General features: G+C 41.1%; 1 protein-coding gene across 1 annotated transcript; it reads right to left on the bottom strand.

Annotated features, from left to right (window-relative positions):
* Positions 1-46,118: 46,118 nt before the first annotated feature.
* Positions 46,119-107,930, bottom strand: LOC135873631 (macrophage mannose receptor 1-like). The gene is made up of 30 exons (XM_065398272.1): positions 107,870-107,930; positions 101,401-101,802; positions 100,354-100,527; positions 98,304-98,468; positions 97,460-97,573; positions 95,747-95,893; positions 94,442-94,624; positions 93,808-93,965; positions 93,265-93,378; positions 84,079-84,194; positions 82,941-83,089; positions 74,601-74,803; positions 74,138-74,265; positions 71,643-71,730; positions 70,942-71,086; positions 68,929-68,967; positions 68,654-68,817; positions 67,347-67,414; positions 64,280-64,380; positions 63,288-63,433; positions 63,019-63,133; positions 60,088-60,284; positions 58,205-58,307; positions 56,876-57,105; positions 55,778-55,943; positions 51,245-51,397; positions 50,197-50,313; positions 48,607-48,774; positions 47,391-47,432; positions 46,119-46,333 (listed from the first exon to the last, which is right to left on the bottom strand). Exons 1-30 carry the CDS (start codon positions 107,928-107,930, stop codon positions 46,119-46,121), a joined length of 4,371 nt encoding a protein of 1,456 aa, XP_065254344.1.
* Positions 107,931-113,285: the final 5,355 nt, after the last annotated feature.

The raw sequence follows: 113,285 nt of genomic DNA, 5'->3' as shown, positions 1-113,285 counted from the left end.
GAATTAGTACATGTTCTTCTTGGCAGGTTTTAGGCATCACATTATTGAGTGTATTTAGCTAATTATTTTGGTAGTTATCATTTTATGTAAACATTCCCTAATTAACATCAGCAGATGGCAGGATGTATGGTGTCTGCTTAACAATATTCATTATGGTAGATAATACACGAGAACAACATTTTCTCTACAATATTAAAATACGTAAGAGGTTTATAACATCTGAAGAAAACCTGAATTTCTGTTTTAACTGAAATCTTTGTTCTGGGCACAAATGTGAAATCAGAGTAGAAATATTTTCTGGCACCTCTGTAGAAACTCACATTTTTTCTTAAAGGGACTCTCTCCATGGAGAATGGGCCCCAAACAGAATCTGTGGTAAAATAAACAAACAAAATCAGAGAGCATCACAACTCTCACCTGCACCAAACTCGAACAGCTGGGCTTGGTGCAGATGGTGAACTGGAAAAAAGGCGAAAGAAACCCTCCCTGCCTTCTTACACTGCTCTGTGACTGAAACTGCAATCTTCCAGTTTCAGTAGCCCAAGTCATTCCTGGGTCCCTGCACTAGAAAGGGGTAGGAGAAGTCAATGACTAATGGATCTTCATAGGGGCAGAGCTACCAAGCTCATCCTTGTCCTATCTCCCAAACCTGCTGTGTGGGGATGTAGAGTGAGTCATACTCCCTGAGTAGGGTCCCCAAAACCTTTGGAGAAGGAGGATGGATTTAACTTAATATGAACAGAAATGTTACCATAAATAATGATAAGCATGTGTTTTTAAATGAAAACCCTCTCCTACACAAAGACATTTCTATTCTATTCTATATTGGTTCTTATACTGTGCTTATCACTATAGTATCTAAGCAGCTAACAATAGCACTGTGATAGTTCCTGAGAACCTGCAAGTGAAATCAACTATAAACAAAAGTGAAACTGGCCAGTTGAACCTGAGTGAAAAGCAAAATACAAACAAACCACTTCAATAAGATAAAGTAATGGCAAACAAGAGCATGCACAAATACTTGTGCGCTCACTAGACATTTTAATATTTTAAAAACAGACCTAATTTTTAGTTATTCAAATGCAAAGATATCTGACATTTTTATTAAAGTACATTTTATTTTAAGCTTGATAAATCACAAATGAATGAACAGATTTATACCATACACCCACAAACATTCATCTGTGTCCTCAGAACAAACGGAAATTTCAACTCAAAGAGATTTTTTTCCAGAAATTTATAAGTAACTGAAAACAAGGACTCACAATTTTAAGTGCTTCCTCTACCTTCAGTGCTTTCCTACAGCATCATCACTATGATGCTCCATTTAGGAAAATACTCCATTTAGGAAGGAACAATCAGTTGCACACATACAAAATGGGAAATGACTGCCTAGGAAGGATTAGTGCGGAAAGGGATCTTGGAGTCATAGTGGACCACAAGCTAAATATGAGTCAACAGTGTAACGCTGTTGCAAAAAAAGCGAACATCATTCTGGGATGTATTAGCAGGAGTGTTGTAAGCAAGACACAAAAAGTAATTTTTCTGCTCTACTCAACTCTGATTAGGCCTCAACTGGAGTATAGTGTCTAATTCTGGGCACCACATTTCAGGAAGGATGTGGACAAATTGGAGAGAGTCCAAGAAGAGCAACAAAAATGATTAAAGGTCTAGAAAACATGGCCTATGAGGGAAGATTGAAAAAATTGGGTTTGTTTAGTCTGGAAAAAAGAAGACTGAGAGGGGACATGATAACAGTCTTCAAGTATATAAAAGGTTGTTACAAGGAGGAGGAAGAAAAATTGTTTTTCTTAACCACTGAGGATAGGACAAGAAGCAATGGGCTTAAATTGCAGCAAGGGAAGTTTAGTTTGGACATTAGGAAAAACTTCCTAACTGTCAGGGTGATTAAGCAATGGACTAAATTGCCTAGGGAGGTTGTGGAATCTCCATCATTGGAGATTTTTAAGAGCAGGTTAGGCAAACACCTGTCAGGAATGGTCTAGATCAGGGGTCGGCAATGTTCGGCACGCGGCTCGCCAGGGTAAGCACCCTAGTGGGCCAGGCTAGTTTATTTACCTGCAGACGCGGCAGGTTCGGCCGATCGCGGCCCCCACTCGCCGCGGTTCGCCGTTCCGGGCCAATGGGGGCGGCGGGAAGCAGCGCGGGCTGAGGGATGTGCTCGCCGCGGCTTCCCGCCGCCCCCATTGGCCCGGGACGGCGAACTGCGGCCAGTGGGGGCCGCGATCGGCCGAACCTGCCACGTTAGCAGGTAAATAAACTGGCCCGGCCCGCTACGGTGCTTATCCTGGCGAGCCGCGTGCCGAACGTTGCCGACCCCTGGTCTAGATAATTAGCCCTGCCATGAGTGCAGGGGACTGGACTAGATGACCTCTCAAGGTCCCTTCCAGTTCTATGATTCTATGCTATAACAAGCTAACAAGTAAATAGCCTGCATAATGTAATATTAGGAAAGTCTCACATGGAGAGTAAACATGGAAAAGGTGTCAAATTTGTCCATAGAAATCTCAGTGATCTCAGATGTTCTGAACATATTTTAAAAACTAAAATTGAGACTGTGTTTTGTCCAGATAAGAGTATACACACAAAGGGTGATTTTTTTTAACTCTTTCAGAGAAGCCAGTATTTTTAGAGGTATAGATCTGACAAACTATAACAGCAGAGAGGTGTTGAAAGGAGATGTGGAGAAAGATATTGGTAATATATTATATTAACATTTGCATTGGGCTACTAAGACTAAATTTACTATATGTTAAAGAGTAATGGATAATAAATGTTATAGGCAATGGAGACTGGGATTTTCAAAGGAACAGTCAACTCCTATCGCAAGTCATACTGCTTATTAAATGAATTTTGCACTAGTGTTGCGGCAATGTCACTTATGGATAAAATTAACATTATACTGAGCTTCCCTTTCTGCTTTGATGCCAGTCTCTGCCACTCAATCGCTCATTTCTCCCCACAGTTTCTTTGTCTCTTCTACCATCCCACCCTGTGCACATACAATGTCCTCTGTGAACTAGACTGTAAAACCACTACTGTCTCTTCCTTCAAATCCCTCATCAAGGCCCACTACCAACATAACGCCTACTGGAAAGTGCCAACCGATAACGATGGGCAGGAACCACCTCTTGCGTGTGTTTTAAATCCAATTTGATAGGGACTCTGGGCACTATGGCAAATACATATAAATTAGTGAATCTGTAGCTACTGTAGGATAGCACTATGGATGGCAGAGAGCTTTCAGGTTGTCGCAACCCTGAGCCCGGAGTTCAAGTTCTGGCCGCTTGTCGGTCACAAGTGTACCGTGTGCAAAGACACAAGCGTGCCGGGGGAAAAAGAGGTGCCGGGTGCAGTCCCCAGCTTTGCGTACAGGGCACCAGTTCGGAACACAGAAGGTGAAAGAGCAAGGAACCAGTCCGACACCAATATGAGCTAAGTGTCCCCATACAAAACCAGAAGCCCGTGCCTAAATAGGGAGGAGTGCCCGGGTGTTAGCCGTACGGACTGATCACCCTATCGGCCAGGATCTCCTCCGGATTTTGCCGGCTCGTGTCGTGTGTTTCTTCTCTTCTTTTGTACTTTATTTTTTTTTTTACTACATCCCACATCTCTATTATGTACTCGGTATCCATACTGCTGGTCAGTTGCGTCTGGAGTGCGGTACGTATGTTTTAAGTTCTAGTACTGTTTCTAGTTGATGTTTTACCCTCTTCCCCGAGTAGAGTTGTAAAAGTTTTAAGTTAGATACCATTTTTAATTGAGGAATTATCTTTCCCACTTGTCCCTTCCCAATCCAAGTTGTAAACCGTCCCATATTAACAGTAATAAAGCAGCCACTTGGCTTTAAATCACAGCCCGTTGCATCCCGTTCCTTTCTCCTCCTCCCCCATTAAACACCCACCCGAACCTCGCTTGTTTTTGTCACAGGTCACGTTTATAATTTACTTTAGAGAAGGAAATGTTGTTGCCTAATTGATTGTACTTTAGCACAATTGTTCTTAAATTAGTTCTGGCAGAACTGCAATGGATGTTCCCCCCCCCCCCTTTTTTTTTTGTAGTAATAGCTAACCCTGCAGCCTTCCAAACTCTTTTAGTTTCTTAAATGGTTTCCTAATTTACCCATTAGCCTCTGGGTAATGGGTAAATTGCTGCTCCATTGTACATAGTATTTTATATTTAAAATGTTTAAGTATTAAATACTTTGATGTTAGAGGACTGAGATGTTCTGAATCAAAGAGACTTTCTAGTATAGCATGTGATGTTGACTGTGTGCATCAGATTGTTGTGTTTGCCGCTTCTTATAAAGAATTGTTATCATCATATCTGATCTAAGATAGACAAGTTATGAATAAATGAGATATTATTCTAATTCTGTTGATCCACACTTAGCTAAAGATCTTTCTAGATAGCAAGGCCATGGTAAGGGCCAGGGTTGAGAATGAGGCAGGTGGGATATTCTATCTTGGAAAAATACAGTCAGTGTTGGACAGGTATCATGGAAAAATGTCCGGAAAGTGCTGGAGTTTACTACTCTAATAGATGTTCACAAACAGAAACATGTGACTCAAGAAGAGTGACAAAAACCAGGAGTTCCTTGAAATTCAGATCCAGTTTCAGGCGTAAAGGGCTAAATTCTGCTCTCACATCCTTTTGGCCCAAAGAATTTGTATAAGATGATCAAAACTTCTATTTTTAGTGAATGTGAGAGAGGATAGTTATGTAAAGTAATGTAACCAGATGGGGGCATGACAAGCTCCTGCAGCTACCCTCTTCTCTTAAAGAATTATTTTTTGTAACTCATTTTTGCAAAAGTGAACTAGTAAGACTTCTCCCACCTACACACCTGTTGTCAGAACAAAAGCAGGTTAGCCATTTCTAAATGCCATTTACAGCTGCACTCTGCAATTTAATGGTTGTCAAAAGATCAATGATTGCACAATGTAGGAATATTAAAACTCTTTATAGAACTGTGCTCTTAGACAACCGAAACATTCCTGTAAGTGCCACCAACCTAGCAAACAGCTTAATTTTATTTATATGGCAAAGTGGGAGAGGATCTATGCAACATCTTAGCAAAAAAAAACCTTGGTAGCTTGCAGCTTACTGATGAAAACTGCTATTGATATTGAACTCTTGTTCCTTAAATACTGAATAATGTATTTTGATGGACTACGCAAATGAGCCTTGAGCCCCCTTACTAATCACAGCAATTACATCAAATGAAGAGAGAACCCTGTGGAACTGCAGATTTCCTCCATGTTATCAGTGTGATGTGTGAACGTCTGCTGTAATTAGATCCATAGGGAGTGTATTGTTATATGAAAGGATTTCATTCTCTGCACAATACAAGTTGTGTTTCAATGCAAATCACATCTTTTTCAATAAATTAATCTGGAAGTGCTCCCATAAATGATTTCAGCGCTTTAACATCACCCTAGGCTATTCACTTCATTGGCCTGTTTAGTCAGTCCTACCAATATGTTTTACTTAGGCTCTGCAGAATTCCAGTTTTATTTTTTTTATAATTTCGACAGATAATATCAATGTTTATTTGTAAACATTGTTTCCAGGTTTTATTAAACGTTTACAGTTGCAGGAAGTTATGCAGGGTGTGTGCATGTCAGACAATTATTTAATGGTAGCAGATCTGGAGATTCAAAAAGTGAACACTTTATCATCATTAAAACACAAATTGTCAACATCCCATGTCAAAATTCACAAAGTAAATATCCTTACATCAAACTCCAATAAGTTCTCAAGCACCATTTTGCTTACTGTGCCTGTTTGTAAATTAAGATGACTATAAATTGAAATATTTTTCATTGGTTTGTGTGTATAGAGTTTACCAAGCCTAGTTATATTTTAAGGTTTGTCAATGAGTTAAAATGAATTAATACTATTGACATGCATTTTATAGGAAGTACATATTTATGGATGGTTCTGGAGCATACCCTGTATTAGTCCAGGACTCTTGAGCTATCCCTCTGGTCAGCAGGTGATGAGATTTTCAGACCAGGTATAGGGAATCTCTACTTATATTGAAGTGGAAAAGAAATACGTTTACTGCAGTGAACTTCAGGTGACTATCTTTGCACTTGTAGTGAAGTTTCTTTTCATCAATAGGCAAGTTGTTATTTATTTGTATTACAGTTGTTCCTAACTGAGATCAAAGTCCTATTGCTCTAGGTAACTGTACACAGAGATAGTACAAAACAGTCTCTGTCCCAAGCAGCTTACAAACTAAATAAACAAGGAAGAGAAGGGAAGTATTATTATCTCCATTGTTCAGACTGAGGGACAGTGAGAAGGAATGATTTGCCCAAGGTCAAACAGTAAGTCTGTGACAGAGCAGGGAACTAGACCCGAATTTCCAGAGTGAATGAATCACAAGACAGTTCTTCCTCTCAAATCCCACTATTACAGGCTTCACTACAAAGTAATTAACATTAACATTTCCCCACAGCCAGAACAACAGGAAGGGAGGAGAGGAATAGATGTCACCTATATCCTCCAAAACAACAAGGGCAAAGAGGAAGACCTGCTGAAAATAAAGTCAAGAGACCATATTCATTAAACCTGCTGAAGAGAGCCTTATTATACCTTCATAGGTAAGCACAGCCTCTGATGCTCTGGGGGATTCATGCCCAGAAAGGGTAGGCACAATTACTTTTTTTTGTTTAGAAAAAATAACTTGTAGAACTCATTGCCACAAGATATCATTGGAACAAGAACCTAGAAGGGACTAATAAAGGGACTGAACATGTATACGGATAGTGAGATCATCTACAGTTACATAAATTGTGACATACTGATGCCACTGCAATTTCCTCTCTGATGGCCTTTCCACTGATGAGTATTTGTATCAGGATTTATGTTGGTGAAAATTGGTATAAATCCAGTGTTAACATGGCCCAATCTATCTGTGGAGACTACTGTTCAGTTACCTTTGTTATAGCTGTAATGAACTCATCATAATATATATACACATATCTATTTGAAAAGCCTTTTATACTAGCAGGGGACAATATCATGCATTTGCAAGTGAATGTTGCTGCTCATTTTTATTCTTCAGTTCACACAACATTTTTTAGGGTAATTATGTTCTAATGCTCTTCATTGCCTCATCTTTGGCAGCACAGTTAGTTAATTATTTGAAAGGGATCCAAATATTATAGTATGGTCATTAAACAACCATGCCAGCTGGTTGCACTATCTCAAAGCCATTTAAGTTAAATAGATGTACAAAATGAGTTTATACTCCTTCTCGGTTTTGGTTTACTTTGGTCACATAGTTTTGATTGATTGGTAATATCAAATAAGTGTCTGCTCCCTTAGGTTTCCAAACAAGTTTATTTCTAATGAGCAAATAAAGAAAGTTGATTTAATTAACAATGTTTTATCTAGCATAAGTTATTTATACCTTAATGGCATATTTCCAGAAAAGGGGAGTTTTAATATACCAAATACAAAATTATACCATTTAGCATATCATTATAGAGCTTTGAGTTGTATTTTGAATGAAAAATAAATCACATACCATTTGAAAAATCCATGGTTAACCCTATATTTCGATGATTCACCCTCCCACCTGAAAGGGAATCCACTTAAGCAATGTGCACAACATCTTCAGAAAGTCAGTGCTGTGGGATAACCATCATAATGTGTTTGAGAGCAAATCAAAAGTTCCTTTGTGCAGCCTATGCTACTTCACAAAAACATTCATAAATAACTTTTGTACTAAATAATCAGCGCTAATAAAAACTGAGGATATCCATAATGCTTTGCCTTACAGCACTTGTTCTCAAAGTCTGACTCATGAAGCACTTATAGGTGATTTAAGAAGATAACTCTATCACAACAGGAAGGAGTCTGTCTTTATACAGTGATGTGTGCTGCTAGTTATTGCCCAAGGCAGGACTTACATTTCTCAAGGGCTTTTACCCATGATCAACTTTGTAAATAATATTAAATTGGATACTTAGCATACAGAACCAAATTACAGTGACCTGAAAAGCTTAGAGCAATAGGGCTACAGGCAATGAATAGAGATTAAATAATAAATGCAAAGTCCTACAGTCAGGGAGATGACAGAAACAACACCTATACGTGAAGAAAATGTAACCAAGCAGCCAGTGCTTAATTTGTAATTTGGCAAGCCCTGGCACAAATTAAGCACTGCAAGCAGCCAAACTCATTGCATTAAAGCAAGGGTCCCCCCCACACACACACTTTTTCTCCACGATATTGTGCTAATATTACTTATTCATGTAGCCAAGCATTATAGCTGCTGCTGGAAGATTTGGGAGAGGAGGGAGCCAAGGAGGAGGTGATTAATTTTAAGAAATGGTCCCACAGTATGAAAAAGTTTGAGAATTACTGGGTTACATTTTAGTTTTTAAGTCTTGTTTATCTATTTGCTCTACTTGACAGACTGAATGTAATGTTCCATAAAATATCCCCTCATAAGTATGACTGTAAAAAGAATAACTGTTTATGCTGAAATTTAAAAAAAAATATACAGAAGGCACAAAACCAGCTACTATTTTAACTGATGAAATACAATTTATTGTATTGTATTGTAGTTGCATAATTTTATCAAGCTCAGGAACAATTCTTATTTTATCACACTAGAGGACAGACTGTCCATTCCACTCAGTGTTGGCCACAGAATTCTTTGCATTTCTACCTCCTGGAACAACAAAGCCATATTTTAACAGTGTGTCAGAGAATCTATCATCTGTTTGTAGTTGGCTGTGTCCTTTTTTTTTTCTGTAGAAGAAATAGACTGAATACAGCTCTTACTAGAATAAAAAGGACCAGAATATCTACAAACCAAATCATACTATGAGTAGGTTCAGGAGCCTCTTCATGCTTTTTCCCTCCTGTAAATCAGTGCAAAGCAGTTGCTAAAGAATATGGGAGATTCTAGGAATGTGACCGTGACGTTATCTGATTAAAATATGGCCACGTAGCTCATTGTTGCTACCACTATTATATAATTGCAACAGATCTTATACAAAGTGTATCAAGTAAGGTGTCAATAGAAAAGTTATGATTTGCTGAATATGATTATGCTGTTTACATGCATGTATCATTTTTGTATCTGAAGTTATGAGTATTGGCTCTATACCAGTATTTCTAATATATTTGCTTCTGGGTAGCACCCACAAGGTATTTAGTCTGCACAGCTTGAAGGGGCTATTCAAGATAAGTGGCTCATCAGGAAACACTTAACTCACAATGGACCATGGGGGATGCCTATCTACACTTAATGGACTTTCCTGTGAACGTTCCATCTGGAGCATGGGTCAGCAACCTTTGGCACACGGCCCATCAGGGTAATCTGCTGGCAGGCCACGAGACATTTTGTTTACGTTGACTGTTCGCAGGCAGAGCCCCTTGCAGCCCCCAGTGGCCGCAGTTTGCCATTCCCGGCCAATGGGAGCTGCGGGAAGTGGCGCGGACTGCAGGGATGTGCTGACTGCTGCTTCCTGCAGCTCCCATTGGCCGGGAATGGCAAACTGCGGCCACTGGGAGCTGCGGGAGGCCATGCCTGCGAACAGTCAATGATGGGCCGCGTGCCGAAGGTGCCGACCCCTGATCTGGAGTATAGGTAATGGCTTCTACTGTGACTAAGTGAAATCATGCGTGGACATGTGACTTGTCCATGGGACTCCAAACACCATCTTGCTACCTGTAATTTTCCACTAGCTGTGCTGAGGGTTTTGTCTGAAACAATGGATTTCCCTCCACATGGCAGAAGCCATAAAAGGCCCTGGAAATATCTCTATTTTGCCTCTTTCCTGCTCAAACCTCTGGACTATGAACTTATACTAATGAGAGCATTCTAACCAAGGGACTGAGAACCTTCCAATGATTTGGAAGCAACCAGAGACTTAACAAGCCAGCAGTTTATTCCATCATTGCTACAAGCCTGATCCAAGAACTTTGCAATTGTTGTATGTATTTGATTCCTTTAGCCAATTTTAACTCTCATCTCTCTCTCTGTGTCTCTTTCTACAAATAAACCTCTAGATTTTAGATACTAAAGGATTGGCAACAACGCGATTATTGGGTAAGATCTTAGTTGTATATTGACCTGGGTATGTGGCTGGTCCTTTGGGATCAGAAGAACCCTTTTGTTTGATGAAATTGGTTTTAAATAACTTGTCATCTTTAAATCTAGTGTCTAGGTGTTGAATCCAGGACTGGAATACCTAAGGAAGCTGCATTTCTGTCTTCTTGTTAGCCAGTGTGGTGAGACAGAAGTTTACTTTTGTTGCTGGTTTGGTATATCTCATGGAAGAATAACCACCAGCTTCGGGGTGTGTCTGCCCTATTTCTCAGCAGTTTGTCCTGAATTTGGTAGTCTCAGTTGTGACACATGGAGGCATGTTGACAGTGACAATGGAAAGCAATACCTCTCATCTTAACATAAAAGCAGTTTAGTATGCTCGTATTTTTCCAGTCCATGGAAACATTTTAAAATAAGGGCAACGTGTAAAGGGAAATATGAAATGTAAATAAAACTAAGCTTAATTAAAATGAAATCTAATTTCCTGCATTCAGAAACAAATGAGGCATAAAGATGTTGTAGGATTTTTATAATTTTAATATCAAAAGATTTTGTTTGAAGGATGAAATTTACCCATGTAAGGAAGTCACCCTGAAGGGAGACCTATACTCCACTTGAATCTCACTTAATTCTTCAGATATGTGCATCGAGGGTGAAACTCAGCCACAAAAATAGGACGTTAGTAAGACTCAGGTGTTGCATAGCTTGTGTTCTGGGCCTCCAAATAGGGATGCATATCACACTTACTCTAGGTAGACTTCTCTTTAATTTATTTAGAATAAAATAACCCCAACCTTTCTCCTGTGGTGGCTTCTCAGTTGGTTCCACTTCATTAACTTTCAAAAGGAAAAAAATACATTTATACTGAGTTTATAAATATTTTCGTTGTACAGAAAACTATACAATAACAAATACAGAATTAATCATTTGTTCATAGTGTAGGTGCATTTATGAACTGAAACCAATGAAGATGAACAATGTGACAAAAGCTTGAACTTAATAGGCAGTGAAAGTGGGCCAAAACACCAAAGAGAACCCCCCCCCTTCATTTTTAACTAATCAAATTATATAATATTTAGACAATTATTTTTCTAGATATAGAAATATTTTGATGTTTGTCTGGCAAGTTTAAATGGAAATTACTAAAAACACATGCAACATCAGTCAAATCTGAAAGTAATTCCAATCCAAGCAGATGACACAAGATATAAATGTTAATTTCATACAAAACATCAATCCCAGCTCATTATATACTGCTGCCTCTTCAAGAAATAGCAGATTTTTAATTTAAATGTCCTCCAATATTTGAAGCCAACAGCAATTAGACCTTCAGGGTGGTATTCTCAAATGCATGACTTTCACTAGTTTCTACTTTTTTCCCCAATTTGCTTATCCTGGACAATGACTAGCATCACTCCCCAGCATGTGGGAGACAACTGGATGGCTGTCTGCTTGAATGCAGATTTCAAATATGAACAGAGGGATTCCTTCCCCTTTCATACATATAAAGGAGATAAACCTATTTCATCACTGTCTGAGTGTTTCCACCTATTCAGAAACTAAAATGAAGCCTTCTGTGTTGCATAATAGTCAGAAACTGTTGCTGTTCTGATATGTGTGGGTGAATGGAGCACTCATGTGAATGGTGCTGATGTGGCCACTACTGAAGCCTGAAAAGCAGAAACCTTTGCATGGGCTGCTCTTGTCACTGCCCTCCCTTGAGAGATGAAGCTAAGATCTTGTGAACTTCAAATGTTTGGATGTCTCTTTCTCCTAAATACCTGAACCTCTTTGGTTGAGATGTTGGGCAAGAAATCAGGAGGATTTTCATCTCTTGTATCGATTAGGTCAGAATTATCACAAGCATGTCATTGCTCACAGTATTATGGTTTCTGTGTTTCCTAGTAGCATCACTTAATGTAAAGATGCACAGAAATATTTTAAAAAAGAAAGTTAGCCAAACGTTTCCAGTCCTCCGTATAACTGCAGCTGATAGTTATTTAACTTAAAGGAACACCTAAGGGTTGCAATGTGTTCTTCGGATATTTTGTGTTTAACATGGGTAAAAGCTGGCCTTAGATGACCTAGTTTGAGAATAGAACATTTAGTGTCTTAGGTACTACATTTTGTATGCTTTTACACACACACACATGCGCGCACACACACACACACACACAAGAGTATAATGGTCAAATATACTTTGTCTTCACACAGAATATCAATAATACATAGGTACATACACAATATACACTGTACAGCATACATTTCATAGCATACCTATATAGGCATTGCTAATCATATACCCAGTATATAGTAATCAATTTTGTTTTAAACCAAATATAGCCTGTTCTGTGAGAATACTAAGCATTATTCCAGTATCCAGATGATGCATACATTTGGGCACAGAGCTCATCCCACTGCTTAAAAGGCTCTCCTTCATTCCAGTTGACAAAATCCATTGCAGTGTTGTCTATCCATCATCACTTGCCTAGTGTTAAAGGGAACTATATGAATAATAGAAGATTAGATGATGATTTATCCGTAGAGAATGAAACACAATGTTCAAAGACTTAAAAGTATTTAAAATTCCAGAATGGAAGCCAGATTAGCAGTGAGAAGAGCATGTTGTGGATGTGACAAAGTTATTTAAAAGTTAGCCAACTTCTGAGGGACCTAATGAAGCTAGGTGAAAGGGAAGTGTGAGGACAAATAAAAGTCAGTATTGATAAATGCGAAGTAATGCCCATTGGAGGGAAAAACTGAAACTACCCATACTGAGTACAGGGTTCTAAATTAACTATATCTACTCAGGAAAGAGACCTGTACATCACTGTAGATAGCTCAGTGATGACCTTGGCCCAATGGGCAGCTGTATTTAAAACAAACAAACAAACAAAATGCTAGACTGCATAGGGAATAGGATGGAGAATAATATGGATAATACTGTAGTGACTTTATATAAATTGATGGTGTGGGCTCATCTAGAGTACTTTGCACAGCACTGGTCACTCTGTCTCAAAAAGGATATTGGCCTCCTTTGTAACACAGGCCATAGAACTTTCCCCAAATATTCCTAGAATGTATCTTTTAGAAAAACATCTAATCTTGATTTCAAAATTGTCAGTGATGGAGGATCCACTATAACATTTGGTAAATTGTTCCAATGGTTAATTACTCGCACTATTAAAAATGTACGCCTTATTTCCGGTCTGAATTAGTCTGGCTTCAACTTCCAGCCATTGGATCATGTTATACCTTGTTTTGCTAGACTGAAGAGCCCATTATTATATATTTGTTCCCCATGTAGGTAATTATAGACTGTCACCCCTTAACCTGTTCTTTGTTAAGCTGAATAGACTGATCTCTTCGAATCTATCACTATAAGGCATGTTTTCTAATCCTTTAATCATTCTTGTGGATTTCTTTGAGCCCTTGCCAATTTATCAACATCCTTCTTGAATTGTGATCACAGTAGTCCAGCAGTGGTCACACCAGTGCCAGATACAGAGACTCCTACATCAGCATCTGAACTAGACCAGCTGGAGCTCAAGTTAGGCCCCAGGCACATGCCTATGTCTTAATCTAGCCCTGGATAAGGCTCAACAGGAGCAACGACTGATAAGTCACTGAGGCTTCACCAAGACTGAAAAGACTGTCAGTTGAAGGGCTCTGGGGAGCACACATTTTCTACAAAAGTCAAGGCGAGGGCAAACATTTGATTTCTGTAATGTGGAGCTGATTTTTCTGTTAGTCATGGTGGATACAATGATATTTCAAGACACATTGTTATGGAGAAACAGGCAAGCTGTGCCAAGGCTGTGACACTGTCGAAATCATTGGCAGCTTCCCCTCCACCCCCGCTGGAGCAAAATGAGTGATAGTATAATCAAAGCTGAAGTTTTATTTACAGGATTTATTTTGGAGAATAACATTCCTCTTGGTAGCAGTGATCATGTTAGACCTTTATTCAAAGAAATGTTCCCAGGCTCCAAATTACTGAGAGCTATGCGTGTGCCTCCACAAAAACAGCACATATTATAAAGGGGCAGTCACACCTAAAGTACTTGAAAACATACAGCATGTGACTGAAGGCCATAAACAATATTTTGGTTTGGCACTGGATGCTAGTTCAGACGAGATCGAGAAGTATTTTCCAATCTTGGTTACATATGGCTATCCAGAAACTGGCCTTACAGTTACTGACTTTTTAGATATGATTTCTTCTTCTTTATTGAATCCATCTCAGAAATTGTTTGATGCAACTAACAATGTGTTATCAAAACACAATGTTAGCTGGAATAAATGTGCTACATATTTGGGGGACAATGCTGCAAACAGGCAGAGTAAGCACAACAGTATATTGTCTTGAATTAAAACCAACCAAACAACAAACCAGGGAGTCTATGCAGTGAGATGCCTCTACCTCTGTGTACTTAATGGCAGAACATTCATTGAAATACTGCAGATGAGGATTTGATCACTGACATTTACGACGACTTTCAGAGAAATGTCAAAGGAGTGGCATCACTGAATGAGTACATGGCATTTTGCAATACCAGTGTGAAGAAAATTGTGAAGCATGAGAAAACACACTGGATGTCTTTGGAGAGAACTACTGAATGTACCTTGGCTACTTGGGATGGATAAATTCCTACTTTGTCAGTATCTTGGATGAGGAAGAGCAAAGAGGTGCTGCTGGACCATGGGAACTAATAATACATCTGAGCTTCAAGAATCCTTTGACAAAGGTGTATTTATAGCTTTTGAATGCAGTGTTGCCCATGTTTAAAAATTTCTACTTACTCCTCCAAACGTTTTGCACCCAGCAATGATGACGCTATACAAAGATATTCTTTTGAAATCTGTGCAACCCTCTTTGATAGCTGCAAGTCAAAATGCTATGGTACTAAATTACACTCTTCTGTGCAGTTACTGACATCTGAAGTGCTTGTGGGCTTTGAGACATGTAACTACGCAGCAAGGAAAAAACATGAGCAATACAAGGAGCATATAAAACATTCTTGATTGAAGCTGTGCAATTTTTTTTGCAAAGCACTGGATTACATGAAAGAAGCAACACCTTTACAAGACCCTGTACTTAAGAACCTGGCTTCTGCTAAGTCATTTATCAGCATCTTTCCATGATATATAGGTGAAATTGATCAATTTCCTGATGTGACTAGTGTGCAACAAATGGATTCTCTGCTTTCTGAATTTAGCGATTATCAAATCCGTGATGCACTTCCTGAATATGAGAGCACTATGAAAATTGATTAATTTTGGCATAAAATATCTCATATGACTGACCCAGTGGCCAGGCAAGATTGTCTGTGCTTTCAAAACTTGTAAAATCCATATGTTTAATCCTCCACAGCAATTCTTATATTCAGCACAGTATGGAAAATAATAACTGACATGAGAAGTTCATTGGGAAAAAATCCTCTTACCCAGCAACCTGATCCCAATCTGTATGAAGAGGCAATAGTGGTGAGGAATACCTTTGTGTTATACCAAGTACAAAAATCAGTATCTTTTCTCACCTTAAGTGTCATTAGGTACAACCTTCACCTGAACTGTGCAAAAAGGCAAAATCTGCCACATACACCGGTTTGGCTCTGGATGCCAGTTTGCCTGGCTGGTCAGGGACAGCATGTGGTTGGTCTGGTCAGGCCTCTCTCAGGTTGAGAGATAGGACAGGAGAAAAATAGAGGGGGATAGAAAAGGGGACATGATGGTGAGGAAGACAGAGCATGATGTCACATCTAGCAGCCTGGGGGTCCTCGCTGGTCAAGCATCCCCACTGGTGTGCCAAGATCTGGATATCGCAATGAATATCCGACCACCACAGCTGCAGGAGTGATAGTAATCCCCTATCAAAGTCTCTTTTTAAGGACCCCAAAAAGGGGTATTGGGCAGAATAATCCATCCTCTAGTTTGTTCACCAGCGAAGCCTAATTTCTGAAGCACCAATTTTGGTCCATTAATTTCTGGTCTCCTCCTTTCCCTGTTTATTAGTAGGGTGACCAGGTGTCCGGTTTTCGACCGGAACATCCAGTCAAAAAGGGACCCTGGAGGCTCCGGTCAGCACCGCTGGGGCAGGGGGTGGGGCGTGGGCTTATCTTGAGTGGCTCCTGGTCAGCGGCGCAGCAGGGCTAAGGCAGGCTCCCTGCCTGTCCTGACACCGCGCTGCGCCCCAGAAGCAGCCAGCAGGTCCGGCTCTTAGGCGGGCGGGGCCATGGGGCTCCACGCGCTGCCTCTGCTCCTGGCCAATGGGAGCCTGGGGGGTGGGGGAGGTGCCTGCAGGCGAGAGTAGCATGCAGAGCCTCCTGGTCCCCCCTCCTAGGGCCTGGACCTGCTGGCCACTTCCGGGGCGCAGCTCGGTGCCAGGATAGGCAGCGGGCCTGCCTTAGCCCTGCTATGCTGCTGACCGGGAGCCGCTCGAGGTAAGCCCATGCCCCAACTCCGAACCCCAACCCCCTGCCCCAGCCCTGACCCCCCAAAACCTGCACCCCAAACCCCTCATCCCCAGCCTCACCCCAGAGTCCTCATCCCCTAGCCGAGTCCTCACTCCCCCCTGCAGCCCAACTCCCTGCGCCAGCCCAGAGCCCCCTCCCACATCCTGAACCCCTCATCCCTGGCCCCATCCCAGAGCCCTCACCCCCTCCTGCACCCCAACCCCCTGTCTCAACCCGCAGCCTCCTCCTTCACTCCAAATTCATTGGGCCCATCCCCCAGCCTAGAGCCACCTCCTGCACCCTGAACCCCTCATTCCTGGCCCCATCCTAGAGCCAGCACCCCCAGCCCAGAGCCCTCCCTCCCTCCCACACCCCAACCCCCTGCCTCATCCTGCAGCCCCCTCCCACATTCCAAATCCCTCACCCCCCCTCCATCCTGGAGCCCCCTCCTGCACCCCAAATCCCTCATCCCCAACCCCACTCAGAGCCCGCACCCCAAGCTGGAGCCCTCACCCCCTCCTGCACCCCAACTCCCTGCCTCAGCGTGGATCCCACACCCTGAACCCCTCATTTCTGGCCCCACCCCGGAGCCTGCACCCCCAGTTAGAACCCTCCCCCCCTCCCCTACCCCAACCCTTTGCCCCAGCCCAGTGAAAGTGAGCGAGCCACGGAGGGAGGGGGAATGTAGTGAACGGGGGCGGGGCCTCAGGCAAGGGGCACGGCAGGGGCGGGGCCTCGAGAAAGGGGCGGGGCTAGTGTGTTCAGTTTTCTGCGATTAGAAAGTTGGCAATCCTATTTACTAGTCATAATCTTAACACAGTCCTTGGTGGTATCATTAGACCTTCTCTATTTAAATTAACTTAGTCTTTCTGTCTCTGAAATCTTTTCTAAAATACTTTTAAAATAGGCCTGTTAGCCCCCAATTTTTACAACAGGACCTATGCTATGGCTAGGATTTCTTTGTTCTTGGTATATTTAAAGAATTCCTTATTGTTGTCCTTAACCATACTGACCATAGTTTTCGCTTTGATATATTTAGCTTCCCTTACCCATGCTATACATTTCATAACTTCTGATTTGTGTTCAATGCTACCAGATTCCTCCTTTTTAGATGTTATATATATTATTATTTTTAATGCTGCTTTCACTGACCCTCTTAACCAGGTTGATTTTTTAACCAAACAAGTCTTCTTTTGTGATTGCAGAATTGTGGAGGTTTGGGGCATTTAACAAAACAAACAATTCCAAATTGTCATTCATATGCTATGTTTAACTTTTTACTCACATTTAGTTTTGCTCATGATTGTTTTCAGCTCTGGGAAACTGTCCTTTGAAAAGCACCGGTGTATATATATTGCTGGTTGCGATTTTATTCTGTTTGCACATAAAAAATTAAATTAGGACGTGATCACTTGCACCTAGGCTACTGTCAATTTTTAGTTCAGTGATCAATTCATCTTTATCCATCAGAATTTGAGCTAATATAGATGTATCCCAAGTTGGTTGCAATCATTTTTGTGTTAGAAAGTTATCATCTATTTAAATGGAATGTTTTAATAGTAGCAGCATGTGCCCATAGATTTTAATTCCCCATACTACGATAACACATTTCCCCCACATATTATAGATATATGTTTAGGAAGCTGTTCCCTTTTCTGATTTCGTCTATAGCAGATCCCACCAATATCTTGTTTTGTGATTTATCAGTTGCTTCATTGATCTATAAGCATGGAAACTCCTGTCCTTCTGAATGTAGAAGGCCCTTCTACTCCCCTTCTTTCCACTTTATCTTTCCTAAATAGGGTGTATTCTGTGACTTTAACATTCCCATCAGGGCATTCCCATACGTGAATCATCCTATCAGGTTTCAGTAATGCCAGTTAGATCACATTTTTTCAATACATGAGTTTTTCAAATTCCTTGTCTATTACTCAGACTTCTAGCATTGGTAATAGGAAACTGAAGAATTTTGTCTGTTTACATTCCTTGATTCTTTACTCTTATTCTACCTTTAGTTTGAAGTTGGCACTTTAGCTTAATCTAAAGTGATATTAGCCACTCTTAAACTGACTTATGTGTCCATGTAACAGGACCAACCACCTTCCAAACACCCACTCATTGCCAGGGGTGGCTTTGTGGGCAGCCTGCCTCAGTTTCCCCTTCACTTTTCTCCTCAAACTCCACACAGGCTTTTTATGGCCAAAATTACCCTTCTTTGGGGCCTAAGTTTATTAACAAACTCAAAATGCAACTTCAAATCCCAAATTAAAATCCAGCAAAAGTCCACACAAACGAAAATTTTCCTTCCCAGGCCCAGGCCCACCTGGCTGGTGTCTTTTTTTTCTAATCCCATGAAATTTGCTCTCCTTGACGCTCAGCCTTTGTCAGCCTTCTGGCTCTGGCTTCCAGCCTAAACTCTTTCCCCTAGTCAAGATCCTCCTACTCACTGCAGCTCTTCTGCAGCCTCTACCACAACTTCCTCTGGTTGTCTCTCCCTGAGTATCACTATACTCTCTGCAGCTTCCTGTTATCTCTTATAGGGACCAGCTGTGCTCTATGAGGCCCCACTGAGAGCAGGGCCGGCTTTAGGCTGATTCCCCCAAATCGGGCCCCGCGCCTAAGAGGGCCCCATGCTAATTTAGGTGCCTTTTTAATTTTTACTCACCCGGCAGCTCCGGGTTTTCAGCGGCACTTCGGCGGCGGGTCCTTCAGTGCCGCGGAAGACCCAGAGCGAAGACCCGGAGCGCTGCTGGGTGAGTCATCCCTGCTGGGGCCCCGTCGAAACTATTCGAATCGGGCCCCGCACTTCCTAAAGCCGACCCTGACTGAGAGGCTGTTAATGAGGCACAGGGTGGCTCAACCCAGTCCCACTTAAAGGGCCCAGTCCACCATGCGACGATCCACACAAAGAAGCTGTACCAATTTAACAAAATCAATTTAGAAATGGACTTAGTTGAATCAGCGCATTCTTTCTATAGCTGGGCCTTAGGAACCAGGGCTCAAAGCCACAGAGGTATTTAGGAGAATAAATACCTTTGTGGAGCTGGGCCTAGAAGTCACCATCTGCAGTACAGCTACCAGATTGCTCTCTATGGTTCTGATGTAAGGATGGTGCCAAGAACTTCGAGCCTCTCCCTGTGACTACACTTTCTGTGCAATACAGAAGGGGCTAGAATCTACCAGCCTCTCCTCCACTCTCCCTGCTACTCTCTCCATTGTGCTGCTGGGAAGAACAGGGAAAGAAAGGCAGCTGCAACAAAAGGGTTTTTTTGCTTTAAAGAAATAAAGGTGAGGAGATTAAATTTGTGAGGCGTAGCTCTATTAGCCTCTCGCTACCAGCCATCCCTGGGCCCCCTTGTATGGGAGTCAACACTGTGCTCAGAGGTCTGCAAAGCCTGTGTTAGAGTGCTATAAATATCAACGTTTATAGCTTTCACTGCCTATTTCAATGACCATTCTTTTTTATTTTAAAAGCAAATAGATGCACTTGAATACAACCTATAGCCCAAACGAAAAACAGAAAATAACCACACAAAGCAGGATAAATCAATTGGCACCCATTAGCTTAAAAGGAAAAGCATACTAGTGGATTAATTGCCTTAGTACCTGGAGGTTAAACTTTTTTAAAAAAAATCTGTATCAGGACGTTACATTACTTTTGACTCAGATTTTTTTTTTTTTTATTAAAAACTGAATGTTAATCTTTGAAAAATGGGGATACAGCTGAGACACATTAACTTTGGACAGAGAGTTGAGTCCAGGCCCAGTTCCAGATCCACATTCAAATGTAATACATACCAAGACTAATTTCACAGCAGACCAACTGCATCAAAACTACAGAAACCACTTACAGATTTATTCCCATTTGATATTTTACTGCAGAAAGAATTAAAAGATAAAGTCGTTTTCCTGTAGCCGGTGTACATTTTTCTGTCATTTTGAGAGGCAGAATGCATTCAGCATGTAATAGGGAGATGCACACTCTCATGGAGAGTGACATATGTAATTTCTTCTCCGTGTTTCTATTAATCTAAATTCGATCTTTGAGATAAAGTGCGTACTGGCTCTCTTTCAATAGAAAAAAAAGGTTGATTAAAGTTAAAACAAGCTTCAAATTTTACAGTAAACCAGAAATGGCATTCTCTGCTTTTGCTTTAGCTGAAACATATTGGCCAAGAATTAAGGGCTCAAATCCGGCAAGGTGCTGAGCACTCTGGCCCTAATCTAGCAAAAACCCTTGCTTTAACTTTAAACTTGTATGAAAGCAATGTGACCAAAGCACATTCTTAAAAGTTAAGTACATGCTTATGTGCTTCTTAGAAACACGTGTTATTGGCAGGACCAGCGTCTGACAACTTTAAATGATTATGAAAAGGCAATAACTTCTCATTAGTTAAAAGATGCGATTGGTTCTTCATTATAAGCCTATTTTCCCACCCAAGCCACATCAAACATAAGTACGGTTCTTTCCACTTCAAAATTTGTAAGCTTACAATGTGACTAGAACAGGACTTTTTGGCCAAGTCTGTGGTGATTTCGGCAAGCTACTTCTAAGTTATGGGCATCTAAAAAGTCCAGATCACATTTGGTGCAATCTTTATGCTTTTTTATTTTTGCCACATCATAGCTCCCAAACACCTTGGCACAGAATCTTCAGATTAGGATTTTTCAAAAGCTCTTCAGGAGTCTCCATAAAATGGTGTATGAGAGGATTAGTCTGGCAAGGTGTTCACTGGGTAATGAGTTAGTTAAAAAGGGAAAAAGAGAGATAGGGTATGTGTGTGTGCGTCCACACGCACGCACGCATATGTCAGGGGTCCAGAATTGAATCTCATCCCAGCAACCTAAGGCGAAAATCAGAATAGTTCTGGTTCCTCTAAAACCTCAGCAATGAAATTTTGATTTTGTGAAATGAAAGCTAAAACAAAGTAGTTTGCAACTGGAGTCCAATTTGATGAGAACCACCATGACTGTTGGAGTGAAAGCTGGGAGAAAATGTTCTAATTTGGGATAATTTTTTATGTTTTATTTTTCTATTTTGATATTATGATCATCTTTAAAAAAAAAAAAAGAAAAGTAGATTTTTATATTATTCATATACTATAATATGCGGCACCACTGGCCTCTGCTGTGTAGAATCAGACTTGTTCAAATGCTTGTGACAGTCTCATTCTTTAGCTATAGCTGGTTTGATATTTAAAAAAAAAGAAAGTCTAATACAACCGACAGCTAGAGGAGATTTATTATTTTCTCTAGAGTAGTTTCCTATGTTTCTGAAGCAAAAAGTCATGCCTTCATTCCCATGACTCATGCATGAGGTTTAATTAACAACTAAGCTGTCTATGTTTTTGGCTACCAGTTATTAAATTAGTTGCCAAAGGGAAGTATTTGTTTTGATAAATAGAAGAAGAAAGATAAAATACTCTCATGTATTTATTTTATAAGGTAAAATGACTTTTAAGTTAAATGAATATTCAGCGGGTATCTTAACTCACTTGAACATGTTGCAGTGCCGACAGTCTCTAATCCAAGTTAAATGTCCTCTCTAATCCAATATCATAAATGAGGAGAGAGTAAAATCAGAAGAAAAACCAAACAAAACACTACTATGAATTAATATCCTTCTCTGGATCTCCCAGTGCATTTTGTCTCCATTATATCCATTCTTTAGATTTTATATGCTGGGAGCAGGGGTTATATTCATACTATAATATATAATAGCAACAATAATCAAAACCTATTTTGTAATGTACTACTGCTTGCATGTGTACCACTGTCCTCTACTGGGTATGAATCAGACCTACTTAGGTGCTTGTGATTGGCATTCTCTGGTGTCCTGCCTATAAACAGTCTATAAACAACTGTATGGACTTTCTGTTATGAAGTCTTACACCATGTGAAAACTTGCATGGTTTCTGGATTTGAAATCCAAAATTTGGCCCAGGTTTATCAAAAGTTTACTTATTGTTTGCAAATTTTAAGTAAAACCCATCTCTTCCCATGCATCTCCAGAAAGAATGTATGGTTTTGTTTGAAACCATGCACAATGTGGTGGCTTTGCCTAATTTTACCCCAAAAAGGAATGAAGCTTGGTGCTTTTCGCTGAATTTTTGGCTAGCTCATACATCAAGTGCCAAGTGACCTCTGGGGTGCCATGGGCAGTGAATTCACAGGTGAATGACAACAACAAAAAGAGACACCTGGAAACTGCAGCATTTCATATATTTCTAGATAAGCTTTTCTGTGTTATTAGAGCTAGCAGATACCTATCTTCTCCTTGTGTATTTTTAAGCAGGAGGTAGTGCGTTCCATTTGTGATGTTCTGGGTGTATAGTTTAGCTGGCATCCTTAATATATATAGCTCATTGAATCATTACATTTCATTCCTGTAAAAAGTGACAGAGTCCAGTGGCACCTTATAGACTGACAGACGTATTGGAGCATAAGCTTTCGTGCTTTGTATTCACCCATGAAAGCTTATGCTCCAATACGTCTGTTAGTCTATAAGGGGCCACAGGACTCTGTCACTTTTTACAGATCCAGACTAACACGGCTACCCCTCTGATACTTGATTTCATTCCTGGTTGTCCTAATTTTGGGCCTGATAGTGCCATGAATTGGAAAGAGGGCAGTGGCCTCTGTGATAGTGTTCCCCATGTCACCCAGACCTTGCACAGGGTGCTGCTTGCATTTAAAAATCCACACAAGGGAAATGGGTAATCTTTGGGCAAGCTGGGGGAGATGCACAGCAACCCCTTCCCTATACACAGCAAAGCTTACTGGAGAAGAAGGAATACAGCTTGAGACTGTATTACATTTCCAAAGTTCCCACTTCATCGTGGGAGTTGCTTGGGGCTGCTGCCAGCTAAGGAAGCTCTCTCTCATCCAAACAAATGCTTTAATAGTCTTGCTATTCTCCACAGAATATTGTAATTGTTCAGATTCATAGGTTGTGAAAAGGAAGTGAAAAATGACTGTAGAATGAGCATGCATTGATTGGTTGCATGGAAGAATTATGAAAGATTTTAGAACTTGCTAGATAGCCCTCAAATCTCAAAACAGAAATCTGGACTAATGACCTCCCTCTTGAACGAACTCAGTCCTAAACCATAATATAAGTATTTTTTCCCCAAAGGCTTATATTATAGCTGATTGTTAATATAGCAATAATTAAATCCAGTGTTTAGTACAGTTATAGAAACTCCATGTCCCATAATTGAAACTGTTAAATCCAATTGCTTACCATCAGACGATTTGCAGACAGAAATAATTTTCATCTCAAGATGCTGTCTTCCTGGTTCCATCAAGGTCCATATAGACACAATCTATGGTTTGTTTTGGCTCCCCTCTGGCCCATTTAGCAATATACCTCATTCTCCACTTATCAAGCCATTTGTTCTTTCCATCTGTATAAAAGCAAAATAAATTAAAATACCTTACGTGGTAGTTTTGAGTAATCATCACTATATAATTTTAAATTTGTAGCCTACAATTTTCTCCTATCATTAATAGACAAATAATGCCACATGAGCTTTTTAAATTTATTAACATTATTTATATAATACATGTATGACATATAGCACTGCACAATGGGTGAAGTGTGCTGAACAAATAACGGAGTCCCTACCCTCACATAATTTATTTGGGGAAAATACAGATGATGTGGTCATATCATATGATGATGACAAGACTCTTTTTAATCCATAGTATTTTGGGAGGATGCTAAACAGCAGCTACTAAAATTAGAAATGTTTAAATCAGCAGGCCCAGACTGCATGTCTCCAAGAGTTTTAAAAGAGCTGATAGAGGAGCTCCCTGGACAAGGAGTTCACTGGATCATTAATGTTGATGTTCAATAAATCTTGAAGCACTGGGAAAGTTCCAGAAGACCAGAAGAAAGCTAATGTTGTGCCAATTTTTAAAAGGGTAAACTGGATGACTGGGGTAATTATAGGCCTGAAACCTTACATTGTTCTCTGGGCAAGATAATGGAACAGTTGATAAGGGACTCAATTAGTAAATAATTAAAGGAGAATAATATAATCAATCAACATGTGTTTATGAAAAACAGATCCTGTGAAAGTAACTTGATACCTTTTTTGATGAGATTACAAATTTGGTTGATAAAGGTAATAGTGTTGGTGTAATGTATTTAGATTTCTGTAACGCATTTGATTTAATGCCATGCAACATTTTGATTAAAAACTAGAACAATATAAAATTAACATGACACCCATTAAGTGGATTAAAAATTATTTAACTGATAGATCTCAAAAAGTAACTGTAAATGGGGAATTGTCATTGAGCAGGTGTGTTTCTAGTGTGTCCTAAAGGTTCTTGGACCTACACAATTTATTTAACATTTTTATCAATGATCTAGAAGAAAAGAAAGTCATCACTGAAAAAGTGTTAAGATGACACAAACATTGGGGAGTGGTAAATAATGAAATGGACAGGTCACTAATAAAGAGTAATCTGGATTGCTTAGTAAGCTGGGCACAAACAAAAAATATGCATTTTAATATGGTTAAATGAAAACATATACCTCTAGAACAGTGGTGGGCAACCTGCGGTCCACGGGCTGCACATGGCCTGTTAGGGTAATCCGCTGGCGGGCCACGAGACAGTTTGCTTACATTGACCATCCACAGGCACGGTCCCCCGCAGCTCCCAGTGGCCGTGGTTCACCATTCTTGGCCAATGGGAGCTGCGGGAAGCGGCGGCCAGTACGTCCCTGCAGCCTGCGCCACTTTCCGCAGCCCCCATTGGCCGGGATCGGTGAGCTGCAGTCACTGGGAGCTGCGGGCGGTTGTGCCGTGGATGGTGAATGTAAACAAACTGTCTCGCGGCCCACCAATGGATTACCCTGACGGGCTGCAGGTTGCCCACCACTGCTCTAGAACAAAGAACGTAGGCCATACTTACAGCATAGGGGGGACTCTATCTGGGAAGCAGTGACTCTGACAAATATTTGTGGGCCACAGCGCATCATCACTGAACATGAGCTCCCAGTGAGATGCTGTGGCCACCAGGGTTAATGCAATCTTTGGAATTGCTTTGGAGTCTCAAGTAAAAGTAGAGAGGTTATCTTACTTCTGCATTTGGTATGGGTGTGACCAGTGCTGCAATACTGTGTCCAGTTCTGGTGCCCACAATTCAAGAAGGATGTTCATAAATTGGAGAGGGTTCAGAGAAGAGCCATGAGAATTATTAAAGAATTAGAAAACCTGCCTTATAATGATAGTCTCAAGGAGATCAATCTGCTTAGCTTAATAAAGAAAAGGTAAAGGGGTGACTTGATTACAATCTGTAAGTACAGTAAAAGCTGTTTTATCTGGCATGTTGGGAGAATGGGGGTTGCCGATAAGTGAAAAATGCCAGTTAACTAACAGAGAGAGGGAGCTTGGGTTCAGGAGGGGGTGCAGGGTTGGGGTGTGGGGTTGGGGGTGCTCACCTTGGGTAGCTCTCCACAAGCAGTAACCTGTCCTGGCTCCTCCTAGGCAGAGGCGCAGCAGGCAGCTCCATGAGCTACCCACCCTGCTCCGAGTGCTAGCTCTGCAGCTCCCATTGGCTAGGATCCATGGCCAATGGGAGCTGCGGGGGTGGCGCCTGTGGATGGAGGCAGCGCGCAGAGCTGCCTGCTGTGCCTCTGCCTAGGAGTAGCTGGGACGGGTCGACGCTTGCCCATCTATGTGGGATGCTGCTATGTGAGAGCTAGTGTCAACCAGAAATCCAGAATCATTCTCAAGTTACAGGTTGAACTGACCAGTTGTGGATGTGTAGCTTCAACCAAAGTGACTGCAATTTTTTCAAAATGCTGTCCTATGCTGACCAGCATAGCCTCTGTTTTGCTCAGGTTCAGCTTCAATCAGCTGTTCTGCATCCATAAACTGATCTCAACTAAGGATTGGACTATGTTATTGGTAGTGTTAGGGTCATATGTGGTAAAGAATAGGTAGATGTGTGTGTCATATAGATATTACTGGCAGTTTAGTCCATGACATCTGACCAGCTCATCTCGTGGCTGCACATAGATGTTACATAGGACTGGAGAGAGAATTAATTATTGTAGGACTCCACAAGTGAGGGGTTTAGTAATGGAAGTGTAGTTCCCCATCACTTCTTGGGTCTGTCCCTCTAGGAAGGACTCAAATCATTTTAGCATGTTACCTTCAAACCCTGCTACCTCCCTCATGCAAGACAACAGTATCTCATGGCCAACAGTGCTGAATGCTGCAGAGGGATCTAAGAGGTTGAGATTGACTGTCCACTTTCTATTCATTAATGTCAGAAGATCATCCATTAGTGCCACTAAAATGGGTTCAGTTCCATCTCCTGGCCTGAATCAAGATTGTGCCAAGTCTAGAATTTGAGCTTCACTTAGGCCTTGTCTATACTGGTAGTGGCATGTAGAGTACATGTAGCTACATTCCACAGTGAAAAGCAGGCTACATCCATATTGTGGTGTGTATCTGCACACAGCAGTGAAAGGCTCTGGCGGGGGAGGCAGTGGGGAAAGCCTTTCTCCACTGCCTCCCCACTGCCAGAGCCTTTCTCCGCTGCTAGAGCCATTCCCTGTATACAGAAAGGCTCTGGTAGTGGGTAGGCAGCAGGACACTACATTGAACAAAATAGCAGTGTAGATGTGGGAGGCACTGCATGGGCATGTATGGAGCCATGTAAGGTGCATACCCTAAGGTTCTGGTATGTGTTTACTCACCTATGCAGTGTCTCACCATCTACACTGTTATTTATACCTGTGCTGGGGGGCATGTAGTGTGCATACTCTACAGGCTACCATAAAGGTATGCATAATCTTAAATATTCTTGAAGTTGGGGTTTGGCAAGCTTCTTTCTGGGAGGTAATTGGCTAGAACCAATGTATCTAGGGTGGATTGCTGATTAGATTATTGCATGTTTGATGTATTGGCTATTTCGCTCATGAGTGGCATTGGTTGCTCATGACTCTTTCATCAGCCAGGAGGGATATTGGTCAGTTTCACAAGTCTTAGGTGGAGATTCATTTATTCTTATTGAGTAATGTACTGAACTCTGGGAATGTGGATTGGCTGTTGGTTGATGGGTATTGGCAGGATGGATCCGGGATGTTTCGGCAGTCTTCCCTAATGTGCATGATGTTTTCAGTGAAGTAGGATGATAGTTCTACATTATAAGTTAATTTTAAATTTGTATGCAGTGTAATTGATGCTGCCTCTGTCTTGAATGGTCCCTTACAATATGTGCTAGCTACTTATGCTAAACAATCTGTTCCACCTTGCATTTTGCTGTGGCACTGGGAGCACCTTTTCCAGACCTGAAGAGGAGCTCTGTGTGGCACGAAAGCTTGTCTCTCTCACCAACAGATGTGGGTCCAATAAAGAAAATTATCTCACTTACTTTGTCTCTTTTAAATTTGTGTCATAAAATGTGTGTCATGGGAGGAAACTCACATGCATCTTTGGGAGACTTGAGAGGGAAAATAGAGAGAAGTTGCATGGGAGAATTATAAAAGATTTTAGAACTTGCTAGATAGCCTCAAATCTAGCAAAAGACTGTATTACATTTCCAAAGTTCCCAGTTCATCATGGGAGTTGCTTGGGGCTGCTGCCAGCTGGTGAAGCTCTCTAAATATTGCTTCATCCAAAGAAATGCTTTAATAGACTTGATATTCTCCATAGAAAATTGTAATTGTTCAGATTCATAGGTTGTGAAAAGGGAGTGAAAAATGACTGTAGAATGAGCATGCAAAGTAATGCACATTGGAAAACATAACTCCATCTATACATGATGGGGTCTAAATTAGCTGTTAACACTCAAGAAAGAGATCTTGGAGTCATCATAGATTATTCTCTGAGAACATCTGTTCAATGTGCAGTGGTAGTCAAAAAAACAACAACTAACCAAATGTTAGAAACCATTAGGAAAGGAATAGAAAGAAAACATCATAATGCCACTATTTAAGTCCATGGTGTGCCCACACCTTGAATACTGCATGCAGTTCTGGTTGCCCTGTCTGAAAAAGATATATCCAAATTAGAAAAGGTACAGAGAAGGGCAACAAAAATGATTAAGGGAATGGAATAGCTTCCACAGTAGGAGAAACTAAAAAGACCGGGACCGTTCAGTTTAGAAAAGAGATGACTAAGGGGGGATTTGATAGAAGCCTATAAAATCATTACTTATGTGGAGGCAGTGAATAGGGAAGTGTTATTTACCCCTTCACATAACACAAGAAACAGGGGTCACCCAATGAAATTAATAGGAGCAGGTTTGAAACAAACATAAGGAAGTACATCTTCACAGAACACATTGTCAACACGTGGCGCTCACTGCCAGGGAATGTTGTGAAAGCCAAAAGTATAACTGGATTCAAAAAGAATTAGCTAACTGTATGGAGGATAGGTTCATCAGTGGCTATTAGCCAAGGTGGACAAGGATACACCCCATGCTCTTTCTGCCAGAAGCTGGTGTGGGGTGACAGGGGTTAGATCACTTGCTGCTTGCCCTGTTCTGTCCATTCCCTCTGAAGCATCTGGCACTAGCCACTGTCAGGAGAGAATACTGGGCTAGATGAACTATTGATCTGACCAGTATGGCCATTTGGATGTTCTTAGAGGGATCCCTTGGGTTTGCCAAATGTATGTCATATAAGATTTTAATGAAATCCTGTGTCACACTGGTTATCATAATTCTTGCAAGATGTATGTTCAGAAAATATGTGAGGATATATATATATACACACACTAAAAAATATGTTCTTTAGGTCTGTAGTTAAAAACAGGTCACCTGAAGGTAGCATGCCTTGAGATAAACTCCTCCAGACACTTATCTCCACTGTGTATTGTATGTAATATACAATAGCAGTCTCTTAGCATTCTAAGTCAAATGTTAATGAAGAGCTGGTGGAGACTTCCTAAAGAAACTAATAGGAAAAGATAAACAGTGGATGGGGGGACCCTATGCTCAGGTGTATGCAGAGGCAAGTGCTTAAGTGACAGACTGGCTTTGTTGGGGAGCTAACACCCCAGTAACACAGACAAAACTCCCTTGCTCTTATTGGAAACACTGTGGAAGTCAACAGTGCTTTCTGGCGTAGGGAACACAGCCCACAAAATCTGGGCACAGATGTTACAGCTGAGACAGTCACAATCCTTTCAGAAACATTTAAGGCATCTCTCATGTTTTTCATAACGAACATCTTGTGACCACACTCATGACAATTTTTAAAAAGCCACTAGCTAACTTTTTCTACATGCTGAAATCCTGAAGAGTCAAGGAGAGGGGAAAATAGACCCACCAAAGCAATATAAAAGCTATGATATATACCAGTCTTAAGATTTAGGAAAACCCAGGGGAGATTAAAGGAATTTTAGCAACTAAAACTCTGTGATGAACCAAAACCAGCCTGCCTCAGAGCTCACAGTATCATTTCCCCTTTTGGAAAATACTGCAGGGGAAAAGTAGAGCTAATGAAAAGGGGTAAAAATCTAAGATTAAATAATGGAGAATTAGTGAATTATGCACTAACTTCGCTGTGGCAAAGTAGCATCAGGGACACAGGGGAGCTCCTTTACCCCTAATAGTAAGAAAGAAACAGAGTTGGAAGCCATTAAACCTCCTCAGAAGGGATAAGGAGATGACTTGTATAAAAAGTTAAGAAATCTATCTAGGAGAATTCCTGCCAGTCGCACATCATTAATAATAATAAAATATTGTAATACTGTACTTTGCATTTCTATAGGTTTTGTAATTCAAGGATTTCAAAGCAATTTACAAACAGTTAATTAATCTTCACAGTACATCTGTGAGCTAGATATGTGTTATCACTTTATTATAGAGGGGAAACTGAAGCACCCGGAGTTTGTGACTTGCCCAGTGTCACATAGCGAATCAATTGTCAGGGTGGGCAGGGAATTACACTTGTTTCCCCCATTACACACCTTTGGAGAAAAGTAGTGTTTTGCATACCAAGTAGTGTTTTGTATACATGATGGACAAATGTCAACCTAAAGAGGGATGTGTATGTGATAATTCTGTTAGTCTGATAGGCAAAGAATTAGCAAACAGCACAAAATGAAGATGGTGCCTGTTTTGTTACACTCACTATATTCATAAATTAAGCATGTGAGCTTTGGAAAAAGCCTATACCTCTCATCAGGCTATAGAAAGAGAATGTGTTAACCATAAATATAATAGCAAGATGCCCCTGTGTTTGTAATCTCAGAAGTTAATTATGAGGTCTGAATCAACTCTCACTACCTGTACTGCTCCCTTGTGTTTCATTCCCTTTGCATCTCGCTTTATAGAAAAAAAAAGATTCTGAGGCTCTCACCTATTTTAGTTTGAATTAGTCCAGCTAATTGATTTCTTTTTGTTAGTATTCTAATTTAAAACAGAAAATTACCTACCTTTCTTATTTGAGAAATCCAGTTAAGAAAATATCCATGTGCCATATCATCCCGTTTTATGGAATACTGTTCTGACCACTCCACAGAGTTTATTTTTGGAGGTATATTGCTAATTTTTATACTTCGCCTATGGTATAAACACAACTTTAATTGTTGTTTCTTGTTAAAAGACAGTAGTTGTACTCTCTGTAATTATATGTACTTGCAGTATTTTATTAAATCACTAGATGTCACTGTGGGCTGTACAGAGTTCCAGACAATATATGGCCCCTATATATAAAGCCAGATTAGACAAACTCAGGCTGTGTAGGTAAACTATTTGTATAACTGTTCTGTGTAATAAAGGTCTTTTTTTAAGGAGGACCGTGGTTCCATGATTCCATACATCATGACACACTGGACTGGCAAGGGATGAAGAATACTTTTTTTTTTTTTTAACATTCCTTTGCCATGTATGTGGTGGAGGACAAGTTATTCTTTTCTACTAATATATATATATATATATATATATATATATATATATATATATATATATATAGTCATAGAATATCAGGGTTGGAAGGGACCTCAGGAGGTCATCTAGACCAACCCCCTGCTCAAAGTACAGCACTTGTGAAGTCTAGACAAGTGGAAGTTTGCAGGCGGTAGGTAGCCTGGTAAATCCAAATTGCCTCTACTTGGAAACAGAATAAAGTACAGTATTTTAATTTGAAGAGTATTCTATCTACTTTACAGCTCCAGACATGCGACTCAGTCAGTGACAGATATCAGACACTGTGCTCAGGGCAAAAAGGGGCAAATATTCTCTCTCCTTTAGTTGTCTTTCACCTGGTGACAAACTTGCTGATGTAGTTTTCTAGATATGCTGGGTAACTTTGCTCAACCATTTGTGGCATCAAGTGAGGAATTCTTAGCTAGTTTGTAAATTGCAGACTTGATTATTGTGTTTTTGCAATTCACTTGAAGTATTGCATGTTTATCGTCCAAAATGAAATGTTTCTTTTTATATTTAAGGAATAAACGTACTTACCAAATGAATCATGTAGTTTGTGTTTTGTATTTTATTTCATAAAACCTTTGTGGGTATTTTAGTTTTTTTCCACTTTCTCCATAATAAAACACAAGTGTTTTTTCACATTGAGAAAAATCATAAACGTCATGGATTCTAAGACCTTTCAACAAACCTTCCATACTCAACAAGCGCTATAAATGTTGCTTATTCATGAGAAAGTAAAGAGGCAACTTGATTACAATGTATAAAAGTACCAACAGAGGTAGACAATATCTGACAATAGGAGGTCACACAAATACATAACTAGATTCAATGTCTGAAAATCGAAGGTAGAAAAATTAGAATTGTAAATAAAGAGACAAATTCTTACTAGTGAGGATAGTTATCCATTGGAACAGCTTACCAAAGGAAGCAGTAAATTATCATCACTTGGTGTCTTTCAACAGAAATTGCAAGGGAGACTGTAGCAGGGTGGTTATCCCGCTCCTGCATGGAAGGGCTTAAAACAGCCCTGGCAGAGGGCTGCAGCTCTAAAAGCTGGGCTGATTGGGGAAGTAGCCACAGCTGGGCCATACCCCAATCAGGCCACAGCTGGCCTGTATAAAAAGGCTGGGAGCCAGCGGCCAAGGAGTCTCTCTCTGCCTTCAGAGAGAGAGAAGGTCCTGGCTGCAGGGAGACAGGGTACCTGAGTGGAGCAGGGCTGGGGAAAGGCTGAGGAGCTGGGGAGCTCCAGCCTGGAAAGCCCCAGGCTGCGGCCTAGCAGAAGGCCACGGGGTACTGGGGGTTGCAGAGGGCAGCCTATGGGTAGGCCAAGGCAGCAGGTCCAAACCCAACCTTGCCTGTGATGAGTGGCCTATACTGCAGTCAGCCCCAGGGAGCAGGGGCTAGTTGGTGACTGGCAGGGGCCTTATTCTGAGGCGAGGTAGGGATAGTGGGTGGGCGTTCCCCAGGGAGGGGAGACCTTAGTACTGAGGGGTATACTGCCAGGGGGCAGCACCCCAGATACAAGGGCACCGGGGTCCAGGAGGGACATGGGGGCCAGAGGACAGGCGGATCACCAGCCTGCAGGGGGAGCTCCAGGATGCTGGAAGAGCTAATTCCCGAGATGACCAGCAGGAGGCGCTGCGGTGGTGAGTCCGCTCCTCTATAGAGACTTTCAAAGGTGCATAAGGATTTAGGAGCACTATCAGTTTCTTCTGTGGATTTGTGCCCCTTGGATGCTTCTGAAAAATCTCTTCTAATTTCCTAAAAAATACGGTCTAGCTCCATGACAAATTATTGAACTTTACAAAGCTGATTTACATAATAGAAAATAATCTCTCTCTCCCCTGAAGGAATCCATGGATGAAATTCTATGGCCTGCAATTAAAGGCCTGAACCTTTAAATGTGCCAGTGTGTGTCACAAGCAATCAAAATGTATGCCAAATGACTGAAATATAGAAGACCTGTGCATTGATGCATATCACATCATAATTGGCAGCTCACATTGGTTTTTAGATGTAACAACCTTAGCAGGGTTTTTCCCCCCACTTTAATGGTTTTATTAAACCATTAAAAACAACCAAAAAACTAGGAAAAACCATATTCCACAATCCAAATTCCACAATCCAAAGGACCCATACATGATTTGTCAAATACAATCAGAGTTCAACCCTTGGACCTTCAAATCACAACACAGACTATTGTCATTTAAACTAAAAGAAACACTATGAAATCTCTATCTGGAGAAGTCACTTGAGGTGGAAGTAAAGCACCTTTGCAAGTGGATTGCAAAACTATTTGCTAGACAGTAGTAGAATGTTGGGGATCGGAATCCCTGGGTTCTACTCTGGGCTTAGGGAGGTGAGTATGTCTTGTGGTTGGACACCATAAACTAGTATATTCATTCCAAAGGAGAGCATGGCTGAGACTTGGCTCTGTCATATTAGCGATCAGGGTTCTATCCTCACCTCCAGTGTTGTGCAATTTTCTTTATCATCTGTAAAAGTAGAGGTTGGTACTTGGCTGCCTTTTATGGTAGGGGTATGAGGCTTTGGTGAATAATAAGACTATGAAGTGCACTGAGAAAGCACCAAAGAGTGAGACTAGAACACATGACCCCTGGCTCCCACCACAGTGCATCTTCCTTTAGGTCAAAAGATAATGCATGAGGGAGGGCTGGCCTCCCTCCCTTTCTGAGTTCTCCCCAATAGAACAATGCTTGGCTGTGTTGCGGCAGAACAGGGAGCCTGTGTCAACCTAGATATAGAATGCCCTGCAAAATCCAGAACATGTGAGAGCTCTGCCTCCGTGATGCAGGTAGGTGATACTAGGTGATCATAGTGATCCCTTCTAGACATAAAAACTTTTCATGAATATGCAGTTGAGAACAGCAGTGAACACTGATCACATTTCACTGTAAAGAAGCTTGCAACTATGAGTGACACACATGTTCCTTAATATGAATGTTGTTAAAGAACTAGACTAGGGTAACTGAAGAGGGAAGGGAAGCAGAAATATACTGAAAAAAGATTGCTAAAAGGATTATAAATTTAGAAAGACAGCTATGGTGAAATAAAACCTGAGATACTCACTGGAGAGCCATCACTCCAAACATACACAGTCAAGGAATGAGGCTGAAGTGACAGGCCTTTCTCCCTAAGAAAAAATGTCTCTATATAGAATAATATATAAATATAGACAAGGGATATGTGTCTTCACACACAACTCATTCAAGCTGAGGCCCCTTTTCACCACTTTGGCAGAGTAAGGGGTTTACGCTGCCAGAGGTTTGTGAGGTAACAGTGTAAATGAGAATCAGGACCAATCAGTTTTATGACTTGCATCGTATCAACAACTTTGAAGGCTGTCTATAAAAATATCTTACCTATGGTGGAGATGTAAAGGAACATTTAGGGTTTTAAACCTAATACTCTGGTGTCTGGCACCTACATTATGATACTCACAGACAAATGTTGATGTTAAGTAGGGCAAGTTGTTTTCAATAATTAATTTTATAAACAGGTGCAAGAGAGCCAGGCAGAGAGACTAAGGACTATGCCAAAATCATGCTTGGTAAAAACTGACGAAGTGGAACCGGAAATTAATTAACCAAAATTGGTGTCAGATATTAGGCCTAATTGGTCGATAAAATAATTAGGGGATGGACCATTCCGCCCATCACTCCCTTTTGGGCCCTTAAAAAAAAGAGACTTCAGGAGGAAAAGAAGGAAGAACAGATGGAGTCTCCTGGAGTGACCTTCGCCATCAAGGCTGGCACCCCCACTGTCTCCCAGGACCCTGAGCATGCTTTATCCTAATCCTAAGAGATACCCTGACCAGGCCAGAGAGAGAGGGACCCAGATCACATTGTCACCACTACTTGCTCCAGCTGAATTCCAACTAGTTTCAGCTAGTTGTTTGCAAAGACATTTTGCTTTCTCTTTACAGTTCTGTACATTCCCTAATCCCCTGTATTTGCAGTTCTCATGGCAACACAGCTCCGCTGTCTTCCTTCATTATATATTAATAAATAAAAAACAAAAAAGTTGTATGTTGACGTATGAATGTTGGGCCCCAACTTTAATTAACCATTGCACTGCTTTTACACTCTTTTTTTGATACATGTGATGCAGTGGACTGCCCCACACTAGCCCTGCAAGAGCTGAATTAGGCCAGGTGGCCCAATCAGCTAATTAGGCTGCAAGCAGGGGAGATTTAGGCTGGAGAGAGTTAATTAAGGACAGGCTCACTGTATCATCTGCAATTTTTATCACCTCACTGTTTGTCCCCTTTTCCTGATCATTTATGAATATGTTGAACAGTAGAGGTCCCAGTACAGATCCTTGAGGGACCCTGCTATTTACCTGTTTCTACTGTGAAAACTGACCATTCATTCCTACCCTTTTCCCTATCTTTTAGTCCATTACCATAGGTGCTGGAACTAGGGGTGCTGATACACCCTCTGGCTTGAAGTGGTTTCCATTACATACAGGGTTTACAGTTTAGTTCAATAGCTCTATAAAAATTATTCCAGCATCCCTGCCCCTTACTGATCCATGAAAAGACTCTCTCTCATATCCCATGTTTACTTAGGTCTCACAGCAAAGGCTTTTAAACATTCTCCAATGGCTTTCTGAAAGTCTAAGTACTCTATATCAACTGGATCATCCTTGTCCACACACTTGTTGACACCCTCAAAGAATTATAATGGAGTGGTGAAGTATGATTTCTCTTTACAAAAGCCAGGTTGACTGTCCCCTAACATATCATGTTCATCTGTGTGTCTGGTTATTCTGTTCTTCAACCAATTTGCCTGGTACTGAAGTTAGGCTTACTGGCCTGTAATTGCCAGGATTGCCTGTGGAGCCTTTTAAAAAGATTGGCATTACATTTTCTATCCTCCACTCATCTGGTACAGAGGCTGATTTAAGTGATTGGTTACATACCAGTTAGTAGTTCTGCAATTTTATATTTGAGCTCCTTCAGAAGTCCTAGGTGAATACCTTCTGGTCTTGGTGACTTATTACTATTTAAATTATCAATTGGTTCCAAAACCTCCTCAACTGACACCTCAATCTGGGATAGTGCCTCAGATTTGTCACCTAAAAAGAATGGCTCAGGTCTGAGAATCTCCCTCATATCATCTGCAGTGAAAACCGATGCAAAGAATTCATTTAGTTTCTCTATGACCTTGTTTTCCTTGAGTGCTCTTCTATCATCTTGGTCGTCCAGTTGTCCCACTGTTTGGCAGGCTTCTTGCTTCTGATGTACTTTAAAAAAATTGCTGGGGAAAGTTCACTGCTCCGCTGCTCGGGCACTTGCTCGCCACCCTTCTCTGACAGCCACTCTGCTGGCCGATCGCTGCACCTCTCTGCGGGGCTCTGCACTGGCCCTCTCTGCCAGCTGCCTTGCTGGCCGTTCATTGTTCCTCTCTGCCAGCCACAGTGCTGGCTGCTCACCAGCCGCATCTGCCGGTCGCCTGCTGCTGCCGCCGGCCGCTTGCTGGCTGCTCGCTGCCAGCTGACTGTCAGTCACCTTCTGCTGCCACCTGCCTCTCTGCTCTGACCTCTGCACATCAGTGTCTTCGTAATTTTCAGCTCTTTTCAGGCTGGGCAGGAACACTGCCCCATCTCAAGTGATTTCAGCTCTCAGTGATTTTTAGCTCTTAGCAGGCAGGGCAAGAAACACAGTCCTACCACAACTGATTTCAGCTCTGATTGAACATTTAAAATAATAGAGGCTCCTAATGAAGCCTATTTAGCTCTTTCTGAACAGTGTGTGTGGGGGGGCAGGTTAAACCAGTCTAGTGAGAACCCTTGGGGAAGGGTCCACACCTCCTGGCTGGGACACCTGGTCCCACCCCCTCTTACTTACACAGGGCTCTGGCATTTAAGCCCCTGGCTTAGCAAATTAATGGAGCCCTGACAGTAACACACCAGAGGATCTGCTCCCCGTCAATATGCTCTGGGAGAGACTGCCACAAATTTCAAAACAAAGACCGTGTAAACTGGAGGCCAGTTGCAGAGTCAGGGGTGGGAAATAAAGCTCCAGGCATTAGTCTTTTAAGGCTCTTTCCTCAGGGCTTGTTTTAGAGTCTACAAAACAAAAGCAAATCAACAGTGGAACACTGGACAATAATTCCCAGAGGCTTTCCTTGCTGTAATCAATAAAGAAAGGAGAGGGCAGACCCTTCTTCTCTGTTTTCCTTTACTCAGCTTCCCCTTCCTTTTATACTCCATGCCATATCATGCAGCCATATGACAGGCAGGGAGGGACTTGTTAACCTTTCCAGTCTGTAGAACCTTTACCTTGTCACAGACGTATTCAGATTTTATCAAGAGCAGAAGGAACTCGCCCCACACTGTTACTCCTAAAAGAAATCCCTTCAGTTATAAGGTAAATGAAATACAAGTGTAACCCTTCTGCCAGGTGAAGTCAGCAGCAGCAAGGGCCAGGTTCACTATCTAGGGGTTCCTCTTAGCAATAACAAACAGAACTGGCTTGAGCCCCTACCCAGTAATCTGGGAAAACTTAACACCACCCCTGGATGTCTCTAAGAGGCAATACTTCCCCTCTCACACGCATTGAGTCTGTGTATAACAAATGAAAACTTTTATTAAAAGGGAAAGGGAACCAAACCATTAGTTTGGGGAAACACCACAACCATATTCAAAAGCATGAGATCGTTAGCAAAGCACCCACCCCAGCATACATTGGGCAGTGTTCTTTTTCTCAGTTCCTCACTGAGGGGGTGTGAAAGTCTGACAAACGTGCCTTTAATATGCCATTCCCCTCTCCCTCCACTTCACCCCACCCCCAGTTGCTGTCCATGGTTGGCGAAGACCCAGAGTTCAGATGTGCGTTTACGTGAGTTCACTTCCCACTCCAGGGGGAGGCATCGAATGATGACGCAGCTGCAACTGGTTCTCAGTAGCTGTCATACACCCTGCATCGCTGCCCGCTGCTGTCACTGCACTGTCGTTCACTCCGCTGCGCCTTCTCTGCTGCCTCGGCCTCTCGACTGCAACCTCTGTGATGCCACGCCTTGAGGTTCCACCGCCTAAACCCAGCAGTCAGTGATTTCAGCAGTTAGTTCAACATGAATACTCACATGAATAAGGCAAGCAGGATGTGATCCTGTGTATTATCTTTATGGGGTTGAGACCCACCTCCGATAGATGCAACGTTTTCTTTAGACCCAGGAGAGTGAGCTCTCTAAATAGCATTCTTACTTTACTTTTAGCTGTCCAATATTCTTACTTCTTATTACTTGGCTGAAGTGCTTAGGGACAGGGGGAGGATTGGTTCAAATGTATTAAATGGAAATTTAGCATCATAAAAGCTGGTGTTGTTTTCAAATCAGGTATCAAATCCAGTGTCCCAAGTGGGAATGGAAGAGTCATGTAACTGAGTCACTCAGCCCTACTTCCTAGTCCTCCTCCTATCTGCTTCACAAAGGCCAAAATCCTGGCGCTGTGTGGACTGTGGCAACTATATTTTAAACCAGAGAATTAATCCAGCTCAGAGCAGGATTAGCTGCCATTGAAGCATCAGAATGCCAACCAGATGTTGCTACCCAGCTGGCAAAATGCCATCGACATCTTTTAAATTCCTTTTTCTCATTTAAATTGGGTTCCTATTTTGCTTCAGTCCAAGGCAATATATGCCGAGGATCCCTTATCCCTACCCTTGCAGCACCCTTGCTGGCTCCTACTCACATCCCTCACAGCGCAGGCTGCCCAGGCCCCCCTGCACACACAGCCCCAGGGTGGGAGGGGAGGCCCGAGAGCAAGGGACAGAGGGTGGAGCACAGCCCAAGCACCATTCCGGGGGGGGGGGGGGGCAACTTTAACCCTGAGTCTAGGGGCTACTTAGGCACCTGAAAAATGCTAGCTTTTTTGCAGATAACAACTTAGAAATTAGCTGACAGGAGCACTGTATCTAATTCCTATCTAAAGAAAGAAAATTAAATATATATAAGACCCACACAGCTCTAATACTAACATGTTCTGACCTCTTATGGCAAGTCACTTAAGGAACATTAGTTAGGTTTAAAATTTTTATGTATGGTCTTACTTTGTTACTAACTCTTTAATACAACCATTAAAGCAATTGTAGAAATATCTAGATTACGTTCTATCATTTAGGCTACTTACTTTTTGCAGTTCACTAAGCTTGGAACAGGTCATTTAACTTTTGGAAACATCCTACTAGGGCAAGGCCACATGAGTTTACACTGCACCTGCCTAGGGCTCTAGGGGTGTTTTACCCTATTACAAATAATAATAGACTAGAAACTGACTTTGAACAGGAGTGAAACTGACACTTTCAAGTCACTTTCACTTCTGTTTAGGCTCTTAAACATAACACTACAGTGAGTGAGTTATAGTTCTCACAGGAGAATATTTAAAACCAAACGCCAAGAAAATTACACATTTTAAAGTTCAGAAAAAAATTGTATATACATTAGAACCTCAGAGTTTCGAACATCTCAGGAATAGAGGTTGTTAATAACTCTGAAGAAAATGTTATGGTTGTTCTTTCAAAAGTTTACAACTGATGATTGACTTAATACAGCTTTAAAACTTTACTATACTGAAGAAAAATGCTGCTTTTAACCATCTTAATTTAAATGAAACAAGCACATAAACAGTTTCCTTACCTTGTCAAATCATTTTTTTTTTTAAACTTTCCCTTTATTTTTTAGTAATTTACATATAACACAGTACTGTGCTGTTTGATATTTTTAGGTCTCTGCTGCTGCCTGATTGCATATTTCTGATTCCAAATGAGGTGTGTGGTTGACTGGTCAGTTTGTAACGCTGGTGTTCATAACCCTGAGCTTCTACTATATGTTTTTTTAAAGTACCATTCTGTGTTTGTATGCTGTGTCTCAGTTCCTATTGCTGTAAGTGGGAATAATAATACTTGCCTGCCTGCAGTTTGGAATTATAAGTGTTGACATCTGTGAGGCAGGAACTGGGGTTTCTTAATGGTTTGTATGATGCCTAGCACAATGAGGAACTACTACTAATTAATGTTTTTGAGTGCTACTGTAACATTAGTCAGCTATTGAGAGGCCAATTTGTGGCAGCTGAAGGGGACTTACCTGGTGGGTGGGATGTTGGTGGTGTACAGCAGAGCGAAAGTTTGCTAGCCCTGAGAGACCTGGGTTCATTTCCCTACTTCCCCCAGAGACTTCCTGTATGACCTCAGGCCAGTGCCTTAGGGACAGTTTCAATGGTTTTTGGGAACCCAGAGATGCAGCTAGGTATCTAGTGGGGTTTACAAAGTACCTAACTTTCTAGGCACTTTTGAAAATCCCACAAGGTGCCTAAATACCTTTGAAAACCTGGCCCTTAGTCTATCTGTGCCTCAGTGCACCATCTGTACAATGGGGATAACAGCACTGCTTGATCTCAGAGGGTGGTAACGAGAAATATGTTAGACATTGTGAGGTGCTCAGATACTACGGTAATGGGGCCTCATAAGTACCACAGGTAGAGTAGGAACTTCTTTATGCCACTGCTATCCCTTCCCTTCGTTTTGGCCCTTCTTTCCACCTATCCTTCTCATATCTCCCTCTTTTCTGAATGTAACCTTGGCTGTATTTCTTCCATGCTGATAATACTACTCATCCCATGGGATCTCTCTTCAACACCCCCTATGCAGAGGGATACCTGTTTGACAGATCTAGGAATTGGAGTGCCTGGCTCATCTAATGACTTCCAGATCCTTAATTTAATTTAATTACCAGCCTTTTCTTGTCTTAATCACCCTGGCTCTGTTTATAAACAGAATACTGACTCCCTGCTCCAGGGGTGCAAGCTGGGAGCAGCACCTCTCCTCCGCAGAACTCATTACATTCCACACTCGGGCTGCTCGTTGCCTTTGCCGTATGTGTGCACCCAAAGCCACACAAGCTGGGAGCCAGCCCCCTCCTCCCTAGTGAAAGAAACTGACTGCAGGTGGGAGCTGTAGCCAGAGAATCCTGGCTCCTGGAGCAGGGGACCTTACTGTGAAGCACTGCAGTTAAGAGCTTTGTCTGCGTCTGGGACGTACACCGCGAGCAGACCTCTGGTACCAAAACTCAGGGGCAAGTGCCTCCCCCCAACCCTCCCTAAATGGTGCCCCTGCTCCCCTGGCTGGGCTGAGCTGGGAGCTCTACTGTTTCCCCCACTCTCTGCAGGGCAGCCGCTTGGTCCCTGCTCTGTTCTCTGACCCTTGCTTCCAGCCTCTTCCCTCCCCCCCAGGGCTGTGTATGCAGGGGTGCCCTGGCTGTGTGCACTGTGAGGGTGGTGAGTGGGAGCCAGCCCCCAAACTTACCCGCAGTGAGGAGGAGCTGGAGCCAGTCTGACATCAATAAGATGAAATTCACTAAAGACAAGTGCAAAGTGCTACACTTAAGGAAAATGTACAACTATGGGGAATACCAGCTAAGTGGTAGCACAACTGAAAAGGACCTAGGGGCTATAGTGGATCACAAATTGAATATGAGCCAACAATGTGATGCAGTTGTGAAAAAAGGCTAATATAATTCTGGGGTGTATTAACAGGAATATCATATGTAAGACACGGGAGGTAATTGTCCTGATCTACTCAGCACTGGTGAGGCCTCAGCTGGAGAACTGTCCCCCAGTTTTGGGTGCCACATTTTAGGAAAGATGAGGATACATTCAAGACAGTCCAGAGGACAGTAACAAAAATGAAAAAAGGTTTAGAAAACCTGATCTGTGAGGAAAGGTTACAAAAACTGGGCATGTTTAGTCTAAGAAAAGGCTGAGGCAGGACCTGATAACTGCCTTAAAATATGTTAAGGACTATTATAAAGAGGACAGAAATCAATTGTTCTCCATGTCCACTGAAAGTAGGACAAGAAGTAATATGCTTAATGTGCAGCAAGGGAGATTAGGTTAGATATTAGGAAAACCTTTCTAACTATAAGGCTAGTTAAGCTCTGGAATAGGTTGTGGCATCCCCACCACCGGAGCTTTTTAAGAACAGGTAAGACAAACACCTGTCAAGGGTGGTGTAGGTTTACTTGGTCCTGCCTCAGTGCAGGGATCTGGACTTGATGACCTCTTGAGGTCCCTTCCAGCCCTGCATTTCTATGACAACCACAAAAGGGACAGGCCAGAGCCACAAACCTGAAGAAGTCAAGGGTCCTTTATAGCTCAAGTCTTGGGCACATGTCTGATTGAATGAATTTCATTATCTTCTCTTATTTTTCTTTCCGTGTTTCCTAAGAAACAGTCATATCAGCATGTGTTTATAAGGGGAAGAGATGGTGTTTTTCTGGTTCTAGTTTCCACTCTCTTTGTTTGGAGTTCTCCTTTTTTATTCACTTATGTAAGGATTTAAAAGACCTGTTTTCTCTATTGGTAATGGAAGTTACTGTTTCTTCATTTTGGGATATTAAAGTAACTGAAGTGTCTGTAGGCCCTTTTGTCTTTCTTTCAGATGTGCATCTGGTTCAAAATCGGCAGCTAGGTAAATCTCTTAAACAAGGAGTTCAGATTCAAATTCCTGAGGCATGAAGGATTGTGTCTTTGGGTATGTCTACACTTAAAATGCTACAGTTCTACAGCTGTGCCACTCTAGAGCTTCCGTGCAGACACTCGCTAGAGCAATGGGAGGGGGATTCTCCTCTTAATCCATCTCTCCAAGAGGTGGTGACTAGGTTGATGAAAGACTACTTCTGTCAACCTAGCCCTGTCTACACGGGAGGAGGAGGTCAGCATACCCTTGTCTACCAGAGTTGTGGATTTTTCACCCCCCTGAGAGATGGAGCTAAGCCAATGTAAGTTTTCAGTGTCGACCAGCCCTCAGACATACCCTGTTGCAGAAAACCCAAACTAAGGCCAGGTCTACACTAACCCCCCCACTTCGGACTAAGGTACGCAAATTCAGCTACGTTAATAACGTAGCTGAATTCGAAGTACCTTAGTCCGAAGTTACCGCGGTCCAGACGCGGCAGGAAGGCTCCCCCGTCGATGCTGCGTACTCCGCTCGCCGAGCTGGAGTACCAGCGTCGAAGGCGAGCACTTCCGGGATCGATCCGGGGCACTTCCGGGATCGATCCGGGATCGATTTATCGCGTCTTAACCAGACGCGATAAATCGAACTCAGAAAGCCGATTGCTTACATCCGGACCCGGATGTAAGTGAAGACGTACCCTAAAAATCATGGCTTTGTTCCCCTCAAATACACACAACTACCCAGTTTTGAAATGTAAACCCCTGTCTTTACCTGTTTAGTATGAGGGTTTCTTATGTACCTGTATAGAGGGGCTGGTTTCTAGCACTAATTTATATTTTATGGCAATGGAAAATTGTTGAGAAATGTTAAAGATTTTAAAAGAGACCTAAGGCTGTGGTCTAACTCCTCTAGTGAAGGACATTAGATATGAGACTCAGAGGTCAATCACCTTGATTGGCAAGAAGTGCCAAGGGAGGTGGATATCAAGATGGCCTGCAAAATGCTGGACTTGGAGACAGGAAGGTGTGGGAACTCCCAGAGGAGATAAGGAGAAAACAGACATTGTATGGAAGACAAAAGAAAAAAAGAGACACTTGCATTTCCTCCAGACAGTAATCCTAAAAAACCCCCTCCTTGTGGAAAAATGAAGGTAACCTCATCCTTCATGATAATAAATGCTAACACTGTCAACGTGATAAATAGGTTGGGTAAGAAGGGACTTGCTTTCTAGGGATGGAAGAAGTTTCTTTTTCCTTTGTATATAAGGGGAGCCTACCAAAATGGGCTTTACAAAGTATGCAGAATTAGGTAAGTTATGCAAACAGATTCTTTTATTTTACTATATTTTTCTCTCTATTTTTAATAAATCTTGTTTTTACCAGTAATATGATTCATGAATTATTGGCTGGACAGTTTCATGCAGAAAGTACCAGAATAGAGCAAAATCCTTCATCCTCTGGTGTCTTATGGAGTCTATAAATCCTTCAACACTGTAGTATTTGAATCCTAACCTCCCATTCAGCTTCAGTCAAAAGGGCATAGACACATGTCCTCTCCACTAAGGCACAAAGGACTGCAGTGGCTAAACACAGGGAAGAAACCAAAAGATCAAGAAGGAAACGTATGTATCACTCTGTTATCTGGGCGATATTAATAAAGCTCTTTCCACCCTAAGTTCCCTCCAGCTACCAACCAATAAAGACGCCAAATTAAAATTACCACTATTTAGTAAAAGCCAAATAAAGGTGTATCTGGCACCATACCTGAAGAGTGACCAGATGTGAGCTCAGAGGAACTGCAGAGTCAAGGAGTACCAGAGCAAAGGACTGTCTGTCAAAGTTGTCTTGTCACTTATCCCTGGGGACAAAGCAAGTATTCTGACTAATCATAATATCCATAAAGTGGCATAAGAGAAAACCCGTCCCCTATCACAGATATATTTTGATGAGCACCTGCTTCCCATAAAGTTCCTGCTTCAGATGAGCGTTCTCATTTGCCAGTTTTTCTCTTTAGGCCCCTTGATGCTGAGCTCCCCTCCTGTTACTTAGAGAAAGGCCATTCTACAACTTGCCATAGAGAACAGAATTCCTAGAATTTACAGAAAGATAAAATAAGCCAAGAATAGGCCCATTACAGCAAAATGCTGGTAGGCCATACTGGCCCATATCATCTCAAGCCAAGCATTGCTATAGCATCCAATTGACTGGAAAGTCATGGAGGGGCCTGTACTGAAATACACAAACAAGTCAACTTAAAACAAAAATGGAAACACTCTAGTTACAAATTATTTGTGAATCCTTTTTATTTCTCTAGTTTAGAAACCAGTATGCTGCACCAGGCCAAAGCCACAAAACATCACTAGATCATATAAAAGTGGCATCTCAGCATCCTAAATTCCTCATTCCCAAGTATGATTGTCTAATGGACAGATCATTTTCTTAATGATTTTTATTGTTAATTTGAAGTTGATAGGAAAATGTTCATATTCACAGACTATTATAGAAATGCAAAGTTATAGAAAATTACAGTCTCATTTCAAAGAACACAAGTTGAAGGCATGAATGAAGGAACATTTACATTTGGCTTCCACCCATTTATTTATATATTGATGGGGGGAAATTATTTTAATTCACATGGCTGAAGTTTGATATGATTTTATAATTTGATTTCTGTAAATCTTAAGTTGTAAATCAGATTTATGAAATATTTCAGTCTTTGCACATTACAGATAATGCTGAACTAAAAGAGTGGGGGGAAATTAACATAAAGGCAGAGCTACTGTATTCCTTCTCTCTAGAGATGTAGATATGGATATCCCAACGTTACCCTAACTGAAACAACTGCACAGGGCAAAATCCTGACCCCAATTAAACCAATGGGAGTTTTATCATTGACTTCAATGGGGTCATGATTTCATTCATTTTTATGCATTTGTCCACTTGATAAATAGCTCATACTGTGTTTTATTGGACACTGAAATTTGTAGATCTAGAAAATTTACAAGACTATAAAAGGAATAATCATGTCTACCAGTATATTTTATTTATGTTATGTATACATATATGCAGAGATTGTGAAACAGACTACTATTTGGTAAGAGAAAGCAATGTTGGCCTAAGATTTCACTTATTCCAATTGCATAATTTTATTAATATTAGATATATTATTCGATCATTTTATCTCACTAGGCAACAGCATGCTCATCTTGCTCCTGGTTATCGACAGATTCTTTTGTATCACTCATTCGAGTTACAATAGGTAAGAAGTTGTCTTGTTTTTTTCTCTTGACATAGAAATAGGCTGCATATCCAGATCCTGATAGAATCAGAATGACCAGAATAATTACAAGCCAAGTGATGTTGGTGGGTGATCCAGAAACCTCTTCATCCTTTTTCTCTCCTGTAAATAAACACAAGGCAATTGTTAGACACCAGAATGATATGAGAGATTCCAGGAATATGGGAGTGAAAGGTGATATTGCTAATCACAATTTTAAAAAGCAAGATATGCACATATGTTCTCAGTTCTTGGAGATATTTTGCTAACAGAAGTGAAGGAGGAACTATAATAAGTTATACAATATAATATTGTGACAGACCCAGACCAGTGGGGTACAGGAGTCTGGTAGAGGGCAAATATTCTGGTCACTGGATGAGTAGTTTTCTGTTCTCTGAGTGACCAGAGAAGGGGCTGCACTAGAGTAATCAGGAACCTGCTAGAACCAGTTAAGGCAGGCAGGCTAATTAGGACAGCTGGAGCCAATTAAGAAGAAGCTGCTAGAATCAATTAAGGCAGGCTAATCAGGGCACCTGGGTTTTAAAAGGAGCTCACTTCAGTTTGTGGTGCGAGTGTGAGGAGCTGGGAGCAAGAGGCGCAAGGAGCTGAAAGTGAGAGGGTGTGCTGCTGGAGGACTGAGGAGCACAAGCCTTATCAGAGACCAGGAGGAAGGTCCTGTGGTGAGAATAAGGAAGGTGTTTGGAGGAGGCCATGGGGAAGTAGCCCAGGGAGTTGTAGCTGTCATGCAGCTGGTCCAGGAGGCATTATAGACAGCTGCAGTCCACAGGGCCCTGGGCTGGAACCCGGAGTAGAGGGCGGGCCCGGGTTCCCCCCAAACCTCCCAATTGACCTGGACTGTGGGTTCTTCCAGAGGGGAAGGTCTCTGGGCTGTTCCCCAACCCACATGGTGAATCTCTGAGGCAAGAAAATCCGTCAATAAGCGCAGGACCCACCAAGATAGAGGAGGAGCTTTGTCACAATATATATAAAGTTTTATAATATAATAATTAAAAATGAAAGCCAATTTTCTGTATTTAGATACAAATAATGCATATGGTTTTATTATTTTGAAATGCTATTAGTAATAATTATATGATCCAGAAACTTACTCTAAATAATTATTATGCTTTTACTCTATTTAGGTTTCTCCTTACTTTAATTAAAAAGAAAATAATCATACCTTTCCTCTCTGGTGGCTTCTCAGTCAATCCTGTTTTAATACCTTTCAAAAAGAAATAAAGCAAAACATTTATTCCAGATGCACTCACATGGATGGTCTTGATGGTGCCATCCCATAAGCATGAAAATCTGTGGCTTCCACATACTCTGCTTTTGGTGCTGTTAAACTCCCTTAAGAGATGGAGCTAAGAATGTGTGAAGCTCAGAACGCTTGGCTGTCTAATTCTGGTAAGTATCAGACTCTCTTCAGCTGAGATATGGGCAGGAAATCAGGATCTTGCATGATTTCCAATACTTCCTACATCAGACTCTAGCACAGGAAAGCACCTTAGCATGTTCTTATCTTTAAGTATCTCTCTATGGGACTTGAGCACATGCTTAAGTGCTTTCTAAAATAGGAGGCTTGCCGGAATGGATGCCTCAATTGGCTTAGAAATACCACAGGAGTATCTTTGCTCACAATACCAGGGTATTTCTGTTTCCTAACAGCACCAGGTAGTGCAAAGATGCACAGAAATATAAAAATGTGAAGTTAACCACACTTTTCTAATTTCATGTTCTGAAGGAAGGTTCTAGTTGGGCTTCTCTTATATAATTTGAACTGGTTCAATCATCCCTAGTATTTCCCCCCAAAACTATTTTAATACCAAAGAAGTGCAAATGTTTTAATAAACGTTATTTATCAATGACCTTACAGTACAGGAGTTGTGGAATGCTACAAGATTGGCATGGGCGTGAATCACAATTCTGTACTCTATCCGCATGGTAGGATGATGGTGAATAAGGGAAATCCAATTCTAGCATAAATTACAGGGATACTTTTAATTAAAGGGAGACTGTCCATCACAACAATCATTTATATATATATATTTAAGATGAGTGAAACCAAACTTGTTACTTGTTACTTCTAAACCCAGGTGTGTGTGGTATTTTTGGTGAAATCCTGACCTCTTTGAAGTCGATGGGAGTTTTGTGTTTAACATGGATAAAATTTGGCCTTTAATGAAGTATAAGTGATCTTTGACTTCACCCTCAATGTGTATGGTTTTATATATTTTTATATAAATAAATACACACACAATATCTGTAATACGTATATATCTTGACTATAGCAGAGCTTGTGCTCTGCTATAATACTCTGCAGCATGCATTTTAATTTATGCACCCATCATACACATTATTAACCATAACCCCAATATATTGCAAATATCACTTACTTTCTGATCTTTTACAAATATATCCTCTTTTGTAAGAACATTGAGCATCATTCCAGTACCCAGATGATGCGTACATTTCGACACACTTCTCATTACCATAACTTGAAGGCTCTCCCTCATTCCAGTTGACAAAATCCACTGCAGCGTTGTCTCTCCATAACCACTGACCTAATGTTAAAAGGAAATACATGGTCAACTGTTTAGACTGAAAGAACATGTTGAAAGTCTTAGAAGTATTTAAAATACCAGAATAGAAGTATCAACAGATCGAGCCCCAGAGTTTGTAAAGGACTCCTCTATTTGTCAGCCACCAGATGATATTTTAAGCTTTCATTTAATCACCAAGACTATCACTACTGGATCAAATGTACTAGTAAGTAGCCTTTCTCCTTCTCTGGTCTGCATCAAAATTGAGTAATTTTACTTATAGTTTTTGGTTTCAGGGAAATGTGTCTTACAGTACAGATCAGATCATAGTTGAATGTTGTACTGGATAATATCTTAACTACCGACTCATGTCTAAGAAAGCTACAGTGATTAGGAATTGCCAAACAGAGCACATAAAATTGAAAATAATTATGGTAATTAAGTATGAAAAAAACGGTGATGTGTATGCAATAATTGTTGGCAAAATTTGTCTGTTTCTTACATACTCAGATAGCATTTATCTTGTCTATCTCCCTTCCATATTTTCAGTGTGCTATTTATCTTTCTGACTTCATCCCCCCCAAATCTTGTTTTCCTCACAAGCAGATCTAAATTCCTATTGGTTATTACAGATTAATGAGTCATTCAAAAAATGCCCATCTTCTAAGTAGGGCTGGCACTTTAATCTAGACCTGGATTGTTGCCAATAGGAAAATCTTAAAATGAGCAGAAATTTTATTTACAAAAAGCACAGTACAGGGTTAAAACTTTAATACCGAACTCAAATATAACAGGAGTACTTGTGGCACCTTATGCTCAAATACATTTGTTAGTCTTTAAGCTTTCGTGGGCTACAGCCCACTTCATCGGATGCATAGAATGGAACATATAGTAAGGAGATATATAAACACATACAGAGAACATGAAAAGATGGGAGTTGCCCTACTAACTCTAAGAGGCTAATTAATTAAGAGAAAAAACTTTTGTAGTGATAATCAAGATAGCCCATTACAGACAGTTTGACAAGAAGGTGTGAGGATACTTAACATAGTGAAATAGATTCAATGTGTGTAATGGCTCAGCCATTCCCAGTCTCTATTCAAACCTAAATTGATGGTATCTTGCTTGCATATTAATTCAAGTTCAGCAGTTTCTCGTTGGAGTCTGTTTTTGAAGCTTTTCTGTTGCAAAATTGCCACCTTTAAGTCTGTTACTGAGTGACCAGAGAGGTTGAAGTGTTCTCCTACTGGTTTTTGAATGTTATATCATCTAATAAACACTTTAGTTACAGTGCTGTATACACATAAATAATTAAAACACATACTACAAAATGTGTAATATTGCCTCTTAATATCTGTTTTATATGTTATAACTTCCTAAGATATGAAATATGACACCATAATGGTCTATTTATATTATTGACTACTGAAAGTAAGAAATTACCATTCACATTTTTGCTCATTCCTATCCAAAAGCTTGTTATTTTACTTTCAAGTGGCTTTATCCTATGTGACAGAAAGCTGGATTCAGCATGGTCTTCTATAGAAGCCAAAGTAGCGTCTGAAAAAAAGCATTAACAAGACATAACTGAAAAAAAAATCTGCCTTTTGGGAGAAAAGCTTATTTTCTAAGTTTTATGAACAATTGAAAGCAATTAATTCTTGAGGCTGTGTCATATCACTGATTTTTGCACAAACCATCCACTGCAGCGAATGGAAGTTCTGCATGTGGTACAATGGCACAATATAGCTCTTCTTGAATTTTGCTTGTTAGTGTAAAATTACCCTTTTCCTTGTGACAAAATCACATATTTGTGTAAATCATTCTAGTGGTTTATTTTTAACACACTTGCACAGTAAAATGCCTATGTATATTGCATTTTTGCTATTTGCTGAACACTGTTATTGCTTCCCAGCGACTATATGCAGTGCTACTGAAAATCTTTGTACCCACTCTTCAGATTAAATTGTTATTAAACATTCAGAAATATAGTGTCTGATATTTAATCTGTTATAAAATCTGGCTAGAAGTCAGAAATATATTGGAACAATTAAGGAAACACGCGTGGGTTAGGGATTACCATCTAGGCAAAGTCTCTATGAGTTATTATCCTTGAGCAGTTCTCCCAGACTTACCCATAGAGATGAGGGTTAGAGTGCTTTTTTTCCTTCCTTCCTCCCTCCCCCAGCTTCCCTTCTCTGCCACTAGCAGATGCTCACCAGCTTGGGAGGAGGTGCCCAAAACTGAGAGTCTTCCACCTGATCTGGGTGACTTAACAACTCTGAAATTTCTAATGCGTGAAAACTAGACAGTGAAACTAATCAATCTAGTTTTGTTGTCCACGTTATGTGAAATCTATATAATAAATAAAAAGCATTAACACTGAAAAAGTCAATTTCTTTTTTAATGATCTAAAGTTTGATTACTATTTTTTGAATATTATTTTACATGTGTCTTAAGTCTTCACTCTTTAAAAAAAAATGACACTCACCTAATCGAGTGCATTCTCGGGAAGCCTGGGCCCAGTTTTTTGTATACGAGGACTCGATGTAGTAGCAATGACTGCGGAAATGAACCCAAGATCTGTGTTCCTCTGATTCAGGGCATCTTCCAAAGAGTTGTGGAGAATCAGTAGGGGCCATAACTGTTAAGAATAGAAAATTTCTTACCAATTATTTCCTTTCTTCTGGCAGTATCTCCCACAATTCTGGACATCTGGGCTGCTCTCCTCTCTGCAGCTCACAGAGACGGATCAGTGTTTTGGTGCCTCTATTGTCTGACCATACCCCCTTTGTTGCTGCTTGCTGCCCAATGAGTTATTCCCGAGCTGTAAAACTTGCACAACAGCATTATTAACAAATATTCTAGAAGTAACAAAATAACTACATTGGACCAAGGAAGATGGTCTAACCACTTTATATGACCCTGACTCATGAGCTACCCAGAGTGGGTAGAATCGTGGGAAACACTGCTAGCAGAAAGGAAATTATCAGTAAGCGCCATTATGCAGCCTAGTGTCTCCCACAATTCTGGATGTCTGGAAAGTAGTGAGCAGTGAAATTTTGGTAGGAAAGAAATACCCCCTTTTTGTAAGCTTGCTCAAAGTTCTGTATTACTTTAGGGCTACCACCTGCAGCACCTTCCTGACGAAGGAGGCCTTTGCAGAAGTCGGAGGGTCCACCATGCAGTACATAATAAAGGTATTCACAGTAGACCAAATGGCCGCTTTTCAAATTTCCGAAGTGGATGCACTTGCTTGTTCCGTCCATGCTATGGATCTTCTGGAGTGCGGCTTGATCCCTTCTGGGACAGGGACCTCCAATGATTTGTAGGCTTCCACAATACATAGGTCAAGCCACCTAATTATGGAGGACTTGGAAGCTCTGAGTCTCTGGCATATTGGGTGGAAAGACATAAATAGGGACCCAAATCTTCTCATGGATTCTGTATGCTTGAGATTTTCAACACTCTTCGGACATCTCTGGTGTGACACATTTTCCATTGGATGTTGTCGTTTTGGACAGAACAAAGGAAGCACAACCTCTTGAAGTATGGAAGGAGGAATTTACCTTGGGAAGAAAGGATTCTGATGTCCTGCGCATCAGCTTTTCCTTGTGGAACATGCAGTACGGCTCTGGTATAGATAAGGCTGTCAGCCCCAAACCTTGTCTGGCACATACGACAGATACTAAAAAACAAGTTTTAATGGATAAATAAAAGGCTGACATTGAAGTAAGAGGCTCAGAGAGATGGCTTGTCAGAGCCCTCAACACTAGTAGAAGGTTTCATTTTGGGAAGAGTGGATTGACTGTCAGTCTGGCTAATTAGACTGGAGGAATCCGGCTACCTCTGGATTGTCTGACAAGGAGCCAAAGAATCCTGTGAATAGCATGCTACTAAGAGCAGACAATAGTGCCGGGATGAATGTACAATGGTGCTGGGCTGAAGGTCTCTGTCTATGCATTCTTAGAAAGTCAAGAATGGTTGGAATTCCTGGATTTCTGGGATAGACCTTGTGCTCTTGGAACCAATTGTTGAATCTGGCTCAGACAGAGTGTTTTTGTGTTGATACTCTCCTAGATGAAAGCAATGTCTTAAAACTGGAGGACAGAATGGGACCTTCTAGTACTTCCCTCTCAATAGCCAGGCTGTTAGCTGAAGCCGTTTCAGGTCCAGATGAAGAAGAGGACCTTGCAAGAGGATGTCTGGTCTCCATTGAAGCTGGAATGGGGGTCCAGTGTCAGCTCTATCAGGTTTGAGAACCAAGGTTTCCTTGGTAAGTGAGGAGTTATCAGTATTACCATCACCTGTTCTCATTGTATTTTCTGGACCATGGTCCCCAATAGTGGCACGGGTGAAAATGCGCTAAGTAGGCCCTGCAGCCAACTGTGCAATAAAGTATCTGTCTCCATGGATCTGGGATCTGCCTCTCTTGTGAAGTATTTTAGCCTCTTTTTGTTAATACTATTTGAGAACAGATTGTTTGAAGGGAGGCCGAACATCTGAACAATGAGATTGAAAACCTGATTCAGGCAACACTTGGAGGTGTTGACCCTGCATCTTTTGACGTGAATCACTGAGGGAAAGGAGGAACTGTTCTGCCCACATTATTATTTCCATTGCTTTCGTTTGTAGTGCCAGACTCCTTATTTCCCCCTTGGTTGTTTAAATATGTGACTGTAGTCACGACATGGTTCCTCCTTAGGGTGGGCTGGAATCTTTGAAGAGCTAGCTTCACCACTCTCAGCTCTAGGAGGTTCATTCTGTGAGCCTTTTCTTCCTGGTTCCATATGCCCTAGGCTGTTTGGATTTCCAAGGGAGCTTGCTAGTCCTTGAGGCTGGCATTGGTTGTGAAAACTAAAAGATCTGGAAGGCAGATGGGCATGCCTTTGTGGACAATGCAATGGGCTGACCACCACTGTAAAGTGTTGAACACCTGTGCTGGAACCCGTACTTGATCTCTTGTGTTCCAGGGAGTGATCCCACACCTTTAGTATGAAGGCTTAAAGATTTATGATGTGTGATCCATGTACATGACATAGCAGTTGGAGGCATAGTGCTATAGCAGGTCTCCTGGGGCTCTGGAGCAAGAAAATAAATTCCTGATGATGAAGCCTTGTGCCTGGAGGAGGTTCAATATCCTAGATGTGATCCTGTGTGCTGCTGATTGCAATGGAGCTCTGATCAGGATGTTGTCCAGGAAGGGGTACAGGTGAGTTCCCTATGACCTGACTCTGGTTGTTATCATCACCACCATTTTCATCCACTTCTTCAGCCTTTGGAGGTTGAGAATGGCTCTGATACCCTCCCCATGAGTTTCTGTATAATGAAGAAGACGATGGAGTAGAACCCAGAGAATCTTTCTTCTGAGAAAACACTTATTATCACTCCCATATCCAGAAGATGAGATTTTTATTCTGGATCAGATTGTGTTTTAAAGGATCTCTGGAGATGATGGCATGTGGGAGTATTAGCTTGTGGGAGTATCCCTGGCTCACTATTTACCTGGCTGTGGTCAATGAAAATCATTCCTCTCTGAAGTAGGAAATCCTGTCCCCTAGCTTCAGCTCTGGGTGGAGGCCTACGCAATCTCTGTCATTCAGTGGATTGGGGGGGGGGGGCTGAGATCCCTCTGAACGTCCCCCCCAGACCTTAATTCCAGTATTTTCTCTAGGGGAATCTTTTGTTTCCTGGTACATCTGTGAGAATGAGGAGCAAAAGGAGTGCTTCTATCTGAACTGCAGAGAGAGAAAAGCAGCCCAGACGTACAAAATTGTGGGAGATGCTGGACCACAGAAACTATATTACTTTTATGAATGGTCTGACAAGATTTTGTGAAACCACAACCAACCTGGCATTTCCATTATATACTAATGACACAAAACTAAACCATCTATCCCAACTTCCCGAACTTTGTTAGGGAGATTGTAATTATTTTTTTAGATGAAGTTTAAAATCCTGAAATCACAATAAAACTTACTTATCTAAATGAATGGGTTTTCCTATGGCAAGGGGTAATTGGGCCCATATTATTTATTTTATTTTTATTATTATTATTTTATTTTGCAGAGTGATTAAATGGGCCACGTAGATTAAGGAGTGAATGTTTAGATAGATGATAAAAATAACTAGAAAAGGTATACATTGTTTTTTGTTCTTCAAGGGTTTTTGATTTGGGGTATTTTTATTTATTTATTTTTTGGTGGGGGGAGAGGGTATGGGGATTTAAAAAAAAACTACGTGGGGAAAACTCATTTTATAATTTTTTTTCCACTGGAAAAAAATGATCTCTCACTTAAAATGAAAATTAAAAAGTGCAAAGGAAGTGTTACTGTTAAAAATGAAAACTTTTCATAACAAGACTTTAAAGTAAAAGCGTTATTCTCTCTCACCTTTTTAACTTTTCCTCTGACCTATTCAGTGGGGGGAAACAGTAAAAAGCTGAGAGAAGGTGGGAATTTCCACACAATTTTACAATGAAAACTTTCAAATATGCCAAAAAATTCCTTTCCCCCCAAAAAATTTTACTTTAATTTTTTTTGAAAAACTAAACATTTAGTTGTGTAAAAAAAAAAAAGCCAAAAAACTAAACATAACTATTAATATTTTCCCTCACTGCAAAGCACTATGGTTTTATTTATGTCCAGGAACTCATACAATAAAACATTTAATCAATGAAAAAAACGTTGTTTATTTTGAAGAAATGTTTGCATTCGCTTGCAGTTCGAGGTCATGCAGAGTATTCTTCTCCATCACCCTTGTCAGATGCTTAAATAGCCTATGTGTAGAGTATGATGATTGCTCAGGTCCAAAGGAACTGAAAAGTGACCTTAAGAGTAAACTTCTGGGAAGAATTTTGAGTTTAGAACTTGATAGCCTCTAAATCTTGTATTATGGTTTAGGATTGGGTTCTTTCAAGAAAGGAAGACAAGTATATTTTCCGAATGCTTATAATACAACTTGTCAGTGAACTGAAATGAATTTCCAAGCTCCCCAATGTAAATTGTTAAATTTTATTGCTTACCATCAGACTGTTTACAGACAGAGAAGTATTTTTGATCACAAGATGCTGTCTTCCAGGTTCCATCAAGGTCTAGATAGATGCAAGCTACAGTCTGCTTTGGTTCCTCACTGGCCCACTTAGAATACCCCATTCTCCATTTATCGATCCATTTGTAATTGCCATTGGTCTGGAAGCAAAATCAATTCAAGGGTGGCTTTTAGCATAATTATAGCATTCTATAGTATTAAAGTAGTTTAGTATCTATATATAATTTAAAATTTGAAGTGTACTAGTGAGCACCTCTTGTCAGCAGCACAGGAATAATAAATTTACAATATGACATTATTAATCTTATTATTTATATAGGACCTACATGACTATGGCACTGTACAAGGGGGGAAGTGTGCTGAACAGATATGTTAGAATAATAAAGTAGGTTATAAAAGAATAAAAACAGAGTAGGTTGCAGCCCTTATAGCTGAAATTCTTTAGGAAGCTGATAAGTTGTAAATTGTATATTTAAGAAACAATCCAAAAGATTCTACATTGGGAATTTTTTTAAAGTAGCCATTAGGGAACCTTAGATGTGGTGTCATTGCAGAGCTACCCACTGGGATAAACAAATACACAACAGAGAAGGAAGGGTTTAAACTACTGTTTGCTAAGTTTAAGAACTGGTATAAAGAAAAATGACCTCTTCTACCTGCGGCTGGTCTTCAGCCCCTACCTCCAATTCTGTGGGTCTTCCTTTTCCACACTCTGCTTCTTTACCTACCAAGTCTTTCAAGGGCTGCCCTCACTCACTGCTTCGCTGCTCAGCTCTCCTCTGTTTCCCCCTTTCCCCATTACTATGTCTTTATGTCTTTCCACCACACCTTGTACCCATAGCTGCCTGTTGCTTGTCTCGTCCACGTTTCCTGTAGCCTCCCTCATCTTCATGTCTTGCTGGTCTCACCCTTGCATTCTGACAGGATTTCATAGAGGTTTCAGATGCTCAGTGTGAGACCATAATAGGTGCAGCTAAAACAGTCTTGTGATAATAGATGCTCCTACCATTTAAAAAGGGAATACGAGTTCTAATATTACCTGGAGAAGCAGCAACATATTTGTTGTTCTTACCACATTGCTGTTAAGACCAATCCATACAGGCTCCCCATACTCTAACACCTGGAGCCACAGAAATGATTGGCTATAGGGATCTAAAATACTGGCAAGTTCTGAGGATTTCTCCTGGCAGTTTTTTTGTGCCTCTTCCCACTTCATTTTGGAACGGATGACTAAATAGCTACTATCACCACAACGGGTAAAGTCAGAGGCTGGAATTGTTGGGGAATGAGACAGTTTAGGGTCTGTAGCACAAAAACAAAACAAAACATGCAAAGATAAACTTTGGGTGCATAGATTTATCTTGTACCAGTGAACAACAAGCATCTGCAGTCTTCAGAATGTAAGTAGTGTAGCATTAATTATTAATGAAAAATCTTCCTCACTGAACATTCATGAGAAATTGATATTTTCAAAACAGCAGTGAACACTTCTGACTGAAAACTGCATTTTCAGGTTGGGGAGGGTGGCATGGTGAGCAAAGTGGAGTAATGTAGTAGTGGTTTACATCTACAATTTTGAATTCATACCTGGATAGGCCAAAAGTGAGAGTGAGTTTGGTACCATTTCCCTAATCCAATACAGATCCACAACTAAATTAGATATAATTAGATTTTGCTGCTCAAGAGAAGATCAGGACTAGTAGGACTGTTATAGACCCACCATGAGGTACACTCCAGTTGCTATGGAACTTTACATAACATTGGCACAGACCATGCCTAGCTCAAACAAGTGCCACTGCATTACACCCTCAGCATTAGCAATAACATTCCCACGTGGTAAAACAAAAAAATAAAAGTAGTATTCCCATTCTTAGTTGCTTTCACTATCATTTAGATTTTTTTTTTTTTTTGCAAAAACTTACGCAGATCTACTCTCTTAGGGATGCAAACACAAAACACTCTAAATGTTAAAGTCAAAAACCTTCAAAAAGCTGAGACTATTGAAGCCACATTCATGTGCCCTCATGGTACCAAATGTTTGGAGAAAGGATGAATAATTAGGGACTGCAGTACTCCTGCCCCTTGGTTCCATTCCAGTGGTACAATGTCTGCTTCAGGGACCATGCCATGTACTCATGGCTTACGCACAAAGAGACATCTGGACAGATTTTGCAAAATGTTACTCTGAATGCTCCCTTCTGTGGCACAGGAAAGAGGAGAACATGTGACCCTATATGTTTATTTTTATGGAGTGCACTAGTATCGTTGAGGCAGAGAAATTCATATAACTTAAGAACGGGATTGATCTACGGTGCATACAAACCACGTTTAATCCACAAACAATTGCAAAATGAGTTTTTAATGTGTTTTTAGTTTGCAAAACTAGTGAAACAGAGCTCACCACTGTCGATCTGGCATATAAATCCTCTGTCTTCATAACACTGTTCATCCTTCCATTGCCCTATCTTATCAAAAGGACCTGTTTTCACAACAACACAATCCAGCTATGGGAAAAAAGCATATATGAATTACTAAAAAAAATGTCAGCAACAACGAAGAAAGCCTTTTCCTCCTTCTGGAGCTATAGCCCTGGGCAGTTTCCGTCCCTGTATTCTTGCACATTTGAATTCTGCTGGTATTTGGTGTGTAATTTACATCCAGCAACACCTTCTCCCAGGTGGCATTCCTTTACAAGCAGTTGCTATTCCTAGGGGCTGTTTCAGTGCAGCTACTTCCCCAGCTCTTGCCTCTGCCTGCTTATCAGTTTCACATTTTTTTTTTATTATTCTGGAGATACTGGAGAGATACTACTATTCTTGAGAAGAGAATTAAATACAAAAAGCAAATGTACTAAAATAGGACTATAAACATTCTGTCACGCCATCAGCTTTACTTGTTACCAATTACATTTCAGAGCACCAATTACATTTCACAGCACAATCAGGACCATTCTATCTCCTATTTAGTTAGGTCTTTGGGTAATAATGTTCACAAAGAGGGAAGGACAAATCAAATGACCAGACTGGTAAAAACTCAGATATTTTAAATAAAAACCCCACAGGTTAAAGATAGCATAATAGATAATTTACACTCAATTTCAAAAATGTGTAAAGTGTGTGTATGTGGAGAGGGGATGCGGGTGAGAGGGAGGATCAGAAGGTGACTAAATTGGTAGCAAACAAAAATAAGTGACATATTCCTTCATTGTACACTCTCCTTTTATTTTTGATCATTTGTACTGTTTTACTGAGGAAGGGAAAGATTCCATAGCAGCTAACAATCAGGGGCAGGTACCAGATGTGTGTGCATGCGAAGAATAAATGGATGGGTAAATGCAGAAGAAATTGGGAGAGGCGTGGAGTGAGTTGGGTATGGAGAATGTGTCTGTGGGTAGGCGGAAAGGCTGGGAATAGAGTGGTGTGAAAATGTAAGTTTTGAATGCAGGGAATTAGGTAAATATTGCCTATTTACCATAAGAGGGGTAAATAGGCAATATGTCAATGCAAATCAATGTGTATTTGTGCAAGTGTATGCAAAATTGTGTTAATTAAAATATACTAATTTTTTATTTCAAATGTTGGCAGGGATGCATGAGGATTTTCCAAGTGTTAACTCACCATTAAACAATGAGCCTGATTGCCAGTTTCTAATTTCTACCAGTGCTACTTCAGAAATGTCTATTGACACTGAAATATCTTCAAACTAACTATTCTTTAAAAAGATTGGAAGTAAAATAAAAGTCGAATACATGTGGTCTCTTCCCAGCTCCATAGATACATCTTCTCTTTTTGTTACCCAGAAGCTCTTTCAAAACAGATGGTATCTCTTTTTATGTCAGTAATACATTCAAAAATGTTCTCCAAAACAAATAGCTAATAGTTTCCTCTTGTATCCTTGTGACTGAAGTCAGCCCATCTCTCCTACAACGTTTTAGAACATCCTTGCAAAATTGACTTTGTTCTTATATGAGAAATAGGGGAGTGATGAAAGCCACCATTTAAACTTTCCTATTACATCAACAGAAGACCTGACCCTTGCAGTATTGCCATTTTATTCCCAAATGCAACAGACATGAACACTGGGAAAACAAAGACGCCTACATAAGAAGTAAATTGAGCAGGTTATTTAAAGTTGGATTGCCTTCTCCAATGAGTTTATTAAAACAACGAGGAATCCGGTGGCACCTTAAAGACTAAGATTTATTTGGGCATAAGCTTTCGTGGGTAAAAAATAACTTCTTCAGATGCATGGAATGTTTATTGGAAATCTCTAATTAATGTTTACCTGAAGCAGATTGTTGCCAGTCTCTGGCCGCAGAGAATCATATAGAGTGATTTCTCCAACTACAGGTGAACCTGCAATCCAGTTGGTGTAGTAGACACCACTTCCATCTGCCCAAACAAAGTTGAGCTCAGAATTTATATCATTCAATCCAATCCAGGTATCAGTTTTGGCATCTTTTAAGTGGTAAGTGAGGAAAGCTGGAATAAAGCCAAATAAATTTTTATAGGAAAGGAAGATGCATGAGGAAGGAAGGGAAGGAAACCTGGCACATGCCTTCCTCTAATCAAGGAAGATGCCAGCATGTCCAGAATTAGGACACAGTTACAACAAACAAACAAAATCTGCTTAATTATTTAATTTTAAATAATCTTGTAAATGCAACATTTTACATCTTTAGATTAGTATCTGGCAGAGCAGAATTGGGCCAGAACCATGTGTCCAGGCTCTTGGCTGGGAAAAGGTTCAGAGGGCAAAAGGCCTGGATCTGTGGAGAAACATGGGTAAGGGCAAAGTAGGGCACCATATCTAAGGCCACTGAAAATCTACCAAGTCCTGCCTGCTCATACTGTTGTTCACTCATGCGCTTGAATTTAACATCCATGTATCCGAATTCAGTGACTACATGGTGAGTTAGTGCACAACAAACCAGAATGTGTTTCTTCAGTGTGGCAGCTTGCTGTGCACTACCTCACTCTACTGCTATGGTGCACTAAAAGTTCCCTAGCATGGCAAGGCACCCTGAGACGTCCCATAGTGGATAGCACCGTAACACACTACATTTAAGGATGAACATGAATCGCAGTAGAGGCAAGTGAATGGTGCATGAAGTTGGTCTTATATTCAAACAGCTGCGATTAATATACCTCTACCCCGATATAACGCTGTACTCGGGAGCCAAAAAATCTTACCGCATTATAGGTGAAACCGCGTTATATTGAACTTGCTTTGATCCACTGGAGTGTGCAGCCCCGCTCCCCCGGAGCGCTGCTTTACCGCGTTATATCCGAATTCGTGTTATATCGGGTCGCCTTATATCGGGGTAGAGGTGTATGGTTGCCCCTTGGCCCGAGCAGTTAGCCAAAATTCAGGATTTTTTTCCATTAGGAGGAGAAATTGAGGACACAAGTCAGAGGTTTCTTTGGTGTAATCCTGTCTATTTATGAAGAAGGTACACAAAGTCCTGTTTCCCTGAGCACAGTAGAAACCAACAGCAACAGGTAGTTTCCATGCACAGTACTTCCAAGCGTATCTTGCCAGTGAGTCCTGTGTCCAAGGATCTCTGGCTCTCTTCTCCTTCCCAGGGTTGCACTCATGACACTTCTCTCGCTGTTTGCTAGCTTTCTACATCCCCCTTCCCCCTCTACACACACAGACACACATACATAGGTGCCAGGTTTGTGAAATTTTTGGTGGGATCCTGGGGTCTGATGTTGAAGTTCTGAGTGGAGGTATAAGGGGCAAAGTCCTCTATACTTTGGAGCCTGGGGGTGGAGCCCCCCAGGTAGGAGAAAAATTTGAAAATATTCTCGGGACCCAGCTCCCTACTCCAGAAAGAGAAATGGCAGCTTATTAACCTGGGTTGGCCCCAGGGGTATCCCCTGGGCCTGGCTCCGGAATGTGACATGGCAAGTTGGTAACCTGGGTGGACCCTGGGGGAACCCCCGGACCTGGCTCCTCACTCTGGAAAGAAAGATGGTGGCTCAGTAATCTGGGTGAACCCAAGGGGAGCCCCCAGACCTGGCTCCTTGCTCCAGAAGGAAAGATGGTGGCTAGGCAACCTGATTACTGAGCCATCTTCTCCCCTTCTGGAGCAGGCCCAGAAGTGGAAGATGTGGAGGAAGTAGCATGAGGAGATGGCATCCTCGCCTCCTTCACCTCTTCTGCTTCTAGGCCAGCTCCAGAAGGAAAGATGGTGTTTCAGTAACCTGGGCTGTCCAGGTTATCAAGCTGCCATCTTTCTTTCTCACAGACCCATATAACCAGGTGCCCATGCACACAGCTCAGTCAATCCTCTAGCCACTGTGTTTGCAACCACTCCCAGGATTTGCCATGTTGCCCAGTGCCTTGGCCAGCAGACTCTTATTGTTTCCAGCTATCACTATATGAAGGGGGCTTATTTGTTCCTTTCATTGAGCCTGAAAGAAGGATGCTTAGCACACCCATCCACTTTAAACAGGTCTGTATTTGTCTATACATCAGACATCCACTTGATGGCACCCATTAACACCTTCCAGAATAACAATATGTAGAGTTAATATCTTTTACTGGATCACAAGAAGAGCTCTGTGAAGCTCAAAAGCTCATCTCTTTCAGCAAGAAAAGTTGGAGGAATAAAAGATATTACCTCACCCTCCTTGTCTCTCTCAGGCTATGGCTACACTAGAGGCTACACCGATGTAGCTGAGCTGCTATAAGCTCTGTAGCGTAGCTCTCCCACTGACATAGCGCTGTTCATACCAGTGCTTAGGTTGGTGGCTCGGGGAGGGTGGCTTATTCACACCTCTGAGTGACATAAGATATACCAACATAAGTGGTAGTGTAGACATAGCTTAAGTTTAGTGTCAGTTAGTTTACCCGCCTTTTTTTTTTTTTTTTTTTTTTAAACCAGTACACCACTAGACTAAACACATCCCATTTGGTGTGGTATTGGAATATGGGGTAAGCACAGGGGACCAACTTTTAGCACCACAACTACCACCACCACCCAATATACCTGGTGTTTGCCACTTCCATCTGCCTGGCTGGTATAATAAAGGACTTTTATGTGTTATCAGAATATATATATTTCTTAGAAGGAAGGTTCATTAATTCTTTCACCTGAACAATAACAGGAAGAGATAGTATAATACACACTCCCCTATTTTGGCACGCTTTTCTTTGCAGGAATTGATTGTTGTCTCATCTAATCCCTAAAGGGTCTATGTACTGTACCTTGCACTTGCTCATTAGGTATGCTAGCCAGGTTTCCTCCAAACTGTACACAAGTTCTACGTGCAGGAATCCACATAACTCTATCTTCATATCTGGAGCCAAAAATTTTGTAACACTGGGGGGGAAAAGTCAGATATTTACTTTATAAGCAAAAGAAAATAGAAGCTAATTGAGTTGTATTAATTATAATATATAGTGTTCAAATTCAGATCTGAATTTCCCTTATTCTTATGATAAATGCAATGTATTGTAGATGTTTGCTACCATACCTTATTTCTAAACAAAAGCCAACTTTCAGGACACCCTCCTGGAGGAGAAGGTGCTGTCACAGCAAATGTTGCGTTTACAGTACCACTACCATGCCTTTCACAGATAAAGGCATTTGGATTACCACAGTTGATATCATTCCACAAACCTAAAAGCAATTTAAATATAGAAAATAAGCCATTGGACGAGTTTGACATTTCTGGCGAAAATCTATCACCTCCCCATGTTTTTATTCCCCCTGGGAATGCCACAGACTGTGTGTCAAGTCAACGGTCACTAGTTCCTGTACTTGGAAAGTTTATTAACTACATCCCACCTGCAATGCTTGCACAAAGGCTTTGAGCCCGCTAATCCTTGGGTGATGCACAGTTTAGGTATCTGGAATCCAGCGTAAGTGGGAACAGAGACTATGTGGGGGAGACGTACAGTTAAGCAATTAATGTACTGTCAGCCTGTACTCTCAGCCAAAGTTTCAAGCTTTTGAGCACCCATTTCCTTATTCTCATGAGCTCCAACTAAAAAAAGAGACAGCGTGTGGCTTTCTTTGAGGAAATACAAGATTAAACACAAACCTCCACATGCATATTAGGCACTTAACTATGTTCCCCATTCTTTGGCCAGCCTTACTCTGGTTACCAACTGGGGGTGAAATCCTGGCCCCAGTGAAGTCAATGGCAAAACTCCCATCAACTTCAGTGGGGCCTGGATTTTGCCCTATTTGTCTGCAGAGCTGTAAACTTTTTAAAGTGGGCTGGATTCCCCTGCATGCCTGGTTCCATTCATCACTTTTTAGCTTACACTTTTGCCCAACACTGCATTTGCCTGGGTGGGATATAACCCCCAAGAGTGAGAATCTTTTATTATGGGTACATTGTTTTTTCCCAAGTTATCTTTTCTACATATAAAAAGAGGGGAAGCCGGTTAACAAACATATGGGGAAAATATAGCCACACAAACACGTATACACACACAAATGTCAAAATGTGTAGCTCACCAAAGTTTTTATACATGACCACACAATTTTCTTCAGCATTTGCATAGTTTGGCTCATTCTTTGCCCAAGCTACGTAGTGCACTGGGCTTCCATCCATCCAGCTAAAAAAACAAATAGCCTAGTAATTACTGGTTAAATTATACTTTGTTTTTACAAAAGAAACGATGCAAATCCATTTGTTTTATTACAGAAATCATTTGATAGAAATATCACAAGTGTATAAGTATATTCACTACTTTGCATATGTGATGTTAGGCTCAACTTCCATTAGGATTAAAGGTAACTACAGCTCTGCACATAAGGTAAAGAATACAGTATACATTTTATTTTGCATGGGGATTATCTCTGTATTCATAGCACTTACATTCCCAATAAAAAAAACCTTCATTAAGATGCAGGTAATTTAAAACATAATTAAACTCACTGAGTTTACCTTTCAACACATAACATAAGTACCTCAAACCATTTTTATAACTCCTTTTTAAGGGTCACATGATGGGATGAAAACCCATCTTAGCTGGAAAGGCGTTAATAGCCAATTAGTTACCTCTGTTGCATCCATGCTGTAATTAATTAGTGGCTTTTCAGCCAGAGGGGCCTGACTAAGCGGTATCCGGTGATAAGTTAATGGACATGGGGGCATCATCAAAGGGAGAGAGTTCAGTCTGAAGGGAGGAAACACATGGAGCAGAGTGACTCCCGTGAAGGGGCCTGAGACAGAGTCTGCAGGAGAATAGATACCTCAGGAAGGTACTTTCGACATCTCCGACTCAAAGAATATTTCCAACATACCTCTCAACAGCATACTAACCCACAGAATCCCCCCTACCAGCACTACAAAAAAAAGGATTCTGCGTGGACTCCTCCGGACGGTCGAAACAACAGACTGGATTTCTACATAGATTGCTTCCGTCAACGTGCAAAGGCTGAAATTGTGGAAAAGCAACATCACTTGACCAAGAGGCTGCTAGACAGCTCTCTAACACCACATTCTACAGGCCATTATCCTCTGATCCCACTGAGGATTACCTAAAGAAACTACACCATCTGCTAAAAAAACTCCCTGACAAAGCACAGGAACAAATCTGTACAGACACATGCCTAGAACCCCGACCAGGGACATTCTATTTGCTACCCAAGATCCATAAACCTGGAAATCCTGGATGCCCCATCATCTCAGGCATTGGCACCCTAACATCAGGCTTGTCTGGTTATGTGGACTCTCTCCTCAGACCCTACGCTACCAGCACTCCTAGCTATCTTTGAGACACCACTGACTTCCTGAGGAAACTACAATCCATCGGTGATCTTCCAGAAAACACCATCCTGGCCACTATGGACGTAGAAGCCCTCTACACCAATATTCCACACAAAGATGGACTACAAGCTATCAGGAACAGTATCCCCGATAATGTCACAGCTAACCTGGTGGCTGAACTCTGTGACTTTGTCCTCACCCACAACTATTTCACATTTGGGGACAATATATACCTTCAAGTCAGCGGCACTGCTATGGGTACCCGCATGGCCCCACAGTATGCCAACATTTTTATGGCTGACTTAGAACAACGCTTCCTTAGCTCTCGTCCCCTAATGCCCCTACTCTACTTGCGCTACATTGATGACATCTTCATCATCTGGACCCATGGAAAAGAAGCCCTTGAGGAATTCCACCATGATTTCAATAATTTCCATCCCACCATCAACCTCAGCCTAGATCAATCCACACAAGCGGTCCATTTCCTGGACACTACTGTGCTAATAAGCGATGGTCACATAAATACCACCCTATACCGGAAACCTACTGACCGCTACACTTACCTACATGCCTCTAGCTTCCATCCAGGACACACCACACGATCCATTGTCTACAGCCAAGCTCTAAGATATAACCGCATTTGCTCCAATCCCTCAGATAGAGACAAGCACCTACAAGATCTCTATCAAGCATTCTTAAAACTACAATACCCACCTGCTGAAGTGAAAAAACAGATTGACAGAGCCAGACGAGTACCCAGAAGTCCTACAAGACAGGCCCAACAAAGAAAATAACAGAACACCACTAGCTGTCACCTTCAGCCCCCAACTAAAACCTCTCCAGCGCATCATCAGAGATCTACAACCTATCCTGAAAGATGATCCTTTACTCTCACAGATCTTGGGAGACAGACCTGTCCTCGCTTACAGACAACCCCCCAACCTAAAGCAAATACTCACCAGCAACCACACATCACTGAACAAAAACACTGACCCAGGAACCTATCCTTGTAACAAAGCCCGATGCCAACTCTGTCCACATATCTATTCTAGTGACATCATCATAGGGCCTAATCACATCAGCCATACCATCAGGGGCTCGTTCACCTGCACATCTACCAATGTGATATATGCCATCATGTGCCAGCAATGCCCCTCTGCCATGTACATTGGCCAAACCGGACAGTCTCTACGCAAAAGAATTAATGGACACAAATCTGACATCAGGAATCATAATACTCAAAAACCAGTGGGAGAACACTTTAACCTGTCTGGCCATTCTATGACAGACCTGCGGGTGGCTATCTTAAAACAGACTCCAACGAGAGACTGCTGAGCTGGAATTGATATGCAAACTAGACACAATCAACTCAGGATTAAATAAAGATTGGGAATGGCTGAGCCATTACAAACATTGAATCTATCTCCCCTTGTAAGTATTTTCACACTTGCTTCTTATCAAACTGTCTGTACTGAGCTATCTTGATTATCACTTCAAAAGTTTTTTTCTCTTACTTAATTGGCCTCTCAGAGTTGGTAAGACAACTCCCACCTGTTCATGCTCTCTGTATGTGTGTATATATATCTCCTCAATATATGTTTCACTCTATATGCATCCGAAGAAGTGGGTTGTAGCCCACGAAAGCTTATGCTCTAATAAATTTGTTAGTCTCTAAGGTGCCACAAGTACTCCTGTTCTTTTTACTGATGATGATTGTGCACCCTACCAAGTCCCTTTATGAATCAATGCACTACATACAAGATGTTAACTACTCCATAGAATAAAACTAGATATTGCTTGTTTACTTACGTAAACTGTTGATCGACACTCAGAATTAAACCAATGAAATATGACTCCTTTTTGCCATTTCTTAAAATCTAAACACAAGAATGTGATTTTAATTAAATTCTTCCATATATATAACAAAAGCCATTTGATATGAAAAGCAGATTATTTTCAAATTATTTGGATTGGAATAATCTTGTGAACTGTCTGTACAGCTGACAATGACTTGCGACTCAGTGGAAATATGGATCACATCTGCAAGAATACAAACTTTTGCCTCATTAGCTTGAATGCTTTCCAGCTAGTTCTGGATGCCATACTGCTATAATCAAAGCAGTTAGAAATGGATCCAAGCCAGCCTGGCAAACATATTCCTGATTTTAAGAGAATTCTTTGTGGGGCACTGTGTGCAGCGCTGCACAATGCCTCCCAGGAAGGAGATTATTGCCCTGGTGAGGCTGCATGGAAGGGTAAGTATTCCTTCCTTAATTTTAAGAAGAATCTAGTTTAAGTTATTTAGGTTGTTCAGGGTAAAAAAGCACCTTTTTCTTTTAGATCAATCCGTTAATTAACTGTGCCTCAAAATCTCCTTCTCTGCTTGTTCATGTTCTTTCACACACCAAAAGCACCAGCCTAAGGCAGTGATTTTTTTGCAATAGTGACTTTATGATATTAGCAACTCTGTTAGTTCCCACACTTGCAATGTTTTGACAGTTTCAGGGGCCTGATTGGGCAACACCTGACTCAAGCAAAACATCCACTGGATTCAGAGGAGTATAATTGACTAAGGGTACGTCTACACTTATCTCCGGGTCCGACGGCAGGCAATCGGTGTTCTGGGATCGATTTATCGTGTCTTGTCTAGACGCGATAAATCGATCCCGGATCGATCCCGGAAGTGCTCGCCGTCGACGCCGGTACTCCAGCTCAGCGAGAGGAGTACGCGGCATCGACGGGGGAGCCTGCCTGCAGCATCTGGACCCGCGGTAAGTTCGGACTAAGGTACTTCGAATTCAGCTACGTTATTAACGTAGCTGAATTTGCGTACCTTAGTCCGAAGTGGGGGGGTAGTGTGGACCAGGCCTAAGACCAGGTATAGTTGACTTCTGAGCCTAATAAGTGGAGCAGCAGCAGGATCTGCCAGCTATTATTTTGAACATTTAATTTTCTGTTAAGAAGCTGCTTTATATATGTCCTTTTTCAATTAATATTCAAATTATTACAGACACTGTAGTGGAGAAATGATGTGAAAATGCACATTCTCCTGTATTTCATAAGCATATGTGGCATATGCTGACTGTGCTGAATTAAGTAATAAAGTGTTTGCTTACATATTTCCATAGAAACTTTCTTTCACTGTTGCTCTCAATGACAACAAGGTCTCCAAAATTCTTCTTGCAGAACTCCCTAGCTTTTTCCAAGGGGACACTTTCTGTGCTGAAAAAATACTGCTTGCCCCCATATATAATCCATCCATCTTCAGTGACTTCATACTCTGCAAGATAAATAATGAAACTCCATGTTCTGTACCTAGTGTGCATTAAGGTAGGCTATTCTTGTTATACTGTACTATTCTCCAGGTAAGATGAAATAGACAGGAGCTTACTGGCAGGAGAGTTTGTTTGTTCTGGTTTAAGTAGTGTTCCTGTAAAGGAAAGGAAAAATTAATTTTCTATATTTTTGACATATGCTCATGATATTAAAGGAATTTTTTCATTCAGCAAAATATTATTTTGAGCCCCCAAGTTTTTAAGTTTAGAGAAAGCATGAATCCCTCCAATATACTGGATTTTAGCAATCCATCGTATGAATTACACTATATATTACTTTTATATTTGTGTAATAAAATGTGTTTTATGGGGGGTGAAACTAACTTATGCCTTTGGGAAGAGTAAGAGGGAAAATACAGTGAAGTAAGTGGTATGCTCCAAATCACTGGTATGTTCAGATTGACTCCCCAGCTCCTACCACTTTAGCAATAATAGGAATGGAACTCTGCTGTTTCTTCCACTGCTGCTAGCCCTTTAATTATAGGGCTTCAAGATGCTCCAGAACTGAGGTACAACTGCTGGTGGCCTAGCACCTCTCAGCCCTACAGCAGATTTTGAGTCTTGCAGCTGGATAAAGGGGGGGTAGCCTGTCTACTGAACATTCTTACAAGTTGATTTGTTAGACAAAGACCTACTTGGATTGTCCTTCCAAAGATGTAAAGAGGGGAAGGACAGGACAGGACAGCTCACTGCCTCCTTAAAAGCCTAGGGGAGGGGAGGGATGTTATGCAGAGGCCTGTACTCAAAGTTCTCCAAAGTAACAAAAGCCCAACTCAGTCTGTTACATAAAGTTGGTTATGAAAGTCAGCAAAAGTTAAAGCCAGGAAGACTGAATTAGTCCAAACACCGGTCTACTGCTACAACCCAAGGACTGTGTTGAAATTGCGACTGGTAAACAGAGGAGGATGGAACTGGAAATGAATGGACCAAAACTGGTGTGTTGGAAATTTGGCTTCACTGGTGGACAAAATGATGAGGTGGTGGGCTATTCTGCCCATCACTCCCTTTTGCGGTCCTTAAAAGAGACTTCAGAGGGAGGGTCAAAATAATTAGAAGAGTGGACTTAAAGGACTGAACTTTACCAGCGTGGCTGCCACCCCTACCATCTCTTGGGACCCCAGGATCCACTGTGCCACCATTGGAGCTTCACTGTCCTGATCCCGAGAGATGTGCTGAATAGACAGGGCCAGAGAGAGGGACCCAGATGACTTTGCCACCTCCACCCATTCTGGCTAAACCTGGAATGCGAGACCCCTATCTCATATGTCCTTTTCCTTCCTTATTTCTTCTCTTTTCTCTGTCTCTCTTTTTTGTCTTTTGTTTAATAAGAGATGAGTTTAAGCAACTAAGACAATCTCTTTTGCACTGTGACGGATTGGATCACAGAAACCCCCTTGGGAGCTGCCACCTAATGTGCAAAGACTACCTCTGCTCCTGTTTTCCCTACCAGCTCAGGACTCCAGCACCCTGTCTTGCTGAGCCAGACACTCCCGTCTGGCTCCAGACACAGACCCAGGGTCTGAATCACTTGTCCCAAAGCTGCAAGTTTACCTGAAAACAGCTCCCAGGAGTGTGCTTGTCTTTAGCACTCAGATGCCCAACTCCCAATGGGGTCTAAACCCAAATAAATAAATCTCTTTTGCAATACTCTTGTGAGCCTGTGACTAATGAGGCAGCGAAAGCAACACCCTAAACAACCTGATGCTGATAGAAGTTTACCAGGTCACAGAGTGGCTGATAACAGCTGGTGCTGTGTCTGTGCATCTACAACAGTGAGGTTGCAGGTAAGACTCAGCACCAGAGATAGAAGCTGCATTTTCTGTTTGCTGTTCTTTTCTGTCTCCTTTTCTGTGTGTTTTGGTCAATGAATGACTTTAATGACATTGTTTTAAGGTCTGAATTAACTCCATCTCATTATATCTGTGAGAACCATTGTGTCTCAGTCTTGTTGCATGTCCCCTTATGGAAAGAATGATTCTCAGGGTCATACCAATTTAATCTAATTATTCCAGCTAACTGGTCATTGTTTTTTTGTTTAATATTCTAATTTAAAATAGAACGTAACCTACCTTTCTCTATTTGACAAATCCAATTGTTAAAATGTTCACAGTGTGTGTTAATCCAGTTCATGGAAAACTCTTCATTGACCGTTCCACAATATTCAATTCCATGCTCATTATTAGGTTCATAATTATACCAGTTTTTGTACCTCATCTATAGTAGAAACACAATTTGGTTTTTATTTTCTTCCTAAAGAGGGACAAAAATTATGCTCTCACTGGCAAGGGAGGCGATAACACCCAGGTTTAATTTCAAGCCAGGCTCTTGCTTTTTGTGCCAACACCACATGGATGCGTTATGGAAGCAACATATTCAGCCTTTGTAAGAAGAGATATCAAGTAGGGCTAAAAATTAATTGGGGAATGGGAACTGCATTATATATCTGCATGCAGTAACTAAATACATTTTGGACAGACTGTATTATATCTTTGTTACAGTAATATAATGGTCTCCAAGCCAGTAGTCAGGGTCCTTCAATAGTCCCTACTACCACTTGTTTTGATGGTATAATCTCAAAGACTAATGGGCCCAACTGGATTCCAGAACACACTGAGTGGATTGCTGTCCAATCATTTCACCAGTGAGCTGATGGCCTACTGGAATATTATAGTCATCTTCAGTCCATATCCCTTACTGAACTGGCCCCCAGTCGCTCCAAGGATGATGAAGTTAGAAAGACAGCTATACGGCTAAAAACAAAATCACTCACTGGAGAGCCATCGCTCCAAAAAAAGCCCTCATCAGGATCCAGGCAAAATAAACCAATCCAGAAAGGCTGAAATGACAGTCCTTTGTCCCTAAAATGTGAGATAGAAATAGAATAGCACATAAATATAACAGGATATAGGTCATCATTATACACAATCAATGTTAGTACTTACAGCAGTTCAGCAAATCTGAAGGCTCTCTATACAAATCTCTCATATTTGTTGGAGGCTTAGAGGAATACTCAGAACTTTAAACCTAATAATTTAAATTAATTGTGTCAGTATCTGCAGATAAATATTCTGGTACATGGTAGTGAAGTGTTGACACACACCTCTGTATAGGAGACGCCTCAAGTCTAAGTTACCATCAACTAACTTTGATGGAAATGTTCAAAAGCAGAAAGCGCAGTTAAGCATCTAGCCCCCATTAATTTTCATAATCATCAAAGCAACGCAAAATATTCCCTTGTGTGACAAATGCTGATTGTTAACTTGTTTTTCTTTTTTAATGTTTCATTGTTGCCTTCTTTTAGGAAAAAAAGTCCACATAAATTATGAACTACTACTTTGTCTGAAAATGGTTTAGCAAATATTCTTTGATCAGATTACTAGCCTAGTGGATAGAGGGGAAGTAGTTGATGAGATATATCTTGATTTTAGTCAGGCTTTTGATACAGCCTCGCAGGACATTCTTAAAAGCAAAGTAGGAAAATAAGATCTAGCTGAAACAGCTATAAGATGGGTGCACAACTTGTTGAAAGACCATAGTCACAGGGTAGTTATCAATGGTTTACTGTCAGACTGGGAGGATGTATGTAGAGGGGTCCACTACTATTCAATATTTTCATTAATGATTTGGATAATGGAGTGAAGAGTCTGCTTATAAAATATGCATATGACAGCAAGTAGGGAAGGGTTGCAAGAACTTTGGAGGGCAGGGTTAGAGTTCAAAATGACATTGACAAATTAGAGAACTGGTCTAAAACCAACAAGATGAAATTCAATAAAGACAAGTGCAAAGTAATACACTTGGGAAAGAAAAATCAAATGTACAAATACAAAATGAGGAATAACTGGCTAAACAGTAGTACTGCAGAAGATCTGGAGGCTATAGTGGATCACACATTGAATATGTGCCAACAATGTGATACAGTTGCTAAGAAGGCTAATATCATTATTGAGTACGTTAACATGAATATCGTCTGTACGACATGGGAGGTAATTGTCCCTTTGTAGTCTGCACTAGTGAGGCATCAGCTGTAGTACAGTGTCCAGTTTTGGGTGCCACACTTGGAAAAGTGGACAAATTGGAGAGAGTCCAGAGAAGACCAACAAAAAATGTTGAAAGATTTAGAAAACCTGAGTATGAGGAAAGGTTTAAAAATGGGTATGCTTAGCCTTGAGAAAAGGAGACTGAGGGGGAATCCAGTAATAGTGTTCAAATATATTAAGGGCTGTTATAAAGAGGATGGGAATCAATTGTTCTCCACGTCCACTAAAGTTAGGAAAAGAAGTAATTGGCTTAATCTGCAGCAATGGACATTTAGGTTAGATATTAGGAAAAACATTCTAAGTATAAGGATTGTTAAATACTGGAATAGGTCACCAAGGCAGTTGTGAAATCCCCATCACTGAAGGTTTTTAAGAACAGGTTAAACAAACACCTGTTAGGAACAGTCTAGGCCAGTGGTTCTCAACCAGGGGTACACATACCCCTGGGGATACCCAGAGGTATTCCAGGGGGTACATCGACTCATCTAGATATTTGCCTAGTTTTACAACAGGCTACATAAAAAGCACTAGGGAAGTCAGTACAAACTAAAATTTCCTACAAACTTGTTTATACAGCTCTATATATTATACACTGAAATGTAAGTAAAATATTTATATTCCAATTGATTTATTTTATAATTATATGGTAAAAATAGGAAAGTAAGCATTTTTTCAATAATAGTGCGCAGTGACACTTTTGTATTTTTATGTCTGATTTTTAACCAAGTAGTTTTTAAGTGAGATGAAACTTGGGGTTATGCAAGACAAATCAGACTCCTGAGAAGAGTACAGTAGTCTGGAAATGTTCAGAACCATGGATAGATATCAGATATATCTAGATATATTTGGTCTGGCCTCAGTATGGGAAAATGGATGACCTTGAGGTCCCTTCCTCTCCTACATTTCTAGGAAATGTAGTTAGAAATGAGTCCTAAATGGAAACATTGGCCATTCATTTCTTCCCATTGTTCTTAAGTTTTTTGTACCATCTGAACCAATCTTAGAAGCTTCCCAACCACACTTAGAAATTAGTACATAACAAGTCTGTTTAACTTGTGAAGTTTTTGTATTGACTCAACCCTTTTTCTAATAAACCTAACTATACATCTTAATAGATTTTCAACTGACTATCTTAGGAAGGATCCAAGAGCATTTTTAGTTTTGTTATACATGTTATACTGCAATATTGTTATACTGAAAGACCAATTATGATGCCTATACTTACACTATTGAATGCTGTATCACTTGTTCTTCTTCTTCACTATTGATGGCAGCCAGATCTCCTCCTATCTCTCTACAAAAATCTCGAGCTTCAAGCCATGATTTCTTTTGGTTTCCTTCTCTCACAAAAGGCTAATGATATATTTTACAATTAAACACTGTATATTATGTTATATGCATTAAAAAAAGACATCTTAGCTATTTTCCTGTATGGGGATTTAAGACAATCTGAGAAATCGAATAGCTAATTATATAGAAGTAAGCATATTTAAATTGGATTACAGAATGCCCTCTTCAGATAGTCGGCTGTTTCACTGATAATTGACAGTTAAAACAAGACCCATAAATAGTCTATACACTAGCTTGTTACGTTTGTACCATAGCCTGGTAGTCTCTGAAGTTTAGACTTCCTTTGTATCTATCTGCATGTATCCAGTTCATTATTAGTTTGGAAATTTAATACTTACTTTGAAGCATGAACTGATGTTATTGTTTGAATCCCAACCCATGGGGCATTTGGAGTAAGATTTTTTTTCTGGAACAGGAGGATGAAAGGTCATTGCTTCAGCTGGTTGTTTGCAGAGAAATTTTGCCTTTTCTTCACAGTCCTGAACATGCCATAATCCAGCTGCACTTCCAGTTCTCATTGCTACACACCCTGGCTTTCTTCCTTCATGAGATGTAAATGAAATTAAAATGCACACTTTTTTTTCTTTTTGTTTCCCCTGCAATTTGCATATCTCCTTTTTTTTTTTTTTTTTTTGAAATTAATGGAGATATCCTATCTCCTAGAACTGGAAGGGACCTTGAAAGGTCATTGAGTCCAGCCCCTTGCCTTCACTAGCAGGACCAAGTACTTGTTTTGCCCCAGCTCCCTAGGTGGCCCACTCAAGGATTGAACTCACAACCCTGGGTTTAGCAGGCCAATGCTCAAATCACTGAGCTATCCCTCCCCCCCATATTATTCTCTCATATTATGTTTTATGAGAGTGAAACCTGTATTGGAATTGAGTAATGGTTATCCGGCTGCTCGAATAAGGAGTTTTGCAAAGTGAATCAGGTAAACTGAGATCGGATTTGTCCAGCATCTTAACTCCTTCTCCAAAAATTTAAAATCTCAAATGCATGAGCAATCATTGGTATCTAAAGGACACCCTGCCTAGGTCTTTTCTGTGACAATACAAGTAGCTGGTAGTCTGTCATCTTGAAATGATCAAGATCCTACAAATAACTTCTGAAATGCTCACACACCCACATACTCACCTGGCTTTCACATTCTTTATTTGGCAGTATGTGGTCTCAGAGCTGGAAAGCCATTTGGAACAATATTCCATGGACCACTTCCATAAAGCAATCAGTTTTTGTCAAACTTTCCTGAGGTTCTGTTTATCATATTTATTGTATTATTTAAAAGAAATCTTAATGCAAGCTGTCTAACCCAGTAATAAAGAGATAAGAGGAACAAAATGGATGAATAGATAGGAGTATGGAAAGCAGATACAGAAACCATCTGAGGGCAGCAAAAAACATGCCTGCAAACTAGCCAACATCTTTCAGCCAGTTTTCTGTAGTACTTTTTCTATCCAATCCATCCTCCTTTCATTCTCTACACAAGGTAGCTTTTACCCTTGTAAGGATTGTGAAAGAAGAGCTACAAATACCTTTGACTGCAGTATATATTTAAGGAATTATGGGGAGGAGGTGAGCAACCCTCAGTGGCGAAAGAACAGGTTAAGGTCTATTTAGAAAAGCTGGGCATGCACAAGACCATGGGTCCGTATCTAATGCATCCAAAGATGCTAAGGGAGTTGGCTGATGTGACTGCAGAACCATTGGCATTATCTTTGAAAACTTCTGGCGATAGTGGGAGGACTTGGACAATTGGAAAAAGACAAATATAGTGTCCATCTTTAAAAAAGGGAAGGAGGAGAATCCGGGGAACTACAGACCGGTCAGCCTCACCTCAGTCCCTGGAAAAATCATGGAGCAGGTCCTCAAGGAATCCATTTTGAAGCACTTGGAGGAGAGGAAGGTGATCAGGAACAGTCAACATGGATTCAACAAGGGCAAGTCATGCCTGACCAACCTGATTGCCTTCTATGATGAGATAACTAGCTCTGTGAATATGGGGAAAGTGGTGGACGTGATATATCTTGGACTTTAGCAAAGCTTTTGATACTGTCTCCCACAGTATTCTTGCCAGCAAGTTAAAAAAGTATGGATTGGATGAATAAGGTGTATAGAAAGGCTGAATCAGTAGTGATCAACGGCTCAATGTCTAGTAGGCAGCCGGTATCAAGCGGAGTGCCCCAGGGGTTGGTCCTGGGGCCGATTTTGTTCAACATCTTCATTAATGATCTGGATGATGGGATGGACTGCACCCTCAGCAAGTTTGCAGATGACACTAAGCTGGGGGGAGAGGTAGATATGCTGGAGGGTAAGGATAGGGTCCAGAGTGACCTAGACAAATTGGAGGATTGGGCCAAAAGAAATCTGATGAGGTTCAACAAGGACAAGTGCAGAGTCCTGTACTTAGGACAGAAGAATCCCATGCACTGCTACAGGCTGGGGACAAACTGGCTAAGTGGCAGTTCTGCAGAAAAGGACCTGGGAATTACAGTGGATGAGAAGCTGGGTATGAGTCAACAGTGTGCCCTTGTTGCCAAGAAGGCCAATGGCATATTGGGCTGCATTAGTAGGAGCATTGTCAGCAGATTGAGGGAAGTGATTATTTCCCTCTATTTGGCACTGCTGAGGCCACATCTGGAGTATTGCATCCAGTTTTGGGCTCCACACTGCATAAAGGATGTGGACAAATTGGAGAGAGTCCAGCGGAGGGCAACAAAAATGATTAGGGAGCTGGGTCACATAGCTTACAAGGAGAGGCTGAGGGAACTGGGCTTATTAATTTTCAGAGAAACTCTGGTCCGAGAAATGAAACCAGATATCGTAGGAATAACCGAAACGTGGTGGAACGGTAGTCATGACTGGAGTACAGGTATGGAAGGGTATGTGCTGTTTAGGAACGACCGGAACAAAGGTAAAGGTGGGGGAGTAGCATTGTATGTTAATAATGAGGTAAACTGTAAAGAAATAATAAGTGATGGAATGGATAACACGGAGTCTGTCTGGGCAATACTCACATTGGGTAAAAAAACAACTAGAGCCTCCCCTGGGATAGTGCTTGGGGTGTGCTATAGACCGCCGGGATCAACCCTGGATATGGACAGAGAACTATTTAATGTTTTTAGGGAAGTAAATACTAATAGGAACTGTGTAATCATGGGAGACTTTAACTTCCCAGATATAGATTGGGGAACAAATGCTAGTAACAATAATAGGGCTCAGATTTTCCTAGACGTGCTAGCTGATGAATTCCTTCATCAAGTAGTTGCTGAACCGACGAGGGGGAATGCAATTTTAGATTTGGTTTTGGTGAGCAGTGAGGACCTCGTTGAGGAAATGGTTGTAGGGGACAACCTTGGCTCGAGTGATCATGAGCTAATTCGGTTTAAACTAAATGGAAGGATTAACAGAATTAAATCCGAGACTAGGGTTTACGATTTCAAAAGGGCTAACTTTAATAAATTAAGGCAACTAGTTAGGGAAGTGGATTGGACTAACATATTTATGGATCTAAAGGCGGAAGGCGCCTGGGATTAGTTCAAGTTGAAGTTGCAGGAGCTGTCGGAGGCCTGTATCCCGAGAAAGGGAAAACGGTTCGTAGGCAGGAGATTTAGACCAAGCTGGATGAGTGAGTGTCTCAGAGGGGTGACTAAGAAAAAACAGAGAGCGTACAAGGAGTGGAAGATGGGAGGGATCAGCAAAGAAACCTACCTTACTGAGGTCAGAGCATGTAGAGATGGAGTGAGAAAGGCCAAAAGCCGTGTAGAGTTGGACCTTGCGAGGGGAATTAAAACCAATAGTAAGAGGTTTTATAGCCATATAAATAGGAAGAAAACAAAGAAAGAAGAAGTGGGACCGCTGAAGACTGTAGATGGAGTGGAGATTAAGGATAATCTAGGCATGGCACAATATCTAAACGAATACTTTGCATCGGTCTTTAATGAGGCTAATGAAGGGCTTAGGGATAGTGGCAGCGTGACGGATGGGAATATAGGAGGGGGGGTTGACATTACCGTATCCGAGGTAGAAGCCAAACTCGAACAGCTTAACGGGACTAAATCGGGTGGACTGGATGATCTTCATCCGACAATATTAAAGGAACTGGCGGGAGAAATTGCAAGCCCGTTAGCAATAATTTTTAATGAATCTGTAAAATCAGGGGTGGTACCGTTTGACTGGAGAATAGCTAATGTGGTTCCTATTTTCAAGAAGGGGAAAAAAAGTGACCCGGGTAACTACAGGCCTGTTAGTTTAACATCTGTAATATGCAAGGTATTGGAAAAAATTTTGAAGGTGAAAGTAGTTAAGGACCTTGAGGTCAATGGCAATTGGGACAAATTACAACACAGTTTTACGAAAGGTAGATCGTGCCAAACCAATCTGAACTCCTTCTTTGAGAAAGTAACAGATTTTTTAGATAAAGGAAATGCGGTGGATCTAATATACCTCGATTTCAGTAAAGCGTTTGATACGGTACCGCATGAGGAATTATTGGTTAAATTGGAAAAGATGGGGATCGATATTAAAATCCAGAGGTGGATAAAGAACTGGTTAAAGGGGAGACTGCAGCGGGTCGTACTGAAAGGTGAACTGTCAGGTTGGAGGGGGGTTACCAGTGGAGTTCGGTTTTGGGTCCGATTTTATTTAATTTATTTATTACTTACCTCGGAACCAAATGTAAGAGTGGGCTGATAAAGTTTGCGGATGACATAAAGTTGGGAGGTATTGCAAATTCGGAAAAGGATCGAGATATCCTGCAGGGAGATTTGGATGACCTTGTAAACTGGAGTAATAGTAATAGGATGAAATTTAATAGTGAGAAGTGTAAGGTGATGCATTTAGGAATGAGTAACAAGAATTTTAGTTATAAGCTGGGGACGCATTGGTTGGAAGTAACGGAAGAGGAGAAGGACCTCGGAGTCTTGGTTGACCGAAGGATGACTATGAGTCGGCAATGTGACGTGGCCGTGAAAAAAGCTAATGCGGTCTTGGGATGCATTAGGCGAGGTATTTCTAGTAGGGATAAGGAGGTGCTGGTTCCGTTGTACAAGGCACTGGTAAGACCACATTTGGAGTACTGCGTGCAGTTCTGGTCTCCCATGTTTAAAAAGGATGAACTCAAACTGGAACGGGTACAGAGAAGGGCCACTAGGATGATCCGAGGAATGGAAAACCTGTTGTATGAAAGGAGACTCGAGGAGCTCGGTTTGTTTACCTTAACCAAAAGAAGGCTGAGGGGGGATATGATTGCTCTCTTTAAGTATATCAGAGGGATAAATACCAGGGAGGGAGAGGAATTATTTCAGCTCAGTACTAATGTGGACACGAGAACAAATGGATATAAATTGGCCGTCGGGAAGTTTAGGCTTGAAATTAGACGAAGGTTTCTAACCATCAGAGGGGTGAAGTTCTGGAACAGCCTTCCGAGGGAAATAGTGGGGGCGAAAGACCTCTCTGGCTTTAAGATTAAGCTTGATAAGTTTATGGAGGGGATGGTTTGATGGGATAACGTGATTTTAGTCAATAGATCAATAACGTGCCATAGCTGGTAATTAGTAACAATGGTCAATGATGGGATATTAAAAGTTACTGCAGTGAATTTTTTCCGGAGGGTCTGGCTGGAGAATCTTGCCCGCATGCTCGGGGTTAAGCTGATCGCCATATTTGGGGTCGGGAAGGAATTTTCCTCCAGGGTAGATTGGCAGAGGCCCTGGAGGTTTTTCGCCTTCCTCCGCAGCATGGGGCAGGGGTCGCTGGCTGGAGGATTCTCTGTGACAAAGTCTTTAAATCACGATTTGGGGACTTCAACATGTGAGTCAAGGGAGAGAATTATTCCAGGAGTGGGTGGGCCAGCTTTTGTGGCCTGCATCATGCGGGAGGTCAGACTAGATGATCATAATGGTCCCTTCTGACCTTAAAGTCTATGAGTCTATGAGTCTATGAGTTGGTGTTGGTCCTGCTTTGAGCAGGTGGTTGGACTAGATGACCTCCTGAGGTCTCTTCCAACCCTAATCTTCTATGAGTCTATGGATTCAGTCTTGGTTAGTCTCTCAAAAGCACAATAAGGAGAAATGTTTCAGTCCTGGCTAGTTGGACAAACTGAAAATAGTTTGGAATCACAACCCAGAGCCTGGGAAACTCCTTTTAATTCCAAGAGAAGCTAAGGAGAGTGTAGCCCTGAAAAGAGAAATCTATTAGATGTTCATGGTAGGTCAATGAGACACGGGCTACACAGACCTGGAGCCTGATTCTTTGCAGTGGTGCAAAAATAAGTGAAAAGTGAACGGAAAATGCTACCAGATCAGAATGACAGCATTTTACACCCACTTGACCCTGGTGTAAATGACTATACATTGTGCAGGCCAAAGGAGGATCAGGCCCCTAGTATTTAGTGGTCTGTGATACTTGTCCATAAACAACAATAGCAAATTTCGGGATTCTGATCCTACGTTTTGGCTTTTTGTCTTGGTGGGTTAAAAGCCGACTAAGCTGATGTAAACAGCAGATCACTCATGACATCTTTCATAGCAGTACCAAAACTAGCAATAGAGCCATTTGTGACAGATTTGGAACTGCTCTGTAATACTTTGTGAATAATATATATTGGCCTCGTTTTTGGGATGTTAACTATATGAATATATTGGGTTAACTCAGTAGACGGCTGTCTTGGAAAACAGGCAGGAAAGAAAAGAATGATTCAAGCTAGCCACTTCTCAGGAAACATTCAAGAGTTAAGAGACAATGCCAGAACTATTAGCTTGGATGGTTTGACCTCCTCTTCAGCCAACCTGCAAAATGGCAACACAGAAGAACAAAAGAACTATAGCCAAGTTAAAAGAGGGGCAAACTCTCAAGGCAATAGTTGATTGAAGGGAACCAGACTGAGACATAATAAACTGTTGGGTGAGTTGAAAGAAGTTAGGCCTGCATAGGTTAACATCAGGGTCTAAGACAAGACATTTATGATAGATATACATGAAGACTGTTTGTTGTTTTAAAATCCTTTTTTCTCTAAAGAGGCTTTGTTCCTACAATGTTCAAATCAACACTTTTTTAAAAAGAAGGCTGTCTGATCTAGAGTAGAGTGAATAATTAATTGAAAAATCAGAAAAAAAAATCACTTCCATTTGAACTTACATGATCTTTTTTCCATTTTTTTTCTTCCCAAAATGAAAAGGATGGGAAAAAATGATTTTGAGTTGAAAGAAACATTTCCTTCCATTTGAAATTAATTTTTTTTCTGTTTTACCTTTTGTTTTGGGTGTCTTTTCATCCACACTTTAAAAAAAAAAAAACCCACCTAATTTTCAAAATGAAACTCTGCTTCTGAATGACAGGTTTCAGAGTAGCAGCGTGTTAGTCTGTATCTGCAAAAAGAACAGTACTTGTGGCACCTTAGAGACTAACACATTTATTTGAGCATAAGCTTTCGTGGGCTACAGCCCACTTCATCGGATGCATAGACTGGAACATACAGCAAGAAGATATTTATACATACAGAGAACATGAAAAGGTGGAAGTAGCCATACCAACTGTAAGAGGCCAATCAATTGAGATGAGCTATCATCAGCAGGAGAAAAAAAACTTTTGAAGTGATAATCGAGATGACCCAGAGAAGGTGTGAGGATACTTAACATGGGGAAATAGATTCAATTAGTGTAATGGCCCAACCATTCCCAGTCTCTGTTCAAACCTAAGTTAATTGTATCTAATTTGCATATTAATTCAAGTTCAGCAGTCTCTCTTTGGAGTCTGTTTTTGAAGTTTATTTGTTGTAAAATTGCCACCTTCAAGTCTGTCACTGAGTGGTTAGAGAGGTTGAAGTGTTCTCCCACTGGTTTTTGAATATTATGATTCCTGATGTCAGATTTGTGTCCATTTATTCTTTTGTGTAGAGACTGTCCGGTTTGGCCAATTTACATGGCAGAGGGGCATTGCTGGCACATGATGGCATATATCACGTTGGTAGATGTGCAGGCGAACGAGCCCCTGATGGTGTGGCTGATGTGATTAGGTCCTATAAAGGTGTCACTTGAATAGATATGTGGACAGAGTTGGCATCGGGCTTTGTTGCAAGGATAGGTTCCTGGGTTAGTGTTTATGTTGTATGGTGTGCAACCTTTCCTTGCAACAAAGCCCGATAGATATGTGGACAGAGTTGGCATCAGGCTTTGTTGCAAATGACAGACTTGAAGGTGGCAATTTTACAACAAAAAAACTTCAAAAACAGACTCCAAAGAGAGACTGCTGAACTTGAATTAATATGCAAATTAGATACAATTAACCAGAAAGCTGAACTCCAGGGAGAGACAGCTATGAGAAGCGACCCTGTGAAGAGCGGGCTGTGTCAGAAAAAGCGCTCTGTGTGGATGGTGGAAGAACCAGAGATAAGTGTGACTCTTTGGATTGCAGTGATGGGAATTTATGGGCAGGACTGTTTATGGGCATTAAACCAGCCCCAAGTGGAGGGTGGTAGGACTTATAAGAAAGGCTGTGGGGAGTTTAAGTGGCCCTGTAGGGGGAAGAACAAGGGGATGCCACTGCAATGTGCACTCTGACCAAGAGGGACTGCTCAGGAAGTGGCAGCCCTGTTGCAATGTGCATTAGAATTCACACACCTGTGGGGTGTGATGCTGCACAAAGTAGACAAGCCCATGGAAAATACCTATGACAAAACATACCAGGCATTGCTGAATTCCAGTGAGTGAACAGAACTTCTTCACCGTCAGTCCACTTGAAAGTCCCTTGTTTCTCTACATCTGAAAGACCGATCCAAAAATATTTTTCAGGCCTGAGCCCAATCAGACTAGTTAGATAGGCTTGCTCATATCTGTAAAGAGAGGAAGTGGCAAACTGAGATTAAACCTGGTTTTCTCATAATTTGTAATGTCCACAAATGACTGAGATTTCAAAAGCTTATCAAGTGCTGGCACAGGTATATTTCCTCTCTGTTGCGAGGCACCATCCCCTCTCTATAGCTGCATTAATGGTGTTCCAGTCTTCAATGTCCTTGTATATCCCTCTTTCACTTTCTCCATTCTCCCAGACCCTTTCAAACTATCCCTTGAGCCCTCTCTTTCATCCAGGATCGCTGTCTCTCACCTGCAGGTCCTTCATGTTATACCAGCTCTCATTCTGACATTTTCGTGTTTTTCTCTTTCTGCTTATTTTCCCACTTTGTTCTTCATTTTCATGCCATCATCTCATGCTGACACCACTCTAAAAGCCCTCCTAGGCTTTGATTTAATTTACCGAATTGCATTTGGATTTTTGTTTTGGATCTGAATAATCCTTGTATTGCTGACCCTTTTATAAGGCCTTAGCACCCCAAGCTATTGTGATACACTTGAAAAATTTAGTTTCAATAACATTTGTTTTTACGTGAAAATGCCTCTTTGGGTTACATAGTTTGTAGCATGAGTAACTGTGCTGTACTGAACACTAGCTCTTATAAAGCAGAGACAGCCATGGCATGGGGTGATATCTGGTAAAGCAGAAATGCGATTTTTTTTTTCCAGAACAAAAATGGTTTTTTTTTTCTTCTCAAATGTAATTTTGTAGAGCTACAGATGCAAATGGTTTTACTTTCTACTTGCTTGGAGAACTGTCAAAAGTGAACATATCAAAATATAATATTTAGTCTGAAAAAAACGTATTTTCTGAGTAACTTCTCATGAAATAGAACATTTTTGGTTTTAATTCAAACTTTTTATATTTATCTGTTTTAACACTAGAATTTTTTTTGAAAAGTTCTTAAGTATTTTAGAAAGTTCTAAGATTATTCCATCAAAAGCACAAACGTAAAAGTGTTTTTCATACCTGTCTCCAACAGTTGTTAGATAACTTTTACTCCTTTCACAGGTTTTCTTTGCCTCTGAAAATGTTCCAAATGTATGTCCAATCAAGTAACAGTAAAAACCATGTCTTTCCCAGCCCTGTCAACATCAATCAGGAATGACCATAAATTAGTAACAGATTGTGATATAATATATTGACTATACTCTACCCTTGCAAAATGATATATTAATTTGGAATCCAATAATAAAGTTACAAAAGTAACTAAGCCTAAGTAAACATCCACAAACATACAAATCAAAGTGATGATACATTATCCTCTTTTGACACTTAACAGCTGATAAATAGGTGTTAAAAATTATAACCATACAGAATAGAGAATTTATTCAACAATAGAACAAATACATTAATTAATTAATCAATGTCCTTGATCAAAATGGAAGATGGGAGTGTTTGTTTTGTAGTGAAGTGCTGATATAGTTGATGTGGAAAGAACAGTAATTCAAAATAAATGGGAATATTTGATTAGGGTTTCCTCTGTCTATTTAATTAAGTTTTTTTGACAAAACTGTGGAGGTGTACACACAACAATGCTCCTGCTGCCAATCTAACTCTCCTGCTACGCCAACATCATAAAACCATCTCGACAAGCTGAATAGAGCTTTTTGCATCAAAGTTAGAGCAAGGCAGTGTCAGTTTAGACAGTGTAGCGGTTGCTTGTCACTAAGTGGCCTACAGAAGGTGTCCCATAATGCCCATCATGACTGCTCTGGTGAGCAGTTTCTACTCCACTGCCTTGCAACCAAGTACACAGGCATTCACCCCTCCGCCTTTAAAGCCCCAGGAATTTTTGAAATTCCGCTTCCTCCCATTGCTTCTTCCCAGCGGACCATGTTAGCTTTCTGTAGCAAATGTGCTCCCGCCTGGAGTACTCAGGAGTTGCTGGGTCTGTGGAGAGAGGGCGCTGTGCAGTTGCAGCTCTGATCCAGCCATAGGAACTTTGACATTTACAAGCAGATTGCTCGTGGTATGGATGAGAAGTCGGCGCCTATCGCCCTGCCGCTACTAGGGAATCCAGTTGCCACAAAGCCATCCACGATTTCCAGCACATTGCCCAGAATCCCTGACCTTCATAGCAGGAGGCGATTAATGGCCCTGCACACTTGAATCACTGCAACTCCCACAATGGACTTCCCAACTCCGAACTGATTAATGACTGATTGGTAGCAGCCTGGAGTTGCCAGCTTCCACACAGCGATCGCCACATGCTTTTCCACCGTTAGGGCAGCTTTCATTTTGGTATCCTAGCACCGCAGGGTGGGGACAAGCTCCACACAGAGTTCAAGGAAGGTGGCTGTGTGCATACCAAAGTTCTGCAGCCACTGCTTGTCATCCCGTACCTGCATCACTGTCCGATCCCACCACTCAGTGCTTGTTTCCTGAGCCCAATAGCGACAGGCCACCATGTGCAGCACTGTGAATGCAGATATCAATCTTGAATTGTTTCTGTCCATAGCACATAGCAGGGCAGGCAGCATGGATTCCTGTTCAGATTTGCAGCTCATATAATACAGCAGGATCAGCTCTGTTATGTTCATAATGCTTATCACAAGACTGGTGAGCAGGGCAGGGTCCATACTTTCAGGCAGAGATGGGGGGCACAAATTTTACAGTCACAGCTGAAAAATGGCAGGAAACGCAGTCAGAAGCCCTTGGAATTATGGGATAGAGAAAACTGCATCATGGGGGCTGAGCCCACACCCATGATGCACTGTGATCCATTCCCAGAAATCCTACCAGGAGAAGGTGGCAATTTGCAGAGTGGGATAGCTTCCCATCGTGCACTGCTCTCTCTGTTGGTGCTAAAGCACCAACCGTGGACATGCTCCGCCAACACTAGGAGCGTTGTGTGAACTTGCACAAGTGATGTAATTACAATGATTTATGATCGCTGACATAACTTAAGTCGACTTAACTCTGTAGGTAGACATGGCCTAAGAGAGACAAGGTAGGTGAGGTAATATTTTCTATTGGATCAACTTCTGTTGGTGAGAAAGACAACTTCTGAGCTACACATGTAAGCAGGGTTTGAATGAATGCTTCCCTGACAGCTAGCTGGGAGAGAGAATGACTTGGGTGTGTTTATGTAAATACAGTTTGGTCCTGCTCTGCTTACATATTCAGCAGATAGAGTAGTGTCAAAGTGATCAACTTTGACTGGTGTTGGGTACAAATCACCTTAGTTCTGAATGCAGGGGTAGTGAAATATGGTTACCAATGTTGTAATTATTGTAGGAATACAGGAAAGCAGGACTGTGCTTAACCTGTCCCAAATGAGGGGGCTCTCAGTTGAAAGAACCTTGATAAGCCAGGGGCTCGAATGTCAGAGCCCTGTGAAAGTAAGAGGAGTGGAGACAGGTATTCCCAGCCAGGAGGCTGCACACTCTCATCAAGGGTCCTCTCTAGACTGGTTTAACCTGTTCCTCCCCACTGTTCACAGAACAGAGCTAATTAGGCACCTCTTTGTTATGTTAAATGCCCTATCAGTACTGAAATCAGTTGTGGTAGGACTGTGTTTCTGCCCAGCCTGCAAAGAGCCAAAAATCACTAAGAGACTGATGTGCAGAGGTCACAGCAGAGAGGCAGGTGGCAGCAGAAGGCGACTAATAGTCAGCTAGTGAGTAGTGAATGAATGGCTGGTGCCGCAGAGTGGAGAGGCGCGGCAAGAGCAGTGAGCAAGCCACCAGCAGGGTAGCTGATGGAGACACGCGGTGACAGCAGTGAGCAGGCGGCCGGCAGGGTGGCTGTCAGAGAAGGGTGGCGAGCGAGTGCCCGAGCAGTGGAGCGAGTAAGGTATCTCTTTAGCCCACCCAGGCGGGGGGAGGTGAACTCTGCAGATGCACCTCTGAACTCTGGGTCTGCACTGACCAAGGACAGCAACTGTGAGTGGGTGCCGAGAATTGTTGAGCATGTGAAAGGGACTTTGGGGTTGCTGGACTTAAGAACCTGAGGGGAAAAGGGCACTGCCCAACCTACTTGGAGGTGGATCTTTTACTCATGGTTTATGTTTATGAACCCTGTTTGCGGTGTTTTCCCAAATTAACGCCGAGTTACTTCCCTCCTTTTATTAAAAGTTTCTTTTCTACATTCAGACTCTGTGCTTGTGAGTGGGAAAGCATTGCCTCTCAGAGGCACCCAGGGGTGGTGTGTAAATTTCCTAGGTTACTGGGTGGGGGCTCGAGCTGGGTCTGTGTTGTGTCAATGGAAAGGAACCCCTAGATATTGAACCCAACCCTGTTTGCTACTGGCTTCATCTGGCAGAAGGGTTACACACACATCTCTTCCTTGGGGCTGGAAAAGGTACTGTGAAAGTTACTAGTGACCCCCACCCCCCCTTAACAGCTAGTAGCCGTTATGTCAGCCAGCGGCCATTAGGGGAAAGCAGACACTTCAAGTACACAGTAGCCTGAACTTTTCAACTGTCTTCCCTTTCAAGGCCTTAAGGTAGTTGGAGCTGGTCCCAAGCCGGTTTTCACTGACCAGATAGCAAAAGCACGGGTCTGACAACCACCAATCAAGTGTTAACACTGCAAGGGCCTTTGTCTGAATGTGTATAAAGGATCTGTAAAATGTGTGTAAGACAGAGTTTTTGTACTAAGGTGCAAAGCTCTCCTTTCTTCTGCAGAATAAAGCAACTCCTCCTTATCCCTGTCTGGCTGTTATTGGCTCTCAGCTAGGTGGACCCGATATTTCGGTAACAGTTTCTGGCGACTCCGCCGGGACTCTCCTAGCTCGGACATTGGACTCCGGACGGCTGCGGCGAACTGGAAACGGCGCCAACGGGGTGTTTTGCCCCTTTTCTCTGCTTCACCGCAGCCCCTGGGGTTCGTGCTCCGATAAGGTGAGTCCTAATTAGATAAGGAGACACTATCTGGTTCTGTTCTGGTTAACCGGTTAATAAATTTCTGTCTTATACATTTGGGCGTTAGGTGTGTGGACGGAACTGAGCCTCTCATTCGTAATTCCTCAGAGTGGAAGCCATCGCGTGCGATGAAGCTCTGAGGTCGAATTGGGATCCTTCTGTCCCGTCCCCCGTAGCGGTCAGTATTAGTAGAAATTCCTGTAATAGGATCCTATTAGGCCATAATTCCCTCTGTTCTCTGTGTAGTTCTCTGTTAGAGTGTCAGCAGGTAGATGGGTGGGTCTCTGGTAAAACCCTCTAAGGATAGCCCTTTGAATTATATGTTAAGTAAATGGCCTTTACCTGGTGTTCAAAAAAAAGAAATAGTTACACCTTGTATAAAAATTAATGTGGCTAGTGTTGTAAAAATTAAATTGTAAAAAAAATATGCATTTTCCCCAGAACATGTGCAGTGTATATTGTAGCAAAAGTAAAAAAAATGCAAACCTACCAATATAGGTTGTGTTGTCTTGTTCAGATCACTGTGTGTTTAAAAGCAGAAGTAAAAGGCGATCAAAAGTCTGGGAAAGTTAATTGTGTCCCTTTTTAAGTAAAAATCTTTAAGCTGTAAATAGCTTTGGATCTGGAAGCAAGCCAAAAAGCATCTGTATTAATGCAATTTTCTAACTAATAAGGTAGAAGCCACTAAAACCTGGGCTGCCTATAAAACAAATAAAAAAAATATGGGGTAATTCCTCTGTTTTGCCTAAAATCAACAAAAGTATGTGTATATAAAGGAAATATTTGAAACAATAACTGACTGCCCAGAAGGGGTAGACCTCTGTTCTTTTGTTTTTCAGATCATCAGAGAAAACGGATGCCAGCTGAATAGCATTCAACGTACCATGCATTCACTGGCACAATAGGAATTATTTTTGTGTTCTATGGCCAAAATTGTTGTTAAAATTTGCATACCAACAGTCTTTGGAAGCAAGGACATGGAAGGTTAACCCACTCCCCATGTTGCCCATGGGATCCTTCTGGCTACCTCAGATTTTTAGCCAGAGGGCTGGGGAGGGAAAAAAGCTATTGGACACCAGAGGTTGTACCGAGTGGACTCCTCAAAAGTGGGTGTGCTTGTCCTGGTTTGTTGTTCCAAAGCTCTGTAATAAAGTTATTTTACTGGAAAGGTGTATATGGCATACATTAAATAATAAAAGTAATGTGTATGTGTTCATTATTTTTAAAAAGTGTATAAATAAAAAATAAAAGTTTCCTTTGTAGGTTAAAAAAAGCCAAAAAAAAAAAAAAAACAAAAAAAACAGAACGAGTTAACTAAAAAAAATAGCTAGCAAGCTCAGTCCAAAGATAAGACGCTGGCCCCATCCAAGGACACTGCCTACAGCTAAGACTTGGCTGAAAGCCAAGAAAAGGGGGGCCTGAATGTGCCCAAGCAACTATAAAATCTGCAAAACACTGCCAGGCATTAATAAAATGTGTTAGGTTTCTTTTCTCACAGATAAAAGAAGTGCTACCCAAAGACCCTAGCAGCCCTGCCGTTCATTGAAACAAGGAGACCGAGTCTATGTAAAGTCCATCAACAGAAGACTGCTTTGGTTCCACACTGGAAAGGCCCTTTCTAAGTGCTGTTAACCACCAACACCGCTGTGAAGTGCCAAGGACTGCCTACCTGGACCCATGCTTCTCACTGTAAAAAGACCCCTCCACCTCGGGAGGGCTCTCCGACTGATAAGCCTATTTCTCCTTCTAGCTCTGCTGTGCCTTCTGAACAGCAAAAAAAAAAAAAAAAAAAAAAAGACAAGGTAAAGTGCTAGTAACCTCTCCCTTGTCCACTAACAGACCTACTGTTGCTTTGAATTTTTCTAAAAAAAGCAAAACCATTACAGGATGATGTGCTAGTAACCTCTCCCCTGTATAATGCTAAACCATGACTGTTTCAAAAAAAAAAAAAAAAAAAAGGAACACTTGCTCCATTGAAACCACCAAAGTCCAGGGATTCCTACCTACAAAAAACATTAAAAACTAACCCTAATAAAAAAACAAAAAATTATACACTGGCAAAAAAAAACTTGTGGGACCCATGCTTAGGAATGTGGTATAGTACTACACCAAAAAAATGTATTAAAATATCAATAAACTGTAATTAACACTACACTAGGGACTGTTAAATTTTCATTACCCTTATCCAGTTTCCAGATCACCTCTACATACCTAAATTGCTCACAGGGGGCTGCCATTAGATTAGCACAACAGAGGGCTTGGGTTATTTCCTCTAGAAAGAAGAGAGACTTGACCGGATCCCTTTGGGATGGGGCCAATAGTGCAGCAGAAGTTTAAAATATTTTTAAAAACCAAAACATAATAAAAAATTGCGGCACAGCTAACCCAGGTACCGGCTGAAATTGGTAAGTTACATGTTATCTCCGCCCTTAGTTCTATGACCCAGAAGTTGCTGACAGAGATGGTATTGAATATCACTGAGGCTGAAAAGGCATTGCAGTGGGATCTATCTGTTCAGAAATTCAGGATTTCCTGAATGTCCAGCTAATGGCCATTCGGAATGATCTAGAGCATCAAGCTTGGCCCACTGCCCTTACAAACACATCAAAAGTACCATCTGATCTGTGGCCATAAAAACATACTTAAAAACTTTCTGGGTGGAAGTGCAAACATTCTCAATGCTCCTTCCAAGCATATAAACCAATTAGGGGGGAACTTGTGCTCGCATCCGGAAAAAATGTTGTTTCTATGCTAATCATTCCGGCTTAATTAAGCAGGATTTACAAGCCATTAAAAATGCTGCTGTTGTTTTCCATGCTGTATTTCTTAATCACACCTTTAGTTTTGAGGACCTCATTCCAGACCTTGGGTCATGGTTTACGGGGCTCTTTCGAACAATTGTTAAATAAATTCTTTTCTTTCTTTTCTTTCTATGTGTTATCTAAATAATAATACAATGTGCCAAATGCCTGTGTAATGCTATAATCAAAAGCTCTGCTGTCCATAAGAAAACCCAGTATCTGTCCCTCCAGGTTAATCGCGAATTGCGTAACGGGCCTGACAATTTTTAGGTTTGTCAGGCCCGAAGGGGGGACTGTGAAAGTTACTAGTGACCCCCACCCCCCCTTCTTCTCACAAAAAAGAACATGTACCCGGATGACTAGCAAAGTTACAATAGACAATAAAGGGGAAGGGATGCAGATCAGGATAAATAAACAACACGTCAGAAATCTTCTGATCAATTTCAATGACTTCAAATCAGCGGGGCTGGATGCTATTTACCTGAGGTACTGAAAGAATTAGCTGAAGGAATCTTGGAGCCACTGGCAATAATATTTACACTCTCATGGATGACAGGTGGGGTCCCAGAAGACTGGAGAAGGGCTAACGTAGTGTCCATCTTTAACAAGGAAAAGGAGGAGCTGGGAAACTATAGACCAGTCAGGCTGACTTCAATACCTGGGAACCACTAGAGCACTGTATAAAATATTCAATTTGTGAATACCTGGAGGATAAAGGGGTGATCACTAGCAGCCAGCATGGATTTACCAAGAACAAATCATGACAAACCAGCTTGATTTCCTTCTTTGACAGGGTAACTGATTTGGTAGATAGGGGAATGTGATGGACATAATATATCTGGACTTCATCAAGGCCTTTGACACAGTCGCACATAACATTCTAATAAGAAAACAGGAGAAATGTGGGCTCAACAGAACTGTCATTAAGTGGATACATAATCGGTTAAACAACTACAAACAAAGAGTAACTATTAATGGAATGAATCGGATTGGAGGGAGGTCTCAAGTGGGGTTCCACAGAGATCTGTTCTGGATCTGGTGTTGTTTAACATCTTTATTGACTACCTGGATGTAGGAATAGAGAGCACTGATCAGATTTTCAGATGAAACAAAGCTTGGAGGGTTACCAATACTTTGGAGGATAGAGCTAAAATTCAGAGGGATCTTGATAAATTGGAGAACTGGACTATAGACAATAAAATGAAATTCAACAAAGAAATGTAAGGTGCTACATGTAGGGAAGAAAAAACAAATGCACACATACAGAATGGGGGAAAACTGGCTTGGCAGCAGTACAGCTCAAAAGGATCTGGGAGGTGTGGTGGATCACAACCTCCAATGCAATGTTGTAAAAAAAAGCAAATGCAATTTTAGGCAAGTCATGGGAGCTGATCGTACCACTCTATTCGGTGCTGGTTAGGCCCCAGCAATACTGTGTCCCATTTTGGTCACCAATGTATAGAAAGGATGTAGAGAAACTGTAAAGGAGCCAGAAATGAGTGACAAAGATGATCAAAGGGATGGAATGCAAACCCTGTGAGCACCGGCTGAAATAACTGGGTATGTTTAGGAGATAAAGAGGAGGGAAACATGACAGCGGTCTTCAAATACGTGAAAGTCTTCCATAAAAAAAGATGGAGAAAAGTTGTTCTCTTTTGCTACAGAGATCAGGACAAGAGGCAATGGGTTCTTCAAATTATAGCACAGCAGATTTAGATTAACTCTCAGGAAAAACTTCCTAACTGTAAGAACAGTAGGACAATGGAACAGACTGCCTCGGAAGTTGTAGAAGCTTCGTCACAGGTTTTCAAAAAGAGGCTGGAGAGCCATCTGTCTTGGATGGCTTAGACACAACAAATCCTGCATCTTGGCAGGGGGGTAGACTAGATGACTATTGCAGTCCCTTCTAATCCTATGATTCTATGATATATTAAGGAAAACAAAAGGAGGGGAAAGAGAGAAGAAAAAGAAGAACAGGAAACAGTAAATTGTTTGAAAAAGGTTTCATTAATATAGTTCTAGTGCTTAGTCATTTCTAATAATTCAGATTCCCACTGGTAGAACACAGCATCATTCTGCACCCATTGAGAAAGTGATGTCACACAATTCAGAAACCCCCACACTGTGCCACCCAATAGCTAATTACACAGTGCTGAAATATATGTACACTAACATGAATCATGTATGCCCAAAGCTACAATACCAGTTTATGTCTCATTCAGAGAAGTTACTGAGAAAAAATAGAGCTTATATATATGTGGTGTGTGTGTGTGTGTGTGTGTGTGTGTGTGTGTGTGTGTGTGTGTGTGTGTGTGTGTGTGTGTGTGAATTCAAATCAAATTTAGTTTAAATGAAGGACCACATTTTTTTCAGATTGAAAATCAGCAGCAAATATAAACTAGCAATGTCCTAGTCAAAAGTACAAAAATACCAAGCTATTTCAAGGGTGATTTTGTCTGATCTAAACGTAGTTTATTTTGTCCTTACCTTCCGGCAGCCAGGATCAATGTGCTTCACCGTTCCAGGAGTGTCTTGCAATGGACTCTTTTTGCAAATGTATCCAAATTTCTTATCACAAACACTGTCTGCCCAGTATCCATCCTGAAGGCAGTTTGGGAAGAAGATTGTCAGTTAAGAGGAACTAAAATTCTTTACACAACTGCTTATTTTCTTTTTTTTTTTTTGGTAACATTCCTTTAAAAGTAAAAATAAATATGCTTATTATTTTCCCCTGAAGCTAATTCATGAATTGAGTTATAAAGAAGCTACAGCTGTTGAATTGAGTTGGCCTGAAGCATGGGGTGCAGAGTTACAAGGATTGCTGGGTATGCTAGAGAAGTAAATGCATTATCATATCTGAATACTGATCTAAATTTCTCTAAAATTTAAAGCATAAACTTGCTGAGCAACTAGAGATATCATCATATGGTATTATTCTAAAACGAGTTCTCCAGTTTTTGGACATCTAATTGAAAATAAAAAACAAAGAAAATATTATGTTAATGCATAGATATAATTGCATTATTTTACCTGTCCTTTCATAACAACACAATCTTCTTGTCTGCTGTTTGCAGTGGTTGGTTCTCCATGGAGCCACTTTGTGTATATCACAGGCATCTTATCACTCCATTCAAAATACATTTGAATCCTGAGGTCATTCAAACCAATCCACAGCTCATCAGTTGGCTCTAAGAACATACATTCGGCTATGTTTTTATCTACATTGTAATAATCTTCAGGAGCAGGATTTTATGACGATGAACTGAAATTGTTACGTTGCATTATAAAGCCATTCCAGATAAATTGGCAATGATGTCTACTTAATGTCTATTTCGTGTTCCCTCCTTTATTCAAGAAGAGATAGGAAATACCACCAGGAAAGCAAATCATTCTACTTAGCAGCAGTATCGGCTGCTCCTTTTGTGACCACTGCAGTTACCCAATGCTGCAGTAACTGGGGCTGTGATTTCCTTCAAAAGATATGTTGTAAATTAACAGTGATGATAAGTTAGTATCAGTCATCTGGTATCGTTTATGTATATTTATGTGTGTGCTTACCTGTAAATATCCATATAAATTAAATATAAACCATTAAAAAGCTACAAAATTTCTAATTTTTAAAATTATCCACATGTGCACATTACTGCCCAGTGGAAATACTCACTGTACCCAAGCTGAGACACTATAAAGCTGTGCTCTTCAATGTTGTGGATACTGGCCAGATCACCATCCTCCTTTCGACAGGAAGCCAAGGCTTCTTTCCACACTTTGGGCTCCCTGTGAATCATGTAACAGTGACCTGTGTATGGCAACCAGCCCTCTGGGCATTCACTAGCTGCAGAGAGCTCTAAAATAAATAAAAATATTTCAGAACAATTCAAGTTGAAGCCTGGAATAAGTGTGGTTAAATTTGAAATTAATTATGCAATTAATTAAAAATAAAAGCAGAGTTAAGATACTGGAAGTATTTTTTTTCTCATTCTGCATATAAATATCTAAGGCTATTAGATCTATCTGCTATGATACACAGAATTTCGGGTAGAAAATATAAACACATTCAACCAAGTCAGAAAAAAATGGGATCAATGCCAACTGGACTTCACAGTTTGAAAACATCAACATTGCAAAATGTGCAAATTTGGACAAAATGATATTTTATAATTCCAGATGTAATATTTTCACATAATGCATTGCATCTAATTATGTTTTGTATATTATCGCAACAGTAGCAATTACCTCTCTGCATATGTTTACTTTCTACATCATAGGTTCTCATTAAATAGTTTGTCAGAGACAGGATAGTTGCCTTTCTTTTCTCAGAAAAGTGGTGCTGCAGTAAATCTTTCCCTTTGCCAATTACAGGTTCTAATACCTAGGGACCAATTCCATTTGACTTTATCAGGAGGTGATATGAGCCCATACTGCAGTCTTTATAGGGCTTCCAGTGATCACCCTGCTGCTTGCTAAGGCCCAGATTCAGTGACCTCTCAAGTCAAGGGGAGTCATTCTTGGAAGTTCAGAACACATTCTAGCAGGTGCTAAACATCCTGAACTCCTATTGGCTTTACGCGGGGAAGCACAATCCATTTTACTTCTTTGTGAAGTTAAATTATGTCAGGATGTCCATGGCTTGGATGGTCACCTCTGTTTTTATAAATAAAAAAAATTGTTTAAACTTAGGTGTGGTTTGAGTTCTAGAAAAGTTGCCAAAGATTAGACATCCTACTTTAGATAAATTAAATAATGGTATTCTTCCTAGTGTCTCTAAAACAGGGAAATGGGTAGAATGGTTTGTTCTGTGCAACCAGCAAAACAGAACATATGCGATTTTTAAAAAGAATTACTGTTGGATGAAGCAAGTTTGTACTTTCATATAAATAAAAATGCATTTCTGTTGCACATCTCTGCAGACCAAATCCATACAATTTAAATAAAAAGCTTTTACTGTAATTTTTATTGACAGACCTACCTGAGGGAAGAGAGAAAGAATCCAAAGTGGAATTTTCCCTTTTACAAATATAGCCAACTTTCTGATCACATTCACGGTTTTCCCATTTAGCACTTTTTCTAGGATTTAGTACTGCACAGATTTTCTCAGGTTCCGGAGAAGGATTTCCTTCAAAAAATGAATTCAAAGCCAGTGAAATTCCTCATAGGCAGGGCAAATCCTCATGTTTGTTTTGTATCTTTTCCCATATAGATTATGGACTCAGCATTTCATTGGCATTATTATTTTTATACTGTAGCTAAAGAAATGTGTTCAAAAATAGCTCTTTACTTGACAATGTCCCCTTAAACACTTATGATAAAATATGAATTACATAACATCTGATGTAATATTCAATTGGGGTCAGGTCATACTGATATGACTGCTTAATAGTGAACTTAATGAGATAAATTCTGCCCTCATTTACTCTCATGAAATCTGAGGACACAATTTGGCCCAATATTTTTGTGCCCTGCATATTCTCCTATTGATTCTTGTGCATAATTCCAGCTCATGCTAGGAATTATATACATATGTATTGAAAGAAGAATGTACCCCAGTGTTTGAATAATCAGACACTAACAATAAAGAGAAATTGTATGCATTTAGGGGAAACATTCATATTTCTTTTATAAAATTCTATTTATCTTTTAGAAAGTAAAAGAAGATAAGTGGAAAATCATATTTGCTAAAATTATTGGACACAAGAGAATTTTATTACTGACCTATATGACCCATTGTCAAGGGAATGCAGAAACAACCTGGGTGAAGGCTGTAGGAGGCCAAGGCACAATGCTCCCCTACCTCTTGAATCAACGGGGTGGAGCAGGAAGTTTGATGGGACCAGCAGGGAATAGACAAACCCTGGAGTCGTGGGGAAGATAGAGGCAGGCCTGACTAGTCTGGAGCCGTCCCCCAATCATGGTGTCAGGAAAGGTAGGTAGCCATATACCCCAACACCAAAGGAACTTTAAGATTTGGTGAGGGTCAGGAAAAGAAAATCAAATATATTTGCTCAGGAGGCAAATATAATGTTGAATAAAACTGGGGTTTGTGAGGCAGCTGAGATCATAACAGGAATTTTGAATTTGAGCCACCTCAGTGTTACTATGATGACAGTAGAGATTACTTCAGGATTAGAATGTAAATGCACAGGGACTCACATGGTCAAAGACTCTTTAGGATATAAAACGAGAAGAAAGTCCCAAAAATAAGGAGGAGAAACTCTGAAAAAGACTAAACTTTTCACTGCCACTAAGAACTGACACTTTGAGATGTTCTCAGATGGAGATGGTGAAGTTTAAGGGGCACAAAGAGAATGTTAGATGTCTTAATTGACTCAACATTACCTCTAAATACATGCCTTATGCAACCCAGCTGTTACCCAGACAGAGGCTATGTAGGATTTTATTGCATTTTACTTTTGATATACGATTTTCTCTTACTTTTCTAATGAACTTGGTTTCCTTAAGATGATGATTTCTGGGTTTTTTTAGTTTCAGATTACATATTAAAAGCATAACTCCACTGTCAGATCTTTAAAGTGGAGCTCAGCTCCAACGATGATCTATTCATATGGCTCTCATTACAAATGCTATATTTATATGTGGGATAGTACAAAATTGTAACTGAGATCCATTCAACAGTCTAGCTGCAGATTTTCATCCTTAAAACCATTCTAAAAATTACCCCTACCTAGATCCCAGTTTAAATATCTGAAAGGACTGCCACCACTCCATTGCCATCCATAGTTGAAATTCAGACTGTTAAGTCCAATCCACAGAGCAGATCTCATCCTGTCAATCAAATCTAAAGAACCAAAAGAAATTAAAATACATCATCATACATTTGTTGTAAAATACTTTACAGGCTAATGTTTTGAAGAAGCTAATAGTTGTCTGCTTAGGGGTTTCCAAAAATGTTTGCAATAAGCTTTGGCAATGAAAGGCATTAAGTGCTGCAAATAATATTTTTATTACTAAATTCACTCTAAGTTTTGATGCAAACTCATTCAAAGGCTTTATTCAAACAGAGCCTATATTTATGTGCACAATATTTATGAGAGCTGCTGACAGGATTAATCCAGTCAGGTGCTTTATATGAAAGGAAATTCCCAGAATGCTGTATTGGAATTTCTATATGAGGAACAGCTGAATTTCCAGTACTGTAAGCTTATAAATGGCAGTATCTAGTGTAATATGCAACAAAACAGCTCTTCCTTCAGTCTAATCATATCAAGGACATTTCCTAAACTACTTTTCTTTGAGGTTGATCCAACTCCCAACAAAGTCAATGGGAATCCTTGTATTTACTGTAAAGGGAATTGAATCAGACACTTTCTAAGCCATTTGAATGGTAATTCCACATGTCGTTTCAAAAACATCACTTTCCGTGTTTAGTTTTTTTTCCTATGAGTTAGCACATATTGCTAATATTCAAAACTCTCATTAATTACAATAGATGATTAAACCACTGAAAAGTTAGTGATCCAACATAGAAAAATAACTCATTTTCACTCAGAATTGCTTTCATAATTCACCTCTCAGATACATTTGCTCATGTATCTCTGTGATACTTAATAATTCTGCATTTTGTTGCTGGCAGCTTTTCCGTGCTTGGTGCCATGTTAGAGCTGATTGGAAGTTTATCTGGTAGTGGGTGCCTGTCAAAGGGTCTGTAGTCCAAAATCTGTGAGTTTCATTATCTGCATGAGAGAAGTGGGATGCAATGTTGATATTTATTCTGACTAATGCATATAAAATGTATGATAAAATTTAACTGTGAGCATACTTGTAAAGTCGCACTGCTCCAACCGAGAAAACAGAATCCTTTCTTTAAAAGTGGGAATCTGTTATTTTGCTCCATGGATGAAATCCTGACCATACTGAAGACAATGGGATGAGCCACTGATTTCAACGGGGCCAAGATTTCACCTGATATATTCAGTTTCATAGCTCAAACGTGACAATCTTCCAAAGAAAGAAATACAATGGGGCAAATCCTGCTCCTTCCTCCATGGCACTACACAGCCCCAGTCATAATAGATTTAACATGGTTCCACAACAAGGGATAGAGAATAGGTCAGAATTTGGGGTTCCTGCCCAGAGTATCTACAGTCTCATACATGATAAAGCACAACTCTTGGGTGGCTCCCTGTGCATTCCCATGCTGCCATATTTGGGAGATGGGGTTAGGCAGGCCAAGAAAGAAATAGAGTTGACTCAACAGCCATTGCACTCTGAGGAAGGAGTTATTTGTTTCTAGTTTTATGGCCATATTCAGCACTATGATGTTCATTGGCTGGTTAAGGCAGATTCACAGGTGCTTTGCATCACAGGAGTGGCACAAAAAAGTCAGAGAAAACTGGTGAATCTGGTCTTTGACTTTCTCTCTCATTCTGAAAAAACAGGAAATTAAAAGCAAATGATGACATTGACGCAATATTAAGGCTGAGATTGCATTTGTATTATCTTCTGTAAATTCAGAGTTCAGCTTCCTAGTGTGACCTTCTCTCAAACCTCATGTGTGTATCCATTTCAATAGGGTCACGGAGTCCTAGAGTTTAAGGCCAGAAGGGACCACTAGATCATCTAATCTGATCTCCTTTAAATCACAGGCCACCAACACCACCCAGCACCCGAACACTAAGCACAACAACTGAAATCAAATCAAAGTATTACAACCCACAGGAGACTAGACTACTATGTGCTACAGGCAGAGAATACAACGGACCGAGGTGCACCAGTGCTGGAGGCCTGTACCCACATGCTGCAAAGAAAGGTGAAAAAAACCAAGGGCACTGCCAATCTGACCTGGGGAAAATTCCTTCCTGACCCTACATATGGCTATCAACTGAGTATGCGGCTCTCCAGGAAGATTGTAATGGCCTGATTCTACAACCCTTACTCATGCTGGGTCAGGTTCTGTGGCCCATTCCATTGCCTTTCACCACACAGGAGACTGCTGACATCTCCCAAGGGGATATACATCTAGCATAGCCAGCTCCTATGTCTAGGGTACCCAGATAGCAAGTGTGAAAAATCAGGACAGAGGACGTGGAGAAATAGGCACCAATATAAGACAAAGCCCCGAATATCAGGACTGTCCCTATAAAATCATGACCTCTGGTCACCCTACCTGCAACTGCAGCATAGGGGGCCTGCCAAAGATGGAGAGGCAATATGCTGCTGCTATCCATAGCTGACAGTAAGGGAAGTAGCCCCTGAGGCAACTGATAGTGGCTGCCTGATTCACTGGTGGTTTTATGCTGACTACGGTAGAATGTAGAGTTGCCTAGAGATACTGCTCAAAACTCTGTAGTTGATAACAGTCCCCAATTAGCCAGAGTTCTTTTTCTATAATTATAGATGCACACAGGTAACATTTTATATGGCTGCCTTCTACTGCACTAGATTTCACATTATTGCCCTGTAAGAAATGTTATAGGGTGGAGGTAGAGGATGATGCAAAATATATCAGTTCAAGTTTTTGCCTTGTGAACATGACACTGTCAGTGGCATTTCAGCAGTGTTGTTCTGTTTCCTAAATATTGTGCTATTATATACTCTAAATCAACATTCAGAACTTACATTTTAATGGGCAAAATCCATACAATTGGTCTGTGTCAAAGTCTGCTGTTGTTCCACACCAGAGCAAGCCATCTGACCTGGCAGCATCTGTACACTCGGCATACCATTTGCCACTCAGCTTGAAAGGGAATACACAGGGTGCCCCATTGGCATTTCCTAGCAATGTAAACAAATCTGGGGATACAAAATGATAGAAGTCAGTATAGAAATAGTAATAAAAATAAGGAAGCTTGAGGTGCCCAACTCTCTAATCTTCTGTATCACATGTGGGAGGGCCACTGCATGCATGGTCACTGATGGCCGACTGTTGCTCTCAGAGCAGCATAAGACAGCCAAGGAAACACTGTGTGACTTACACATTTGTTCAGTGTTAGCTGTGGCAGCTGGAAATTGAACCTTCAGAACTCACGCTCATGAGCTGGTGGAATCACCTAGTTATTTTCACTAAGTTCATTTTAAGATACATTTCTTTGAATGGAAAAAAAAAGTGTTCCTCATATAGCTTCATTTTTAATAATTGTATATTTTTAAGTAAATATCTTTTCAGATCACTCTTAAAAGGACTTTTCATCTTCTAAAGTCACTTACAGCATTTGGAGGAACTGTACACAGAATTGATTTTCTTTTCTGATATTAATGGGCCATCAAAGTTGAAGTGTGAAGTAAGCAGAGATAAATTTGTGCCTCTCATCCAATAACTACAATATACTTTACTAGCACATATACTGCAGCGGACTAGACTAACACAGTTACATTTAATAATTTAATATAATGTAATTCCATTTTTGTTTTACAAATAAGACAACAAATGTTACACTTTTTTCCTTCATGGTGCTGAATAAATCATATCATGGTATGATTCATGTGTAAAGTGAAGAGTGTGTTTGCAGGGTTGGGATGTAGAAGCCCAGTCATGCTCTGCCATAGTCTCATAGGAGAACTGAGCATGGCTGATTATACAATCAGATGAATATACATCAAATTACTCTAACACATACATAAATAAATTAGTTCAGAACAATAAAAAGATTAATTTTCAGACTGTACCTTCATAGCCCTGAGAACACAAATCATCTGTGGTTCCATAGACCTTCCACTTACTCCTCACACCTGATTCCTTCTGCAGCATAACATTTCCTTTTTCTCTGCTGCCAGAGTTAAAAAACAAATCTTCTCCTTGGATTGCAAGAAGGGTTTCATTTCTGCATTCCCAGTGTTGGAGTTCACTTGTCTTGTTACAAGGATACAGAGTGATCATCACCTGGTCTTTCTTTGAAGGCACTCCCAAGCATAGCCTCAATGCTACACTCATAAGCTGGTGATCAGAGACCCACCTGAATTTTTGTGACTCAGTGTCCTGGTTGCAAGTGGCAGTTGTGACGGAGTTAGAACTCTGAGCTTGTACACAGCGCTTGAGGTCTTTATTATATATTAAAAATATTTCATTATCTGCAAGACAAAATGAGAATAATTAATGTGTTTGGGTTGGAGAGAGGTTGAGAGGAAAACAGTAAGCCGATGTGAGGTGTTGTTTTATTGAATCAAGAATGGGCCTTTTACTCATGGCACGTGATTGTGGGTTCAAGTCCCACTTTCAGGAGCCTTAGTAAGTAGGAAGGGAAAAAAAATCAGGTGTGACTTGTGCATACACAACACAAAGAGACAATCAAGCAAAGAAAAAAATGTAACAATTTATATTATACCACATTTTAACAAAGCAATAATTATAATGGAACTTTCTTTTTTCCTTTAACTTTGTCCCCAAAACACACTTCTTCCAAGAAGTTTTTTCTGGTTGCACTAAATGCCCCAATAACAACTGTGTGGGTGAAAGAAGCTTTTCTGGATGCACTAAATGCCTCAATAATAACTATGTGGGTGAAATCACACAATCACTACTCTCTTGAATGAACTCACACAAGAAAATGATAAAAGATAAAAATACCCTATCACCTGTGGGTGAACACTTTTCACAAAATGATCATGCTATATCTTACCTATCAGGCCTCATCCTCAAAGGAAACCTGCACAACTCTTTCAAAAAAAAGAGTCTGGGAGCTTAAATTCATAACTCTGCTAGACACTAAAAATCATAGACTGAACAGAGACACTGGATTTATGGCTTATTACAAAAATCTGTAACCCACTAACCCTCTCCTTTTGTCCCATGATTGCAGAGATGTTAACGGGTCACTCTGCCTTGAATGGTCCCTTACAATATGTGCTAGCTACTTATGCTAAACAATCTGTTCCACCTTGCATTTTGCTGTGACACAGGGAGCACCTTTCCCAGACCTGAGGAAGAGCTCTGTATGGCTTGAAAGCTTGTCTCTCTCACTAACAGAAGTGGGTCCAATAAAAGATGTTACCTCATCCAGCTTGTCTCGCTAATATCCTGGGACTGACATGGTTACAACTACACTGCATACAAAAATAATAGCTTGTTATCCAATGTCCTTTCATTAGTGCAGTTACAGTAAGAGTCTAATATAACTTATACAATCAGATGATAGGCAAATTCCAACTACAGCAATGAAACACAGAATGTGAAAGTATGGTTAAGCAATATTACAATTAACATAAATAGGGAAGGCTAGAACTGGCATTTCCTCTATAGAAGTAGCTATGTTCCAGCTCCCTAAGCCTTCTAGCTCTGGGGCTTACACAAGTGTTGAAGGACTCATGTGTAGCATTTTATACAAATTATTTAATGAGCTAATTTTTATATTTGTAAATAATTTGCATATAACCATAAATCTCATCTTATGGTCAACACACTCTGCTCCAAGCTATGGCAAGGATAGGACACAGGGGCAGGATATAGTATTAGATAGGAGACTGGGGTACCTGGTGTTCTTTGGGTGTAAACAGAGTGCTGTTGGGTGACAGCTGGGTGTTAGGGTTTTGGGGTGAGTGTGTGCTACCTGGGAGGGTAGCTAAGGTGTTACTGGAGGGCTATGGTTGCTCGGTGGCCGGTGGGGGGAATTCTTGCTGGAGGAGCCTGGGGACAGTTCTGAGCCGCCTCACATGTTGCCACCACCTGCTCCTGCTGGCTGTTCCTTCCCTGCTCAGCTCCAACAGGGGGAATTCATTAACAGAAGAGGCAGAGAGGCTGCTTGGCCTGGCAGAGCGGGTGCCACACGAGCCCCTTTGTGACAAGGCAGAACAATTACCCATAACCCAGCTGAGGAGGATCCATCTGAACTCTGAGAATGAGTGACAAGGCTGCCAAGAGCCTGAGCATCAGCTGAGGAAGCCTTTTTCTCATTTATTTGTTATCATTGTGTATTCCTGTGTGGTCAGTGCCAGGGGCCTCTTACTTTATTCTTCTCAGTGGAGGCTAAGAGGTCAAATTGTTTTTAAATGGCTAAAACAAAACAAAAAATTAATGATGGGGGAGGGTGAGGGGGGTCAATTGCCTCAATCACCTGTATAGATGTTAACTGTATCTTGTTACATTAACTTTTCTAAATCAAATAAATATACTGAATATACCTTTATGGAATTTTAAAATAAAAATAACCTCTTTTAGATGTATAATAGGCCTTGGCCCCATTCAGCCCTACCTCTGATCAGTGATTTTAAACAAGTCTATTGCCCACAATTCCATGGGATGGTGTTCCAAGAAGAAGGAGTGCTAGCCAGAGACGGGCTCCACCTAACAAAGAGAGGGAAGAGCATCTTCGCAAGCAGGCTGGCTAACCTAGGGAGGGGGGCTTTAAACTAGGTTCACCGGGGAAAGGAGACCAAAGCCCTAGGTAAGTGGGAAAGTGGGATACTGGGAGGAAGCACGAGCAGGAGAGCATAAGGGGGGAGGACTCCTGCCTCATACTGAGAAAGCAGGACGATCAGTGAGTTATCTTAAAGTGCCTATACACAAATGCAAGAAGCCTGGGAAACAAGCAGGGAGAACTGAAAGTCCTGGCACAGCCAAGGAATTATGATGTGATTGGAATAACAGAGACTTGGTGGGATAACTCACATGACTGGAGTACTGTCATGGATGGATATAAACTGTTCAGGAAGGACAGGCAGGGCAGAAAAGGTGGGGGAGTTGCACTGTATGCAGGGCCGGCTCCAGGCACCCGCTTACCAAGCAGGTGCTTGGGCGGCTGCTCCGGAGAGGGGCGGCACGTCCAGGTATTCGGCGGCAATTCGGCGGACAGTCCCTCACTCCTGCTCGGAGCGAAGGACCTCCCGCCGAATTGCCACCGCAGATCGCAATTGCGGCTTTTTTTTTGTTTTGTTTTGTTTGGCTGCTTGGGGCGGCCAAAACCCTGGAGCCGGCGCTGACTGTATGTAAGAGAGCAGTATGACTGCTCAGAGCTCCGGTATGAAACTGCAGAAAAACCTGAGAGTCTCTGGATTAAGTTTAGAAGTGTGAGCAACAAGGGTGATGTCGTGGTGGGAGTCTGCTATAGACCACCAGACCAGGGGAATGAGGTGGACGAGGCTTTCTTCTGGCAACCAACAGAAGTTACTAGATCACAGGCCCTGGTTCTCATGGAAGACTTCAGTCACCCTGATATCTTCTGGGAGAGCAATACAGCGGTGCACAGACAATCCAGGAAGTTTTTGGAAAGTGTAGGAGACAATTTCCTGGTGCAAGTGCTGGAGGAACCAACTAGGGGCAGAGCTCTTCTTGACCTGCTGCTCACTAACAGGGAAGAATTAGTAGGGGAAGCAAAAGTGAATGGGAACCTGGGAGGCAGTGACCATGAGATGGTCGAGTTCAGGATCCTGACACAAGGAAGAAAGGAGAGCAGCAGAATACAGACCCTGGACTTCAGAAAAGCAGACTTTGACTCCCTAAGGGAACTGATGGGCAGGATCCCCTGGGAGAATAACATGAGGGGGAAAAGAGTCCAGGAGAGCTGGCTGTATTTTAAAGAATCCTTATTGAGGTTGCAGGAACAAACCATCCCGATGTGTAGAAAGAATACTAAATATGGCAGGCGACCAGCTTGGCTTAACAGTGAAATCCTTGCTGATCTTAAACACAAAAAAGAAGCTTACAGGAAGTGGAAGATTGGACAAATGACCAGAGAGGAGTATAAAAATATTGCTTAGGCATGCACGAGTGAAATCAGGAAGGCCAAATCACACTTGGAGTTGTAGCTATCAAGAGATGTTAAGAGTAACAAGAAGGGTTTCTTCAGGTATGTTAGCAACAAGAAGAAAGTCAAGGAAAGTGGGGGCCCCTTACTGAATGAGGGAGGCAACCTAGTGACAGAGGATGTGGAAAAAGCTAATGTACTCAATGCTTTTTTTGCCTGTCTTCACGAACAAGGTCAGCTCCCAGACTACTGCACTGGGCAGCACAGCATGGGGAGGAGGTGACCAGCCCTCTGTGGAGAAAGAAATGGTTCAGGATTATTTAGAAAAGCTGGATGAGCACAAGTCCATGGGGCCGGATGCGCTGCATCCGAGGGTGCTAAAGGAGTTGGCGGATGTGATTGCAGAGCCATTGGCCATTATCTTTGAAAACTCATGGTGATCGGGGGAGGTCCCGGCTGACTGGAAAAAAGCTAATGTAGTGCCCATCTTTAAAAAAGGGAAGGAGGAGGATCCGGGGAACTACAGGCCAGTCAGCCTCACCTCAGTCCCTGGAAAAATCATAGAGCAGGTCCTCAAGGAATCAATTCTGAAGCACTTAAAGGAGAGGAAAGTGATCAGGAACAGTCAGCATGGATTCATCAAGGGCAAGTCATGCCTGACTAACCTAATTGCCTTCTATGATGAGATAACTGGGTCTGTGGATGAGGGGAAAGCAGTGGACGTGTTATTCCTTGACTTTAGCAAAGCTTTTGATACAGTCTCCCACAGTATTCTTGCTGGCAAGTTAAAGAAGTATGGACTGGATGAATGGACTATAAGGTGGATAGAAAGCTAGCTAGATCATCGGGCTTAACGGGTAATGATCAATGGCTCCATGTCTAGTTGGCAGCCAGTATCAAGCAGAGTGCCCCAAGGGTTGGCCCTGGGGCCGGTTTTGTTCAATATCTTCATTAATGATCTGGAGGATGGCGTGGACTGCACCCTCAGCAAGTTTGTAGATGACACTAAACTGGGAGGAGTGGTAGATACACTGGAGGGTAGGAATAGGATACAGAGGAACCTAGACAAATTAGAGGATTGGGCCAAAAGAAATCTGATGAGATTCAACAAGGACAAGTGCAAAGTTTTGCACTTAGGATGGAAGTATCCCATGCACTTCTACAGACTAGGGACCAAATGGCTAGGCAGCAGTTCTGCAGAAAAGGACCTAGGGGTAACAGTGGATGAGAAGCTGGATATGAGTCAACAGTGTGCCCTTGTTTCCAAGAAGGCTAACGGCATTTTGGGCTGTATAAGTAGGGGCATTGCCAGCAGATTGAGGGACGTGATCATTCCCCTCTATTCAACATTGGTGAGGCCTCATCTGGAGTACTGTGTCTAGTTTTGGGCCCCACACTACAAGAAGGATGTGGGAAAATTTGAAAGAGTCCAGCGGAGGGCAACAAAAATGATTAGGGGGCTGGAGTACATGACTTATGAGGAGAGGCTGAGGGAACTGGGATTGTTTAGTCTGCAGAAGAAAAGAATGAGGGGGGATTTGATAGCTGCTTTCAACTACCTAAAAGGGGGTTCCAAAGAGGATGGATCTAGACTGTTCTCAGTGGTAGCAGATGACAGAACAAGGAGTAATGGTCTCAAGTTGCAGTGGGGGAGGTTTAGGTTGGATATTAGGAAAAAGTTTTTCACTAGGAGGGTGGTGAAGCACTGGAATGGATTACCTAGGGAGGTGGTGGAATCTCCTTCCTTAGAGTTTTTTAAGGCCCGGCTTGACAAAGCCCTGTCTGGGATGATTTAGTTGGGGATTGGTCCTGCTTGAGCAGGGGGTTGGACTAGATGACCTCCTGAGGTGCCTTCCAACCCTGATATTCTATGATTCTATGAATGCAGGGCCAACCATGATTTGGCCCAAAAGTTGTTATTCAGAGTTAAATATGCACATCCAACCTTAACTCTGCCCCGTGCCAATGCCCACAACCAGTTTCTGTCTATATCTTTGACACATTCTTACACACAAGCTTATATATTTCTAACAACAGCCATATACCCCCACTTTAACATCCAATTATTTATTTGCAAGTCACATCTTTTCTTTTACAAGCTCATCTAAAGTGGAAGAAGGTACACATCCAATACGTTTTATTCTTTTATATAGATATATATTGCTGATTAAATCAGATCCTACAGGAATCAAGATTGTACCTGAGTGTGTCTGCCTCTGCTGTTACTTCTGCTCCCCTGCTAGGCCCGGACCCTGCTGCTTCCATAAATATTTACCTTCTTCTGAGAAGGATCCAACACATCTGGATAAGCCTCTCTAGCCCATTTCTTTAAAGCACTCAGATTAGGATTAATAATAAATGCAAAATAAACAGACTGGACCAGAGTGTCAAAGGAAAAGCAAAAGAAGGAGAAGCACATTCATATCCGCTCTGATACCGGAGACAAAACAATGACTTACCCAGTAGCTGCAAAGCACTGTGAATGAGAGAGATAAAAACCAGCAACATGGAGAGAGTCATCACAAATGTTTAACTCCTTTCCACCAAGAGATGCGTTGTAATTTGTTGCTGTCAATAAAATCCTTCTCAAACAAGCTAGGTGGCAGGTCTTCCTCAGTTTCAAAAGGCTGACAGATCAGGGGAAAGCTCTGGGCTGTAAATAAGGAAATATCCTGTCACATGTGGCTTTTTAAAATAACTCAAATTCACAGTGTAAACTTCGCTCCTAAGAACAAAGTTTCCTTCCATAGAAATGCAGGCAGTAAAGTAGTGACAGATCAATACTGTTTTTCTGGACTTACGTTAGTTTAACAGATGAATCAGTTGTTGGACTGTCAGGTCAATCAACTCTCTAGTGAAGGTATCAGGGAGCAAACAGAATAAAAGAGCAAAGCTGTTCCCTTTCCTTCAAACATGAACTTTAATTCTCAAAAACATACTTAGAAAGCCAGCAGTGGAGCAGAGAATAGAAAACAGGTCTTCTGACTCCCAGGCCTTGTTGTTACTTTAAAAATATATCTATTTTACCTCAAGGAAACTAATGTACACGAGCTATCCTGAGATTTAAAAAAACACACAGTGAAGACAAGGCACTTTAGTTGTATCATGAAGTAAACTAGGCCGGGTCAGCACGATATATCTGCCTGGGGTTGACCTTGCATAGTTTACCTCACAGTAAAACAAATATGCCTATTCTTCCCTGTGTTTTTACCTCAGGATAGCTCGTGTACATTAGTTTCTTTGAGTTAAAAAATACACCTTTTTTAGCAGAGAAGGCAAGTTGTCAGGGCTGTGCCATCATGTACCCTATCCCCTGGACCAAGCTGCCATTGAAGCATTAGGAATTTAAAATATTGTAGACCAAAATCCTGAATGTCAAAACATTTGGAAATAGCTAAGGTTCTAACACTAACATTACAGCTGGCCTTTATCTTAGTTTATTCTCCATTTGCCAGAGAAAGCCTCCTTCTGAAAAAGAGACTAAGGCCTGGTCTACACTACCCCCCAAATTCGAACTAAGGTACGCAACTTCAGCTACGTGAATAACGTAGCTGAAGTCGACATACCTTAGTTCGAACTTACCGCGGTTCAGACGCGGTCCACACGCGGCAGGCAGGCTCCCCGTCGACTCCGCGGTACTCCTCTCGCCGAGCTGGAGTACCGCAGTCGACGGCGAGCGCTTCCGGGATCGATTTATCGCGTCCAGACCAGACGCGATAAATCGAACACAGAACTTCGATTCCCAGCCGCCGAACTAGCGGCTGGGTGTAGACCTGGCCTCTGGCTACTAGGTACTTTTGAAAGTTTCACCCCACGTGCTGTCTTGCGTCACCACAAACTCCATAAAGCTGACTTTCCACCACCTGACCTGCTACCTGGTTTACATTGTGTAAGCCAAGAGTAAACGTACACAGTATGTTTAACATTTCTTCCAGCATGAAATGAGGAAGACAGGGGTGGGGAAGATGAAGAAGGGAAATAGCATGCATGATTTTATATTTTTTTGCGAGTTAGTTCTCACAATTACGGATTGCACCGTTTGAAAAATATGATTTAAAAGACAAAAGGCATTCAGTAGGTAGAGAGTGAAGGCATCACATCTATCAATGAGGACACACTTCTGTGAAGGGAAAGTTGTATTGGACCCTGGCAATCAATGGTGACACACCTAATCAGGACATTATGGATCTGTATATATGCTAGAAGAGTTGTGACTCAACAATTAATCTACATAGTTATACTTCCTCATATACCAGGTAGGCTGAGAGAAGCGGTAACTTGAATTAAAGGTGGGTAGGTAGCTGTGTGCTTATGTGCTCATAAAATCCAAAATCAGATTTACCAATGCAGCAATAATGAAATGGAGAGGTCCAAATGCAAGAATTAGAAAATAGAGCTGGTTGGAGAAACTTTGAACCATATTCCATCAACATTTAAATGCTTTGAGAAATCAGGTCAACTTAGCTGGAATTCTGTTTCAGAAGAATGTCCCATTATAACATTTTCATAATGAAACATTTCAATTATTTCAAAATGACTTCATTTAAAATCGTTTCTGTTTTGTATGATACATTATGAATATATCTTATAATACAAAATAATAAACAAAAGTATGAATCAAAATGAAATGTTTCAATTGACCTGACTACTTTGCAGAGAATTTCACAATGTGGTGTTGGGGGGAGAGAGGGGTGGGTCCAGTTTAGAAAAAAGCCAGTTTTTGAAATCTCAAAATTCTTTGCAAAATGGACCTTCCATCCTCCACACAGTTCTATTAGACAAGCTGTCTGCTATAACAGCTCAACATAAACTCAAGAGGGAAGGAAAATCCTTAAGGAGCTCTGAATAATGGGAGGCATTGGATAAGCTGCTGAATTCTAAAGAAATGTATAGGGGGAGGGATAGCTGAGTGGTTTGAGCATTGGCTTACTAAACCCAGGGTTGTGAGTTCAATCCTTGAGGGGGCCACTTAGGGATCTGGGGCAAAATCAGTACTTGGTCCTGCTAGTGAAGGCAGGGGGCTGGACTCAATGACCTTTCAAGGTCCCTTCCAGTTCTAGGAGATAGGATATGAAAATGCTGATAAACAAAATAGCTATGGAGTGTAAGGTTTTGCCTGTTTCCTGTCTGACTACCAACGAGTTCATCCAGGCCAGCTTCAGACTGTTTCACTACCCCTTTTTTTACAACAGCAGGAGAGCTAGGCAGGAAGTTGCCTCCGCACTGTCACAAACTAAGAGGACTATCATATGGCTTAAGAGAGAGAACAGCAATAGATTTACTTATTTCAGCCACAAACAGTGCTGATTTCTTAAAGGGACCACTTTCAAATTAAATTCTCAGAAAAAGCATTCTTCACTCAAAGAATAAGTGGTGTAACATACACTGGGTTTAGGGTGGGAGGGGGAGCGAGATACACTATGTTATTGATACTCAACAAATAACTTGAATTCCCACATTAAGGGCAAATGAGCTTTAACCATGAAGTCAACCTGGTTAAAATATTTTGAATTACAATTTATTTTGAAAAAAGAACAGGAGTACTTGTGGCACCTTAGAGACTAACAAGTTTATTTGAGCATAAGCTTTCATGGGCTAAAATCCACTTCATCGGATGAATGCAGTGGAAAATACAGTAGGAAGATATACATATGCACATATTCAGAGAATATGAAACAATGGGTGTTACCATACACATTATAACGAGAGTGATCAGTTAAGGTGAGCTATTACCAGCAGGAGAGAAAAAAAACTTTTTGTAGTGGTAATCAAAATGGCTCATTTCCAGCAGTTGACAAGAAGGTGTGAGGAACCGTAGGGGGGAAAAATAAACATGGAGAAATAGTTTTACTTTGTGTAATGACCCATCCACTCCCAGTCTTTATTCAAGCCTAATTTAATGGTGTCCAATTTGCAAATTAATTCCAGTTCAGCAGTCTCTTGTTAGAGTCTGTTTTCGAAGTTTTGTTGTTGTAATATTACGACTTTTAGATTTGTAATCGAGTGACCAGGGAGGTTGAAGTGTTCTCCAACTGGTTTTTGAATGTTATAATTCTTGACGTCTGATTTGTGTCCATTTATTCTTTTACGTAGAGACTGTCCGGTTTGGCTAATGTACATGGCAGAGGGGCATTGCTGGCACACAATGGAATATATCACATTGGTAGATGTGCAGGTGAACGAGCCTCTGATAGTGTGGCTGATGTGATTAGGTCCTATGATGGTGTCCCCTGAATAGATATGTGGACAGAGTTGGCAACAGGCTTTGTTGCAAGGATAGGTTCCTGGGTTAGTGTTCTTGTTGTGTGGTTGCTGGTGAGTATTTGCTAATTTGTTTTTCTACAAATTTTAAAAATGTTCATGAAATTTTCAACCAATTCCATTATGAAGTCAGTTCTTGCAAGATGCGCTGCAAAGGAAAGCATAATTTCATCTGAGATCAAAAAGCACTTTGTAGACCTCTGGGTATGAAATGAAGCTATGTCCACCTCAGAATTGGCTTACAAGTACATGACTATGACAAAAGGAATGGGTTTGAGGCCAGAAACCAAGGAGTAATGAGGGTCCCTCCTACTCTAAGTCTTACAGAGATGGCTCATGTTATGAACTTTATGATGTGAACTTCTAATATTTGTTTTCTATTGTCTATTGGAAGCAATTTTATCATTATTGATAAACTGAGCAACAGGGGATGGATCACGTGATGATTACCTGTTCTGTTAATTCCCTCTGGGGCACCTGTCATTGGCCACTGTCAGAAGACAGGATACTTGGCTAGCTGGACCTTTGGTCTGACCCAGTAGGGCCATTCTTATGTTCTTATTGGTTTTGATAGGAAACAGATGGTGCAGTATTTCTAGCTCCTGTTTCCACTAGTTTTGCTAACCGCTCTCTGTATTATAAACTTACATAAGAACTTAAAAGTGCTGCTTCCTTTTTCTCTATTTCTTATGTAAGTTACTGTTTCTTCATTACGGGACATTAAACTACTTGTGTGTTTTTGAGCACCTTTGTCTTTGTTTTGTTTGTGTATCTGGATCAAAACTTCACTAGACAAACCTCCTTTAAACAAGAGGAAGGGGATTCAAACCCTGGTGACATGAGGATCTGGCCTTTGACTTTGCCTGCCATAGAAAACCCAGATTAAAAATCATGTTCTTTTTCACCTCTAAAACATAACTGCCCATTTTTGAAATGTAGAAACCTGTCTTTACCTATTTAGTATGAGGGTTATCTTAGGTACCTACCATCATGTCACCCAGGTGCCACCACGAAATAAAATAAAACACACCCTTTCACCCGGTCCTTAAAGAGACAGAAACTGACTCTCCCCTAAGCCCCCTCCCCAGCCACCAAACAATGAAGGACCCTAAGTAAAACGTCATTATTTGGAAAAAGCCAAATAAAGGAGTATCGTGAACCATATTTTAAAAGTAGCCAGACATTGGCTCAGAGGGATTGCAGAGGAAAGGAGTTCCAGAGCAGGGGCTCTGCTTTGAGGAGGGTTTTGTTTTGCAGGTTTTTCTCCTCAGAACACTTGATTTCCTGGCTCTCTCTTGTTCCTTGGACACAGGTCTTTCTGCAATCTAGCACAGATGTCCTAAGATTTACAGAAAGGTAAGAGAGTCCAGTATGGCTGTCAGGTGGAATGCTACCAAAAAATGTTGGTATGTCATATGGTCCAGAGCATCTCAATTCAAGCATTGTTACAGTTTCCAAAGAAAGTCATGGAGGGCGCGATAAGGAAATGCACAACCCACGTCAAACTGAAATAAAAATGGGCACAGACAGCTTTATTTTGCATCTGCCTACTATTTATTTCTCTTTTTAGACAGGCATATTGTACATACTTTATTGTTCCCCCATGGTCTTAGC

The sequence above is a fragment of the Emys orbicularis genome, chromosome 2, assembly GCF_028017835.1.
Source record: "Emys orbicularis isolate rEmyOrb1 chromosome 2, rEmyOrb1.hap1, whole genome shotgun sequence".
Classification (NCBI taxonomy): Eukaryota; Metazoa; Chordata; order Testudines; family Emydidae; genus Emys; species Emys orbicularis.
Note: the sequence above shows the minus strand (reverse complement) of the source record. Positions and strands in the feature narration are given on the sequence as shown.

Excerpts from the sequence above, each read along its gene's own strand:
- LOC135873631 (XM_065398272.1), bottom strand. The coding sequence starts at position 107,930 with ATGACTCTCTCCATGTTGCTGGTTTTTATCTCTCTCATTCACAGTGCT. Across the intron at positions 74,266-74,600 it reads ACATCAGTTCATGCTTCAAA|CCTTTTGTGAGAGAAGGAAA; the intron begins GTAAGTATTAAA and ends ATATATCATTAG. Across the intron at positions 48,775-50,196 it reads AATGAGCAAAAATGTGAATG|GTCAGTGGTTATGGAGAGAC; the intron begins GTAATTTCTTAC and ends TTTTAACATTAG.